A 144,179-nucleotide genomic window follows, 5' to 3' on the forward strand; every position below is an offset into this window, starting at 1 on the left:
AACATCATATGATGTGTGTTTGCAGTACCAACCAGAGGTTCTGCGAATGCCTTCTTAAATAATGACTAGTACAGATAATGTAAAACTCATATTAAAGATACATTTGGTGGATCTTTTGACAGGTGCATCATTTCTGGGATCTAGACAGTGAAACAGCGATTGAAAAATATTAGCAAAATGCTATCTAGGAAACATTACACTGTCCAAAAATCCAAAACATCTTCACCAGTAGAGTTATTACAAACATTAAGTTCTTTATATTTTAAATTTACTTAATTCCATCACTTAATCCAATTTTATTTCATTTATGTATCCTGATTTTATTTATCCATTATAAACTGACATTTATTCAGTTGTGTAATCTGGCATCTATTCACAAGATGGCAGTTTAGATGTTATTATTTCTATAACTGTATTCTGCCTGCTGGCCACAAGATGGCAGCTTCTATTTATTAATCATGGTTAATCCCTTTGCGAGGTGGGATGTCACCGGATTGGATACCTTCATTTGGTGTGTGTATTTAAGGAAGCGGCGTGCCCGTACGTATGATCCCTGATGACGTCAGAACGCACTGACGAAACCGTTCAGACTTACCGAACGTGACACGCCACTTCCGTTCGCTATGCAGCGTTGTAGCCACGTCCGTTGTTTTGTTGTCTGCACAAACCCACATGTGGTCTATGCGGTTTTTAGCTTGTTTTTAGCCTGTTCAATACATTTTTGGCTTACTTCACGTGGGAGTTTTCTACTCATTTCCTCCCCATTCATGGCACTAATGGTCTTTTATGACCCATCTCTATTCAGGAGTTCACTTGTATGCATCCAAGCAGCTACAGCATTACCTGAGTTCCAGCACCTGAACCAAGCCGTGATCGCGTGAAACTTTCTGGCTGTCCTTATAGCGCTTTTGACTCCTGTCATGGGAGTCACCACAATCTGGTAAGTAGGCTGTGTGGCCGGTGATGGTGGTGGAGTACTGTTTCCTGATGTTTTGCTGAACTCCAGGAGGATTTATCCAGAAGTTTGATCTCTACACCATTTTTAAACACTATTTGTTTTTGAATTTTTTTTGAATTTTTCATATTTTGAACTGTTGATTTGGATCCTAAAATTTTCTTGATGTTTGATTGCTTTCTGACTTCACCCAGTCGAAAGCTACTCATGAGTATCATCACTGACACAATTTTTATTTTATTTTACACCAGTGTGTGATATTTTGCACTTGCACTTTAAAGGGAGCACGGTTTGTAATTAATTTGTTAATTATTGTCCTTTTCACTTATCCTTATAACTTGCTGCTCCTAAATCAATTTTACATTAGTCTTACCAGCTTCCACTTGCGCAGGTTGGTAGTTTCTACCATTGACCATACATCTTATTACAAAAATTGCCAACACTCATAGCTTTACTTGAAAAAAATCCAGTTTAAAAAAAAACTTATAGCAAAACTGTCTGTACAAATCAACATTTTTATTTAATTTTCGGAATGTGGAAAAATATGCAAAGCAACAGACCTCCTATGGGACTGGAGAACAAACTCAAATATTATTTCTAATCTATATATAATATTGATATATAAAAAGTATCATTAGACTTAAATGTGGTATAAATGGACACGGCCCTTTATTATTGGCATGACGATACAACTTACCAATAATGAACCAATTGTATGTGTAACGATAAAATGTTTATCCGTAACCATACATAAGATAATAGCATACCAATGGTTCAGCCATTAAAGCTCAAACCAACATTACTACACCAGTAACACCACTATCCCCTTCTGTAGTCTATATCTGCCCTGATATGAGATAATTGTCACCTTGATCATTGTGACCTTGCCCACCTTGGACAGCTAAGGAGGTGTAGTAGTATTAAATTCAACTAATTTTTTTTTATATGTCCCTGTTAGTTTAGTTATTATTATTCTTATTGTTATTTTGTTATGTTTTCTGAAATGACATTGTGGTTATGTCACTGAAGGCGTACACATATTGTAGTGGCTTTTTTTATCCCTATACCTATACAGGCGTTGAACTGTGCAGCAGGTGTTCAGAGTTAATTACAGTACAGAAGAGAGAGGAATGTACATCGCAGGTGCTGGCTCATCAATAGGAGAGATCAAGCAGCAAGCTACAGGTCTCTTGGATAACACTACTAGAAAGCAGATTGCATCTCTCTAAAAAGAAAGCCACACACTGGATGTTTGGAAAAAAAAGGTACTGTACAGTCAGAAATATTCATTTTTTTAAATAAGAAATATTAGAAATGAGAAAAAACTATGCAAGGATACTCTGAATGCAATATATCAATTTCATTACATTTTACCTATTCACTCTCACTATATGTATACACCAATGTAGAGCTGTAGAGAAACGGAATACTGGAAATATTTAAAAAAAAATAAACTTTGGAATCATTTTGTGGCAGAAATGTGCAAAATTATTAATTAAACAATTTAGTTTTAGCTTATTATTGGTTCTGTTTAAACCACTTATTATAGGATTTGCCCCCTTAATGACCAGGCCATTTTTTGCTATACGCCACTGCGTGGTTTTAACTGACAATTGCGCAGTCATGCGACATTGTACCCAAACAAAATGTATGTCCTGTTTTTCCCCACAAATAGAGCTTTCTTTTGGTTGTATTTGATCACCTCTGCGGTTTTTATTTTTTTGCACTATAAACAAAAATAGGAGCAACAATTTTGAAATAAGAACAATTTATTTTACTTTTTGCTATAATAAATATCCCCCCCCCCCCCCCAAAAAAAAAATTTCATCAGTTTAGGCCAATATGTATTCTTCTACATATTTTTGGTAAAAAAAACCCACAATAATTGTATATTGATTGGTTTGCGCAAAAGTTATAGCGTCTGCAAAATAGGGGACAGATTTATGGCATTTTTATTATTTATTTAGTTTTTACTAGTAATGGCGGCGATCTGCTATTTTTAGCGGAATTGCGAAATTGCGGCCGAGAGATCGGACGCTTTTGACACTTTTTTGGGACCAGTGACATTTATACAGCGATCAGTGCTAAAAATAGCCACTGATTACACATAATGTCCATCTTTGACGGACTCAGTTTGCTCAGTAGGGATTGCTCTGTTGATCCTCGCTGAGCCGGTGGATAACAGGTCCGTCTCTGCTCACTGTGTAGGGACAGACCTGTCAGATCCCCGCTCTTCACTATGGGGGATCGGATGAAAATGGATCTGCCTGTCTGTTTTCATCTGATCCGATCCGCCAGATGGATGGAAAATAGGGTTTCCATCCGTCTGGATTCAGCAGATCGGATGTCAGCGGACAAGTCACCGCTGACATCCGTTGCTCCATAGACCTGCATGGAGGTCCGCCCGTGTGAAAGAGGCCTTACTGTATAAATGTCACTGGCAGGGAAGGGGTTAACACCTGGGGGCGATCAATGGGTTAAGTGCTCCCTAGGGAGGTGTTTCTAACCGGGGGGGTGTGCTGCCTGGGAGTAGAGAGAGATGGCTGTTCTTGATCACTAGGAACAGCAGATCTCTCTCTACTTCCCTGACAGAACTGGGATCTGTCTGTTTACATTGACAGATCCCCATTCTGGCTCTCTGTGAAGCGATCATGGGTGGCCGGCGGACATCGCAGCCGCCGGACCATAAGCATCGGCTTTGGAGTCGCGCCCCCTATAGCTTCTTAAAGTGGCCGACTTACAATGACGGCAATTCGTGCAGCCATGCCAACCTGCCACAGTACAACTGCTGCTTCTGGTCGGCAAGTAGTTAAGTATGTTATATATTTCAGAATTGGAAACTGATGCATTGAAATGGTATGCATGAACATTGTTCCTGTTATTAAATTCTACAAGGCATCCCCAATAATAAGAGTATAATGCCTTGTACACACGATCGCACATTCCAACAACAAAAGCCATGTATTTTTTCCAACAGATGTTGGCTCAAACTTGTCTTGCATATACACGGTCGCACAAAGTTGGTCGGAAATTCCGAACATCAAGAACGCGGTGACGTACAACACGTACGAGCCGAGAAAAATGAAGTTCAATAGCCAGTGCTGCTCTTCTGCTTGATTCCGAGCATGCGTGGCACTTTGTGCATCTGAATTGTGTACACACGAATGGACTTTATGACAACAGATTTTGTTGTGGGAAAATTTGAGAACCAGCTCTCAAATTTTGTGTGATGGAAATTCCGATGGAAAATGTCCGATGGAGCCTACACACGGTCGGAATTTCCGACAACAAGCTCCCATCGAACATTTTCCGTCGGAAAATCCTTTCGTGTGTACGGGGCATTAGACTATAGCAGGGGTAGGTAACCTTATGCCGCGTACACACGGTCGGACTTTTCGTCTACAAAAGTCCAACGGACGCTGACGGACTAAAGCTGGCTGGTAATCCGATCGTGTGTGGGCTTCTCCGGACTTTCAATGGACTTTTTTAGCCTCAAATCCGACGGACTTTAGATTTGAAGCATGCTTCAAATCTTTACGTCGTAAGTACGACGGACCCCGAAGTCCGCTCGTCTGTATGCTAGTCCGACGGACAAAAAAACGACGCATGCTCATAAGCAAAAACTAAACGGAAGCACTCGGTCTAGTAAAACTAGTGTTCGTATTGTAGGTAGCACATTCATCACGCTGCAAAATCTGTGATCGTTGAATGCAGCGCATTTTATTTCTTCTTTACGAAGGCTCTATAAAGAACGAAGGTGTTTTGCTGTTCATAATCAGAGTTCTCCCAAACTGATTTCTGGATTCTTTTTCTCTTTGATCTCATGAATGATATAGTATGCATTTTAAAAACAATGTTTCCATACTAATAATACTTTTTCCCCTTTTTTTTTTTTAGGTTTGTAAAGTTACCACAAAGAACCCATTATTCTGTTTTTTTTTTTTTTATAGTGATTATTTTTTAGTTTTTAGATAAAGTTAACCCAAAGCACCGTTTTTGGTTACGTAAATTTTTGGATTTTCAAGACTTACCACTTGAACATTATTAACATTAGTAATGTATTTTTGGTGTGTTTTTTTTCTAACTCAATGAGATTGTTGTCCCTTGTTAATTTAACATTGTGTGTAAAATCAATGATTTCAAAGAAAAAACATAAAAAGTCTTTTGCTAAACTCAAAAAATGATCCATTTATTCATGGTCAAAATAAAATAAAGAGGAAGTCAACGCTGGAAAAAGTCGGTGTACCAGAAAATTGGGATCTTGCGGAGTCCATATAAGAGGGAGCACAATCTGGTCCAAGAATCCCAGAGATCAACAGCACCAGCAGATGATCTAGATGTCCCCAGACTGTGGTCCTACAACAGCCTGCGTCTTCTGTCAGACCAGACTGAACCCAGGTCATCATTTTCTTCTCTTCCCTGCAGCCTTTCCTCCACGCTGCCCTGCAGCCTTCCCTGTAGCCTTCTTTTGAGGCTGTGGCTCTGGTGTTTCAGTTGTGGCAGGAGGAGGAGGAGGAGGAGGAGGAGGAGGAGGGGGGGCTGCCTCATGTAGTTGGGTGTTTTGTGTTAGCGTGCCCTGCAGCCCCTTATGGATTGTTTCCCCAAATAGGCGCTCACAAATGAGGCGCTGCTCCCTATTCATCTGAAGAAGCCTGCTGGCTAAGTAGCAGCCATAGGATTCTTCCGCTTCGGGGGGGCTCCTTAAAAAACGGGTGGCCTCTTGCATGAGGCGCAGGGATGCGTCCTGTGTGACCATCCCCTTCCTGGCCCTTTTTTTGGGAAGGTGGAGGGGAGGCACTTGGGATTCGGTCAGGCTCCTACTGGGCCCAGCCACCTCACTTGGCCCAGCCACCTCACTTGGCCCAGCCACCTCACTTGGCCCAGCCACCTCACTGGGAGCAGCCACCTCACTGGGTAGCAGCCACCTCCTGCCTGACACTGGGCCCAGCCTCCTCCAGGATGATGGTGAATCCGGCCTCCTCCAGGCTGTCCATGGGCCTGGTCTCCTCCTGCCTGCCACTTTCCCCACATTCCTCCTGGATGGACTCATCCTGTGTATAAAAAAAGGACAATAGTTTGAGTATATTTTTTTGGGTTCATCAATGACACACAGTTTGCTTCTCATGAATAGCAAATTCAATGTGAATACTTCTCTTTAATAAAAGAGTCTAATCAGACACCCTAATTATTTCAAGCAGGTGCCAAACATATTTAGCCACTACTGTCAATTGATATGTATACCCAATTTTGAGTGCCAAATTATTTTAGACAATTATAACATCCAGTTAACATCATTAATATTAGTACAGTAAATATTTGTTAAAATAATTTACCTGACTCCAGATGGTCATATCTGGTTCATCCAGGATGGAAGACCCAGCTTGCTCCTCATCAGCCTCTGCTGGGGTGGAGGGAAGGGTGGAGGGAAGGGTTGAAAGTGATGGCCTGGCTTCATTCTGGTCATCCAGAAAACGGAGTTGATTATAGTACCACAGCCTGGGTACATAAACATCATCTGCTGATGCTCCTGATCTCCTTGATTCCTGGATCTTCTTATGCTCCCTCTTATACATGTTCCTCAAGCCCCCAATTTTCTTGAGCAATGTCTCCATTGTTGCTTCCGGGATGGTCGCCTGGACAAAGGCCAGAAGTCTCTCCAGCGTTGACTTCCTCACATGCTTAGCATAATACTGAGGGTGTTTCACCTCCCACAAATTCCTCATCTCTCGATATTTGGAAATAAAAGATGTAAGGAACTCTGGATCCTTAAATAGGGGATTCATTATATCTGGAAAAGATGAAGTCACAAGACAAAAAACACTTTTATTATAGGTTTCGGCTAACCCCTCATCATCTTCTCCCTATGTAGGCCTCATCAATCTATCAAGCCATATAGGCCGCTTGCTACAAAGTCATGACCATAAAACCCAAAAAAAATATATTTAAAATTACCTTCGTTTTGTAACGTCCTGGTCCACTATCACCTACGCACAGAACGTTCGTACGACACGTGCGCAAGGGCCCTCTTCATACACTACGCATGTGTGAAACTCCGCCTGCGTCGCCCGCCCCTGACGTTCGAAATTAACTCATGTTCTCCGCCCCCTAATTCGACGCACAGAACGTACGTACGACACGTGCGCAAGGGCCCTCTTTATACACTACGCATGTGTGAAACTCCGCCTGCGTCGCCCGCCCCTGACGTTCGAAATTAACTCATGTTCTCCGCCCCCTAATTCGACGCACAGAACGTACGTACGACACGTGCGCAAGGCCCCTCTTTATACACTACGCATGTGTGAAACTCCGCCTGCGTCGCCCGCCCCTGACGTTCGATTTTAACTCATGTTCTCCGCCCATTTTTTGTTACGGCGCGTAGTGGAGTTAAAGAATGGCGGAGACACCTGAAATGTTGACGACCTCAGGTAGTGGAGACAGCCCGGAGGCTGGAACGTCAGCGAAATCTATGAGGCCTAGATTTAAGGCCTCTAATATGAGTTTTAAAGAGATGGTGGAGATGGTGGCCATTCTTCACAAAGACGACTATGATGGCAATTATGGGCCGTACGCACGGCCAAATTTGCGCAAGGCCAAAATAATGGCGAAGGTCGTGGAGACTTTGCAGGCATCTTTTGGGGTCCAGCGCTCCAAAGATCAACTGCGAAAAAGATGGTCTGACCTGAAACTCAGGGAGCCGGATCAATACCGACGTATCCGGAAAGTTCTTAAAAAAAGTAAGTACTTGTCGTGTTTTTCTCTTGTGTTTATTACCTTGTATACTGCTCCATGTGCTTTTCCTTCCTATCCGATTTTTTGTTCATCGTTTTAAACGATCTTTTAAGAAACCTCGTTACATATCTATAGATATATATCTATATATACATATACACATATATATATAACTATATATATAACTATATATATATATATATATATAACTATATATATATATAACTATATATATATATATATAACTATAGAGAGAGATATATATATATATATATATATATATATATATATATATATATATATATATATTGAGAGATAGATATAGATATAGATATAGAGAGAGAGAGAGAGAGAGAGAGAGAGAAATATATAGAGAGAGAGAGAAATATAGAGATAGGTAGATAGATAGATATAGAAATGTAAAACATTCTTTTTGAAGATTTGAAGTTATCTTAATTTTTTGGCTTTACATTTAGTTAGATATTTAGAGATTTTGTTCCAGATATAGAGAGAGATCAAAAGATTATTAACTATATTTTGAGATATTGATATCTATCTATCCGATATGTCTTTCTAATTTTAAATATTGAGGTAAAATAGGAACTCTACACAAACCACTTCATTACAAATGTTGGAAAATTACTATGTACTAAAATATCTGTGTGCTAATTAGATTATTAATTTTTTGTTTCACATAGGGGAAAAATCACTCAGCCAACAACCAGAAGACAGTCCACCCCAAGCAAAACATGATTGGGAAATAAGCCCAAGTCCCATTGAGGATGTGGAGGAAGGAGAGGTGGGCGACATGGGCACCCCACCAGGTGAGTGTCTGACACACCAGCTTACGGTAATCTATGCATGGCTGCCTTTTATTTTATGTAATTTTTCTACTCTATTTTAGGTGATCTGGTTGTGCTTGAGTCAAGCAACAGCGCCACCCCCGAGGATGTTCATGAAGTATGCGACATGGGCACCCCACCAGGTCAGTGTTTGAGACACCAGCTTTATGGTAAGGTAAACTTATGTGTGCATATTTCTAAACATATTTTTTTTTTCATTCCACTTTAGGTCCAAGTGACTATTTCACCACAGACAGTGCCCAACGGCTAATTGCTCAAATCATGGCCTGGAATGGGGAGATCGATCAAATGCGGAATCGGCTGGATCGTATGCAGCAGGAAATGAAGGACATGATTGATGTTTTGGGTCGAATCTAAATGCCCTTTTTTAAACCCCAAAACATCAATCATGTCCTTCATTTCCTGTTTTGCTGACCCCATTCTGGGCCTTCTCTTTTTTTTTTTTGGCAGAACATAAATGGCTGTTTAACCTAATGTAAAAAAGGAGGGCTGTTTCTCGTAAATACCTCAAAAATCCACAAAAAAATAAAAATTGATTTTCAAAAAAACACAAAAAAAAAAAAATAAAAAAACTTGATTTTAAAAAACCAAAAAAAAAAAAAAACTTGATTTTAAAAAACCAAAAAAAAAAAAAAAACTTGATTTTAAAAAACCAAAAAAAAAAAAAAACTTGATTTTAAAAAACCAAAAAAAAAAAAAAACTTGATTTTAAAAAAACAAAAAAAAAAAAAAACTTGATTTTAAAAAACCAAAAAAAAAAAAAACTTGATTTTAAAAAACCAAAAAAAAAAAAAAACTTGATTTTAAAAAACCAAAAAAAAAAAAAAAACTTGATTTTAAAAAACCAAAAAAAAAAAAAAACTTGATTTTAAAAAACCAAAAAAAAAAAAAAACTTGATTTTAAAAAACCAAAAAAAATAAAAAACTTGATTTTAAAAAACCAAAAAAAATAAAAAACTTGATTTTAAAAAACCAAAAAAAATTAATATACAAACTTTATAAAAAAAAAATAATAAAAACAAAAATAACTTGATAAAAAAAAAACATAAACCAAAAAATTGCTTTAAAAAAAAAAAAAAAAAAAACAAAACTTGATTTTCCCAAAACAAAAAAAAAAGCCTGTTTGTGAAAATCAAAAAGCCAAAAATATTTTTTTGTGGATTAGGTATAAATATTTAGATATAATTATATTTTGCTACATTATTAAGATATCATTCTATTTTTGTCTATGAACATTTTATACTAAATGCAGAACGGAATGCATAACAACCATTAATAAAAACATCTCCTTATAGGAATTAAATAAATGTGTGGTTTGTTATTTCAAGGCTCAGTATCATTTTAGTTATAATTGTAAAAAAGTTGTTTACAGTGGCAATGGAGCTTATTTAGACATTTAAAATTACAATACAGTTGGCACTACAACTGCTCGACCATAACCTAGGAGACAGCCCAAAAGAAAGGCAAGCAATAAATATAATGCAAGATTTCATCAATAATTTTTTTATTGTCAAAAATTATATATCCTGGCCCATTGCAATGGCCCCCCTACCCATAAAATAATTAACATATTGCTGTCTAACTTGACGGGCACTTTGGGGGGCCAAGCCAGTACGGACAGTATCCAGGCCTGTAAGGTTGGCTTCTATTTGTCCGGCCTCAGGCCCAACTGTGCCTATATAATTTGGAGAATGCTTATTTAAAAAGTTGTGCAGAATGCAGCACGATAAAACGATAAAATTAAGTTTGTATTCCGCCAAATTAATGGCTGTTTGAAACAGGCGGAACCGGCTGGCCAGAATTCCAAACGCATTCTCAACCACTCTTCTAGCTCTGGCCAGCCGGTAATTAAAAACCCTCCTCTCCGGGGTGAGGGTTCTTTGGGGGAATGGCCTCATGAGGTGCTTGCTGAGAGCGAAGGCTTCATCGGCAATGAAGACAAAGGGGAGTCCTTCCACGTTATCCTCATCAGGTGGCAATCCCAGGCCACCACTCTGGAGACGCTGGCAGAACTCCGTCTGGGCAAATACTCCTCCATCCGACATCCGGCCATTCTTCCCCACGTCCAGATATAAAAAATCATAGTGTGCCGACACCACCGCCATTAAAACAATACTGTGGAACCCCTTATAATTAAAATAATATGACCCCGAATGGGGTGGTGGCACAATGTGGACATGTTTCCCATCTATAGCCCCTCCACAATTGGGAAAGTCCCAACGGCTGGCAAAATGGGATGCCACAGTCTGCCATTCCTGTGGCGTTGAAGGAAACTGGGAAATCAAACAAGAAAACCAAAATCAATTAATTTGGAAGCTAACATTGCAAGAAAATTAGACAATTAAAAACATTATTCCCCAGCATCAGTATAACATTCAATAATTTAATTGTTCTGGAATAACTAATATGGAAAGGCACACTTATCAGATTGCTCACCCCCTCTGATGGAACATTGATTACATTTTAGGGGGTTGTGAAATCCCTAAAAAAAATTACTTTTAGGACACGCAGGAATTTAGGGACTAAAAAGGCTACAAGACTGCAGTTGTCGCACTCTGCAGGTGCAGTTGCTAACCAGCTTACAGTAAATGAGGTAATGTAAAAAGGCATTCATGTTGCAAGGAGTACACAATCACATGCAAGGGCAATTAATGAAAACACTTTGAGGCTTGCATATGATTTGATGATGGAAATCAGCAGAGCTTCTGCTCATTTACTAAAGCACTGGAACAAATGCACTTGTAGAGTGCACATGCATTTTGCAAAGTGCAACATATATTTGCTTTAGACAAATCAACACCACAGAACATTCCAGCAAATTTTAACGAGGGTGGGGGTGGGGGGGTTGTGAAATCTAGATAATTGCTCATTAGCAGCACACTATTTGGAGTGAGTTTAGGTGGTGGGGGGGGTGGGGGGGTTGTGAAATCTAGATAATTGCTCATTAGCAGCACACTAAATACACTCAAACAAAATACATTCCAAATGAGTAGACTAGGTGGATATGTTCCCATCACTTCATGCTGGGAAGGTTATTGAAGGAAAATATACATGCATGACAAAAAATAACAGTAAAAAATTCCAGCATGTGTGAGGATAAAAAGGGGACATTCACACTATATTGCAATGATGGTAAGTAGTGTTTGAAGCAAGAAATACATCACATTATCAAAGATTACATAAAAGAACATGTGATGCTAATAAAAGAAAAATATCTTACCTTAATATAGTCCTTCTGCAGGACCTGTATGATGGCAGAACAGGTCTCTGGGATAATGATCCCCAGAGCCTGGGGGGAGATGCCTGTCGAGAACTTAAGGTCCTGCAGGCTTCTCCCTGTGGCCAAATACCGCAAGGTAGCGACCAGCCTCTGCTCCGGAGTGATGGCTTGCCTCATGCAGGTATCCTGCCTGCTGATATAGGGGGTCAGCAAAGCCAACAAACGGTCAAAAACGGGGTCCGTCATCCGGAGAAAGTTCCTGAAATCCTCAGGATTATTCTCACGGATCTCACGGAGCAAAGGCATGTGACAGAACTGGTCACGCTGAAGCAACCAATTCTTGGTCCATGAACTCCTCCTCGCCCTGTTCATGGACTGGTCTTGGGCTGAAGAATAAACTACAGCACCAAGCACATACAATGCACGAGCTCTACGACGAGTACGTACAGGTAACATGGCTTCAAAACGGTCGGCTGGTCAGAACGCACTAAACAGAACGCACTGAAGAACAGCAAGGCCTGTGAAGAACGACCTGAAAATCAGGAACGAGCGGCCAATAAAACAAAGATTTCTCAATGCCAACTGACCAAACGCACTGAAAAGCAGATACAAACCTCACAAGCACAGACTGAACAACAGTTAAAACGAACTGAAAAATACGAGTCTCACAAGCGCGAATCGTCTCTCACCAAACTTCTACTAACACGAGATAAACACGAGATTAGCAGAAGGAGCCCAAAGGGTGTCGTACGGGCTATTGAACTTCCGTTTTATAGTCTCGTCGGACTTGGTGTACGTCACCGCGTACTAGGCTGTCGTACTTTTGTGTGGTCGTGTGTGCGCAAGTCCGTTCGTAAGAAAGTCTGCCGCAAGTCCGCCGAAGGTACGTCGGAAGTCTGTCGGACAGGCTGTCGGACTTTTGTAGACGAAAAGTCCGACCGTGTGTACGCGGCATTAGAGAGATTTAGATCTATTTGAACAACGCTGATGAAGTCAAAGAGCACAGTGTCCTGTTTCCCTCCCAGCTGTGTTCCATGGCATAGTTCCATTGCATTCTACCTCTGCACACAGCAGAGATCGTGAGAAAGCACAGTTCTGGACAGGGGGCGGGAGCTGACCGAGTGACTTTTCATATTAACAAGCCGGTGATTGGTTGCTTAGGACCTAGCAACCAATCACCTGTGGGTTAACTTAAAAAGTTAACTTGGCCAGCTCCTCCTCCTGCCCTCTGTCCTGAGCTGTGCTGACTCTCGCTCCCCGTTGTTCACTGATGACAGCGGTGGAGGCGGGGGCGGGGGCGGGTCCTGGAGAGATAAAAGAACAGAAGGCGCGGCTGGTGGCAGAGAGAGAACCAGTCCAGGTACCTGCGGTGCAGACCTGTTTGTGGTCTATCTGTCACTCATCTGCGGTCGACAGGTAGCCTGCGATCGATGGGTTGCCAACCCCCGGACTATAGTGTGATTATCACGTACCTGGTCAGAGGCCGAAGTGCTGAGAGGGCTCCCCTTGTGGCTAAGTGCAATACAACTCTGAAGATGGTACAGAAGGTGTAGTGCCCAAAGAAGCACAGGTTGCCAGATGGGTACAGGAGAGTAGAGCTGGTGGTCACCTGAAGTATACTGGATAATGGATAGTTGCCAACAGTCCCGATTTTCCCGGGACAATCCCGAATTTGGGACCCTCATCCCGATTTAGGCTTGTCCCGATAATTTTCACATTGCAGAGAATGACCAGAGTCTGCATGGAGGTTCAGCAGAAGCTTTCCTTTATCTTTGGGACTGCTGCATGCTGTACCACACCGGAGGTTTACTTGCTTCTGTTTTGGAGAGCTGATTTTCGGTGACCACAAAGGAGATCCAGAGAAGCTGCACAGCATCCATCCAGTTCCTATGGAATCCATGCTCATATGACCTCCTGTAATTAAGAGGTCCACCTTTTCCGGTAAGTGCATTCTTATGGTTGAGGTGGAGAATATTGGTGCCTTATGGAAAAGGATCAGCCTCCTTTTGCCAAGAGGAATTGATTACTTGTGTGTCCACAAGGACTGTTTTTACTATTTGCGCTGCACTAATATTGTCTTACAGTTTGTTACATAGGTTGGTGAATCCTATAGTGTTCAGCTTGCATCCTTTTATTCTTTAGTTTGCACTGATTGTTTCTAGCTTACAATTCCTTGGGCCATACCCGGGTCCACTGCCCACTGCAAGAGGAGCCCATGGAATGTGGGTTTCTTCCAAGGGGGTCTTTTTATGCCCATAAAGCATGTACAACACATCTTGACCTTGGAGAAGAGAAATTTGAGTGTGAACCACCTCCCTGCCTGGGCTTTGCTGGACTCTGGAAGCATGGTAACCCTGGTTCATCCTAGAGTAATTGGGAAGATCGGTCCGGTAAGCAAAACTTTACAGGTTGTGTGCATTCACGGGGACACTAGAGAGTACCCTCTCATCTCGGTGTCCATCTCCACAGCATGTGGCACTGGTACTCAAGAGGTGGGGGTGGTAAAGAACTTGGTACATGATGTTATTATAGGACGAGACTGTCCATTATTTGCAAAACTGTGGGGACAAGGAGAACTACCTGAATAGTCCAGAGACTGGGGAGAAACTAGTCCCTCTGTTCCTGCTGTTGAGTGGAATAACCCTAAAATGACAAATGTTCTTAATGTGGATCCAGTTGATGAAAATGCTAATGATTTGGTTAATGGTGATGAAAGTAGTGCTGATACTGTTAAGGATGTCAAAATGTGTGGTTCACAGACCTACCTGAACACTGAGTGGGGGGGAACCTTCCCCACTTCAGGTAATGTTGGGGGAAGAGGATGAGGAAGTGGCCTCTACCCCTGCCCTGCCTGATTTGGGTGTCTCCCAGGAGGCATTTGGTACTGCCCAGATGCAGGACCCCTCTTTGGCCCATGCATGGGAACAGGTTGTAGTAGTAAATGGGATTCCCCAAGAGCCAGGTGCGAATAAGCGGTGGCCACATTTTGCAATATGTGATGAATTGCTTTATCGGGTTACCAAAGTGAGAGAAAATGTGGTAGAACAATTACTGGTACCCCAACATTATAGATGCAAGGTCCTGGACCTGGCCCATGACAATGTTTTCGGGGGACACCTGGGAGTTGAAAAGACGGAGGCATGGATCCCCGACTTGTTTTACTGGCCAGGTCTGAAAGCAGAGGTAAGGAGATACTGTACCTCTTGCCCCACCTGTCTGTTGACCACTCCGGTGACCCACTTCCGGAACCCTTTGGTCCCTATGCCCATAATTGAGGTTCTATTCGAGAGGATAGCCATGGATATAGTGGGTCCCTTGGTAAAGTCGGCTCGAGGTCACTCTTACATACTGGTGATCCTCGACTATGCCACCCGATATCCCGAGGCGCTACCCCTGCGGAATACCTCCTCTAAGGCTATTGCCCGGGAATTATTCCAGTTGTTTACATGGACTGGTTTTCCAAAGGAAATTCTCACGGACCAGGGCACCCCGTTTATGTCGAAGGTTATGGCTGATGTATGCAAGCTGTTCCGGATTAAACAGCTGCGCACATCGGTCTACCATCCCCAAACAGATGGGTTGGTAGAACGTTTTAATAAGACCCTTAAGTCTATGCTCAAGAGAGTGGTACAAAGGGATGGGAAAGACTGGGACTGCCTGTTACCAGCTCTCCTGTTTGCTATCCGGGAAGTGCCCCAGGCCTCCACTGGGTTTTCGCCCTTTGAATTGGTATATGGGCAGAGACCTCGTGGACTACTGTACTTTGTTAAAGAGGAGTGAGAAAGTGAACCTATTCAGCATAAAAGTGTTCTTGAATATGTCTCCCAAATGCAGGAGAGGATCCGAACTGTGATGCCACTAGTTAAGGAACATTTGCAAAAATCCCAGGAGGCTCAACGATGGATCTATAATGGGGTTGCTAAAATAAGGAACTTCCAAGTGGGGGATCGAGTAGCAGTGCTGATTCCCACTGTGGAAAGTAAATTCTTGGCCAGATGGCAAGGCCCTTTTGAAGTTGTAGAAAAAGTGTTAGAGGTAAATTATAGAGTCCACCAGCCAGGCAAGAGGAAACCATATCAGATATAGCATGTAAACTTGTTAAAGCCCTGGACAGACAGGGAACCAGTGACCTCCCTGGCTAGTGCAAGACTTGAGCCTTGGGTTGGGGTGGAGAGTGTACAAGTAGGAAATACCCTGTCTAAAATCCAAAGTCAGCAGGCAAAGGAGTTCTTGCAGAGAAATAAAGAAAAATGTTCAGACTTGCCAGGGCTCACTAGTGTCATAGAGCATGATATAATCACAGAACCAGGAGTCAAAGTTTTTGTCCGGCCATACCGTATCCCAGAGGCTCAAAGGAAGGCCGTTTCAGAGGAAGTGAAGAAGATGTTAGACCTGGAGATTATTGAAGAATCGCAGAGTGAGTGGCCGAGCCTGATTGTGTTGGTACCGAAGCCCAATGGGACTCTGCGATTCTGCATTGATTTCCGGAAACTTAATGAAGTTTCACAGTTTGATGCCTACCACATGCCCCGGGTAGATGAGCTTATTGAGAGACTAGGTCCAGCCAGGTATATCACTACATTAGACCTTACCAAGGGGTATTGGCAAATCCCATTGACTAGGGCTGCTAGAGAGAAAACTGCTTTTTCTACCCCAGAGGGAAGTTTTCAGTACAAAAGAATGCCTTTTGGATTGCAAACTGCTCCAGCAACGTTCCAGAGAGCAATGGATAGGATTTTACGACCTCACCGGGAGTATGCCTCAGTGTACTTGGATGACATAGTCATTTTTAGCAGAGACTGGGAATCACACTTGCCCAAAGTCCAGGCAGTGCTGGACTCTCTTTGGAAGGAGGGGTTTACAATAAACTCTGAAAAATGTGCTTTAGGAATGGAGGAGGTGAAATACCTGGGCTATATCGTGGGTAGAGGGGTGGTGAAACCTCAGGTCAGCAAGGTAGAGGCTATACAGAGTTGGCCCTGCCCCCTCACAAAAAAACAGGTACGTGCATTCCTGGGCATGGTGGGATACTACAGGAGGTTTGTACCCAACTTTGCCACGTTGGCGGCTCCATTGACCGATCTGACTAAGGGTCGGAAATCGGTCATGGTGGAGTGGAATGCAGATGCTGAGAAGGTTTTTGTGGAGCTCAAGTCGACACTGTGCCAACACCCTGTCCTGGTAGCACCCAATTTTTCAAAAGAGTTCGTTGTCCAAACTGATGCTTCTGATGTAGGATTGGGAGCGGTGTTGTCACAGGTTGTTCATGGCGAGGAGCACCCGTTAGTCTTCCTCAGTAGGAAGTTAACACCAGCGGAGAAAAACTAAGCTATAATTGAATGAGAGTGTCTGGCCCTTAAGTGGGCTCTGGAATCCCTCAGATATTACCTTTTGGAGAGGAAGTTTAGGCTGATTTCTGACCATGCCCCTTTAACATGGCTTAGACAAGGTAAAGGGACTAATGCCAGGGTTACTCGGTGGTTCCTGGCACTCCAGGAATTTAAATTTGTAGTGGAGCATAGGCCCGGGAGACTGCATCAAAATGCAGATGCCCTCTCCCGAGTCCATTGTTTGAGCTCCACTGTTGCCTCCACCTCCTTGGCGTTGGGGCACACGGGGAGATATGTACAGGATGCCGTAGCTGGGTCCTGGAAGGACGCTATGTTTCCCCTCTGTTTGGACTGTGGTCCCTTTAAGGGAACAAAAAGGGTTAACTCACCTGTCACAGGAAGTGGGTTTAAAACAAGACAGGAAGCTGTGAGTGTAGAGGAGATTGTGGATGGTGGATGGTGTGTTGGGTGCAGCAACAAAAGTGAACAGCAGTGTCCTGCCTGGAAGCCTCCTGACAGGGGAAGCTACCTGCAACAGAAATCAAGGACTGTTTTAACTGCGATAGCAGTTCTGGACTTTGCAAGTCGGTGAGACTGAAATCTTTCTTTTTGCTGCTGCAAAGCTATTTAAGTTCAATAAACCTCCTTTTGACTGAAAAGCCTGTGTCCTGCGATCTAGCTGGTTCCCCAAATGTTACACCACCCATGGCTTCATTGTTGGCACTATCTTTTTCACATGAGTGACATTAATTACCACCCTCTGAAAAGCATTTTACTTTTCAGATGGTGGTATATAGCAGCAGCAGACAGGCAATCAGGAGGCAATCCTGACGACTCTTGAAAGTCTTTTTTTTTTTTTTTTAATCCCAAGGGGGACTTTGTGTTAAAATACATCAACCTCCACTGTGAGCTAAGTGGTTTGCTTGTAGTTACAATACGCTTCCTATGAACCTAGCTGGTGATTTTGACAAGTGACCACCTGTCAAATTCTGCAGGCCAAGTTAAAATTGCCGTGGCCATGGAATGTTTACATCGCTGCTCAGCTGTAAAATTACAATTAGCATGGAGCAGTCAGAGGGTGGTAAAAACAGCTACCTGTTTTTCAGCTCCCCCCCACCCTGACCCCCTTGTGAAAGAACCCTTATACCTCTCCCTCTTTAGGTTCCCCACGCTGTCCTCAGCATAAAGGAATTAGGGACAAATGCCTGGCAGTACCTCAGAATCAGGCTCTTTGGATTACACAAACTCTCTCCTCCCGCAGCGCTCAGAGCCGAAACTAGCAGATAGATGTCAAGAGAAGATCTCTTAGCTCCTCTAAGTCCTGCACTTGGCTTATTTCATACTGATGGAGGAGGGGGAGCAGCAGGGGAGAGGACAATCACTGTCAACCAAGCTGCAAGTAACAAGATGGTGGGTGGCAGAGGGGGCCCAAGTGACAACTCCTCATGGTCCTGACAAGGTCCCCCTTTGCCCTGGGCCTCAGGACACAGATATGATGGTTATGACTGTTGTTCCACCACTGAACAGAATAAATCCTCAGGTCTGTATATGGCCACATATGCACATTTTTAGGTAATTTGGCCAGGATGAATTGGATGTGAAAGGATGTATAGCTTTCAGTGTAGGCCAATTAATATATTGCCTCTGGTACAATTTTCTGGCAGTAATTTCCACTATGATAATTCTATACTGACTGGTGGTCCTTATGAAAGGGTTCACACTGCCTGCCAGGCCTGGCCCTATCATGGGTCCCACTGGGTCCATTGGACACAGGTGGAACTTTGAGACGGGCAGCAAATTAATGCCCAAGATTTTTTTTCCAGCAGTTTTGTGTGTCCTATCCAGGGGTGGACTGGGCCAGGGTGAAAACTGCCCCCCGGGCCGCTCTGCTGCCCTGTAAAAAGGCTGCCCTGCTGCCCTCAACACTCATACTTATAGTTGTGGGGCACAAGGGGGCTCGCACACAGTCTAACACGGACTGTTAAACTCCCAAGCACACATAAAGAGCTCAGGTGTGTGTGCTGCCGGGGGCGAGGTACCCACAGGTGACAGAGAGCAATGAAAGATCCCTTCCCCACCAGCTCTGCCAGCAGACGATATTTGGACGCAGCTTGCGAGGCTTGCAATTCTATTGGGTGGAACTTAAGGAGGGGGTGCAGCCGCCCTTGCGCCCAGCCCACCTTCTTCTGCTCTGGTGCATGCATGAAGCTAGGAACTGAAGACTATGGGACAACTGGGAGAGAGCAACAGAGAGGTAATATAAGTTAGTTCTGTCTATGTGACAGGACACAAAGGGTCCTATTTTTTCTAGTAGTGACTGCTGATCTACTCGATGGCCAAATGTCGCATAACCTGTCATGCTGAAAAATCCCTATACAGCCCTAGCTTGCCATTATACTACCCTAGCCTGCCCCTATACTGCCCTAGCCCACCCCTATACTACCCTAGCCTGCCCCTATACTGCTCTAGCCTACCCCTATACTACCATAGCCTGTCTATATACTACCCTAGCCTGTCTATATACTACCCTAGCCTGGCCCTATACTACTGTCTATATACCACCCTAACCTGCCCATATACTACCCTAGCTTGTCTATATACTACCCTAACCTGTCTATATAATACCATAGCCTACCTCTATACTACTCTAGACCGCCCCTTTGAATTGGAAATATAATGGTATGTCATATCATTTTGCCTGTAGACAAGGTGCTTTTGCATGTAAATCTGACTTCCTGATACATTTAATTTTAGTTTTAATTATCGTGATATAAAATAATGGATGTGGGGGCCTTTTGGTAGGCGTGATTTTTTTTTTTTTGGGGGGGGGGGGGCAGCATTGCATTCTTGGACCCAGGCAGGACAATGTCTTGGGCCAGCCCTGCTGCCTCCTATAGTCCCATTCTTGACAAGTCAGCAGGTTTATGTGCAGTTGGATGAGGTTTTCTATAGTGAAAGAGATAATAAAAAGCAAAAGATTAAAGTGGGACACCTGCCAAAATTATTTTCACATTTTGGATGGAGAGGGATGGGTTAGAACCTCCTTATATTTTTATGTGTCTTCATTGGGGAATTTTTCGTTCTCTGCCTTTTCTGGATACATGACGGAAAATAACATGAAATTATCCTAAAATGAGCAGAAATCCTGCCTTTGACAGTTGTCACTGGAACGAGTGCCCCCATTTGGATATTTCAACTGTGTAATAGAAAGGTCTTCATCGGTCAAATCAGTGGGCTAGGATTTTCCATGGCTATATACCATATAGCATATTGCAATCCAATGTAACTATAATGCCGCGTACACATGATCGGACATCCCGACAACAAAATCCTGGGATTTATTTCCGATGGATATTGGCTCAAACTTGTCTTGCATACACAGGGTCGCACAAATGTTGTTGGAAATTCCGAACGTCAAGAACACAGTGACGTACAACACGTACGACGAGCCGAGAAAAATGAAGTTCAAAATTCCATACATGGAATTTTTGTATGTCGGAATTGTGTGCACGCAATCGGAATTTCTGACAACGGATTTTGTTGTCGGAAAATTTGAGAACCAGCTCTTAAATTTTTGTTGTCGGAAATTCCAACAAAAAATGTCCGATGGAGCCTACACATGGTCGGAATTTCCGACAACAAGCTCCCATCGAACATTTGTTGTCAGAAATTATGATCATGTGTACGCGGCATAAGTCTATTGGATTGCAATTGTACCACTAGAATGTATTTGGATTATATTTGCAGTTTATAACACATTGAAACACAGTTGGGAGCTATGCTCAGTTTGATTTATTGTCAGCTTAAGCATTTTTACGTAAAAACATAGATGAGAGACAGCAGAAACAAAGCAAGTGGTCCATTGAGTCTGACCCTTTTTTGAAAATTGACGTGTATGGTTGGGTGATTTATCAGGGACCATGGCCATGTGCAATATATTGAATTAATCTGTACTGTTGTGCCTGTGTACAGCATCAGTACATATATATTGTACATCTGGAGCATTGCTTTGATCTATTATTTTCTTTGAACTATTACATCTATTGCAGAATTGTCATGAGGTATGGCAGCAAAGCAGTTTGGATATTCTTGCTTAGAAGTATAAGGCCTGGCATAGGCTAACACTTATGAACAATATCGTTTAAGAGGAGAGTCCAGATTGTAACTGCTACCGTGTAAACAGGTACAATATACAGTATCTCACAAAAGTGAGTACACCCCTCACATTTTTGTAAATATTTTATTATATCTTTTCATGTGACAACACTGTGGAAATGACACTGTACTACAATGTAAAGTAGTGAGTGTACAGCTTGTATAACAGCTTAAATTTGCTGTCCCCTCAAAATAACTCAACACACAGCCATTAATGTCTAAACCAATGGCAACAAGAGTGAGTACACCCCTAAGTAAAAATGTCCAAATTCGGCCCAAAGTGTCAATATCTTGTGTGGCCACCATTATTTTCCAGCACTGCCTTAACCCTTAACCCCCCAGAGCTTCACAGGTTGCCACTGGAGTCCTCTTCCACTCCTCCATGATGACATCACGGAGCAGGTGGATGTTGGAGACCTTGCACTCCTCCTCCACCTTCCATTTGAGGATGCCCCACAGATGCGCAATAGGGTTTAGGTCTGGAGACATGCCTGGCCAGTCCATCACCTTTACCCTCAGCTTCTTTAGCAAGGCAATGGTCGCCTTGGAAGTGTGTTCGGGGTCATTAGTATGTTGGAATACTGCCCTGCGGCCCAGTCTCTGAAGGGAGGGGATCATGCTCTGCTTCAGTATGTCACAGTACATGTTAGCATTCATGGTTCCCTCAATGAACTGTAGCTCCCCAGTGCCGGCAGCACTCATGCAGCCCCAGACCATGACACTCCCACCACCATGCTTGAATGTAGGCAAGACACACTTGTCTTTGTACTCCTCCCTGGTTGCTTCCACACACGCTTGACACCATCTGAGCCAAATAACTTTATCTTGGTCTCATCAGACTCTTGGTCTCATCAGACCACAGGACATGGTTCCAACAATCCATATCCTTAGTCTGCTTGTATTCAGCAAACTATTCCAGGGCTTTCTTGTGCATCATCTTTAGAAGAGACTTCCTTCTGGGACGACAGCCATGCAGACCAATTTGATGCACTGGGCTGTGTATGGTCTGAGCACTGACAGGCTGACCCCCCACTCCTTCATCCTCTGCAGCAATGCTGGCAACACTCATATGTCTATTTCCCAAAGACAACCTCTGGATATGATGCTGAGCACATGCACTCAACTTCTTTGGTTAACCACGGCGAGGCCTGGTTAAAGGCTTATATGCATGGTATTGTCATAAAAAGTGTTTGGGGACCTGGGTACTGCCCCAGGGGACATGGATCAATGCAAAAAAAAGTTTTAAAAACGGCCGTTTTTTCGGGAGCAGTGATTTTAATAATGCTTAAAGTGAAACAATAAAAGTGTAATATCCCTTTAAATTTTGTAGCTGGGGGGTGTCTATAGTATGCCTGTAAAGGGGCGCACGTTTCCCGTGTTTAGAACAGTCTAACAGCAAAATGACATTTCAAAGTAAAAAAAGTCATTTAAAACTACTCGCGGCTATTAATGCATTGCCGGTCCGACAATACACATAGAAGTTTATTGATAAAAACGGCATGGGAATTCCCCACAGGGGAACCCCGAACCAAAATTTTTAAAAAAATGACGTGGGGGGTCCCCCTAAATTCCATACCAGGCTCTTCAGGTCTGGTATGGATATTAAGGGGAACCCCGGCCAAACTTAAAAAAAAAATGATGTGGGGGGTCCCCCTAAATTCCATACCAGGCCCTTCAGGTCTGGTATGGATATTAAGGGGAACCCCGGCCAAACTTAAAAAAAAAATGACGTGGGGGTCCCCCCAAAAATCCATACCAGACCCTTATCTGAGCACGCAACCTAGCAGGCCGCAGGAAAAGAGGGGGGGACGAGAGAGCGCCGCCCCCTCCTGAACTGTACCAGGCCACATGCCCTCAACATTGGGAGGGTGCTTTGGGGTAGCCCCCCAACACACCTTGTCCCCATGTTGATGAGGACAAGGGCCTCATCCCCACAACCCTGGCCGGTAGTTGTGGAGGTCTGCGGGCGGGGGCTTATCGGAATCTGGAATCTGGAAGCCCCCTTTAACAAGGGGACCCCCAGATCCTGGCCCTCCCCCCTGTGTGAAATGGTAAGGGGGTACAAAAGTATCCCTACCATTTCACTAAAAATGTGTCAAAAATGTTAAAAATGACAAGAGACAGTTTTTGACAATTCCTTTGTTTGGGCCCAATTTGGACATTTTCACTTAGGGGTGTACTCACTTTTTTTGCCAGCGGTTTAGACATTAATAGCTGTGTGTTGAGTTATTTTGAGGGGACAGCAAATTTATACTGTAATACAAGCTGTACACTCACTACTTACATTGAAGCAAAATGTTATTTCTTCAGTGTTGTCACATGAAAAGATATAATAAAATATTTACAAAAATGTGATATACATATATAGATATATATAGATATATATCTATATATATCTATATATAGATATGGATATATATATCTATATATAGATATATATAGATATATATCTATATATATCTATATATAGATATATATATACACACTGCCTTATGTCTATTAGACTGCACTGTATTACCAACTGTACAACGGCTGTACTATATTATGTACTGTGTACACCACCAGAAGTGTATTAGAAACTGTACACAGTGTATTAGATACTGTGTATACCACCTGTACTGTATTACCAACTGTACACCACAGAATGCACTGTAGATATAGGCGACAGATACGATGTGTGTGTATATATATATATATATATATATATATATATATATATATATATATATATACACACAGTTGTGCTCATATGTTTACATACTCTGGCAGAATTAATGATTCTTGGCAATTTTTCAGAGAATATGAATGATAACACAAAAACTTTTCTTTCACTCATGGTTAGTGTTTGGCTGAAGCCATGTATTATCACTCAACTGTGTTTACTCTTTTTAAATCATAATCACAACAGAAACTACTCAAATGACCCTGATCAAAAGTTTACATAACCCAGTTATTAAACTTGCGTATTGCCACCTTTAACATCAATGACAGCTTGAAGTCTTTTGTGGTATTTGTGGATGAGGCTCTTTATCTCCTCAGATGTAAAGCTGCTCATTCCTCTTGGCAAAAAGCCTTCAGTTCCTGTAAATTCTTGGGCTTTCTTGCATGAACTGCACGTTTGAGATCTCCCCAGAGTGGCTTAATGATATTGAGGTCAGGAGATTGAGATGGCCACTCCAGAACCTTCACTTTTCTTCTGCTGACAGGTCAACTTGGCCTTGTATTTTTGGATCATTGTCATGTTGTAATATCCAAGTACTTCCCATGCGCATCTTCCTGGCTGATGAATGCAAATGTTCCTCCAGTATTTTTTGATAACATACTGCATTCATCTTGCCATGAATTTTGACCAAATTTCCTGTGCCTTTGTAGCTCACACATCCCCAAAACATCAGCGATCCACCTCTGTGTTTCACAGTAGGAATGGTGTACCTTTCATCATAGGCCTTGTTGACTCCTCTCTAAATTATAATCTGTCACAGCATAAACATCTAATTGTTAATAGTGAAGCTGGACTTTTCTCAGCTTAATTTTATTTTCCTAAGCATAGTTTAATTTTTCCACTGGGGCATACTTCCTCCAGTAGGGAGTTCTCCACCTTTGTCTCCTCCTACTCCCCACCTCTTCCTTTCTATTGGCCACTTTGACTGTAAGTCAAACATAATGCAACCCAATGATCAGTCACTCCCTCCAGTGCGTGCTGATTCCACCAACCCACCTGCAGTCTTCCTCCCCACAGATCCTTGCTTTACCCTTCCAGGTCCCAAATATCCTGCTCACCCTCCCACAGACAGTGCAGTTAAGGCTCAGAGAGCAGACAGACTGAGTAGGAGAGGCTGAAGAAGAGAAGTAGAAGCAGCTTTCATCCCCTCTGTCAGTATCTCTGACAATATGTATAGGGAAAGGGATGGGTTCTGTGCAGGGATGGAGTGCTCCTATCACTGTCCAAGCTGACTGCCAGCATCTCTGTAGCTGCATTCTGTGAAGTTTGGATTGCAAATCAGATTGATGAAAAGGAGGAATGCAGATAATACATTCACAGACTTTTTTCTTCTGTTTTAAGAATCTCTGACATTTTGTCAATTCAGGGCAAAGTAACAACATCTTTTCAAACCCACCCTGACCCATTTACTGTATACTCACCTTCATGTTCTCCTCTCCATTAGAGCTGCAGCAAAAATCAGTGCTTCTGGGTGTGATGGAGAATGATACAATGTCTAAAGCCTCGTACACAGGATCCGATTGTTGGCAGGGGATTGTGTGATGACAGACTGTTGGCCTAAAATCCGACCACTAGTACGCTCCTTCAGACAATTGTTGTCCAACTTTCGGCCAACAAATGATGGATGGCAGGCTAGTAAAGTCTGTTGTCAGATTTTTGTATCATCTGTACACAAGTCCGTCACACAAAAGTCCAAAGTACAAACACGCATGCTCAGAATCAGTGCTCATCAAACATGACATTAGCAGAAGGTGTCCAAAGGGTGGCGCTCAAGAGCTGAAATTCCACATAGTACGTCACTACGTTCGTGTTTGCTGGCTGACAATTGTGTGCCGTTAGTATGCAAGACAAGATCCAGACACACACCCTTTCGACAAAAGTCTAATGCTCTGTTGGCCAACAATCCAATCGTGTGTATGAGGCTTAAGTCCCAGGAGCTGACAACCAGCTTCCATACTTTGTACCAGAGGGGGATAAACTAGTGCGCAAAACCAAAATAAACTACAAATAATGAATACAACCAGTGAAAGAAGCTTTCAACATATATAAGTGTTCCCACACAGAAAAAGTATATAATAAAAGATGGTATGTGGCGCTAACTAAATAAAGAACGGGATGAAAAACACACAAGCTGTCAGCAACTGACAAGAATGTGTAACAACAGCGAAAATAAACTCAATAAGTGTGGCAAATCTTCAACAAAAAATAAACAGTGTATAACAATAATGAGACAGATGCAAACAAATTTCCTGAGACTATCAGCAACTGACAGCAGTGTATTGCAAAAAGAGGAAGTAAACTCGCTGTATGTTGCAAATCTTCAGTGAAATAATGAAGGGTGCTGACAATATAAAGTGCTTAACAATGCTTAGCAATATAAAGTGCAATCAATTTCATAAATGCAAAAAAAGACACAGATGTGATAATAAACTTGATAAATGTCCAAATATCTCATAAAGTGCATAAGACAAGATAAGGTGCAATGTCCAAAAAAGGTGCAATCCAACTCCAATGAAATGAAAAAACAAATTTCCATATAATAGTTCATATATATGAAAAGGTGCATGTACAAGGAAACAAATGATCGTTGTCCACTTCATCCAATCACTATCACCATCCGAAGTGCACCACTCATTTCCCCCAGCCTCTCACCTCTAATAAAGACCCCTACGGGTCAAGTAGAGCTTAATATGAAGTAGAAGCAGGATCTCCACAATCGATCATCCTCCAGCAAGCCCCTTGAGAAATATCGGTGCTTTTTGGAAGATGGCTTCAGTCTCCAGGCTCAACAGATGTGGTGAGGGCATGTAATAAAGGGGGATGGCTCCATCGTGCAATAATTTTTATAAACGGTTTATTCAAAAACAAACATAGCAACTTACATTTAAAATCTCAAAGAACGGCTGTAAAATATGTACTTCCGGTCTCGGCCGCGACCTGAAGTGACGACACCTGGCTCCCCCGACGCGTTGCGTCACTGCTCACGTGATTTCAGCAAAGGGTGGCTACTAAGTCTGTGAGAGAGGCTTATCCAGACATCTTACTGGTTGCTAGGTCTATGTGAGAGAGAGGCCTACCCAGATATTCAAGATCTGCTAGAAGAAAGCTGTGACTTGTCCTTTAATCTAAGGAGTCTGTAAGTGATCTGTTACAAAAAGGTATCTGCAACCTCCCCTCAACTTCTTTACTACTACTTCTTTCAAGTTCTTCATTAAAGCATTGAAAACTACCTAAAGTGACTGGCGCCCACATTTGTTCTAACTTCCCATTATAGCCATGGACTCAGCCCTGGGGTGAATGTAAGTCCACTCCCTGTATCTGGAGGTACCCTCTTTGCTCCCAGTATACCCAGGGGGGTGCTACATTATGGCGCCCAGCATGGGGCCTGGCGGAATAGGTTTGCCATTGTCCCTAGCAACCAACTGCAACTCAGTAATTTTGTCACAGCACTGTGGGGATTGTGAACTGTTATCTCAACTAAAGCCCTTGAGACTGTTTCCAAAGTGCTGCACTATTCACTGGGGAAGGACCGGAGAGTCTATGCTAAAGAGGGGTTCCTGGACTTTGTCACTTTCTCCAGGAAAAGAAGGGTTAATTGCAAGATCACATTTTCTGACTGCGTGAGCTGTGGGTGGAGTGAGAGAAGCCCGGAAGCTATGTGACCAGAAGAGCAAGTGGGAGGAGTCACCACTTGCTGCTGAGTGAGACGCTGTGTGTGTCGGGTGCTAAAGAGAGAGAGAGTTTGCTGTTACTACAGGGAAGATAAGAGCCCAGCTATTTTCACTTGTGCAAACTGCAGTGGGGTCCAAGATGTTCCCTGTCAGCACTGCTGCAAGTACTATGCTGTCTGGAACCCTGATAACAGAAACCGGCATCCGCTTGAAGCCACATGGTGGGTTTGTACTGTATACCGTCGGGGACCATGAAGCTCGGTATGCTATGCCACAAGTGTGAAGGACTGCCCATATACCCCCATCTGTTTGTTCATTGTCTGCACTACAGGGAGTACCTGTTTGCTGTGGAACACCCTACCATGCCGCCCCCCGGGTCTACAGAGTTGATTGGGCCACAGGTGTTGCTACAGTGGAGTCTGCTGCTTTTGCTCCTGCAGAGAAACCTACACTCACCGCGTCTGCTACTGTGAGTGTTCTATTTGATGATGTCGCTGCTATTGTTTCTAAAGTGCCATCAGCAGACATCGCCATTGCTAATGTGCCCGCTACACCTATTCAGAAGAAGGTGGGCTATCTAAAGGCATCCCACGGCCACGGTCGAGGCCTACCCCAGAGACCACCAGGACCAGAACCGGAGGAAGGAGTTACTCCTGGAAAATCCACTACAGGAACTGGTGAGTAGGGACCCCCCGGTTTGGTTCGCAGCAGAACATGCGAACAGGCAAAAAATTTGTTTGAACACGCAAACACCATTAAAGTCTATGGGACACGAGCATGAAAAAACAAAAGTGCTAATTTTAAAGGCTTATATGCAAGTTATTGTCATAAAAAGTGTTTGGGGACCTGGGTCCTGCCCCAGGGGACATGTATTAATGCAAAAAAAGTTTTAAAAATGGCCATTTTTTTGGGAGCAGTGATTTTAATAATGCTTAAAGTGAAACAATAAAAGTGAAATATTCCTTTAAATTTTGTACCTGGGGGGCGTCTATAGTATGCCTGTAAAGGGACTGTCATATTTCAGCTGGCAAACACTGGTCTCTGCTATAAAGCGACAGTTTGTTCCTGTTTAAATCACAGAAGAAGAGCCTTCAGTTTTTTAAAGAGACTGAGAAAAGTTTTTTTTTGCTCTAAATGGACTATGGGGTACATAGCCAGATAGTCATAGGTTTAGAGGACTTTGTGGTCAAGATTCTCTACAGCGTACAGTAACTTCAATACTTTGCTATTACTTCTGCCATACTGATTCCAGCCATTAGGTGGTAGAGGTTACTTATAGATAGGATGGACTTTTAAGCTACATTCCAGTTTACTTTGCATTTAAAATGTGTGGAAGAAAGTTTCATTCTTCTGGGAGTGAGGCTTTGCTCCCAATTGATATATATTTTTTGTATGTGTAACTTTGTTCTTTTTCAGGTGACCCAGAACTCCTATCAAGCTGCTAATGGGGGCAGTTAGATAGATAGAGAGGTTCCTGTACCATGTTTGATGTGAATATACTGTTGATTAATGTTTGAAACCGTAGCATTCTTCTTTGCTGTCTTTCTCTCCCCCCATCCAAGTTTTTTGGTTCAGATACCTACTCTCTGGCTTGAGAGTCATTTTTTTCCTTACAGACAGTGAGGACATTGTCTCCTTTAATGGGGGGAGTGTGTAGCCCCCTGTTCCCAAAAATGGGGCTATATTGTAAATTTCGTTTTTGGCTGAGCTGTAAACAGCTTAGATTGATTTACATAGTTTATTGATTCTGTCCTAAATTTGGATGTTGTGAATTTCCCACTGTTGCCAGTAGGTGTCACTGGTACCACAGGACAATGTGAGAAAAACAACTAAGTTGAACTGCAATGAATATTCTTTTTCCAGAAACAGCCCAGTAGGAAGTTCCTGCAGCTGTGCATTCTGGGAAGGGGTATTTTTTGGGCAGATGTCATGTGCTTTATTCAATCCTCACCTTGTGGCCTTTCAGGCCTGAGGCTAAGCTGCTGCAAGCTGTGCAAGTAGGCCCAGAAGCCTGTCTGGGGCCTACTAGTCTGGAGGTGGTCCTTACGCTGTCTTACCTGTTTGGAAGAAGCCGAGCCAAGCTGAGGAGATCTAGGGGATGACCCTTGCTGGAGAGAACCTGGATGAAGGGCCTGGTGACTTACTTGGAGGACGCAGCTGCATCTAACCTATCCTCATAGTACTGCCGGGTTGGCTTAAAGGTTCTGGTACTGTGACGCTGTTCTACAATCCAATCGAGGTAATACATTCCTGGCTGCTAAGTTTGTGAGAGAGACTTATCCAGACATCTTACTGGTTGCTAGGTCTGTATGAGAGAGAGGCCTACCCAGATATTCAAGATCTGCTAGAAGAAAGCTGTGTTTTGTCCTTTACTCTAGGGAGTATGTAAGTTATCTGCTACAAAAAGGTATCTGCAACCTCCCCTCAATCTCTTTACTACTACTTCTTTCAAGTTCTTCATTAAAGCATTGAAAACTACCTAAAGTGACTGGCACCCACATTTGTTCTAACTTCCCATTATAGCCATGGACTTAGCCCTGGGGGGGGGTGTGAGTCCGCTACCTGTATCTGAAGGTACCCTCTTTGCTCCCAGTATACCCAGAGGGTGCTACATTTTGGCGCCCAGTGTGGGACCTGGCGGAATAAGTTTGCCATTGGCCCTAGCAACCAACTGCAACGATGTAATTTTGTCATGGCACTGTGGGGATTGTGAACTGTTATCTCAACTAAAGCCCTCAGGACTGTTTCCAAAGTGCTACACTATTCACTGGGGGGGGGGGTTGCTACATCAGCATGACAGGTGATGCAACATTTGGCCATCCAGCAGATCAGCAGCCACTACTAGAAAAAATGATGGACACCCTTTGTGTCCTGTCACACAGACAGAACTAACTTATATTACCTCTCTGTTGCTCTCTACCAGTTGTCCCATAGTCTTCAGTGCCTAGCCTCCTGCATGCACCAGAGCAGAAGAAGGTGGGGCGGGCACAAGGCCGGCTGCACCCCCTCTTTAAGTTCCATCCAATAGGTATGCAAGCCTTGCAACTGAGTCCAAACATCGGCTGCTGGCAGAGCTGGTGGGGAAGGGATTTTTCATTGCTCTCTGTCACCTGTGGGTACCCCGCCCCCGGTAGCACAGACATCTGAGCTCTTCATGCGCGCTTGGGTGTTTAACAGCCAGTGTTAGACTGTGTGCAAGCACCCTTGTGCCCTACAACTATAAGTATGCGTTTTGAGGGCAGCAGTGCAGCCTTTTTACAGGGCAGCAGAACGGCCCGGGGGCCAGTTTTCACCCTGGCCCAGTCCACCCCTGGATATGACACACAAAACTGCTGAAAATAAAATCTTGGGCCTCAATTTGCTGCCCCTCTCGAAGTTCCGCCTGCATCCAATGGACCCAGTGGGACCCATGATAGGGCCAGCCCTGGCAGGCAGCGTGAACCCCTTTCATAACTACCACCAGTCAGTATAGAATTATCATAGTGGAAATTACTACCAGAAAATTGTATCAGAGGCAACATATTAATTGGCCTACATTAAAAGCTATACATCCTTCCACATCCATGTTGTCCTGGCCAAATTACCTAAAAATGTGCATATGTGGCCATATACAGACCTGAGGCTTTATTCTGTTCAGTGGTGGAACAACAATCATAGCCATCATATCTGTGTCCTGAGGCCCAAGGTAAAGGGGGACCTTTTCAAGACCATGAGGAGTTGTCACTTGGGCCCCCTCTGCCACCCACCATTCTGTTACTTGCAGCGTGGTTGACAGTGATTGTCCTCTCCCCTGCTGCTCCCTCTCCTTCATCAGTATGAAATAAGCCAAGTGCAGGACTTAGAGGAGCTGAGAGATCTTCTCTTGACATCTATCTGACAGTTCCGGCTCTGAGCGCTGGGGGAGGAGAGAGTGTGTGTAATCCAAAGAGCCTGACTCTGAGGTACTGCCAGGCATTTGTCTCTAATTCCTTTATGCTGAGGACAGTGTGGGGAACCTAAAGATGGAGGGGTATAAGGGTTCTTGTACAAGGGGGGTCAGGGTGGGAGGGGGGGCTGAAAAAAACAGGTAGCTGGTTTTACCACCCCCTGACTGCCCCACGCTAATTGTAACTTTACAGCTGAGTAGGGATGTAATGGCCACGGCAATTAATCCACAAGGGCCTCATTGTTCCAAGCAATCTCTGCTGCCAGAGTACGGAAGTCAATGGCATAATCGGCAACAGTTCTCATACTCTGTTTGATGGACATGAGGCTTTTGGCAGCAGAAGTGGAGCGTGTGGGAACATCAAATTCCCTTTTAAAGGAAGCCACAAACTCTGGGTAAGATATCACAAAGCCTACTTTGCTTCTGTCCATGGGAAATGCCTGGGGCAGCATCTCAAAGTATATCTCATCCTGGTTGAGAAACCCTCTGCATTGAACTGGATCGCCCCTGAATCGCTGGGGAAGCGGAGCGGAACCAGACATACCTCTTAAAGAGGTAATACTCGAGGCTGGTGCCTGCACAGAGACTGGAGCAGCAGCAGGAATGGCCTGCAACACAGGTTGTACCGGAGCAGCCACAGTGGGAGATTCCAGGTGAGCAGTGTGATTCAGGAGTGTCTGTAACGCTATGGGAAACTGATCCATGTGGTGGTCCTGCTCATCCAATCTGAAAAAATATTACCAACAAATGGATTGCCTGCAACTTCTGAATTCATGGCCTTTGCCTACTGTCAGCAACCATGAATCAGACTGAGATAAAAGTGCAGTAAAAATCACATTATTTAATAAAATGGTAAAAATGGTATAAACAGAGCAAACGTAGTCAAAACATAGCCAGAGTTTGGTAACCAGGACGGGTAGTCAGAACAAACCAGAGAAACAGGGGTCCAGAGATCAGCGTAAGCGGGTGCAGCCAACAGGATCAGGAACCAGAAGGGAAGTCAGGAAGTCAGCCAGGCAAAAGTCTATCACAGGAAAACACAGCAGAGAGAGTCCGGATATGTTGACCAAGGCAAAAACACAGATGATCTGATCCAGGGAGTTTATATAACCAGCAGCTCTAGCTGACGAGCAGGAAATGAAGACCAGGTAAGTCACTGTGGAATGAAGAATCTGGCAATTAACCGACAGCTGAGCACAGAGCTCTGAGAAGGAAGAGCTGAGCCCAGACCTGATACCCAGCTTCACAGAGCACCATAAGATCCCATGGGGTCACCTCATGAGTGGTGTGCCCTTTCTGCCTTTCTTGTTTGGTATTTAATCACCACTGGGTTTTTTATTTTTTTACTAAATAAACAAAAAAAGACTGAAAATGTTGAAAAAAAACATGTTTTTCTTCGTTTCTGTTATAAAATTTAGCAAATAAATAACATTTCCTTGGTGAAAATAATCCAAATTAGGGATGAGCTTCGTGTTCGAGTTGAACCCATGTTCGACTCGAACATCGGCTGTTCGATCGTTCGCCGAATTGCGAACGATATGGGCTGTTCACGCCAAATTCATGTGGCGCGTCACGGCCCATAATTCACTGTGGCATCGCAGTGCATTGCTGGCTGATGATTGGCCAAGCATGCACTATGACCCGCATGCTTGGCCAATCACAGTGCCGTCAGTAGAGAGAACTGTAATTGGCCAAAGCCAGGGTGGCTTTGGCCAATTATGGCTCAGGGGGTTTAGAACACGTCCCACAATATATAAGGCCGCCTGCACGGCGGCCCTGTGTAGTGTGTTCCCGCATGCTTAGAGAGAGAGAGAGAGAGACAGTGTCATTTCATTTGAGTTAGCTAGATTAGGCAGGACAGTCAGTGAGTTAGCTGCACTTACAGTGTATTGTGTATATATATGCATCCCAGGTGTTGTGTGTATGTATATATATGTATATATATATATATATATATATATATATATATATATATACACTGTATTCAGTTTAGCTAGATCCGTTCCTGTTATCTTCCTACTGACAGGCAGGCTTGTCTTGTTACAGTATTCACAGCTACCTGAAGAAAATTCCTGGTGTTCTTTTGATCCTATTAGTACCACAGTCAGGCAGCTAGATTATTTACAGTTAGTGTAGTGCGTCCTCCTCACAGTGTTCAGTTAAAGCAGGCATGTCCAAAGTCCGGCCCGCGGGCCAATCGCGGCCCGCGGTCCGGTTTCGGACGGCCCGCCTGGTAATTTTGACATATATATCTTTTGTGGCCCCCAACGAATCCCCGAGCGCCGGGGGCCATAAAAGATAGATATGCTGGCTGCCTTGGAGGGGGCGGGACAAGCGCCGTACAGGATACAGGAGAATTTCCTGTTTACACGGCGTCCTGTGTAAAAGGAAGTCCCGTCTCCTGCGCTGCCATTGGACAATTGTTTTGTCCATCATAGGAGGCGGGACTTTCAATTAAAGAGGCCGCCGTGTAAACAGGAATTTCTCCTGTATATCTGTTGGCGCTCGTCCCGCCCCCTCCCTGTCTCCTCCAAGGCTGCAGATGGACATGAATCAGGCTGCACTGACAGCAATGGTGAGTCTGCATTCATGTCAATGTGGTGGGGGCTGCCGTATTTATGTCAATGTGGTGGGGGCTGCATTCATGTCAATGTGGGGGCTGCATTCATGTGAATGTGGTGGGGGCTGCATTCATGTCAATGTGGGGGCTGCATTCATGTGAATGTGGTGGGGGCTGCATTCATGTGAATGTGGTGGGGGCTGCATTCATGTGAATGTGGTGGGGGCTGCATTCATGTCAATACGGTGGGGGCTGCATTCATGTCAATACGGTGGGGGCTGCATTCATGTCAATGTGGTGGGGGCTGCATTCATGTCAATACGGTGGGGGCTGCATTCATGTCAATACGGTGGGGGCTGCATTCATGTCAATACGGTGGGGGCTGCATTCATGTCAATACGGTGGGGGCTGCATTCATGTGAATGTGGTGGGGGCTGCATTCATGTGAATGTGGTGGGGGCTGCATTCATGTCAATACGGTGGGGGCTGCATTCATGTCAATACGGTGGGGGCTGCATTCATGTCAATACGGTGGGGGCTGCATTCATGTCAATACGGTGGGGGCTGCATTCATGTTAATGTGGTGGGGGCTGCATTCATGTCAATACGGTGGGGGCTGCATTCATGTCAATACAGTGGGGGCCACATTCATGGCAATGGAGTGGGGGCCGCAGATGGGCACTGATTAGGCTGCATTGATGGGCACTGACCCTTATTTTGCTTCACAGTTCTTTATTTAAAATTTAAGATTTTTTTTCCTGAAACTTCATTTTTAAAGTGAAGGTGCGTGTTATAAGCAGATTAAATCCGGTATATCCAAATAACACGCCCAAGCTCATCTATTCACCACACACAGCACAAAGGCAAGAGAATTCTTGTTGGGCCGTGTATTAGTGCTCGGATGGACACACTTAGACCAAATTTTAATGGTTTAAGAATGTCAGGCAAAATGGTCGGCCCTCAAGCATGTTCTATTCATCAAATCTGGCCCTCTTGGAAAAAAGATTGGACACCCCTGAGTTAAAGCTACAAGTTAGTTTAGTGTGACCTCTGCACAGTGTTCAGCTAAAGCTACAAGTTAGGGTAGTGCGTCCTCCTCACAGTGTTCAGCTAAAGCTACAAGTTAGTGTAGTGTAACCTCTGCACAGTGTTCAGCTAAAGCTACAAGTTAGTGTAGTGCGTCCTCTGAACAGTGTTCAGCTAAAACTACAAGTTAGTGTAGTGCGACCTCTGCACAGTGTTCAGCTAAAGCTACAAGTTGGTGTAGTGCGTCCTCCTCACAGTGTTCAGCTAAAACTACAAGTTAGTATAGTGAAACCTCTGCACAGTGTTCAGCTAAAGCTACAAGTTAGTTTAGTGCGACCTCTGCACAGTGTTCAGCTAAAGCTACAAGTTAGTGTAGTGTGTGCTCTGAACAGTGTTCAGCTAAAGCTACAAGTTAGTGTAGTGCGTCCTCCTCACAGTGTTCAGCTAAAAGTACAAGTTCGTTTTTTGCCAGCTCTGCACAGTGTTTAGCTAAAGCTTCCTGTAGAAGGTTGGTGGTGTTTTCCTGATCCTATCACTACCGCAGTTAGTTTTTTGCGTGCTCTGCACAGTGTTCACCTAAAGCTACAAGTTAGTGTAGTGCGAGCTCTTCACAGTGTTCAGCTAAAGCTACCTGTAGAAGGTTGGTGGTGTTTTCCTGATCCTATCACTACCTCAGGCAGCTAAATAAGCTACAAGTTAGGTTTTTGCAAGCTCTGCAGTGTTCAGCTAAAGCTACCTGTAGAAGGTTGGTGGTGTTCTCATACTACAGGCAGGCAGTTGATTTTGCTAGCTGCAGTATCAATATATATATATATATATATATATATATATATATATATATATATATATATATATATATATCCCTGCTTAGTGCAGCTACAGGCCATTAGTATGTCTGGAAGGCCAACAAGGAGAGGCAGACAGTCACAAGCCAATAAAAGAGGGCAAGCAGGCTCTGTGTCTAGAGGCAACAGTGCTGGTCGTGGAGATGGTGCATCCTCATCAGCATGTGGCCGTGGGACACGCTTGGCCTTTTTTTCGGCAGCTGGCCGTGTTGAGCCGCAACATGCGGAAGACTTGGTCGAGTGGATGACCAAGCCGTCCTCATCCTCCTCATCCTCTTTTACCCATGCTCAGGGTACTTTGTCTGGCAAAGCAGCTGCCAACTCTTCCCTCAACTCAATGGCATCAGTGACTCCTTCCCTAGCCTCACCATGTCCTCCTGAGGAGTCCCTCGAACTGTTTGACCACAGTGTTGGGTACATGTTCCAGGAGGATGCCCAGCGTTTAGAAGGCTCTGATGATGATACTGAGCTAGATGAAGGCAGTAACGTGAGCATGGACAGAGGGGGTGCCCAAGAAGGACAGCAATCTGGCAGTCATGCTCCCCCTGCTGCATCATACTGCCAGGTTTGCTCCAGTGATGAGGAGGGAGGGGATGATGAGGTCACTGACTCAATGTGGGTGCCTGATAGGAGAGAGGAGGAGGAGGCACATCACCGAGGCAGGATGCCCTACAGGGGCCAGCCTAAGGGCAGCACACTGACTGCATCACACCCCAAAGCTCCCCATGTGCAGGGTGCTGCTGTCTCTGCACGTTATTCCAAAAGTTCTTTGGTGTGGGCCTTTTTTGAGACGAGTGCATCAGATCGTACCACTGCTATTTGCAACATATGTCTCAAGCGTATCTCGCGTGGCCAAAACATCTCCCACTTGGGCACCACATGCTTGACCAGATATATGTTGACCTGCCATGCAGTTCGTTGGCAAGCGTATCTAAAAGATCCACACTTTTTTTTTTTTTACTTTAAGCATCATTAAAATCACTGCTCCCGAAAAAACTGACGTTTTTAAAAGTTTTTTTTGCATTGATACATGTCCCCTGGGGCAGGACCTGGGTCCCCAAACCCTTTTTAGGACAATACCAAGCAAATTAGATTTTAAAATGAGCACTTTTGATTTCGAACGTTCAAGTCCCATAGACGTCAATGGGGTTCTAACATTCGTGCGAATTTTCGGTCCGTTCACAGGTTCTGGTGTGAACCGAACCGGGGGGTGTTCGGCTCATCCCTAATCCAAATCAGTGTATATTCTTTAGTCTGTAGGAAAGTTATGGAGTCCACAAACTATGGTATATACAGTGTATTTGAAAATTGACCAATCCCGATGTACTGACGATGATCTCTTTTCTTGAGGCCCAAAAACGCCAGGACAGTACAAACCCTTCCCCAAATTACCCCTTTTTGGAAAGTAAACAGTCCAAGGTATTTCATAAGAGGCATGGCAGGTTTTGTAAAGTTGTAATTTTTTTGTCATCATTTATTGGAATCTGAAGAGATTAAAAAACAAAACAAATTCACAGATGTTTTTTTTTGCATACTGTCACTAGTGTAGTACAGCATTATCATATAACTGGTGTGGCTGTGATCAGTGATTTTTTTTAAGCAAACTTTGACCAGTACCAGATCTGTACTACTCTGGGGAAGTGATCGGGACTTTTTTAAAAAAATTTTTACACATTATGATTGCCCATACTAATGCATTTCATTGGAATAAGCAACCATTTTTACTGAATGAAACTGATTCATTCATTGTCTTTTGTTGTGATTAGCTGTGATTGGCCAGGGCTAATCACATGGTACAAATGGGCTGTGATTGGCCCTTTCTGTACCATGTGATCACTGTGACCAAAGCTAGCAACACAATTGTGTACAATGGACGGCATGAAAGGAATCCATCTATTGTGTACAATTATCATGTGATCTGCTGTGACTGGTCACTGGCAGTGGGCTGGTATAGTGATCAGTCATCGGCTGTGTCCAGTGGACACAGCTGGTGACAGATTGCGTCACTGTGTGACTTTACGTCATCATATGGTGTCCATTCAGAAGGAGGAAAGTCCCTCCTGGCCGTCAATCTGCTATAGGCTGGGTGGGAAAGTGTTAAACATAGGAACAGATTTAGGGACTTTTTTTTTTTTTACTAGTAATGGCAGCGATCAACGATTTTTAGCAGGACTGCGACATTGTGGTGGACAAATTGAACACTAAGTGACACTTTTTGGGGACCAGTGACACCAGTACGTACAGCTATGGGCGGTTTGCCCAGCCGAACCAACCTGCCGCAGTATAACTGAGGCGGCTGGTCGGCTAGTGGTTAAAAAATTATTTTAGCCCTAAAGATGATGTAAAACCCCCAAGCATTATATATTTTCTGAAAGCAGACACCCTAGAGAATAAAATAGTGGTAGTTCCAATTTTTTATGTCACACAATATTACCGCAAAGATCTAGAAAACTCAAAATGTTTGTGAAAAACACACTAAAGTGAATCTTAGGGCAAACAAATGCAATAAATTACCAATTTTTGGTAAATTATAAAAGACCAGGTTGCGCTGAGTAAATATATACCCAACACGCCGAAGCGTAAATTTGTGTGCGCTTGTGAAATGGTGATAAGCTTTAGTACCCTATGTTTTCTAGAGGCGATGCTTCAAAAGCCCCCTATAAGTATCAGTTTAGTGTTACAGAGGAGGTCTTGTGTTAGAATTATTGCTCTCACTCCGGCGTGCACGGCGATATGTAACATGTGCATCACAATCGACATTATCACGCGTAGGCGCCCCTGACGCATGCATTTACGTCTATCCATGCGTATGCGTGGATGTAGGGGGGGAGCTCAACATTTTTTTGGGGGGGGGGTTGGGGGAATTTTTTGTGCTTGAGTGTAACTAAATTTGGTTGCAAAAAAAAAATAAAAAACATTTTTTCTACTTTAATTTTTTTTCCATCACATAGGGGACAAAAAGTCCCCTATGTGATGAATTTTAGGTGACAGGTTGTCTTTATTGAGATATGCAGGGTCTAAAAGATCCTGTATATCTTCTTTTGGACTCCACTGAATGTTTTGCAATGCAGATCACATGGCTTAACATTACTTTCCCGGCTGAGCTAGCCGGGGACACCTAGATGCTGATGCGGAAGTGATGTCAAGGACGCCGGGTCACAGCAAGAAGGGAAGGAGAGCGGACTTGTGTTCGCTCTTCTCCTCCCCCTGCAGCTGCCGGCACCTGCTGTGATGGTCCCTGGGTCCGCAGATGGGCAAGTGGAGCCTGGTAAGCATGGTAAGCGCACGGGGGGGGGGGGACCACGGGGTGTGTAAGAGCAATCAGGCGGCAGCGCTGCCACCAGAATGCTATTACCTGACAGGCAGAAGTGTCTCTGCCAGTTTTACACACAATCCCAGTGGCTGCAGCCACTGGACTGTGTGTAAAACCCCCCGCTGTCAGGTCCGTACGCCGCACGGACCTGGCAGCGAAAGGTTATCCCAACATTTCATATTCCTGATATGTGCCTGCTGTACCATGTACTTGTATGAGAAAGTATCCTGTTCTTTGTATTGCTTCCTTTGTGTGAAATACCTGGCGTTCCTGCCAGTCCCTCTGCTTTCCTATTAAAAATGGACCAGACTAAACAGGAGAGCACATCATGGACAATTCTCTAGCTATGCTGGGAACGCAGCCTGCTCTCTTCCAATACTCAGTCTTCTCAGTCTTGTCCTGACACCCCCCCTGCTGCACAGCCATTCACTGGGAAGATCAGTGTGCTGCTGCCTCTCCTCCCCCAGCTCTTATGCAGCTGAAAACAGAGGGAACAGAGGGAATGTGATCACTTATAAAAAAGGCAAAAATGTATGTTTTTTTAATCTATACAGAAATGTTTTGCCTTTCATTTCTGTTTTAAACTGAATGGGTTATTTTACATGGGGAGGGTTTACATGTACTTTAATTAGGTTCCTCTCTATGTCATTTAAGTTGAGACTTTTACACTGTTTAATTGTAATAGTTTATGGATGACCGAATATGATGCTTCCCTTGATATATGTAGATTTACCCTTATGATTTCCCTTTGATTTGTTAAGGGAAAAGGGAGTACAAGTTACAGCATTTGTTGTGTAAAAAAATTAAAAATCTGCTCGTCATACATTTAGGGTCCATTCACACCAGGTGCGGTGGGACTGCATTGGGCGGCTATTCCAGTGCAGCCCCAGCACAGCCCCACCGCATCACCACCACAAGACAAGGAAAAATGATATATATACTACATTTTTCAAGTAGTATAGGTTTTGTTATTTAGGTAAGAGGAGGTTGTGAAAAAGTATTCAGCAGTGGCTCTCAGATTCATTATGGGATGCTGAAACCACTTAGCAATGTGCCAAGTGTAATCTGTCATGTTCACATCCTAGTTGAAAAATGTATTTATCAGTAGGTGCACCACTAAGTTTAGCAGTTAAATACACAGCACAGCAAAATAGTCTAAGTGCAATGGCACATATGACAGACAAACTACAGTCAGGTCCATAAATATTGGGACATCGACACAGTTCTAATCTTTTTGGCTCTCTACACCACCACAATGGATTTGAAATGAAACGAACAAGATATGCTTTAACTGCAGACTTTCAGCTTTAATTTGAGGGTATTTACATCCAAATCAGGTGAACGGTGTAGGAATTACAACAGTTTGTATATGTGCCTCCCACTTTTTAAGGGACCAAAAGTAATGGGACAGATTGACAATCATCCATCAAACTTTCACTTTTTAATACTTGGTTGCAAATCCTTTGCAGTCAATTACAGCCTGAAGTCTGGAACACATAGACATCACCAGGCGCTGGGTTTCATCCCTGATGATGCTCTGCCAGGCCTCTACTGCAACTATCTTCAGTTCCTGTTTGTTCTTGGGGCATTTTCCCTTCAGTTTTGTCTTCAGCAAGTGAAATGCATGCTCAATCGGATTCAGGTCAGGTGATTGACTTGGCCATGCATAACATTCCACTTCTTTCCCTTAAAAAACTCTTTGGTTGCTTTCGCAGTATGCTTCGGGTCATTGTCCATCTGCACTGTGAAGCGCTGTCCAATGAGTTCTGAAGCATTTTGCTGAATATGAGCAGATAATATTGCCCGACACACTTCAGAATTCATCCTGCTGCTTTTGTCAGCAGTCACATCATCAATAGATACAAGAGAACCAGTTGCATTGGCAGCCATACATGCCCACGCCATGACACTACCACCACCATGCTTCACTGATGAGGTGGTATGCTTTGGATCATCAGCAGTTCCTTTCCTTCTCCATACTCTTCTCTTCCCATCTCTCTGGTACAAGTTGATTTTGGTCTCATCTGTCCATAGGATGTTGTTCCAGAACTGTGAAGGCTTTTTTAGATGTTGTTTGGCAAACTCTAATCTGGCCTTCCTGTTTTTGAGGCTCACCAATGGTTTACATCTTGTGGTGAACCCTCTGTATTCACTCTGGTGAAGTCTTCTCTTTATTGTTGACTTTGACACACATACACCTACCTCCTGGAGACTGTTCTTGATCTGGCCAACTGTTGTGAAGGGTGTTTTCTTCACCAGGGAAAGAATTCTTCGGTCATCCACCACAGTTGTTTTCCGTAGTCTTCCGTGTCTTTTGGTGTTGCTGAGCTCACCGGTGCGTTCTTTCTTTTTAAGGATGTTCCAAACAGTTTATTTGGCCACACCTAATGTTTTTGCTATCTCTCTGATGGGTTTGTTTTGTTTTTTTCAGCCTAATGATGGCTTACTTCACTGATAGTGACAGCTCTTTGGATCTCATATTGAGAGTTGACAGCAACAGATTCCAAATGCAAATAGCACACTTGAAATGAACTCTGGACCTTTTATCTTCTCCTTGTAAATGGGATAATGAGGGAATAACACACACCTGGCCATGGAACAGCCGAGCAGCCAATTGTCCCATTACTTTTGGTCCCTTAAAAAGTGGGAGGCACATATACAAACTTTTGTAATTCCTACACCATTCACCTGATTTGGATGTAAATACACTCAAATTAAAGCTGAAAGTCTGCAGTTAAAGCATATCTTGTTCGTTTCATTTCAAATCTATTGTGGTGGTTTATAGGGCCAAAAAGATTAGAATTGTGTCGATCTCCCAATATTTATGGACCTGACTGTACATTTTTACCAAGATGCAGGCATTTGCAAAATGTTAACAGTTTATTAAGACCACATTAATACTTTTGCATAGTATTGTTGAATTTTTATGAATCTGTGCAAAACTGTGTATTTGATCATTTAGAAAAAAATGCATGCATTCCACCATTAAATGTGTAATAAACTGAAAACCAAAATTTCAATATATTGCACCTTAACCGGTTCCCGACCGGCTCCTGTACTTTTACGTTGGCAGAATGGCACGGCTGCGCAAAGTAACGTACCCGTACATTACTTTGAATTTGCCGCCATGTGCGCGTGCCTGCCGCGATCCCCATGAGTCGGGTCGCGGGTCCTGTGGACTCGATCGCCGCAGGCATACCCGCGATCGTCTCACGGAGAGGACGAACGGGGAGATGTCGTTGTAAACAGCATCTCCCCGTTCTGCCTAGTGACAAGTGTCACTTGATCTCTGCTCCCTGTCATCGGAGCAGAGATCAGTGATGTCACACACCAGCCCATCCCCCTGACAGTTAGAAATCACTCCCCTAGGACACACTTAACCCCTCCTCGCCCCCTAGTGGTTAACCCCTTCACTGCCAGTGTCATTTATACAGGAATCAATGCATTTTTATAGCACTGATTGCTGTATAAATGACAATGGTCCCAAAAATGTGTAAAAAATGTCCGACATGTCCGCCATAATGACGCAGTCACAATAAAAATCGCTGATCGCCGCCATTACTAGTAAAAAAAAAATTATTAATAAAAATGCCATAAAACTATCCCCTATTTTGTAAACGCTATAACTTTTGCACAAACAAATCAATAAACGCTTATTGCGATTTTTTTTTTTACCAAAAACATGTAGAAGAATATGTATCGGCCTAAACTGAGGAAAAAAAATATTTTTTTATATATTTTTTGGGAATAATTATTATAGCAAAATGTAAAAAATAATGCGTTTTTTTCAAAATTGTCGCTCTTATTTTGTTTATGACGCAAAAAATAAAAATCGCAGAGATGATCAAATACCACCAAAAGAAAGCTCTATTTGTGGGAAAAAAAAGGACGTCAATTTTGTTTCGGAGCCACGTTGCACGACCGCGCAATTGTCAATTAAAGGGACGCAGTGCCGAATCGCAAAAAACGCTCTGGTCAGGAAGGGGGTAAATGCTTCCGGGGCTGAAGTGGTTAATAATATGTAGATGGTGTGGCTGCCTTCATTTAATTTTTCAGGATTTTTTATTTTTATTTTCACCTCACGATCCTGCCAGTAAGGCCCGGTTCACACTGGTGCGACATGGGATCTGACTTGTAAGAGCACAAGTCGCATGACACGTCAAATTAAATGTATCCCTATGAGAGCTGTCTTAACTGATACAACACCAATTGTCCAAAATTTAGAAAAGGTTCATGCTCTACTTTGGTCGGGCTTTGATATCATTTCAATAACATAGAGTGTAAAAAGTCACATTAAGTCTGATCAAAGTCAAACTGAAGTTTCAAGGCAAAGTCGGATCAGAAGTCGCGTAACTTTCATGTCCGAGCAGTGTGAACCTGGGCTTAGATACTTGTAACTAAAAGAGAGCAGTGCACTGTCTTTCCAAAAAAGGGCTGCACATTGATGACAGTAATCCCTTGAAGATACCTTTACTCAGGACATGTTCACGGAAAGTCCCTACCCATAGCCACACCGCTTTGATACAATTTGCCCTAATGAGTTGTCTCATCTCTACGACTAAGCCCAATCAGTGAGAAATGCATCTGCGAGTTGTAGCTACAGGTGGGCACTTTCACTGCAATAGGGAAACAGACTACAGTAAAAATCTAATTTTTAGTGGAAGGGTTAAAATATCTATCAGGTTTGTATTGCATTTTGTGACTGCCTGCCCTGGAACTACCTGTTACTTTGTACTGACGTAATGTAAAATATTTATTGTATGTATAGTAATTGATGTGAAATATATTGGTTACAGGCAGCAATACAAACTTTATAGGAGTTCTAACCCTTTTTTTTTGGCATTCTGTCCAAAACAAATAAGAAAAAATAGATTTACAGACTTTATTTCTCCTCATGACTACTGTCACTGGGACAGAAAGTCAAAGAAAACCATAAAAATGTGGTCGTCACCAGAACAGGTACATTTTCCTAAGGTAAAACTTGCTTGAGTGAGAACTGGAACCCTTCCTTTGGGGAGATTAGTGGAGAACCTACCACTATAGCATCCCACATGGCTGCCATGGGGTCCAGGGCAGAGGGGGGCTCAGTTAGGACCAGGAGAGGTAAGCTCTTCCTTGGGGTCTTCGGCCCATATCGACCATTGTGTTGCATGCTGTGTAACTGCCAGTGATTGTGTTTGTATTTTGTTGACCCAAGTGAAGGCTTTCCCTGTTAGTTTGTGTCTTATGTTGGGACTGGCTGAGATGCCAAGTGAACTCCTTCCAAGCTCTGCCTGAGAGTTCTGGTCCTAATGTGATTAGTGCTGATTACTTGCCCATTGCTGCTAATTCTTCTGGGGATGAATGATGTATTAAAGTTGCATTAAAGGAGAAGTACAGCCAAAGCTCGTTTGGCTGTACTTCTCCAAAGGATCACAGGTGTGCAGATCGTTTTGCACTCCTGTGACCTGTTTTCAGCAGAGAGCAGGCTGAAGCTTGCTGTCGGCTGACATCACTGAGCCGGTCCACCCAGTGGTCCATTGAGCGACGGTCACTGGCTCTCTGCTCAGGAAGCTCTGAGGAACGAGCAATCTGCAGTGTTTGATCGCTCGGTTCTCATTGTTAGGTCATCAGACTGATGCTGCATCTACATAGGTAAGTATAATTTAAAAAAATCTCTTTAAAGCAGAACTCCGGCCAAAATTTTTTTTTCCATGTCCTTGTTGCTGATCTCCTACCTTCACCAACTTTGCCATCCATGTTCTTCTGAGCTCTGTAGTTCCTCTGCAATAGGCTGCTGAACTTGCTAAAAAACCGTTATTGCCTGCTGACTTCCTGTTTATAAGACCACTGGCTTCTATCCCTCTCCTAAGCTAAGCCAGTGGTCTGACACACCCCCTTGTAGTCCTCTGAAAAGGAGCAGGGAGGAAGCAAACATGTTGTGGGCAAAAGGGGTCTCACAGCCCCCGGTCTGTGCCGCCCATGAAGGAGGTGTCCTCCTTCTCCTCTCTCCTCCCTCCTCCTGCTCTGCTCCTGCCAGCAATCTGCCCCTCCACACCGCTCCCCCTTTGAACTGCCCCCCCCACTGCCACCAGCCTGCTATCTCCGTGCGGAGCGGGGATTATCATCAGTAATCACATGTATGACAAAGCGGGGCTCTCCCACAAGTATTGTTATGAGAACACTGAGTGCAGATCTCCGGCCCCCCCCCACCGTTATAGGAACAGTGCGCTGTCAATCATAACGGCAGGGGGCGGGGCATCAGCGATCGGTGTTCTCATAATAATACCTGACACTGTGGGAGATCCCTGCTGTGTCATACAAGTGATTTATGATAATAATCCCGGCCTTACACTGGTGGCCCCTGACATGGCGGTTCCTGACATGGCGGTCCCTGGTACGGTGGTCCCTGGCATGGTGGTCCCTGACAAGCGGCACTGGTGGTCCTGGACATGGTTGTCCCTGACATGGTGGTCCCTGACAAGCGGCACTGGTGGTCCCTGACATGGTGGTCCCTGACATTCGGCACTGGTGGTCCCTGACATTCGGCACTGGTGGTCCCTGACATGGTGGTCCCTGACAAGCGGCACTGGTGGTCCCTGTCATGGTGGTCCCTGACATGGTGGTTCCTGACAAGCGGCACTGGTGGTCCCTGACATGGTGGTACCTGACAAGCGGCACTGGTGGTCCCTCACTCTGCATTTAGTATGCACAAGCACCATAGATGTCGTCACTAGGCTCCTCCTGATGCGTTGCTTCACATGTCACATGACTTTCCCTTGAGATGTGCTGAATACATCCACCCAGTGCACAACAGGATGTACCCTGTTCTCCTTAGGTGGACCTCAGTATTGCAAGGAGGTCAAAAACAGCATTGTCTCACAAGCTCCTCCAATCTGCTTCACAGTCAAGGTCCACTTCTGAAGAACATTCCAGTTCCCATATGCTCATAAGGAAACACAGAGAGACACCATAGTGCTTACTGACTATCCATTAAAATAAAATCAAGCTTTTCCAAATTAATTTACATAGGTAAAAAGTATTCATGCATGTAAGCAGTACACTCCAGTCCACATGATTTACCAGACCACAGACGCAATCCGTCCTACAGCTGAACAGGCATGATGAAGTTCCACCTGGCATGTTGCATCCCTCTGGACGTTCTTAAAGACCTTTAATTTTACTTTAATTAATAGCACGTAACAATCTATATCATTTGTTGCACTTTTTCACAATTAGTACACTCTTTGAATTGTGACTATACCGATAGTTGTTTTATATGGTTTGGAGAACACAAACACATTGTGAAATATAAATAAGTGCAATAAATCATCCAGATCCTTCAGATCAGTAATTTCCCAATGCGCTGAATACATCCACCCAAGTGCACAACCAGATTTACCCTGTTCTCCTTAGGTGGACCTCAGTATTGCAAGGAGGTCAAAAACAGCATTGTCTCACAATCTCCTAAAAATCTGCTTCACAGTCAAGGTCCACTTCTGAAGAACACTCCAGTTCCCATATGCTCATAAGGAAACACAGAGAGACACCATAGTGCTTACTGACTATTAAAATAAATTCAAGCTTTTTCAAATTCATTTACATAGGTAAAAAATATTCATGCATGTTAGCAGGACACTCCAGTCCACATGAGTTACCAGACCACAGATGCAACCCATCCTACAGCTGAACCGGCGTGATGACGTTCCACCTGACATGTTGCATCCCTCCGGACATTTTTAAAGACCTTTAATTTTATTTTAATTAATACGATCTGGATCATTTGTTGCACTTTTTCACAGTTAGTACACTCTTTGAATTGTGACTATACCGATATTTGTTATATATGGTTTGGAGAACACAAGCACATTGGTTGGAAAATAAATATTACCTGGTTTTATTTGTATGAATAATTATCTTGACAATATATGGTTGGTAATTATCTTTGATTCACATATATGTATGCAAATGTTTTGAGGAGCACCACACTATATAATATAGAGATTCTTTATTTTCTTTGTGTTTGGTGATTAACAGGGCTTAAAGCTGTTCCTACAGTATATAGGTTAGATTATTTAAGTGTGAGAATATTATTTGTTTGATGCAGGTACACATTGCACATTTAAAGTGAGCATATTTTCATCTTATTTATTAAACTATGTGAGCGCACACTTTGCAGAGTGAACTTCCACCTTGCTAAGTGAACAGCTGGTATTTCTTTAGTAATTTAACCCCATTATTTCACATGATGAAAATTATTGAGCTGTATTTTGCTGTTTGTGGTGAATTCTTACATTTGGTTCAGGTTTATGAGAGACTTGTTTGGAAAGGAAGATATCGTGGAAGCAGGTGACGTATATTTTCTGACACAGGCGACTCATGCCTACAGTTAGTCTCGGACCCATATGTCTTGAAAACTTCATACATTCCATTCATGCAGCACAGATGTTGATTGTGAAACTATTCTCAAGCACTGCACATAACCAGCAGCGTCTTTGGAATGTGTCTAAGAAAAATGGTTTTGATCAAATTATATATTTGAATAATCCTTTCCCATTTAGCACTTACAAACATATGTCAGCAATTATTTTGTTATGTTGTAAGTTCTGATAAAACTCTCCTTTTCTGTGCCAGGAACTTGCACTGTAGACAGAAGACAGAATCATTATGGTGGCTTTTAAAGGTGTATGGACGCAGTCATTCTGGAAAGCTGTCTCTGCAGAATTTGTGGGAACTCTTATCTTTGTCTTTCTTGGTCTTGGTTCAACAATTAGCTGGACCTCAGCAGACAGCCCCCAGTCAGCAGACCTAGTGCTTATATCCCTGTGCTTTGGATATGGTATTGTAACCATGGTGCATTGCTTTGGACATATCAGTGGTGCTCATATTAATCCTGCAGTGACAATCACTCTTGTATGCACAAGAAAAGTAACACTTGCAAAGTCAGTATTTTATATTATGGCACAATGCCTGGGAGCCATCTTTGGGGCAGGACTACTATATCTTATTACACCAACTGATATCACTGGAAACCTAGGTGTAACAATGGTAAATATTTCCTCTACTTAGATCATTTTTATTAAAATCACTCTCTGCTCACACATATTTAATTGACACAAATGCACTATCTATCTAAACCTGTTTTTCGAACGCTGTCACATTAACCAGTTGACCTGTGGAAGGTTTTACCCCCTTCATGATCAGACCATTTTTTGCTATTCAGCACTGTGCTACTTTAACTGGTAATTGATCAGTCATGCAACACTGTATGCAAATAAAATGTGTATAATCTTTTTCACACAAATAAAGCTTTCTTTTGGTGGTATTGGTTCACCACTGGGTTTTTAATTTTTTGCTATATACATGAAAAAAGAACATTTTGAAAAAATATAGATATTTTCTACTTTCTGTTATAAAACATATCCAATAAAATCTCATTTCTTTATAAATTTATGCCAAAATGTATTTTTGGTTTTGTCCCGCCTCAACAGGCATTTTGGACAGAAATGTATTAATTGGTTTGTGTGAAAGTCATAAATGAAGAAATTAAATACATTTTTTTCACATTTTTTTTACACATTGTCACCAGTGCAGTACAGCTTTATCATATGACTGGTGTGCCAGTGATCAGGGATACTGACTGGTGACTGTATGTTAAAAAATAAATAAATCATTGTTTATTCAATTTTTTAAACTTGTTTTTGACATACTTTCATCAGAGTAGTTCAGTGCTACCATAGTGAAACTACAACTTTGGAGAGGGATGGGGGAGGGAGGGAAGTGATCAGAGTTTTTTTTACACTTTGCTGATCACTGTGACATCAATGTTTTGAACCTGAATGGGTTTCATTCATAACAGCTGTGATTACAATTGTGATGCTGTGACTGGACCCCAACTATCACATGGTGCAGGGTGCTGTGATTGGCCCACAGCTATCACATGGTACCTGGGCCAATCACAGTATCACAATACTAAGCACAGCTGTTATGAATGAAACCCATTCACAACAGTCTTGTTTACATTGTGATCATGTGATCGCATAGTGATCACATGATACCCCAGCCACTCAAAGCGGCCAGGTACCAGGAGCCGAAATCCGCTGTCTCACAGGAGAGACACGCCCATGTGCATGTGCTAGGCAATGTAAAAATATGTCACCTGGCCTGTAGTTGCTGCCTGCTTGCAGTAAAACTACTGTGGGTTTCCAGCAAGTGGTTAATGTGGACTCATGATGGCCCTTTGGATAGTTACACTATTATAATTACCATTTCTAGGAAAGATACGGATTCTAAAACAAATTGGCATGCCTTTCTTCTCCATAGGAAATTTGGAGCATAAACAATCTGATAAGAAAAAAAAATATATAATAATAGCAAACACAACCAGAACTGTAAACTCAACGATTTCATTGCAAATAACAAGAAAAAAAACCCCCTAAAACTGTTCTATATTACCTGCAGATCACAAGTCGTCTGTTCAACTATATCACAAGTTTACTGGTAAAGCACATATAAATGAAGACATGTTAAAAACCATGGTCAGCATTAAAATGTTGGATATCACTGGTTATCATTGTTAAGCAAGGACCATAAAGACATGGATGAGCGAGTTTGGGGTGGAGGATTATTAAATTCAAGTGCAAAAATTCACATTATAATAGTAACTAAAACATATAAAATTAAGTGTAACAATCCAAAAAATAAAACTTCCAAAGTGCTATAATGGTGTGAACCTCCCAACTAAAAAGTTGTTGCACTAGTTTGTATTGCAATTACCTGTAGAGGGGTTTCCACCATGCCTGCTACATTTAATTTGTCATGTCTTGTTTTCAGTTTGATGTGTATTATATGTGAAGTTGCGTATCACGGAGACCGGAATTGTAGTAATATTGAAGTTTATTGAGATTTACATACAATAGCGGGTTCTACCATTATTGTTAAGTTATTAATTAGTAAGTTAGCGCTGCACTTTTTTTTTTCGTGGTGTGGGAACACATAACAGTGCTTAGCGCAGGCCTTTTACTGACACTTTTATTTTACCTCCAGTAGTTTATTGTAAATAGTAGTGTGGTGATTACCTATTATACTAAAGATTGGCATGTGGCATTAATAAATATCGACAGATTTCAGTTGTTGATGGGCAGCACTGATTGGCACTGATAGCAGAACTGATTGGCACTGATTGGCAGCACTGATTGGCACTAATAGGCAGCATTGATGGGCACTGATTGGCAGCATTGATTGGCACTGATGGACAGCATTGGTTTGCACTGATAGCGGCACTGATAGGCAGCATTGATGGGCACTTATTGGCACAGATGGTGGCACTGGTGGGCACTGATGGGCAGCACTGTTATGTATTGATAGCGGCACTGATTGGCAGCATTGATTGCCACTGATGGGCAAATACTGATTGGCACTGATGGCGGCACTGATGGGCACTGATAGGCAGCACTGATTTGCACTGATTGACAGCATTGATTGGCACTGATAGGCAGCACTGATTGGCACTGATAGCGGCACTGATTGCGGCACTAATAGGGACACAGATGGGCAGTGATTGCGGCACTGATAGCGGCACTGATGGGCACTGATTGACAGCATTTATTGGCATTGATGGGCAGCACTGATTGGCACTGATGGGCACTGATTGGCAGCATTGATTAGCACTGATTGGCAGCACTGATTGGCACTGATAGCTGCACTGATGGGCAGCACTGATTGACACTGATAGCGGCACTGATTTACAGCATTGATTGGCACTGATGGGCAGCACTGACTGGCACTGATAGCGGCACTGACAGAGGAGTTTGTGAGGAGAGATTGTGAGGAGATCCTGAGGTGTGAGCTGCTCAGTGTGTGAAGCTGTCAGCTAATGTAACTGCAGGCAGGGTGAAGATCAGCTGTCGCAACTCCGCGGTGGTGTTGGGGTTGGGCGGGACTCAGGGTGGGCGGGACCGAGCAGCTATCAATTTGGCTGATTGGGCTGCTTAGGAGATGGGGCGGAGCCACATACATGTAACAGCCCACCCAGAAGCCATCCCATTGGCTGGTGTTTGTTGTCCTTTCGGTCCCGCCCACCCCCGCCATCACCGCTGAGTTGTGACAGCTGGTCTCTCTCTCTATGCAAGCTGTTACATTAGCTGATAGTTTCACACAAACTGAGCGACTCTCACCACATGATCTGCTCAATGTTTCACAGGCAGCTACACAATGCCTGGATGAAACATTTCGGAGCAGATCTCGGGTGACAGGTCCGGGTGATTAGGGTGTGCACAGGCACACCCGGCACACCCCGTGTGCACGCCTATGGTAGAAATATATAGAGTGTAACACAAGATAGTCCAAGGGGCATTGCTGCATCACAGGCAAATGAAATATAAAACAAGACAAATGGAACTAGGACTTCTGATAAAGTCAATGGAGCCTATAGGTAAACTGATAAAAAAGACAGTCACAAATGGTAGGTATCTGTCAAAATAGTGTCTTATAATGAACCCAATTGTTTCACTAGACATTAGGACATTTTAGTCATGCCGGCTAGGCATCCACCCGAATAATTTACGTCCTTTTATGACATTGAATTTTATGTTAGTAGGATCTGATCCTTGAGTTTCTTTCTTTTGGGCTTTAAGTCAACTGATAACTGATAACATATTGAGGAAAAAAAAGAGTAAAAATTAAATTAAGTTTCCCTAATTGGCATAAAACCCAAAATACCAATGTCTTAAGGTTAAAGTAGAAACTGCTGATCCAAAGTGCTGCCCCAGCTACCTGCATAATTTCTATGTAATGGGATTTCTTGGAAATCTTTATTGTGAAGCCAACATTCTAATTATATACTGTACATCATATAGGACATCCATTTTCTAATCGTGCACCTTGTATGAGACATGCAGGGAACATATAGGTATGACTATAAATCTCTGGTAGTATAGTGTGTGTTGTCATAAATGTTTCCTCAAAGTTTGGGGTCACAGCCAAACAGTGGCGGCTGGTGCTCAAAATATTTTGGGAGGGGCGCAAACAAACTGAAAAATTCTGAAAAAAAAAAAAATTCAATTGCAGCCTCATTGTACCATCAATCACAGCCACTGTGCCCATCAATTGCCACCACTGTGCCATCAAATGCAGCCACTATGCCATAAAACGCAGCCACTGTGCCATCAATTACCACCACTGTGCCATCAAACGCAGCCACTGTGCCCATAAAACGCAGCCACTGTGCCCATCAAACGCAGCCACTGTGCCCATCAAACGCAGCCACTGTGCCCTCAAATGCTGCCACTGTGCTCCATCAAATGATCCGAGCACCTGATTGGTGGAGAGGCGGTTTAGTGTTAGGAAGGCGAATATTCATTCGCTTTCCTAACACAGCCGAGTGACCTGAGAGCGCCCAGTATTGCGCTCGCAGGTCACCTTTTTTGACGCCTATTAGAGCCTATGGCACTAATCCGATGCTTCAAAAAAAACCCTGCCACTGTAATTCAGGTGCCCGGCGGACCGGGCGCCTGAATAGGGGGTGGCAGCAGCAGCCATAGATAGATTCATGTGATGCATGAATTTATCTATTGGTGCTAGAGGGATGGCTGGAGAGAGGGGGCGGCACCCATGCGCCCTTATGGACGCACCGCCACTGAGCCAAATAATGCTTGCTGCAAAGATAAAACAGACAATTACTGCATAACTTTTGCAGCACTACTGATCAAATCTTAACATTATTCTTATTATTTATCCTTTATGTCAACTCACTCAAATGATTGTACATTTCCCATATTACTTTTTCTTTCACCAGATCAATAAAAGACTTTCCATTGGTCATGGGCTCCTAATAGAACTTATAATAACTTTTCAGTTAGTCTTTACCATTTCTGCAAGCTGTGATCCAAAGAACAAGGACAAACTACCAGCCCTTGCAATTGGAATTTCTGTTGTATTTGGGCATTTATTTGCAGTAAGTACTTCTTTCAGGCTAAAATTGTAGCCAGACTTTCTGTCTGTATTTAATTGTACTTTTAGATGGTTCAGAAAATAGTTTTTAAATTGTTCAGTTATGGTAAAGATGTTGATAATTATTTCTGATGATTAGTAGTAGTGGTTGGAGACATTGAATGACAGGCTTGCAAATCTACATGACTGCATGTTATGATCACTTTGTGTTATAAACATGTTTATAAAATGTTGCCCATATGGAGTTTACAGACCATGGAAAGATGTTTTATGTGCCATATGCTTTATGTGAGAATTATATTGTTGCAAATTAAGCATGAAAAATGAATTTCAGCTTTCTGCACATAAGAGTGCTACTGTAATTTATCTTGGGTGGGAAACATGCAATATATTGGAAGGAACAACTGTACTAGAAATTCTTAAGACATTAAAATCAATTGCAAAAGTCATAGTAAGAACTTTTACCTGACCCACTGTCACAAATGTCACGTCTACCTCAATGCAGGTGGTCAGACACTATAGCTAGCTACTGTGTGCTTCACCTATAGCAGCCCCTTTTCCCTTAAGCAAGCAGGCCTACCAGTACTTGGTTGCCCCCAGGACTTGCAAATCCGGTTACATTTCCCTATTAATCTTATTAATACTCTGTTTATCTTCTTTCTCATTTAATACATTATTAAAATCTCTCATCAAAAGCGTTGGGATATCCGACCAGTGTGCCATTTTATTAAACACTGTTTTCAATACATCATCTTTATAAGGAGGAGTAATGTAAACGTTTACCAGTAAAAAAAAATACTTTCCCTCCAAAGTACACATAAGCATCAAATAACGACCATCAGGGTCTTTGATGCTCTGTGTACATGAAAAACGGAGAGAACTAGAAATCAAGACACTTACTCCACGTGAATATGTAGAGTAGGTGGCATGGTACTGACACCTATATCTAGAAGTTCCAAATGATGTAATATCTTCCCCTCCCAAGTGAGTCTTTTGCAAACACACTATTTCAGGTTTATAAAATTCAAGTGATTCCAACACTGCTTGTCATTTATTCCTATCCCCCAAGCCTCTCACATTCCAGGACATCAACTTTATTTTAATTGGCATAAGCATCTACTATCAATTGAAAAAACAGGGTAAAGTCCAAAAAATCCTTGGTTCATTTTGATGTGTATTACCTTCCGTAATATAGGACCACCCGAGGAGAAGAGAGAGAGAAAAAAACAAAAAAAACAAATCCAACCATCCCACCAAACACCCCCCACACTTCCCCCAGCCCTTCTATCCCAATCCTCATACAATCTGTACCTGAAAGCAATCCAGACCAGATGAGAATACTCCCCAAATAACAACATAAAAAGGGGAGGTTTCAGCTTTGCAAACCTTGTCCTCCAAGGACACATACAGAGGGCCCACTAGTAGCTGGTCATGGAGAATAATTAGTACCTTATGAAAATTGAAGAGAGTGAGGGGTGATGACCCCGGAGGACTCCAACACTCCATCACCCCTCCCTCTCCCCCCAACCTCCTTTCCTAGGCCCCATTCCGACACTTGCTACCCCAAAAAAGGGTGCCTTGGTTGAGAAAAAAAGAAACACAACACCCCCAAAACCCCCCACACACCACACAATATGAAGCGTAATTACCACCTCTTGTCTAGCCAAGTATTTATACTGCTCCCGGGGTATAAAAAAACTGTACTATATCTCCATCAGTAAGGCGCAATCAGGCTGGGAACCGTTACTTCCCTTCTGGTTATGCGGCAGATGGTCCAACGACTCCGTGTTTATTTTGGAGACCGGTATTGGCATTAAAGACATACTGGATATTGATCTCCCCTCCAAATCCCATGAAACCCGTGGGATCCGAGATATGTGTATTAAATCAGAATCTACCAAATTGGGATCAGTCTGGAGTTATGGGGGGTCTCTTTGAGAAATGTTGTGTATGTCCTGCTTGTCTTGTGTGTCAATGCTCTACATTGAACTGGGTTTAGAAAGTTTGTAAGAATTAAGTCCCTGTTTAATAGCATTTTCTCTAAACCCTTTTTTAAGAGCTGCCTTGGTTTTACCATGAGGAATATTGGAGCACCTTCCACACAGGGTTCTTCAGTGTCCTGTACTGCCTTCTCCAATTCCTCCATTTCCTGCTCCCTTCTCCTTTCATGGGTCATAACCCGCAGCACTTTCCCTGTAGCAGACAGATCACTTAGGTATAGTTGTGTATTAGAAAATAAATCAAAAACATACTAAGGTATTGGTATGTTAAATGTTATCGAATATTAAACACAAACAGAAATGTAATTGTTTTCCTGAGCCACTATTTAACTTCCTCTACCGGGGAGTTTCTAATAGTGATGTAGTATAATAATTACTGTCCCCACATGTATCAGGTCACTCATGCTATAAATTTCCACACTCTTTGGCTAAGAAAAACAGGGTTCCTCTCTCCTTCAGTCCTTATTTCTCCACTCAGGTATAGTGTCTTTTTGCTCTCCAAGCTAAGTTAAAGCCGCAATTATAGAATATAATTATTTAGTAACTTATGTACTTCTAAATGCTTGTATACTTGCCTGGAGCAGGTTGGCAAATAGTAGGTGCCTAATGCAGATTGAGCGCTGATAATTGGCTGGAGTAGGGTAGCGTCTGGTTGCCGGTTTGGACAGATTACTGGGTCAACTAAATGACAAACTGAGAGGTCCTTCAGCCTATGATGATGATAGAGTCAGTGGAGAGGAACAAGAGGCCAGCCAGTTGTCAGACAAATGATAGACACAGTAACCAAGTAATGAGTAGTGAGTCCGCCTTTAACCCTGCTGATTTAGCCCTACCGACAGTAGAGCCAATAAACGGTTATTGGCTGGTGGAGGGCAAGAGCAAATTGACAGCTGATCACCGGCTTGGAACAAGGTGGAATCTGATGGACAGCTGGAGCCGAGCGTCAATGTCCTATTAACGGCAGGGGCCAAATGTCGGCATTTAACTGGCGGCTAGAACCGAATGGCAGAGTCCAATTAGCGGCTGGGGCTGAGTGGCGGCGTCCGCTTGATGTCTGGAGCTGAGTACCTGCATCTGATTGGCAGCTGAAGCTGAGTGGTGGCTTACGATTGACGGTTGGAGCCGAGTAGCAGCCTTCAATTGGCGGCTTTGAGCCGAGAGGCAGCGTCTGACTAACGGCTGGAGCTGAGTGGCAACATCTGATTAGTGGCTAGAGCCAAGTAGCACCGTCCAATTGATGACTGGAGCTGAAGCGGAGTCACTACTGCTACACGGCCAGAATGGCCAGAGCGAGGTGCGGATCGAAGAGTGGCTGAAGCGGGCAACCAGCAGACCGACGGCCAGAGCAAGATGGTAAAGTGGCAAGATGAGGCCAGTAAACAGCTGGAGCAGGTCAGTTGGTAAGCAGGCTGTATCAGGTTTGACACTGAAGCGTGGTAATGGCTAGATGGTGGCTGTAGTAGCAGGATGCTATATTGACTCTTCAGCCCAATGTAGCCCACTGGAGCAGTTTAAGGAGCAGTTTAAGAGGTCGGCCAGCTGGCAGAGCATCAGCAGGGTGGTGAGGTATCAAAGCTGTGAGCTTTAGTGACCTGACATTGGGAAGTCAGCCGGGGTCAACAATATAACGGGATGGTGAGATGTCAGCTCCCAGGGCCTGGTTCCAGGAGGTGTTGGCGTTAAACAGGATGGTCACTGCACGTCGTAAGTTTGGAGCTACGCCCACCTGCTCACATCATGTCCGTGCCGTAGCTACTTCCTCCTTTTCATAACAATGTACTTTAATTGGTCAGTGGTTTTAATGCAATTCTGGATGCAGGTCTGGGACCAGGACCCAATCTCCTCTGCAGCCCAGTCTATGTGCGGGTTGTGCCATTTAAGCCAGGGATACCCTAAGATAAGGGGATAAGCAGGAGATGAGATCACGTAGAAGCTGATTGTCTCCCTATGGAATTTCCCAATGGTCAGGGTAATAGGTACAGTGCACAAGGTCACCAGGCCCATGGACAAGGGAGAATTATCAACGGCTAAACCCGAGAAGGGTCTGTGCACTTTAGTCACCGGAATCTGTAGACAGTGTGCTAGGTCCCTAGCGATGAAATTGTCAGCAGCACTCGAATCTATGAAAGCTGAGAGGCGGTGAGAAAACTTGGCAGATTCAAGTTGTGCAGGAACAAATAGTTTATCTCTGAGGGAAACAAACACAGTATGGTCTATAGAAGCAGACCCCGCATGCATTAGACTCTTGGCGTTTCTCGGCTTATTGGAATAGCTAGCGACAAAGTGACCATGGTTGCCACAGTATAGGCAGAGTCCCTGAGATCTCCTTCTAGCCTTTTCCCCAGGGGATAAATGTGTAGCACCAATTTGCATGGGCTTATCCTCCTGGAGAAGGAAATGAAGAAAAGGTGGTCAGCGTACTGGGGGCAAAGAAACAAACCTCTCTTTACACCTTTCCTGTAAACGCCGGTCTATGTGGATGGCTATTTGCATGGCTTCATTCACAGACTTTGGTTCAGGATAGTGTACTAATGAGTCTGATAAACCTAGTCTGAACTGACTTCTTAGAGCTGGGTCATTCCATCCAGAGTCAGGTGCCCAGTGGCGGAAATCAGAACAGTATTTTTCAGCGGTGCGTTTATTCTGATGTAATGATCTAAGGTTAGCTTCAGCTGAATGAGCATGGTCAGGATCATCATACAATAAACCTAAGGCTTTGAAAAAGGCTTCAACTGACCCTCTGACTGGGTCATCTGTTAGGAGACTAAACGCCCAAGACTGGGGATCCTCCTGCAACCATGTAATAAGGAGTGTGGCTTAAGCTTAAAGTATAGCATTCAACTATTTTTTAAGTTAGAAAACACACAGGGGTCACCAGAAAAATGGTCAGGCGGGTTAACTTTGGGCTCTGGCTCCTGCATTACACGCACAGACAGTTCCTGGACTTTGCGTGTTGGTGTGCAAGATTCCTCAGCAAATAAGCAAGCCTGTGCAGAGTCCATCTTGACAGAAAATTTTTGTTAAAGGCTTGTAATAATGTCACAAATGTCACATCTACCTCAATGCAGGTGGTCAGACACTATAGCTAGCTACTGTGTGCTTCACCTATAGCAGCCCCTTTTCCCTTAAGGCAAGCAGGCCTACCATTACTTGTTGCCCCCAGGACTTATACACAATGCTATAGTGCCTGGCCACCACACCAGGGCAGACGCGAACAGAGCAAACAACAGACTACTTGCAGTTTAGCAGACAGATAGCGTGGTTCTATTACAGTCCAGGTAAAGGCAGGCTGAGATCAGGGAATAGTCCAATATCCAATCCGGGTCATACACAGGGAAACCCAAGAGCAAAGCAAGGCAGACAAATGGGAGGCTTGATCAGGAACAATGCAGGTATACTGTCTCTATCATAAGCAAGGGATAGAGTGTTCGGTTTGCTTATATCAGGTGACTGACCAGATAAATCACCTTCCAGGTGAACACAGACAGGGGGTATGCAAGAGCCAACACCCGTATGCTGGAATGAGTAGCAGGAGCACTAAGGCCCCTTTCACACTGGGGCGGTTTGCAGGCGTTATTGCGCTAAAAATAGCACCTGCAAACCGACCTAAAACTGCCTCTACTGTTTCTTCAGTGTGAAAGCACTGAAGCGATGCGCTGGCAGGAGAAAAAAAAAAATTCCTGCAAACCGCATTTTTGGAGCGGTGAAGGAGCGGTGTACTCACCGCTCTTAAACCGCTCCTGCCCATTGAAATCAATGGGGCAGCGCGGCTATACCGTGGCTATACCACGGCTATAGCGGTTCTATGCGAGTGGTTTTAACCCTTTTTTGGCTGCCAGCGGGGGTTAAAACTGCACCGCTAGTGGCCGAATACCGCCGCAAAAACGACTGTAAAGCAGCGCTAAAAATAGCGCTGTTTTACCGCCGACGCCCCCACCGCCCCAGTGTGAAAGGGGCCTCAGTGATCCTGACACCCATGTTTTTTTAAAATAATTGAGACGCCAATTGTCATCAGCTATGCATAATTGCAGGACACAAGCAAGTCTAGCTAGCTTATTCAATAAGCAAACAACATGATGTAAAGTGAAGTTAATCAAATCAGTGGCTGTAAATCAGGATTTATCTATTACTGGTCAGGTTTTAATAAACTAAAATTTGATTGGATAGCATGTCTTATTGCACTTTGGGACATAATCATTGACCTTCTAATTATCTTATTACATAGTTATCAGACATAGAACAATTAACTGTATTTTACTACTCCCTACTACTAGTACTACAACAAATAATCCTGTGTTCCTATATATTTCCATTTATTTTACATTTTTCGATAAGTATTTATTTTTAAAAAATGACTTTCACATCAATATATGCACATTTTGCTTTATATAATTCCATAAAACACTACATTGTGTTCTAAGTGTATGACAGGACTGGAGTGTAGAAACAATCAAGTATTTCTAATTTTGCTAATTTTGTTTTTAAAATACCATTCAAAATTATGATTATATGACATGCTCATAATTTTGATGATACTTACATCTTGTAGAAGTGAATATTAGAACCTTCTATACACCAAGAGTGCTGTGTCCAAAATTACATGTCAAATGACCGGTCAGATTGTTGTGAGGACTGAGGACACTTGTAAAATTCCTGCACAGGCCTGCATCACAGGTCAATCTCAATGTATCAATATAAACAGGATACTGCAATGTGTAATCATGGGAGACAACATCTTCATGCTCACGCTTTTACATCTCCTCATACTCAAACATGTACCTTTCCAGCTGCAGCGTGTAATTAAAGTAAAATATGCATCAAGATATGGTGTTAGTTCAGATCAGTGTCAATTAAACTATTTTTAAAGTGTAACCCAAAACCCTGTATATTTGTATTATATCAAAGTTTTTTTTTTACCGTGCTTTTTTTTAAAACAAGCTTTGCAATAAAATGACATCACTTTTCTATCTCAAATCAGGCATCACAGTTGTAAAAAAAAATGCCCCATAGAAAATAAGGTCTTTAACTTACCCTTGGCTTCTGTACTGGAGAGAATAATGTCACAATCCTTCCAATGAGATCCTGTAAACACTGATTATTGCAAATGTTATCAGAGGACTCTCCAGCATAATACACAAGTGTCTTCTCCTAGGCTTAGGGCGTCACCCTCACCTTAGGTGTTGGGCATGAGTTAAGTACTGTATTTCTTCCTATTTTTTTCCCCTCAGCGTGTTACACACACAATTGAAAAGAATGAAAAGTAACATTTAATTTCAGTTACAGGTACTGAGTACTAGAAATAGCAGTTTCAGAATTGTTCCAGTCTAATCCTCAGCATTGATCTCATGGCCTACAACCTTCTTACCCTGCAGGCCACTGAGTTTCAGTTATCATGATAGTGTTTTTTCTACCTCTGAGTACCCAAAAAAATCAGTACCAATGAGCTGATTATATGCTGCCCAACCCAATGATTTAGAAATTTGTCAGCTCACTGTTGCATCCAAATTTGGGTGGCAGTCCACAAGCTCCTGTCGACTGAGCTGAATGGTAAGCTAGTTGCTGCTAATTTTGTTTTCGTGTTGTTGGCTTAAACTATTAATTCTGTGAATACTATTTCTAGCTGTAAGCTAATAGTTTGACATGAAATGTATTTAGTATTACACAGAGGTGTGTTTTTTTCACAATGGCTATTTGAGATTGGTGGTAGGCTTATTTATGTGGTCTCTCGCTGGGTGGGCTGTGGTGCAGCGAGCGGCTGCATATTTGCTTGCATTAGTACCAAATACAGCTGTGCTGAGAGCATGTGCCCTGCGCGCTCCCGCCACAGTTACTGGCGGCTAATGGAAAGCTCCCGATTGCAAATAGCTTTCTGATCGTGTGACTGCCATGACAGCCAATCAAGGTGGTCACGTAATCATAAACCCTGCGTCACCTCCCAGCTTCCTAAGCCTTCATAGTATATATGAATAGTTCTGTTATAGCTTATGCTATATTTTCAGGAAAACTCCACTGTCTGTAAGTTACTTTAGTATATTGACCTAAAATGATTTATTGTAGAAAATATCTTCCTTTTCAATATCAATATAGATAAACTACACGGGAGCAAGCATGAATCCAGCAAGATCTCTTGGGCCTGCTGTCATTATGTGGAAATGGGACAACCACTGGGTAACTTTTTTCATTTTAATGTGTCTATGTTCTAAGGTCCTGATAAGAGTCTATTGGTCATATTACTTTGGGTGGGTATTGGTCCAATACCTGCAGAATATTACATGATAAAGATATAGAATGGCAGACCGTACCTTTGCTCTGTGGCTATATTGCTACATTTGAAACTAATATAATAGGTAACCTTTTTTATGTGTTTAATCGAGTGGGGAAGAGTTAGAACTCTGATTTTGTTGTATTGTCTTCTGTGTGCCCATTTGACGGATATCCTATTAGTTCTTGTTCCATTGACACAATAGCAAATGAGAGAAAGTCTTCATGAATCACAGTATAAATGCTGAAAATCTCCCAAAATCACCTGCGTTATTTACAGTAAATATGTACAATGTACAATCCTATTATCAGCTGCTGTCACAAGGTGCCTAGACACTCCTAAAGTATATTCAAAGGAATCCCAAAAACATGGTACAGCACTGTAAAAACAATAACTATAAGTAAATTATAATAATAAGCACATCCATTACAATAAAGTGATCAAATGCTGTAATCAGTCCAACATATCGGTGTAATCAAAGAGTCCTAATTATGTGATAATTCTGTGTGCCACTCCAAACCACATCAACACTGGATTTGTGATTCATCCCTCTAGTGTCTTCCACTTGAGTGCCTTTTAACATCTTCCACAATGTGCTTCCCAACTTCACACAACACTCACCAGAAGGAATTGACCCTTTGTGTTAACAAGTGAGTCAAAATGCGCCAATGAGCCTAGGGTATGGATACGACCAATACTCTAGTAAATATTCCACCATGGTTCCTTACCCGTCTTCAGTAGCTCATATTGCAGCTCAAATATACATGGCAGGTTCAAAGAAAGAAAAGCCTCTAATTGTAAATAACTGCTTTATTACCAGTAGTTAAAATAATAAACACCAATGCACTTACATTCAAAATTACAATAACCACACGTTAACCAGGAAGCACTGCTCTATCTGTGCCCAGCATATACTCCTGTCAGGACCAGGATCTGAACCCCTGACCTCCGCTGCGTCTGACAGTAGCTCTTCTTGCTGAGCCACCTGTGATGCTGGACACTGCTGTGTCTGATCTCTTAGAACAATCTTGCTTTGTCTCTTGTTTCTGGTGAACCTTGAACTCTTTGCTCCTCTCATGAACTTCCTGATTTAAGCCATGGCGCTGCCTTCCCTTTTTCCAGATTGTGCTTTCTCCAGCAGATATCTTGTTTCTTTGCATACCTGCAGCTGTCCTTATCTCAAACTACCACTCTTTACCAACCTCCGGTTTGTTCCTCAACTATGCTTCTGCTTGATCCCAACCTGCAACTATTCATTATTAACCTTTGGCTTGTTCCTCAACTAAATTTTTGCTTCATCCCTTCTTACTATATCTGCTACTGAACCCCAGCTTTTTCATCTCCTTGTGGGGCAGTCCCAGTGATATGAACACACAGAAAAACCCATCTCCACCATTAGGAGCTCTGGAGAATACCAGTTAGTACTTAGAACCTGCACCTTATGTGAGCCCGTGTCATCTACCAGGGTGACCTGCTTGTGTACTTATCCAGCTGGGCTACTGCTATAGCTACTGGTCTCCGAGCCTAACCCCTGACTGTGACAGCTTCAAAGAGTGGATATGACATCACCCTGAAGCCCCACCAATGCATTTCGTCATTAATCTGAAAACATTTCAGAAGCAGGCACTTTCGGCTATCCCTCCTCTTCATATATACCAGAAAAACCCAACCTACTACACTTGATCCAGCATATTAATGCTCCCTAAGTAAGCAGCTAAAAAACACCCTATATAAACAAATAATTATGTGGTGGGATACCACTACTTTAGAAAAATACATGCAGGATGGAATTACCCATAGAAGACTAGGTGGGATGTAGTATCCAATGATGGTATGAAGGTTGAAGAAGTAGCTGATGAGTGGTATCAATTCTTTAATCAAAATGAAACTAAACTCCTTAATTTACATACTTCCTTATTGTGCTTTAGCCAAAAGACATTTACATCGTGGCTCTGTTGTTCCAGGAGGGCATCCATGGACGTCTTCCCAGAACCATGCCCATCATGTACCCCCTGGGGCAGGCATCTGGCACGCTCTGTGATCACTGTGTCCTTTGGCAGGACTTTCCTCACGTGCTATCACAGCGTAACTGGCAGTAACTGGCAGTCCTGACAGGGGACATATATGCAGCCCCATCAGTGCCCATCAATGCTGCCCATCAATGTCTCCTCATCAGTGCTGCCCATCAGTGCCTCCTCAGTGCCATTTATCAGTGCCCATTAGTGCCTCCTATCAGTGCCACCAGAAAGTGCCGCCTATCAGTGCCCATCAGTCCTGCCTATCGGTGCCTCATATTAGTACAGCCTCATCAGTGCTGCCTCATCAGTGCCCATCAGTGTCGCCTATCAGTGTTTATCAGTGCAGCCTAACAGTGCCCATCAGTGCAGCCTGTCAGTGCCCATCAGTGCAGCCTTATCAGAGCACATTAGTAAAAGAGAAAAATTACTCATTTGTAAAATGTTATAACAGAAACAAAAAAAAAAGTTTTTTTTTTTTTTTTAAATGTTCTGTCTTTTTTCATTTGTTTAGCAAAAAATTAAAAATGCAGTGGTGATTAAATACCCCCAAAAGAAAGCTCTATCTAAAATAAATGATACAAATTTCATATGAGTAGAGTGTTACATGACCACGCAATTGTCCTTCAAAGTGCAAAAGTGCTGAAAGCTGAAAATTGGCCTGGTCAGGAAGGGGGTACAAGTGCCCAGTAAACATGTGGTTAATAGTGTCCAGAAGGAAGAAAAGTTACAGAAAATAGAAAGCACATATGAAAGCGTTGAGAGATAAATTGTCTCCATTTAGGGAAACAACAGAATATAAAGACAGAACAAACCAGTTACAGGAAATTCTAAACAAATTGAAAATGGCATAAAATACTTTAGAGATATTTATGATTATAAACATAAAACTGTTTGTGAGTGGCAGGAAGAGAAGGGGGAGATATTTATTGATTCTAAAGCATCCTCTGTGGAGAGGGAAGAGGAAACTAGTATCTCACATGGCACACCTAAAATCCCCTACAGAAAGGAAAATGAAAGACAATACCCATGGTTTATAGGGACAACAAAAACAAGGGCTCAATTAAAATTAGAAGGGAACCCCAGCCCCAGAGTGGATGGTACCCCACAGTTCAGGCTGTATGGTGACTCATACAGAACAGGTTCCAACCCTGGAACTAGCAATGGGGAGTCATGTCTTCTGGAACAATAAGATATTTTGTAGACAAAAAAGGAGTGTTGCCATGGGAGATAAATATGCTTCCAGAGTTGCTACTATTTTTATGAGCAAATGGGAACATGAGTATATCTATGGCAGATCACGCCCACAGTTGAAATTATGAGGTATATAGATGAAATAGTCACCTTATGAGAATGCACAATGGAATCCCTTCAGGAATTTATGACATCTCTTTTTATAGGGGGATGGAATAAAGAACTTTTTGAACCTGGTAGTATACAAAACGAATGGTAAATTATGTACCCATACCTATTTCAAGGAGACCAATTGTAACAGGCACACACACACACAGCAAGCTACCACCACCCTAAGTGGATAGGGAGGTTACCAAAAGGACAGCTTATGTGGATCAGGAGAAGCTGTGAGGATGAGCTTGAACTACAGGCTGGTATCCTATTAGAAAGATAAAAAAAAGTGTACAAAACAATTATAACAACATCTAAAAAGGCAAAATAGTGTTTATTAAGAAATTTTACAGCTAGTATTAAAAAGATTTTAAACAGCACTGGCCCATATTGCATAGAGACAAGAATTATCTCCACAAGACCACAATTTGTTTATAGAAAAGCCACCTCTTTGAGGAATAGACTTGTCCATAATGTATCTAACCCCCTAATTTTGTCCAGTCCATTTTTGGAGTTTTGCATGGAATGTGTCAGATTTGGCTTTTAGTTCTCCACTTTTTGTGTCGTACCAATACCAAAAAGAAATAAACATGAGAATGCCTAAACATTTGTAATTGCAACTATGAAACTATGAAACACATCCATTTGAAGTGCAGATCCACGTTTGCATTCAAATGTTGGAAAATCCCGCCATATGTATGTTATGTTTTCCCATTCAAACAGCATATTTAAAAATATATTTTTAAAATATATTTTTCACCGTGCTTAGTTGTTTCATTGGAGCCCACACCGGTGGTTCTGGCATGGAGGGTAGTCCCCCTGTCACAACACAATAGCTCAGCGAGGAGATGGCTATACTAATGCCGCGTACGCACAACCGGTTTTGCCGTTGGAATAAACTCCAAAGGTTTCTCCGACGGAACTCAAGCGGTCTTGCCTACACACGGTCAAACCAAAGTCCAACCAAAGTCTGACCGTCCAGAACGCGGTGACGTACAGCATGTACGATGGGACTAGAAAAGGAAAGTGCAATAGCGAGCGCACCACCCTTTGGGCTCCTTCTGCTAATCTCGTGTTTATCTCGGTTTAGTAGAAGTTTGGTGAGAGACGATTCGCGCTTTTCAGCTTTCATGCATTTCAGTCCATTACTGCTCTTCAGTTTGTGCTTGTGGGTTTGTATCTGCTTTTCAGAGCATGTAGACAGTTTATATCTGTTTTTTCAGTGTGTTCTTGTTCGCTCGTTTCTGATTTTCAGCTCGCTCTTCACAGGCCTTGCTGTTATTCAGTACGTTCTGTTAGTTCGTTCTGACCAGCCGACCGTTTTGAAGCCATGTTGCGGGTACGTACTCGTAGAGTTCGTGCTATGCGGGTGCTTGGTGTCGAGGTTCCGAATGGGATTCCGGTCATTCTAGAGGTCCCGCATGGTCTTGTCGGTCTTGGTACGCTGACCTGGTGTGCTTGGTCGCTGACGTCCCTTGGCGACTGCCTCTCAGGGAGGTTCTGCTGTCCCAAGGGCCGATCTTCCATCCTGCTTCAGTCACTGGTTTTTGAAGGCCTGGCTATTGCGACGCTGCTGAAAGCTAGGAAGCCTTCCTCTGGGAAGATTACCACCGGACATGGATAGCATACATATTCTGGTGTGAGGTGCTTGCCATTTACCCTCGTTCTTTCTTGGTGGCTTGGATTTCCACCTTCCTTCACGGGGGGGGTTGAGCAGAACTTGGCCTTGAGAACCATCAAGGGCCAGGTGTCGGCCAGAGGCTTTTTTTTTGGGTCCCAAACTCAGCTCGAACCCCCCCCCCTAAAATTTTAACATTTTGGGCCATCAGGGGGGGAGGAATCTGATAAGTGGGCCTTATATTTTTGGCTTTAAATACTCCTTAAAATGAATGTTATACTGATGTTGGCCAAGAATGTTTGTGTCTAATCTGCTTGCAATGTTATGTGCAAAAGTACCAATATTTTTTTGTCTGTTTTGACTCCACAGTTTCCTTCAATGCCATAGGAATGGCAGACTGTGGCCTCCCATTTTGCCGACCGTTGGGGCTATAGATGGGAAGCACGTCCACATCGTGCCACCACCCCATTCGGGGTCTTACTATTATAACTATAAGGGGTTTAATACCGTATTTTTCAGACTATAAGGCGCACTTAAAAGCCCTAAATTTTCTCACAAATCGACCGTGCGCCTTATAATGCGGTGCGCCTTATATATGACCTGTTGACATCGCTGGAGTTCTTTGGTTAATGCACCCGGAATGATGACAAGCACCGTATTAGTTTTTTTCACTTGGGTTTTGACAGTATCTGTCAGATGGGCGCGCATGGAGTCACAGATCAATAGGGATGGAGATTTGTGGAAAAAGCCACCCGGTCTCTTACCGTAAACCGACGTACCGTAAACCTCTCTCAGGTTGTTCTACTGCGTGACTGATAGCGATGAGTTTGAAATCCGTATCATAAGCATGTCTCTTAACAGGAGCCATTTTTGGGGCAGCTAGTACAGTATAGAAAATGAACGAATATATGTGCACGCCTCCTGACTACGATGGCCGTAATGCCCAATCCAAGCAGTGCAGCTTCCTAGCTTTGGTAATCCTACGAAGCTGCACTTCTTGGATTGGGCATTACAGCCATCGAAGTCATGAGGTGTGCACATATATTCATTCATTTTCTATACTGTACTAGCTGCCCCAAAAATGGCTCCTGTTAAGAGACATGCTTATGATGCGGATTTCAAACTGAAGGCTATCAGTCATGCAGTAGAGCATGGAAATAGAGTAGCTGCGAGAGAATTCAACATTAATGAATCAATGGTACGGAAGTGGAGGAAGCAAGAAGATGCCCTGCGCCAGGTAAAGAAGACCAAACTGAGTTTCCGAGGAAACAAAGCAAGATGGCCACAGTTGGAGGACAAAATTGAACAGTGGGTTATTGAACAGAGAACCGCAGGTAGAAGTGTCTCTACTGTCTCTATTCGACTCAAAGCAACAGCGATCGCACGCGACATGGAGATCAACGGCTTTCGAGGAGATCCCTCTTGGTGCTTCCGTTTCATGAAAAGGCGGAATCTCTCTATCCGCACAAGAACCACTATGTCACAGCAACTGCCAAAGGATTACGAAGAAAAGCTGGCCATTTTTCGTACCTACTGCAAGAACAAGATCAATGAACAGAAGATCCGGCCAGAGCACATCACCAACATGGACGAGGTCCCCCTTACCTTTGATATCCCTGTAAACCGTACTGTTGAGAGAACAGGGACCAGTACGGTATCTATACGCACTACAGGAAACGAGAAGTCATCCTTCACTGTAGTTCTCGGTTGCCAGGCTAATGGCCAGAAACTACCACCTATGATCATTTTCAAGAGGAAGACTCTGTCAAAAGAAAGGTTCCTGGTTGGCATCATCATCAAGGCTAACCCGAAGGGCTGGATGGACGAGGAGAAGATGAGTGAGTGGCTGAGAGAGGTTTACGTCAAGAGACCGGGTGGCTTTTTCCACAAATCTCCATCCCTATTGGTCTGTGACTCCATGCGCGCCCATCTGACAGATACTGTCAAAGCCCAAGTGAAGAAAACTAATTCGGTGCTTGCCATCATTCCGGGTGGATTAACCAAAGAACTGCAGCCACTAGATATAGGTGTCAACAGGTCATTTAAAGTTAAATTGCGAGCTGCGTGGGAGCATTGGATGACAGAAGGCGAACACACATTCACCAACACAGGGAGGCAACGCCGGGCGAGTTACGCCACTATCTGCCAGTGGATCGTGGATGCCTGGACGAAGGTATCAGTCACCAGTGTAATCCGAGCTTTCAAGAAGTCCGGAATTATCACTGAACAGCTAAGTACCGGTACTGATGACAGCAACGAGCCTGACTCGGATACTGATGAGAATGATGAGAGGGATACGGGCGTGCTTGATGCCGAAATCGCCCAATTGTTAAACTCAGACACTGAAGATGAAGAATTTGATGGATTTGCGGGAGAAGAATAAAGTGAAAAAGTGAGTGTCTGGTTTTGTACGGTATTCACCGGTAACTGAACAGTGTTAAGAGTTAGTGTCTGGTTTTGTATTTAACTGAACAGTGTTAAGAGTTATTGTTATAGACCATTTTATGGTTATTGCTAAAGAGTTGAATAAAATTTGACTTACGGTACCGCATCAGAGTTTTGTTTCATTAAATGCGTCTTATAGTCCGGTGCGCCTTATATATGGAAATATCCCCATTAACAGCCGATCATTGCTAGTGCGCCTTATAGTCCGGAAAATACGGTAGTATAGTGTTAATGGCGGTGGTATCGGCACAATATGAGTTCCTCTATGTGGACATGGGGAAGAATGGCCGGATGTCGGATGGAGAAGTCTTTGCCCAGACGGAGTTTTACCAATGTCTCCAGAGAGTAAAAAGTTTGTTCTTGTGTCCCACACTAGTGCTCCTGAGTCCAGATGTGTAAACAGCTGCTGAGTGTCCTCTCCTTACATTACACTGAATCAAGCTTGCATTTCATTCTAGTTACAAACACATCTAGACAGCAATGTACAAAACTTAATTTTATACAAATAGGCATGACCAAATGTATTTAACCTGTATCTGCCCAAAACATTAATGAGCGAAAAATGTTTCCTATGACTGATTACTTTGCCCACGAACATGAAATTCGCCATTTTAAACTGTACTACAGTAAAGAAAAGCACATGGTGCAGCATGCAAGTAATAATAATGATAGGAACACACGACAAGTACTTACTTTTTGGAAGCACTCTCTTTATTCTTCTATACTGATCCAGCTCCCTCAATTTAAGGTCAGACCAGCATTTCCTTATTTGCTCCTTGGAGCGTCGTACCCCAAAATTCTGCCGCAGACTCTTCACAACTTTCAGCATGATCTTGGCCTTTCGCAAATTAGGGTTGGTGTACGGTCCATGCTTCCCATCATAGTCGTTCCTCTGCAAGATGTACACCATCTCCACCATCTCTTCAAAGGCCATATTGGAGGCCTTAAATCTCCTCCTCCGGGATCGTGTTGTTTCAGGCTCCAGGCTTTCCTCCTCCTAGATACTGGAATAATTTTCACACACCTGCTTTTTATCCACCATGATGCTCCTACTGCGCGCCGAAGAGAGAAGGGGCAGGGAATCTTCAAGAAAGAACGTCAGGGGTGGGCGACGCGGGCGGAGTATCACGCATACGCAGTCTATATCAAGCTAACACGCATGTGTCGTATGTACGATCTGTGTGTGGAGGAAGGACGAACGGAAATGGTGAGCGTCCTAAATGAAGGTAAAATCTGAACTTGGCCCATCACAGTGGCCTATACAGCTTCAAGATTGAGGCCTATATTGGGATATGATAATGAGTTTAGGCTGACATTAGTGTTTTTGTCTTGTGTATTGTCTTACAGCAAAGATGAATCACTTTAAGGACCCAGAATTCATGGCCAGTTTTATAGACAGATACCGGGAGATGAGGAATTTGTGGGAGGTGAAAAACACCTTATATTATAAAAAAACAAGCTAGTAGGACAACACTGGAGAAACTTCTGGAATTTGTGAAGACTCGGGTCCCCGATGCAACCATCCAGTTTTTGGAAAGTAAAATTGGGATCTTGAGGAACATGTATAAGAAGGAGCATAATAAGATCCAGAAATCACTCAGATCAGGAGCAGCAGCAGCGCAAGTGTATGTACCCAGGCTGTGGTACTTCAACAAACTGCAGTTTCTGGATGACCAGACTGAAGCCAGGGAATCACTTTCTACCCTTCCCTGCAGCCTTCCCTCAACCCCAGCAGAGGCTGATGAGGAACAACCTGGGCCTTCCATCCTGGAAGAAGTGGATACGCCCAGCTGGAGCCAGGTATTTTATTTTACTACATATTTATTGTCCTAATATTAATGATGTTAACTAGATGTTATAATTGATAACTAATTAATGATTTAAAAGCAAGTGATTTACATATCAATAGATAGTAGTGGCCAAAAATGATTGGGACAAGAATGAAAAATGCTGGGGTCAGAATGATAGTCTTTTCTATTTATTAGCATTCAATTTGCAAGTCATGAGCTAAAAATTGTGTGTGATTGATGAAGCAAAAACTCAAACTATGTCCCTTTTTTATACACAGGATGAGCTCAGCCAGGAGGAGGGTCCCGAAAGTGTCAGCCAGGAGGTGGCCATGCCCAGTGTCAGCCAGGAGGTGGCCGTGCCCAGTGACAGCCAGGAGGTGGCCGTGCCCAGTGACAGCCAGGAGGTGGGTGGGCCCAGTGTCAGCCAGGAGGTGGGCGGGCCCAGTGTCAGCCAGGAGGTGGCTGGCCCCAGTAGTAGCCTCACCCAATCCCAGGTGCCTCCCCTCTGCCTTCAAACAAAAAGGCCCAGGAAGGGGGCGAAGACAGAGGAGGCAGCACTGGGCCTCATTAGGGAAGTGAATGAAGTCCTCAGAAGCCAACCCAAAGCTAAAGAGGCCTATGGCTGCTATGTAGCCAATGCTTCCTCTGTGAGGCAATTATTTTTGAAGCCCTTCAGAAGGGGTTGAGGGGTCAGCTGAAAGAGAACAGCCACATATATGATCTCACCCATCCTCCTCCTTCTCCCCCTCCTCCTGCCACAAGTCCACCACCAGAGCCACAGCCTCTAAGGAAGGCTGCAGGGAAGGCTGCAGGGAAGCATGGAGGGAAGGCTGAAGGGAAGAGAAGAAATTGATGACCTGGGTTCAGTCTGGTCTGACAGAAGATGCAGGCTGGTGTAGTACCACAGCCTGGGGACATATATGTCATCTGCTGCTGGTCCTGATCTCTGGGAGTCCTGGACCAGATTGGGCTCCAAATTATATGGACTCCTCAAGATAACAATTTTTATTTCAACAGACTTGATGTGTGCCCTGGGGCCAAAAGGCTTTGCAAATTCCACAAGTTTCTCCAGTATTGCCTTCCTCTTTATTTTGTTACCCAGAATAAATGGATAGTTTATTTTCTGAAAATACTTGCCTATGTGTTTTTATAAAAATAGGACAGATTGTTTGTGAGTAGGCAGGTACATTTCAAAAATACAATGTCAAATTAACAAGGGACACCAACCAACCTCCTTGAGGTTACAAAATACAAGATAATAATGTTATTGTGGTAACTTGACACACCAAAAAAAAAATATTATGGAGATCACTAGAAAATAATAATAAAAGGAGTTCTTGATGAAATAAAAAATTCTAAAAAAAAATGACTGGAGATTCTGGAGATCTGGCTTTAAAATAATAAAAGATTATTCATGAGATCACGAGAAATAATAAAGAAATAAGCTTGTGAGAACTCTGTGTGACTATCAGCAGCAAAACAAGTGAATTCTTCTAGCATTATAAAGCACAAAAGAATGCGCTGCATTAAAAGATCACAGAATTTGCAGCGTGAGGAATGTGCTATCTCCATTACGAACGCTAGTTTTACCAGACCGAGCACTTCCGTCTCGTACTTGCTTCTGAGCATGCGTCGTTTTTGGTACGTCGGAACAGCATACAGACGAGCGAGTTTCTCAATAGTAATTAGTTCCGTTGGAAAAATTTAGAACATGTTTACTATCTAAGTCCGTCAGGAATTTTCGGCGGTAGAAGTCCGATGGGGCATACACACGGTCGGAAAATACGATGAAAAACTCCCATCTGACTTTTTCTGACGGACATTTCGCTCGTGTGTACGCGGCATAACAATGCATAGTTAGTACAGTAAGCTCTTCCTGAGCGCTTCATTTTTTTTCATTCAGCCCCCTGGGATGAACAAGAAAAAAACTAAGTGTGGAAAATGAAAGACAATCAATGAAGTCGCTATTAATACAAAATACCATAAACTATATATGTACAGTACATAATCACAAGTAAATCAATGTGCTCACAAATCTGTTAATTCTTAGTTGCTGCCCAGGACAGTTAGGCGTTTTCACTCCACTGTATCAAGATATGATACAAATAATGATGCAGCACAACTAAAACAGTGTCTCTTAAATAAATGATTCCCAAATGATGAAACAAAAAAGTCCTTAACCACTTCAATACAGGGCATTTTCACCCCCTTCCTGCCCAGGCCAATTTTCAGTTTTCAGCACTGTAATAAACAAAAAAAGAGCAACAATTTTGAAAAAAAAAAACACAACACTTTTTACTTTTTGCTACAATAAATATCCCAATTTTATAAAAAATGTCTTCCTCAGTTTAGGCCAATATGTATTCTTCTACATATTTTTGGTAAAAAAAATTGCAGTAAGCGTATATTGATTGGTTTTCGCAAAAGTTATAGCGCCTACACTTTTTTACTAGTAATGGTGACAATCTGTGATTTTTTTCAGCACTGTGATATTGTGGCAGACAGATCGGACACTTTTGACACTATTTTGGGACCATCTACAATTATACAGCGATCGGTGCTATAAATATGGTCCAATGTGTGAGCAGTGTGCACACAACATGCTGCCTGAATGGCCTGACTAGCACTGAGTGGGGATGTTAAATACATTTGGCGTGACCCACAGGCCTCCTCTCAGCGTCACACTGGTATCGAGTGGAGGGTTTTAAATACACTCGGCGTGACCTGCAGGTCCCCTCCAAGCGTCAAACTGGTATAGTTGGAACCAGTGTGCCGCTGGGAGGGGCCTGCGGATCACGCCGAGGGTATTTAACACACCCACTCAGTGCTAGTCAGGCCATTCAGGCAGCACATTGTGTGCACACCACTCACACACTGGACCATGTTTTTCCACAAGACCAATATGGTAATCACTAGTCCTGTTCTTTTCTGCTTACACTTTCTAGGTCTCCAATTTTGTTCTATTTTATCTCCTTCTTCTCCTATTTATACTCACATTTATTCTATGGTCTAATTTTCCATCACTGAGTTCTCGGCTTTTTGGACACATGTTTTCACATTCTACTCACATTCTATCCCTTTTTTTTGGTGTTGGACTCCAGTTTATCCCTCAATATTATACAACAATTTTAATATAGATTCTTAGCATACCCTATTCATTTATAGCCTAGAAATGGAGTCCACATATACTGAAGTTTGAACACTTGTTTCCTCCGTTCTTTGGGATTATGTTGTACGTATGGTTTTTCTTTTGCGGGTCCCTTGCTCAGTTCCCAGGACAGACATTTTCAGCAGCCTGCAATATCTTGGTTCTCACATGTTACAGACTTTACTGCTATTTAAGTACCTAATAGGGATAACTGTCTCTCCCTTTTTCCTTATGTATACAGTTTTCCCATTATGTGGGTACAACACTAGTCCACACTGGTTTACTCATATTTTTCTTTTTGTAGATTGTAGTGCACATGTCCCTGAAGAGTGGTAATATCTACGTAATGCATCAGGCTTACTGGATGCACTCATCATAATCATTTTTGAGTCTATTATATTGGTTCTGTATTTTTAGTGTTTTTATACATAAGGACAATTGTCCCATACCATGCTATGGTTGTACTTAAATGCTTTCATCGCTCTTATGCATATATGTTTTGTAACATGTGATCGATAAGTTATTTACTTCTGCATGTATCTTGTATTGTATCTAGGGATGGGTGAACGGTTCAGCCTGAGCATAAGTTTGGGCCAAACTTTCATTGTTCAGTCGTTCGGCGAACATCTGAACAAACAGGTCTTTTGACCATTTGTTCAGCCCCCCGAACTGACCACAATGCATTGCGGCGCTGAACAATGCATTGCAAGTCCTGATTGGCTGAAGCAGTGAACACTTCAGCCAATCAGGGCACAGAGCACTGTCAGAGTCATGATTGGACACTGTCATCATGACTTTATCCAATCATGGCTCATTCCTCCCCCACAGTATAAAAGTATTCTTTCAACGGCAGCCATTTTCAGTGTGATTTTGGCATGGAGAGAGATAGAACAGGGCTCTGTTCAATGCTATTAGTTAGTGTGCTATACTGTGCTATTTTGCTTCATTTGTCAGTGTAGAATATTAGTTTAGTGTCAGTCTAGAGATAGTGTAGTGTGTATAGTGTAGTGTAGTGCAGTGAGGAGGACCTTCATTCAGCTTTGCATAGTTTGCAGCTAGAGTAGGGACAGCTCAGATAGTTTCACTGTAGTGTAGTGAGACTGTGTCAATCATACCTACATTAGTGTAGAGTAGGGACAGCTTATATAGTTTCAGTGCAATGTAGTGGGACTGTGTCAGTAATCTTTACATTAGTGTATAGCTAGAGTAGGGACAGTTCAGATAGCGTCAGTGTAGTGACGGTTGAACACCGTCTATTTGATTGCGTTACTGACAGTTTCACGCCATTTACTTCTGTGTGCATTACTGCCAGTTAAACGGCATTTACTTCTATGTGCGTTACCTCTGTGTGCGTTACTGCCAGTTTAACACCATATAGTTTTGTGTGTGGTACTGCCAGCTTAACGCCATTTACTTCTGTGTGTGTTACTGCCAGTTTAACACCATATAGTTTTGTATACATTACTGCCAGTTTAACACCATGTAGCTGTGTGTGTTACTGCCAGTTTAACGCCATAAATTTTTGTGCGTTACTGCCATTTTAACGCCATATAGTTCTGTGTGCGTTGCTGCCAGTTTAACACCATTTACTTCTGTGTGCGTTACTGCCAGTTTAACACCATATAGTTTTGTGTGCATTACGGCCAGTTTAATGCCATATAGTTCTGTGTGCGTTACTGCCAGTTTAAAGCCATATAGTTTTGTGTGCGTTACTGCCAGTTTAATGCCATATCGTTTTGTGAGCGTTACTGCCAGTTTAATGCCATATAGTTCTGTGTGCGTTACTGGCAGTTTAACGCCATATAGTTTTGCGTGTGTTACTGCCAGTTTAACATATAGTTTTGCGTGTGTTACTGCCAGTTTAACACCATATATTTCTGTGCGTCACTGTACATTTGGCGCATTATATTGCAGTATATTATAGTGTATCTGTGGAGTGTGTCTGTGTAGTGTGAGTACTCAAATTAAAGTGCACCAAACACCTCTTTACATTGAATAAAGTGCATCTACATACAGATTTCAACTTCTTCTTTACATTGCTTATAAGCACCACCCCTCCCTCCCAATAATGTCTGTGAGGACAACAAGGATAGGCAGTCATTCCCTTTTGCACTGTAAGGGAGCCACCAACAAATGTGTCCACAGGCAAAGGTGGACGTAGTGGTCAGGGCATCATTTTCTCTGTTTAGTGAGTTTGCCCGTGCTATCCAGCCACAGCATGCAGAGGAGGTGGTGGACTGCCTTACTAAACTTTCCTCATCCTCCTCATCCTCCCCATCCTCTGTCACACATGCAGAGACAAGTGTGCAGTCCACTGCAGTTGCCAGAGTGGATAAACCTGCCTCCTTGTCCACGTCTATTCCTGCCATAGCCCCAACATCAGCCATTGAGGAGTCAGCTGAGCTATTTGGCCACAGCATCAGCCACTTGCTCCTTGATGATGCCCAGCCATTACTGGTTTCAGAAGTTGGTTCTGAGGTTGAGGATGAAAGGATCATGAGCCCAGAGAGAGGGAGGAACATTGGTAGACAAATTGGCATTCATGTTCCCCAAGCCGCAGCGTATTGCCAAGTTGTCTCTAGTGGTAATGATGAAGATGGAGGAGATAGAGATGATGATGATGATGAGGTCACTGATGCGACTTGGGTGCCAGATAGAGCAGAGGAGGAAACTGAAGGTGAGGGGGCACAACCCCAAGGAGGCTGACGTCAAGAAAGAGTAGAGAGCAGCCACCCTTTTCCACCAAATTCTGCAGCTGTTATCTCCCGACCCACTCCCCAAAGCTAAGCTGTCTGGGCCTTTTTCAGCACATCTGCAGCAGATCGCACTGTTGCTATCTGCAAACTGTGTCTCAGGCACATCAAACGTGGCAAAAACACCAACGATTTGGGTACCACATGCTTAACAAGGCATTTAACGTCCACCCACTCAGCCCGTTGGCAAGAGCACCTAAAAGCCACACAAAAGGGGCTCAAATCTGTCCCTCCTCCTCCTCCTTACCCACTTCAGTCTGCCCCTGCTATACCGAGTCATTACCTCTCAGCAGCATCCACTGACAGGGATGATGGTATAGCACAGGGTGTCCCAGATCCTAGCAGCACATCTGCCAACAGCACACCACCAGCTGTAGACTGTAGCCGGCAAATTTCTCTGCGCCATCTGCTGCAGTGGAAAAAAAAAAGTCCCTGCCACCCACATGCCCAGCGTCTAAATGAAAGCTTGTCAAAGCTGTTGGCTCTCCAACTTCTGCCTTTCAGCCTGGTGGATTCTACCCCTTCTGTAAATTCACACAATGTGCTGTACCACAATGGCAGGTTCCCAGTTGCTGCTACTCTTTACATAAGCCCGTTCAACCTCTCTACCAACACATGGAAGGGAATGTACTGGCATCGTTGGGCAAGGCAGTCAGCTGTAAAATCCACCTTACTGCTGACACGTGGTCCAGCAAGCATGGGCAGGGACGATATATTTTGTTCACAGCACACTGGGTAACGCTGCTTGCAACTCGAAAGGATGCAGGACAGGGCCTGGTGCTGTAGCTTGTTGTGCCCCCACATCTCCATACAGCTGGTGGTGATGATGCCATGCCTCCGAGCTCTACCCCCTCCTCCTACTCCTCCTCTGCAAAATTGTCCTATGAACATCAGGTACCCCCTAAGCATTCAAAAGAAACAAAAGTGTGGCGCTATATATCACATCCGCAGCCGTGTGTATTACAATAAAGACATAAAAAAATTGTGAATACTGCCAAAAAATGTATGATCATAAAATGGATAGTGTCAAATAATTAATCAGTGTTGATCACATATAAAGTAAATACACAATAATGCTTAATCATCAGATGTGCCAGTGATTAGTAGAAACCCGTGCTGGTTCCATGAGCCAGACACCAAACATAAAAAACATAAAACTTTAAAAGTCCATAAAAAATGTGTAGAAAAATAGTGAAGAAAACATCAACAGAGTTCAAAGGGGGTGATGCATGGCCAGATGGTAGTCACAGAATTTTAGTCGCACCAAATCTGGCGAGTGGGCAGAAGTCGCACCAAAGTCGCACCAAATCTGGCGAGTGGGCAGAAGGGAAACCACAAGTGTGCATAGATTGTACATCAGTGCCGGGGCCAACACTAGGCGTAGAGGAGGCTTACCGGAAAAAATTGACCTGAAATGGCGTACGCCAGACAAGTCAAAAAAGCATAATAACCACTGGTTCTGGGAAATGCATCTTGTCAGATGTCATCAACAGATGGTGGAAAGAAAAAGGGGGGGGTCCGCACGGCTTCCTCTCCCATAGGTAATCCAGCATAAGCCAAACGTGTAGTTTCATATGCCATGCAAGGAGCAAACAAAACTCACATAGCGTAATAACGTTTTAAAACACTAGTTTATTAAAATAATAAAAAACAAACTCACATTTGGAAGAACGAAACAGAGCTCAAATATCAAATAGCGGCGATCGTGAGGGGTGACATCTGACAAGATGCATTTCCCAGAACCAGTGGTTATTATGCTTTTTTGACTTGTCTGGCGTACGCCATTTCAGGTCAATTTTTTCCGGTAAGCCTCCTCTACGCCTAGTGTTGGCCCCGGCACTGATGTACAATCTATGCACACTTGTGGTTTCCCTTCTGCCCACTCGCCAGATTTGGTGCGACTTTGGTGCGACTTCTGCCCACTCGCCAGATTTGGTGCGACTAAAATTCTGTGAATACCATCTGGCCATGCATCACCCCCTTTGAACTCTGTTGATGTTTTCTTCACTATTTTTCTACACATTTTTTATGGACTTTTAAAGTTTTATATGTTTGGTGTCTGGCTCATGGAACCAGCACGGGTTTCTACTAATCACTGGCACATCTGATGATTAAGCATTATTGTGTATTTACTTTATATGTGATCAGCACTGATTAATTATTTGACACTATCCATTTTATGATCATACATTTTTTGGCAGTATTCACAATTTTTTTATGTCTTTATTGTAATACACACGGCTGTGGATGTGATATATAGCGCCACACTTTTGTTTCTTTTGTTTTTTTTCTGCCTTGAGTCTATAGGTGTGTTGGCTGCTTTTCACTTTCTTTCTAAACGTAGCGCTGTACTTAATTTTTATTTTTACCCCCTAAGCATTCAAAGGGCTATTCCCAGAGTCAGGCTAAAAGGTGCCATGCAGTGCTTCAGCTGGTGTGTTTAGGGGAAAGGAACCACACCGGAGCAGAGATTCTTGCAGCTCTGCAGGGACAGGCCCAAAAGTGGTTCACACCATGCCAGCTGGAGCCAGGAATGGTGGTGTGCCATAATGGCTCAAACCTCCTGTCCGCCCTCAGACAGGGAAATTTGACACGTGTCATGCCTGGCACATGTCCTCAATTTGGTGGTGCAGCATTTCCTAAATACGTACCCAGGGTTGCAAGATGTGCTGGCCAGAAGAGTCTGTGGCCATTTCAGGCCGTCATACACAGCCAGTGCTCGGCTGGCTGAAATTCAGCGGGAAATCCACCTGCACATAAACTGCCTGATTTGTGACATGCCCACCAGGTGGAACTCGACTTTGTCAATGATGCAACGGCTATACATGCAACAGAGGGCCATCAATGAGTACCTGTGCGAATACGGCATGACCACAGGCTCAGGCTGCCTTGGCTTTTTTTCCCCACGCCGATGGATGATCATTAAGGATGCATTCACTGTATTGTCACCATTTGAGGAGGCCACAAGGATGGTGAGCTGTGACAGTGCATGCAGCAGTGACACAATCCCTGTTGTGTTCCTGCTGGAGCAGTATCTGCCTGGCATTATGGACAAGGCACTGGAGGCAGAGCAGCAAGAGGAAGAGGAGGACTTCCTTTCCTCTCAAGGCCCACTTTATCCAGACACCATCATTCCTATGTCACAGAACACACAGGAGGAAAGAGGGGAGAAGGATGAGGAGGAGGATTCTGGCACTTTCATAGGCTTTGAAGAAGAGGAAGACATGCGTCAATCTGTAAGCGATGGCTTTCCAACCCCAGGACCCTTGGGAGTAGTATGTGGCTGGGAGGAGGAAGCTCCAGATACTGCCATCCTGAGTGATCCCGAGTCTGCTTCTCAAGGCACTGCAAATTTGAGGAGCATGGGCAACCTCATGCTTCAAAGCCTGTGAAAGGTCCCAAGAATACCTGGCATAAAGGAGAACGATGATTACTGGTTGGCAACCGTCCTTGACCCTCGTTATAAGGGGAAAGTCTCAGAACTCATCCTGTCCCCACAGAGAGTGCAGAAGATAAAATCTCTTGTGGACACTTTAAAGAGGATTTTATTGAACATTTTTCCTGACTCCAGTAGGTTACAGTGTCATGAAAAAGGTAGTTTTGAGTCTTCTGTTGGTCAAGAGAGGAGCGTTGGAAAAGGCGTCTGCCTAAGTGAGGCATTTCGGAATTTTTTTAGTCCTCGCCACCCAGGGCTGTCAGCTTTCACATTCCATCGGCAGTGTCTGCATCACATGGTGTACGATTACCTCTGGGCCAAAACAGAGATGGAGAGCCTTCCAACTGATGATCCACTGACTTACTGGGTCATGAGAATAGACCACTGGCAAGAACTTGTCCAGTATGCTATTGAGTTGTTGGGCTGCCCTGCATCCAGCGTGCTTTTAGAACAGGCATTCACTGCTGCAGAAGTTTTCGTTACTGATCATAGAATGCGTCTGTCCACAGACTCCGTGGACCATTTGACTTTTATAAAAATGAATCAGTCCTGGATTACCAGCTATGAAGCCCCTGATTCCGATGTCACTGATTAAGTCTTTTTGGGATGTGGAATCTCTGTGGGACTTCGAGGCTGCCTAGCTTTGAGGGTGTTCAATCATTTCATCTGGAAGAATGTTTTTGGTATAGTTTTCATGGGCACAATTAACACCCAAAGACCAATTTTTCTGCACCTGTTTGACAGGTGCATATCATTGCAATTTTTTTTACAGAAAGGCCAATTCTTGTATTCATCAAGATTACCTCTATAGGGTTACGGTGGGAAGGCGCCACCGACACCCAAAGACCAATTTTTACGCACTTCTATCCAAAGTCAAAGTGACACCAGAATGTATCCAAAAAATCTTGTTCCCAGTGCAATACATTGTGGCCTCATCATACACACTGGCTCCCCAGCTGTTGCTGAGCAAAATAAAGGCAGCTGGCTAGGAAAATGTCATTGTTTTGGGCTTTATAAATGCAATTATTGCTGCAGCAGATTCTAGACATGGTACAGATCTGCCACTTTAGACAGACACTTTTTTACAGGTAGACTAAGGGGACCCCCCAGGCACTATATTGGAAGGAATTTTTCATTTTTATGCTTTTACTTTAAAAATCAAAAAATCACTGCTCATTTAAAAATGACGTTTTTCACAAACTTTTTTTTTATTGATACATATCCCCCAGGACCCAGACCCCTATAACCCATTGTACGCCCAATTACTTGCATATAAGCCTTCAAAATGGGCACTTTTGATTTTTTTACGTTCGGGTCCCATTGACTTTAATGGGGTTCGATATTCGGGTCCGAATTTTCACGGTGTTAGAAAATTCTGGTGCAAACCGAACAGGGGTCCATTCGGCCCTTCCCTAATTGTGTCATGCTTTTCAATATAAATATGTTTTACAACATTGACTCATCTTTCAGCCACTATTACGCACCTCATTTAAAGTCCCAACCCCCCCCCCCCCCCTTTCTTTAACAGCCTTGTCAGTTCTAATTGTCTCAAAGTGCTTCCTCTGCTAGTACTATTGCGGCAATTCAGAAAAATTACTAAAAGTTGATATTACATCAGATGTAGGCACTTGAGCTAGTTCTGTGTACTATTTAAATTCATTATTTCATAATTTAAAGCAAATGATATTCCTTGAGTCTTCCACTTTAAAAACATGTCAGTGAAGTCAGCTAATCTTTTTATAAAGAGATTCACTTTAGGAAATTAAAAAACCATGTCATAATTAAAGTTCACATGTTGATGCCCATCACTTTAGCATTACTATTCGTATCATTAATAATACTTATGTTTAAATATAGTAATATTTATGAAAGTCTAATGAATAATTATGCTAATGTAGCAAAAGTGCAATTCATTCTTAGATATTCAAAAGCTTTTTCTTAAAGTAAGCATTTCATAAGAGCACAGCTTTTAGACATTTCAGAGTCACTGACCTGGAACAAAAAGAATATGTCCGCAGCATACTTTTGATATTATAGCAAAGCCTAATGAAAAAGCCTGCTAGGATGAAAAATGTTGCATTTGATGCTGGTTGACATTGGATACAGCAACCTTCTTGCAGTCAATTCCAGTAAGGTATGCAGTGGGAATTTGTCACCTGCATACTGACCTAGAACAGATACAGGTTCACGAAAGTCAGAGTAATGTCAGAAGTCTTGTTCCCAATCAGTGAATCAAAAGACAACCATCTTTTTCAGAAAGAGAAGCTAGCAATGTCAGACTTAATATTCATTACAGGCTTTCTTTTAGGAAGCATAAATATAATTAAATTTTTGTTTATTTTTTAGATTTATTGGATTGGACCAATTATTGGAGCAATCTGTGCTGGAGCAGCTTATGATTATATTTACTGCCCTGATTCTGAATTTAAACAACATTTAAAAGAAGCACTGAAAAAAGCTACACAAAAAACAAAAGGGAAATACATTGAAGTGGATGACAATAGAAGCCAAGTGGATACAGATGACATAATACATCGGGGGACTGTACATGTAATTGACATTGAGCAGGAGGAAGGGAAGAAAGGAAAAGACTCCGAAAGTGAAATATTATCTACAGTCTAAAATGTATTAGGCACAGTAATGGTTTAAAAAATGTAACAAATCATCATAAAAATATATATAAAAATAATTTTTATACATGTGCGTATTTGTGGGTCAACATCAAACAGCCACATTCATAATTACGTGAAAGAATTAAATAGCCGGAGGTTCTTAGAATTTCCATCTTCACTGGCTAGTCTCAGTTGTGTGACTGAGAATATTTGTGGTGTACCAGAGTTTGACACTTGGATTAAATCTAACAATAAAAATATCTGTTATAGCAACGTTTGATGACAGGCCTCTCCCCACATTGACGTGCATGTGGCATCTCAGATATCTCATATCAAGATGGCAAAGATCTAATAGTTTTACCTTTTCTAGGACAATAAAAAAAGCAGATAGTTTCTTAAAGAAGCACTCACTACTGTGTCAAGATCCTGAACGTTACAGTGCCTTGAAAAAGTATTCATACCCCTTGAAATACTTTACTTTTTTCATGTTACAACCAAAAACGTAAATGTATTTTATTGGGATTTTATGAGCTAGACTAACACAAAGTGGCACATAATTGTGAAGTGGAAAGAAAATGATAAATGGTTTTCCAAATTTCTTACAAATAATTATCTGAAAAGTGTGGCATGCATTTGTATTCAGCCCCCTTTACTCTGATACCCCTAACTAAAATCTAGTATAGCCAATTGCCTTCAGAAGTCACCTAATTAGTAAATAGAGTCCACCTGTGTGTAATTTAAAATCAGTATAAATAGAACTGTTCTGTGAAGCCCTGAGAGTTTTTTTAGAGAACCTTAGTGAACAAAAGCATCATGAAGGCCAAGGATCACACTAGACAGGTCAGGGATAAAGTTGTGGGGAAGTTTAAAGCAGGGTTAGATTATAAAAAAATATCCCAAGCTTTGAACACCTCACAAAGCACTGTTCAATCTATCATCTGAAAACTGAAAGAGTATGGCACAACTGCAAACCTACCAAGACATGGCCATCCACCTAAACTGACAGGCCAATGGTAACTCTGGAGGAACTGCAGAGATCCACAGCTCAGGTGGAAGAATCTGTCCACAGGACAACTATTAGTTGTGCACTCCACAAATCTGGCCTTTATGGAAGAGTGGCAAAAAGAAAGCCATTGTTGAAAGAAAGCCATAAGAAGTCACATCTGCAGTTTGCGAGAAGCGAGGCACATGTGGAAGAAGGTGCTCTGATCAGATGAGACCAAAATTAAACTTTGGCCTAGAAGCAAAACGCTATGTGTGGCAGAAAACTAACACTGCACATCACCCTGAACACACCATCCCCCCATGAAACATGGTGGTGGCAGCATCATGCAGGGATGCTTATCTTTAGCTGGGACAGGAAAGCTGGTCAGAGATGATGGGAAGATGGATAGAGCCAAATACAGGGCAATCTTAAATGAAAACCAGTTAGAGTCTGCAAAAGACTTGAGACTGGGGCAAATGTTCACCTTCCAACAGGACAACGATCCTAAACATACAGCCAAAGCTACAATGGAATGGTTTAGATCAAAGCATACTCATGTGTTACAATGGCCCAGTCAAAGTCTAGACCTAAATCCAATTGAGAGTCTGTGGCAAGACTTGAAAATAGCTGTTCACAGATGCTTTCCATCCAGTCTGACAGAGCTTGAGCTATTTTGCAAAGAAGAATGGGCAAAAATGAAGCTCTTTGGATGTGCAAAGCTGGTTTAAACATACCCAAAAAGACTTGCAGCTGTAATTGCAGTGAAAGGTGGTTCTACAAAGTATTGACTCAGAGGGGGCAAAAATACAAATGCACGCCACACTTTTAACATATTTGTTTGCAAAAAAATTTGAAAACCATTTATCATTTTCTTTTAACTTTACAATTATGTTCCACTTTGTGTTGGTCTATCACATAAAATCCCAATAAAATACATTTATGTTTTTGGTTGTAACATGACAAAATGTGGAAAATTTCAAGTGATATGAATACATTTTCAAGGCACTGTATATAGGACTAATATTTTATAAAAGTGTATCAGGCATGAGAAACAAAGTAAATGGGCATGTAAGAAACCAAGCAATCCAATAGTAAAGTGTAACAAAGGAATTTTGAAAAACATGAAAGCAATGTTTAAGAAAGAAAGGAAAGTATCTCCAGCCAAAAATGAAAATCGCCTTGTGCTTTTCACATGAAAATAATAAGCGTTATTCTCATGCTGAAGTTTAATTTAGCTGCAATCCCTTTTCATTTATCTGTTAATCCTCTCTGTTCGCAGTTCTGACAATAACTTCTTGTTTAGGACCATCTATGGTATCTTGTTCCCACTGATTTAGAGTTTGCCTTTCCTGCCATTATATCAGCACTCTTAAAGGATTATAGAACAAAAGGGTTGCAGTCACGTGACCAAATATAACAAATTTTATAAAAAGATATTTATTTCAAGATTTTGGGGAAATTAATTTCAGAGGCTGAAATAGCAATGAGAGCAGTGTCATTGGGTCATTTATTGCATCTAGCCGTTTCAGCTATATTAAAATGTGTAACAGTACAAAAAAGAAGACAGGGAGAGAATTATGAACATACAAAGAAACACATTGGAGAACATAATAAAACAATGCGGAGGATAATTGTTTAGGGATTCAATGACAATAGCAGCAAAAAACAAACAAAAAAACCTTTATAATAATCTGTAATTCTCCATAGACTTTAATGATACAATAAGTGTTTGAATTAAAAAATATGTCAAGTCCATGCCAATATATTTATCACATAAAAACTAGCCTAAAGATACAAGAAAAAAGAGAAAAAATACCCATTAAAGCGGAGTTCCACCCAAATTTTGAACAATATCTGTATGTATTCTCTTCCTTGCCTAGATGCTGACATGCCGTTTAAAAAAATTTAAATCGCCGTAATTACCTTTTATTTTTCTATTCTTCTTTGCACTTCCTGGTTCTCCTCCCGTGGGAGTAGGCGTGTTTCTAGCCTCTCCCAGACTCCTGGGAGCTAGTCTCAGGCTTCCCAGGATGCCACTGACCATGTGCGGGAATGAGCGGTGAATGCTGGGAGCACAGCATTCATCACATCCAGGAAATAAATGCTTGTGGGCTTCAAATGCCCACAATGAAGATGGAAACCGCCTGCAGTGAATAATATAAGTTATTCTTTCCGACGAAATCTGACACAGGCGGACATATTACACACAATATGTGAGTATGTAATGCTGAGAAGAAAAGTTTGTGAATGAACTCAAAAAAAAAAAAACGATAGATAGGTGGACCCCCGCTTTAAGTTTTGATTAACCATAATTCGCATAGAGTTTGCAGCCAGTTAGGCTACATTGAGGAGAATAACCAATTACAGCCAGTTAGTACATCTATAGCTCATGATACATTTTACAGGTATCACCTAATCTCAAAAGCAAATAGTTTCAGTACTGGTTTCAAACATATCTCTGCTTTTTAGAAACCTTTTTATATCTTGGCATCTTGTAAATTACTCTGATTTATTGTTTTCAAGGTGGACATCTGGGATGTTTATAACACATGGCATGACTTTGAACTTTTACAAACTGGTTCGCTATTGTTAAAAGAATTTATAAAAATGTTTTCCTTTAGGGAAATGTATCTAGTCACGATAGATAAAGACGCAAGGAAAAAGACTTTAAAATAACTCCATTTTTGCTGTGAAAAAAAATCCACTCTGAGTGATCAATAGACTTTGCAGGGAATTTAAAGTGATTCTAAAATCTGACAGTAGTGCCTCACTTTAATGATGTGGCACAACAGCAGCCACAGTTCACAAGGTAAACATTTTTGTAATTTATCAATAAATAGCTTTTTAACTGTTTTAATCAGGTCACGTGACTTCTTTTTCCTTTCTGTCTTCAGCATGGCTGGCATACAAATCTGGACACAACAACTGAAACAAAAAGAAGAACCCGCTCCAGGTGTATACTTCCTAGTGATCTCTCCCCTCTCCAGGCGTGGGTGTGGCTCAATATGCAAAAATTTAACAAAAAGGTCTGGATGGCCGCACTCTTAATTGTCATAATAAATCCGTGCACAAGGATAAAACCACAATTATTATCCTTGCTGCTTGGATTCATAATAACAATAAAGAAATCGTTTTCATTAGAGTGCGGCCATCCGGACCTTTTTGTTCAACTTTTTCAGCATGGCTGGATTAGGGGCAGGGCAAAGCTGGAGCAGGTCACATGTCCTGTCACACTACCTCAGCTTTTTTACGCCCTCCCCTTCAGGCTGCGCAAAGCAGAGTGGAGCTGTCAGTCAAGGATCTGATCTGCACGCCAACACCTTGGGGTGGATCAGATTTGTGACTGACAGCTCCAGCATGGCCTTAAGAACCTGATGGATGTCACAGGACATGCGATCAGTTCTAGTTTAGCAGTGATTTTAATAATGCTTAAAGTGAAACAATAAAAGTGAAATATTCCTTTAAATTTCATAGCTGGGGGGTGTCTATAGTATGCCTGTAAAGTGGCGCATGTTTCCCGTGTTTAGAACAGTCCCTGCACAAAATGACATTTCAAAAGGAAAAAAAGTAATTTAAAACTACTTGCGGCTATAATGAATTGTCTATGGGAGAAATCAAAAGTGCCAATTTTAAAGGCTTATATGCATGGTATTGTCATAAAAAGTGTTTGGGGACCTGGGTCCTGTCCCAGGGAACATGTATCAATGCAAAAAGAAGTTTTAAAAACTGTTGTTTTTTTGAGAGCAGTGATTTTAATAATGCTGAAAGTAAAACAATAAAAGTGAAATATTCCTTTAAATTTCGTACCTGGGGGGTGTCTATAGTATACCTGTAAAGTGGCACATTTTTTCCCATGTTTAGAACAGTCCCTGCACAAAATGACATTTCTAAAGGAAAAAAGTCATTTAAAACTACTCGCTGCTATAATGAATTGTTAGGTCTCGGCAATACAGATAAAATTCATTAAAAAAAATGCCCCCCCCTCCTGAACCATACCAGGCCACATGCCCTCAACATGGGGAGGGTACGTTGGGGTATCCCCCCAAAGCACCTTGTCCCCATGTTGATGGGGACAAGGGCCTCATCCCCACAACCCTTGCCTGATGGTTGTGGGGGTCTACGGGCGGGGGCTTATCGGAATCTGGAAGCCCCCTTTAACAAGGAGACCCCCAGATCCTTCCCCCCACATTTTAAATGGTAACGGGTACATTGTACCAGTACCATTTCACAAAAAAAGTGTCACCGATCCACCTCCATGGGAGGCACCCGCCGTAATGACCGTCCTCTCAGGTGACAGTACTTTTATAACTGAAGGCGGGGCCACACAGTGATGTACCCATGTGACCCGTCCTCTCTGAGACACACGGAGACTTCCCAATGGCTTCCCTGTGGTGTCAGAGGGGGGTGGGGCCACCCGGGTACGTAAACGGATGGCCCCGCCCCCTCTGACACCACGGGGAAGCCATTGGGAAGTCCCCATGTGTCAGAGGGGGCGGGGTCACCCGGGTACGTAAATGGGTGGCCCAACCCCCTCTGACGCCATGGGGAAGCCATTGGGAAGTCCCCATGTGTCAAAGGGGGGCGGGGTCACCCGGGTACGTCACCATGTGGCACCGCCCTCAGTTATAAAAGAACTGTCACCTGAGAGGATGGTCATTACGGCGGATGCCATGGAAGCGGATCGGGGGCGGGGTTTTTTTTTTTCGGTCCATCATCGGAGCGAGAGAAGAAGCTGAATGAACTTCGTGGGACATTTTTATTTTTATTATTTAATAAAGTACTTGTCCCAAAGTGTGTCCTGTGGTTTTTTAAAAATTTGACACTTTTTTGTGAAATGGTACGGGTACAATGTACCCATTACCATTTCAAACGGGGGGCTGGGATCTGGGGGTCCCCTTGTTAAAGGGGGCTTCCAGATTCCATTAGGCTTCCTGCCCGCAGACCCCCACAACTACCGGGCAAGAGTTGTGGGGATGAGGCCCTTGTCCCCATCCAAATGGGGACAAGGTGCTTTGGGGGGCTACCCCAAAGCACCCTCCCCATGTTGAGGGCATATGGCCTGGTACGGTTCAGGAGGGGGGGCGCTCTCTCATCCCCCCTCTTTTCCTGCGGCCTGCCAGGTTGCGTGCTTGGATAAGGGTCTGGTATGGATTTTTGGGGGGATCCCTACGCCATTTTTAAAAAAGAATTTGGCGCGGGGTTCCCCTAATATCCATACCAGACCTGAAGGGCCTGGTATGGAATTTGGAGGTACCCCCACACAATTTTTTAAAAAAAATTTGGTTCAGGGTTCCCCTTAATATTCATACCAGACCCAAATGGCCTGGTATGGATTTTTGGGGGGACCCCCATGCCGTTTGTTTCAATGACTTTTATCTGTATTGCCGAGACCCGACAATTCATTATAACCGAGAGTAGTTTTAAATGACTTTTTTCCTTTAGAAATGTCATTTTGTGCAGGGACTGTTCTAAACACGGGAAAAATGCACCACTTTACAGGCATACTATAGACACCCCCAGGTACGAAATTTAAAGGAATATTTCACTTTTATTGTTTTACTTTAAGCATTATTAAAATCACTGCTCCCGAAAAAACTACAGTTTTAAAAACTTTTTTTTGCATTGATACATGTCCCCTGGGGCAGGAAACAGGTCCCCAAACAGTTTTTATGACAATACCATGCATATAAGCCTTTAAAATTGGCACTTTTTATTTCTCCCATAGACTTTTAAAGGTTGTTCTGCGGCTTTCGAATTTGCCACGAACACCCCAAATTGTTCGCTATTCGGCGAACAGGCGAACACCCGATGTTCGAGTCGAACTTACGTTCGACTCGAACATCAGGCTCATCTCTACTGCAGAACCTTCATTATAAATTAGGATTTATGTTGTAAACAAATGGCACAAAAACATTATAGTTATTATTAGAAAGTTTATTACATTTTTTTTATTGAATTTAGTGACACTTTAACCAAATTTGTAAATTTTGTGTCCTGCCGGTTTCTTCTCTGAAAAAAAGCTGTTTGTTCTTCTATGTCTTTTGTATTCTGTTTCCTGAATGGGAGTGATTTTGATCAGCTGCTGCACTTGAAGTGCTATAATGTGGAAATGTGCAAGGTCTGCATTTCTTTATAAGCGATTAACCTTTTAGGAGCATCTCACCAAAAATCAACCATTTTTCTTATATCTTAGTACAGACACCTAGGAAAATCAGCCAGCCAATCACATAAGCAGGAAAATACATTTCTGGATGAGGGCCATACACCATCTTGTTTACAAGACGCCTCCAGGTTTTTATATTGCATTGAATTTTACAGAAAATTACAGTAATGCAGATTGAAAAGAAAAGTTTTTTTTTTTTTTACTTTCAAAATGTTTATTGGGTTTTATCAGACATGACAGAAAAACAATATAATACATTACAGTGTTTAATTTATCCATGGGCCTTACAGTCCCGGGACTGAAGAGTGAAGGCAGTAATATTCGATGAACATATGAACACTTCTTATTTGTAAGTAAACAATAAACAATACTAGCAGAATGTTCTGGGCAAACAGCCAACTATAAGTCACGTAGTTAACATGTGTATGAAACTGTCCGCCCAAGTGGCCTGGGGCCCGAGTCCTGCCAGTTGCAGGACCAGATTTCAACATATAGTGGTACCTGGGATTATCTAGGGGGTGTCAGTCGCACATCTCCGGAAGGGTTCTAGCACCCCACCCCTTTGGCAACTCTCTGTGGGGATGCCTTGATCCTCTCAAGGTGCTGGGTCCAACCCCCCCACCTGTCCAGACAACCGGTTAGTGCTGCTAGTATATTAAGGTTTAAAGATCGGTGTAAGATGAACCCGCTGGGCCCTCCTATTTCCCACCGCACAAGTAACTCTGTTCAGCTAGTGCAACCGGGTCTGCCTCAGCTCCAATCATATGGGTTGACGTATGCCTTGTTTAATGGGATAGAGAAATGTGAACAGAGTGTCCCGGAAAGAGACCAGGAGGAAAAGTGTGAGAGGGAGAAAGAGGGGTGAGGAGTAGGGATCAAAGTTGACCAGATTCCGCCATGGCTCCGGGGGGAATGCCAGGGTATATAGGAATGTTACAATAGAATGTCCAGAGCTCCCAAATAGCCTTGAACCTATCCGTTCTGTCTTGAAGTTTTGCAACAATGTTTTCATGCATCATAATCCATGAAACTTTCCTCTTGAACCCCTGAAAAGGGGACCGTGGGGGTTTTCCACACCCTTGCAAGCGTTATCTTAGCTCCTAGCAGGATAAAGAAAGTTAGTGTTTGAAGAGGGGGTGGTTTAGAAGTGCTATTTGAGGATCGGGAGTGACCAAAGTAACTGTTACAGTCCTAATTGTGTCCTCCAAAAGAAAAGGATCCTAATTGTGTCCTCCAAAAGGATCTGATCCGGGGACAAGTCCACCAAATGTGTCAATGCCAACCTTGAGGGAACATAGTACCACCTGGTCAATACCTAAAAGACTAGCTTCTATCAAAGATATGTTGAGAATACCTTTAAATGAGCGTTTGGATGCCTGATACCAGTCCGAGGTTTTCCAGGAGCAACCCGTGTCTTCTTCCCAGGCCCAAGCATAGGCCGGAGTGCAATTATTATTCTCCAGGGCAGAGTATATCAGTGAGATCTCTCCCCTCTGATTCATAGTTTTGAGCACCAATGTTTGTATGAGGTGATTGTGGAGGGTTCAGATTTGTTGGTTCAGATGGAGTGTATAAAATGTGCCATTTGGGAGAAACGGAATAATTCAGAGTCGGGCATCTCCAGTGTCTTACTGCAATGTGTCAGAGTGAGAGGGCCAGCTGGGGAGAGGAAGTGCCCAATTCGGTAGAGGCCCTTATCCATCCACCATTTAAAGGCTTTAATATTAAGGCCAGGTGGGAATCCAGGGTTATGAAAAATAAGAGATAAGGGCTTCATGGGTGAGATGAGGGAATGTTGAGTGTAGAGCGTGGAGCACAAAGATACGGAATGAGAGAGTGTTGGCGACATAATTGCTGGTCTAAATTTTGGGATACTCCTTAACAGGAAGTCAATGGTATTTAAAGGAATGGCTTGTCTTTCCATGGAGAGCCAATCAGGCTTAGAACCCCTAGAGTAGACTGTGGATATTTGAGTTAATTGGGCGGCTTGGTAATACCACCACAGATTCGGTAAACCAATCCCCCCCAAGACTTTAACCTGAATAACACTCCTTTAGAGCATCTATAGCCTTTGTTGCCCCAGATGAACCGCACAATTGTGGATTGGATTGGAACGAGAAATTGTTTCTTTACTGGTATCAGGAGAGAGCAAAACAGGTACAGCAAGTGGGGTAGCAGGGTCATCTTTACTGCATGAACTCTGCCCAGCCAGGATAAACCACACTTTGACCTCCTAACCAGGTCCTCCCCACACCTATGGATCATGGGAGGGTAGTTCGCTTGAAAGAGTTTGTCAATGTCTGGGGTGAGTTTGATACCCAAGTAGGGAATGTTCTTTGAGGCCCATAAGAAGGCAAAATTGTGTGTAAGCAGTTTGTGTAGGTGGGGGTGGACTGATACATTTAAAGCAATTGATTTTGTCATGTTGACCTGCAGACCAGAGACTCGACTAAATTATCGAAGGATTTATATACCGTAGGTGTGGATGTTAGCGCGGAGGTGAGAAAAAGGAGTAAATTGTCCGCATATAGTGTGCATTTATGTTCTTGTTCTCCACAAACCACCCCTTTGATGTCAGGATTAGATTGGATCGCTATGGCCAGGGTTTCGATACTTATCGCGAATAGAAGGGGGGATAGTGGACATCCCTGCCTGGTGCCCCTTCCTGTAAAGTGGAAGAGGAATATAGCAAGTGGATTAGATTTTTTTTTTTAACAGAAAAATTTTATTAAACAAATCAGCATTACAGTACAAGAACTTAGTACAGTCAATATGGTGAGAATAATTACAGTGGGAGAGAAGAAGGTGGGGGAGGGAAGATGAAGGAAGACATGGGGGGGGAGGGAGAAAAAAGGAAGGGGGTGAAGAGAAGCGGGTATAAGAAGAGTAGGCTTGAGATGCAGGATGTCCTCTCCTATGTTTCGTGTCTTACTTATGGGGTAGGGGGTTCGGGGTCCCCAGAAGCGTCCATCCAGGACGACCAAATTTTGTCAAACTTCCCTGGACATTGCCTGCTTTCGTACGTCAGTCCATAGAGGGGAAGTACCTTGTTCACCGACCTTATCCACGAGGCCACAGTAGGAGGCTCCTCCAGTTTCCATCGCAGTAGAATTTCCCGCCTAGCGTAGTACAATGCGAAGGTTAGACACAGTTTATCATACCTATCACCCTCAACATCCTCCAGATGACTGAGCAGTAGTATTTGGGGGTCAACCGGCAAGTCTAAACCTATGACATTGCCCAGTGTAGAGGCCACTGCTGACCAAAAGGGTGTTAGTTTGGAGCAAGACCAGACCATGTGCCAGAAAGTACCCACCTCCTGTCTGCATCTCTGACAGTTGGGATCTCTTTGGTGGTATATGCGCGCCAGTCTCTGTGGGGTAAAATACGCTCTGTGTAGGAACTTAAACTGTATGAACCTATCCCTTGCAGCGATCATAGAAGGAATGTAGGAGATTAAACACTCCTTCCACTCCTCTTCGTCTAAAGAGGGAATGTCAATCTTCCACCTTTCCCAGGTTTTGGTCAGCTTTGCATCATATTCCACCGCAAGGTATAAATATATTGTTGAGAGAGGCTTCCCCATCACGCTGGAGGTCAGGAGCCTTTCAATGGAGTCCGGTTCCAGAGTGAGGGGGGCAGGGAACTGAGCCTCAAAGGCGTGCTTCAGCTGCCAATATCTAAATTGGAAGGAGGATGGGATAGCAAAGGATTGCCTCAGGGCTTGGAAAGTCATAAGCCTGCCATCTTTAACTATATGTTTTAACGTGAGGATTCCCGTTTTTGCCCAAAGAGAGGGGTCCGGTATAGTGTAAAAGTGGGAGAGTAGAGGGTTACCCCATAGGGGCATGTGGGGTGAAATGTGGTTGGGTTTCCTATAGATTTTCCTAGCCTCCTGCCATACCCCCACAGTGGTCCGCATTGAAGTCGTCATAGACAAACTGGCCCTAAGACCGCGAAACGGGAGATTGCTAAGGGCAGCAAAGGAACCCATGATGGCTGCCTCCAGAGTGACTGCCGGATTCTGCGTGGGCTGGGAGAACCACCACCTAATCGTGACCAAAACAGCTGCCCAGTAATAGATTTAAAAATTCGGTAGCCCCAGACCCCCCCCCGAAAGCGGGAGGTATAAGATCTGCCTGGCCACCCTGGGTGGCCTCCCAGCCCAAACAAAGTGTATCAGCAGACTCTCCAGCCTACGAAAGAAAATCTTAGGGATGGGTATGGGTGTGTTGCGGAAAAAATATAGATATTTCGGGAGGAAAATCATTTTTAATAAATTTACTCTGCCTACCGGGGTCAGTGGAAGGGAACGCCATGCAGTACACCTAGCCGTAAGTTGTGCCATGAGTGGACGCAAATTGTTATCTATGTAATCTTGGACTTTACCGCTAATTTTTATCCCCAAATATTTGAAGTCATCTACCCATTTAAGCTGGGGGTGAGGTGTTCTAGGGGTCGAGGGATGGAGTGGGAAAAGAACCGACTTATCCCAATTAATACGAATCCCCGAGTACCCACCAAATCGGTTAATCAGTTTGAGTGCAGTCTGCAACGAGGACGACGCATCCGCTAAATAAAGCAGAGCGTCATCCGCGTACAGCGACAACTTCTCCTCAATGGGACCCACCTGGAGTCCCCTCACCCCAGGGTCAGCCCTCAATAATATAGCCAGGGGCTCCATCGCCAGAGCAAATAGACCCGGGGAGAGGGGACACCCCTGTCGCGTACCCCGAAACAATTGGAACCTTCCCGAGAGGCTTCCGTTAGTACGTATTCTTGCTGAGGGGCAATGATATAACATGCGGAGCCATTTCGTGAAACCCGGGCCAAACCCGAATCGCGAGAGCACCTCCCATAAGTAGCCCCACTCGACGGAGTCGAAAGCCTTCTCCGCGTCGAGTGAGGCCACCATTCCATTAGTCGCCCTGTCCACCCTATCTATGTGGGTATGGAGACGTCTAATATTAATTAATTAATTAATATCCGTACCTCTCCCGGGCATGAAGCCCGTTTGATCACTGTGGATGAGAGCAGTAATTACCAGGTTAAGTCTATTGGCCAGTACTTTAGCCAATACTTTTGCATCCACATTCAGAAGGGATATAGGGCGGTACGAGGAGCACAACGTGGGGTCCTTCCCTGGCTTGGGGATCACCACTATGATCGCTTCGCTCATAGTGTCCGGGAGTTTTCCGAGGTGCGTCGATGCAGAGAAGAGGGCCTGAAGCTTATCAACTAGCTCCGCAGCATATTGTTTATAAAACTCCACAGGGACACCATCGGGTCCCGGAGTTTTCCCTGTCTGCATTGACTTAAGGGCCTGTAATATCTCTAAGGACGTGATTGGGGCATCAAGCTTGTCACGATATGTTACAGTGAGGGTTGGGATATCAACGTCATCTAGGTATGCTACCAGATCCTCCCCTCTATAGTCCACCCTGGACCCATAGAGGGATTCGTAGTACTCCGCAAAACAGCGGTTGATTCCTTCCGGGGTATGAATCAACTGTCCCGAGGGGTCCCTAATATGTGAGATGCTCATTCCGCCTGCCTGTTCCTTGGAAAGCCAGGCCAACAGGCGACCCAATCGCTCTCCCTGCTCAAAAATCCGTTGGGATTGAGCCAGCATTTTCTTCTGGGTAAGAGAGGTACGGAGACGAACCACCTCTTTCGTCATAAGTTGTAGATGCGAGTAGTGCGCAGGGTCCCGGGTACAAACAAAAAGAGCCTCCGCATTACTCGCCTCCCTTTCAGCCTTAATCAAGTCTGCCCTGCGCTCCCGTCGGACTCTGGCAATGATGGTCTGGTAATGTCCCCTCGTCGTGGCTTTAAAGGCATCCCACACAACTACGGGGTCAGCCGAGCCCTCGTTTACAGCCCAAAAATCTAGCATTTCCGTTCTAAATTGAGAGTCTACTGCAGTGTCTGAAATCCAAAATCTGGAGAGCCTCCATATCCTTTCTACTGAGCCAAGGGAAAGGTCCAATGACAACAACAAGGGTGCGTGGTCGGAAATTCCCCTAGGCAATATTTGTATACCTGTGACCCGTGGAAGGACTTGAGCCCCTGCGAAGACCAAGTCTATGCGAGAGAACGTTCTATGAGAGGCTGAGTGGCATGTGTATGCCCTGGTCTGGGGGTGACGCCACCTCCGGACATCAGTCAGACCAAAGGTATCCGCCCACTCAGCCAACCCAGGGCAGTGATGTCCCGCAGGAGTCAGTCTATCCAAGTCCGGGTTAGGGACCAAATTAAAATCACCCAATATAACATTATTGTCCGATGCGAAGTCGGCTATCTTGCTAGTGATCTGATTGAGCACCAGCAAGGAGGCCGGAGGAGGCAGATATAAGCCCACAATGGTCCACGTTTGAGTGTATATTTTGGCATGAATAATTACATACCGACCATCAGGGTCCAGGGCCAAATCCAAGAGCCGGAATGGAAGTGACTTCAATACCAGTATAGTAACACCTCTAGAAAACGAGGAGTGTGTGGAGTGGTAGTGGTGTCCCACCCATGGTTTTTTAAGGGCCAGAACCCTGCGTCCTGTTAGGTGTGTCTCCTGGAGTACACATATATGTGGGTTATAGGTTTTAATGAATTGGAACACCAGGGAACGCTTGACCGGGGAGTTCAGTCCCCTGGCGTTCCAGGAGATGATGTTAAGGGAGGACATGACCACTGGGAATATGGAGCGTATTAGGATCAATAGAATTCACGGCTCTCGGACCGGACCCCGTCCCTCGAAGCGGATACCTCTGTAAACAGTGCAATGCTGATGAGTCAATTTTTTTTGTACAAATATCAAACAAAAACAAAACCAAATTAACAACAGGTAACGAATACCAAGATTTAAAGTAGATGAAATTAGCCCCATTAGGGGAACTTACCCCACCCCCAACCCCACCCAACCTCCCAGAACTGAGGCAGGTTTCGATCCCTAACTTATACAGCTCGCTGGCTGCAACAGGGGGTCCGTGGAAGAGGCAACTCACCCCCCCGAGACTTCACACGGGGGGGAAGTAGTAGTTCAAGCGGCTTATGTATGTGAGAACTCCGCTTGTGATACAGCAGGCTGTGGGGGCTTAAAAATTCAAACAAAGGGAAGTAGCCATAATGCGGCCCCACAGTAAATTCGATCCATCTTTTGGGTGGAGATACCGAACCAGAAGTCCAGCATTCCTCAAGGAAACAAGCATATGTAGAAGAAGATTTATACTTCAACGATCTCCTGACCAAGTTCTTTGGCAGGGGCACTATCTTAGAATTTCCCTGGTAGGGATCATCCCCCCACCAGTCCGTACACAGCATGGAATGAACTGGGCATAACTTATGCAACATAATAAGTCATCCATGTGGAAGTTCGTGTGATAACGGAGACCTGAGCCCAGGTTATGGTGAGTAAACAACAAAAGGGGGCCACACAGCATATACCAGGTGGATCATCAGCGAATCCGTGGTGGCGAGTCCAGCCAGGCAGAAGCCTCTCTCGGGTTGGTAAAGAAGCGGGTTGTCTCGCCGTCCTGGACTCTTTAGACGGGCAGGGAAGAGCACACTGTAGCGAATGCTGCGTGATCGTAGAGCCGATTTGACTTGGTCAAAAGATTTCCTGAGCTTCTGGGTCTCCACAGAATAGTCAGGGAAGATCATCAATTTCGTGTTCTGGAATTTGAGTTCCCCTACGTTTCTAGATGCACGGAGGACTTCGTCTCTGTCTCTGAAATTGAGGAGACAGAGGATGAAGGTACGAGGGGGGGATCCAGGAGGCCCCGGCTTAGGCGGTATGCGGTGAGCCCTCTCCACCGTGAAGTAAGGTGACCAGCGGGCCTCGGGTAAGAGATCACGAAGCAGACCCTCTATAAAGGAGGTAGGGTCGCCTCCCTCCGCCCCCTCCGGTAATCCGACAATGCGAAGATTATTACGCCGGTTTCTGTTCTCCGCATCCTCGGCTCTGTATTCAAGGGCCTTCAGTTTGGTTTGAAGCGTACGGAGTGATGCGCCATGTTCCGCAATGGTATCTTCAGTGGTACTCAGTCTCTGAGTTAAAGAATCTTTGCTTCTGTAAGGGCTAACACATTTTAGAACTTCCCTGACTAAGTGTGGCAGCAGGTGTCACAGATATTTCTTAAAGGTCAGAAATACTACAGCAGATGCTCTGGATGGTGCCTGTTTCTATTAAACACATGGTGGTAACAGCCATTTGTGTGTGTGTAAAGGGTTACTGCCCCAGTGATGATCACATCTAGTCTGCTGGCACTTAGATTGTTGTCCTGCAAGCTGGAAAATCTCTGTCAAGGGTGAGGCAGAGGGTGATATAATCACAGTGCTTATTTCAGATGATCGCAAAATGAACAAACCTTCTGACCTGGCAGTGAGGAAAGTAAATAGCATTCTGGGGAGCATCACTAGAGGGATCACCAGCAGGATAAAGAGGGTCCTGATTCTCCAGACTACACAAATGGTGAAAAATCTGAAGGATAAAACATATCAGCTCAAGAACACAAGAACATGACTACAAACTTGTAGAAGGAAAACTGATGTTAGAAAGTACTTTTTAACTGATAGAGTAGTTGATGCTTGTAATAGACTTCGAGCAGAGGTAGTGTTTCGGTGAATACAGAAAATTGGGACAAATATGGATCTACCGTATATACTTGAGTATAAGCTCAGTTTTTCAGTGCATTTTTTTGTGCTGAAAAAGCCCCCTCAGCTTATACTCGAGTCACTGTGCCCATCTGCAGCCTCATGCACCTGATCTCAGATGAGGCTGCAAATGGACAGTGGGGCATGGAGATGGCACAGTGGGGCATGGAGATGGCACAGTGGGGCATGCAGATGTCACAGTGGGGTATGAAGATGGCACAGTGAGGCTGCAGGTGGGCATTGTTGACCCTCTTTTCCACTTACAGTAGCTGCTGCATTTCCCACCCTAGGCTTATACTCGAGTCAATAAGTTTTCCCAGTTTTTTTGTTGCAAAAATTAGGTGCCTCGGCTTATATTCGGGTCGGCTTATACTCAAGTATACACGGTATATTAAAAGGTTGAAAAGTGAAAAAATCAATACAAAAGGAACAGACTCAATGGACCACTTAGTCTTTTTTCTGCTGTCACTCTTCTATGTTTTTGTGATTACTTTCATTATCACATTTTGACGTTGTGTAACTTCGAAACAAAGCCCTCACTTTAACCAAGCTGCTGATATATGCAAAGGTTGTAGCTATCACAAAAAACAAAAATTGTAGTATCACTAATGTGTGAGTTGTAAGTAGCAGCCTGATTTAAAGGGTAACTCAACTTTCATGGGGAAAATAAACTAGCAAATAAAGAAAAAATAATATTGTGTATACAATTGATTCACAAGTCATATTATAATTGAATGTTATTAAAAATTACCTTTCCTTTTCAATCTGCAGTTGCTGTAATTTTCTGAAAATGCAATGCAATATGGCTACCTGGAGGTGTTCTGTAGACTGAACACCCCCAGAAATATAATTTCCTGCTAGTGTGATTGGCTCACTGATTTTCCCAAAAGTCTGCACTAAGTCAGATTTCACACATCCCCTGCAACAAAAATGTCATTTTTGGTGAGATATTTCCAATAGGAAATCATGCAGACCCTTTCCTCATTGGTGCCCTGCAGGTGCAGCAGCTGATTGATAATTATGAAACCACTGCCATTAGACTCACTCAGTACAGGGGCACAGAGGAACAAACAGGGATTTCTTCAGAATAACAAAAGGTAGGAATCTGCAACAAAGTTTGTTAAAATTATTATAATGTACATAGATCACCCAGAGGAGAATGTATTTTTTTGCTTAACAAAAGTGGAGTTACGCTTTAACCTCCTCTGTGTAAAAGGCAAACACTAAATAGCTCTTACGTCGAGTGTCTGTAAACATCGGCAGATGAAATGTTTGCTTTAAACACATGGTTAGCAGTAGGATACAGCACCCTGGTGCCTAAAAAGTACATAGGTTGCACATGCCTTCCACTGAATTCTCTATTTATAATTTATCAAATACATGAACGGCTGTGGCAGCAATAGAAGAACCTCATGGAAGATACATATACTATACTTCTGTCGTCAATGTCAGTATACCTGTTGTACTTTGATTTGATATGTTAAAGCTGCATTCCAGTTGTAGCCCCCCCCCCCCCCCCCCAAACTATGCTCCCAGTTCCTCCCTAACTATAGGCTGCAGCTAATTTTAAAAAAAATGTCATTAAAATTGAGCAAATACTTACCTAAATCTGCATTCATGTGATGTACTGGGTCCTGAGTCAAAAGAGGAGAAAGTGTCCTTCCTAGTGACATGGGCACTTCTCATTACCTCTCTAGCTGCAGGATGCTCTCATACTCTAAAACTGCAGAGCCGACATCAAGAAGAGAAGACTGGTCAGCATGGGTGCAGACTGCAGAGCTGGATTACTGGTCTCCAAAAGCGAAAGAGGCACTGCCACAAACATGGATTTATGCACTAAAAGACAGATTTTGTAAGTGTAGTTGTTTACAAAAAGGCTTTGAATGTGTAGCATTAACCACTTGCCGACCGCCGCACGACTATATACGTCGACAGAGCGGCACGGGCAGGCAAAAGGACTTACAGGTACGTCCTTGCCTGCCCGCGGGTGGCGGGTCCGATCGGACCCCCCCCCCGGTGCCTGCGGCGGTCGGCAAATCTCCCCCGGCGATCGGTGGTGAGGGGGAGGCCATCCATTCGTGGCCCCCCCCTCGTGATCGCTCCCAGCCAATGGGATCATTTCCCTGCCTCTGTATTGTACACAGAGGCAGAGGAAATGATGTCATCTCTCCTCGGCTCGGTATTTTCCGTTCCGGGCCGAGGAGAGAAGACTGCAATGTGAGTGCACAACACACACACACACAGTAGAACATGCCAGGCACACAAAACACCCCGATCCCCCCCCCCGATCGCCCCCGATCCCCCCCCCAATCACCCCCCCCTGTCACAAACTGACACCAAGCAGGTTTTTTTTTTTTTTTTTTCTGATTACTGTATTGGTGTCAGTTTGTGACAGTTACAGTGTTAGGGCAGTGAGTGTTAGGCCCCCTTTAGGTCTAGGATACCCCCCTAACCCCCCTAATAAAGTTTTAACCCCTTGATCACCCCCGTCACCAGTGTCGCTAAGCGATCATTTTTCTGATCGCTGTATTAGTGTCGCTGGTGACGCTAGTTAGTGAGGTAAATATTTAGGTTCGCCGTCAGCGTTTTATAGCGACAGGGACCCCCATATACTACCTAATAAATGTTTTAACCCCTTGATTGCCCCCTAGTTAACCCTTTCACCACTGATCACCGTATAACCGTTACGGGTGACGCTGGTTAGTTAGTTTATTTTTTATAGTGTCAGGGCACCCGCCGTTTATTACCGAATAAAGATTTAGCCCCCTGATCGCCCGGCGGTGATATGCGTCGCCCCAGGCAGCGTCAGATTAGCGCCAGTACTGCTAACACCCACGCACGCAGCATAGCCCTCCCTTAGTGGTATAGTATCTGTACGGATCAATATCTGATCCGATCAGATCTATACTGGCGTCCCCAGCAGTTTAGGGTTCCCAAAAACACAGTGTTAGCGGGATCAGCCCAGATACCTGCTAGCACCTGAGTTTTGCCCCTCCGCCCGGCTCGGCCCAGCCCACCCAAGTGCAGTATCGATCGATCACGGTCACTTACAAAACACTAAACGCATAACTGCAGCGTTCGCAGAGTCAGGCCTGATCCCTGCGATCGCTAACAGTTTTTTTGGTAGCGTTTTGGTGAACTGGCAAGCACCAGCCCCAGGCAGCGTCAGGTTAGTGCCAGTACTGCTAACACCCACGCACCGTACACCTCCCTTAGTGGTATAGTATCTGATCGGATCAATATCTGATCCGATCAGATCTATACTAGCGTCCCCAGCAGTTTAGGATTCCCAAAAACGCAGTGTTAGCGGGATCAGCCCAGATACCTGCTAGCACCTGCGTTTTGCCCCTCCGCCCGGCCCAGCCCAGCCCACCCAAGTGCAGTATCGATCGATCACTGTCACTTACAAAACACTAAACGCATAACTGCAGCGTTCGCAGAGTCAGGCCTGATCCCTGCGATCGCTAACAGTTTTTTTGGTAGCGTTTTGGTGAACTGGCAAGCACCAGCCCCAGGCAGCGTCAGGTTAATGCCAGTAGCGCTAACACCCACGCACGCACCGTACACCTCCCTTAGTGGTATAGTATCTGAACTGATCAATATCTGATCCGATCAGATCTATACTGGCATCCCCAGCAGTTTAGGGTTCCCAAAAACGCAGTGTTAGCGGGATCAGCCCAGATACCTGCTAGCACCTGCGTTTTGCCCCTCCGCCCGGCCCAGCCCAGCCCACCCAAGTGCAGTATCGATCGATCACTGTCACTTACAAAACACTAAACGCATAACTGCAGCGTTCGCAGAGTCAGGCCTGATCCCTGCGATCGTTAACAGTTTTTTTGGTAGCGTTTTGGTGAACTGGCAAGCGCTAGCGGCCTAGTACACCCCGGTCGTAGTCAAACCAGCACTGCAGTAACACTTGGTGACGTGGCGAGTCCCATAAGTGCAGTTCAAGCTGGTGAGGTGGCAAGCACAAATAGTGTCCCGCTGCCACCAAGAAGACAAACACAGGCCCGTCGTGCCCATAATGCCCTTCCTGCTGCATTCGCCAATCCTAATTGGGAACCCACCACTTCTGCAGCGCCCGTACTTCCCCCATTCACATCCCCAACCAAATGCAGTCGGCTGCATGAGAGGCATTTTCTTTATGTCCTCCCGAGTACCCCTACCCAATGAACCCCCCCAAAAAAGATGTTGTGTCTGCAGCAAACCCGGATATAGGAGTGACACCCTATTATTGTCCCTCCTGTCCTGACAATCCTGGTCTTTGCATTGGTGAATGTTTTGAACGCTACCATTCACTAGCTGAGTATTAGCGTAGGGTACAGCATTGCACAGACTAGGCACACTTTCACAGGGTCTCCCAAGATGCCATCGCATTTTGAGAGACCCGAACCTGGAACCGGTTACAGTTATAAAAGTTACAGTTACAAAAAAAGTGTAAAAAAAAAAAAAAAAAAACACAAACAAAAATATAAAATAAAAAATAATAGTTGTCGTTTTATTGTTCTCTCTCTATTCTCTCTCTCTCTATTCTCTCTATTGTTCTGCTCTTTTTTACTGTATTCTATTCTGCAATGTTTTATTGTTATTATGTTTTATCATGTTTGCTTTTCAGGTATGCAATTTTTTATACTTTACCGTTTACTGTGCTTTATTGTTAACCATTTTTTTGTCTTCAGGTACAGCATTCACGACTTTGAGTGGTTATACCAGAATGATGCTTGCAGGTTTAGGTATCATCTTGGTATCATTCTTTTCAGCCATTCATGTAAAAGCAATCCTAGTGGCTAATTAGCCTCTAGACTGCTTTTACAAGCAGTGGGAGAGAATGCCCCCCCCCCCATCGTCTTCTGTGTTTTTCTCTGGCTCTCCTGTCTCAACAGGGAACCTGAGAATGCAGCCGGTGATTCAGCCAGCTGACCATAGAGCTGATCAGAGACCAGAGTGGCTCCAAACATCTCTATGGCCTAAGAAACCGGAAGCTACGAGCATTTTATGACTTAGATTTCGCCGGATGTAAATAGCGCCATTGGGAAATTGGGGAAGCATTTTATCACACCGATCTTGGTGTGGTCAGATGCTTTGAGGGCAGAGGAGAAATCTAGGGTCTAATAGACCCCAATTTTTTCAAAAAAGAGTACCTGTCACTACCTATTGCTATCATAGGGGATATTTACATTCCCTGAGATAACAGTAAAAATGATTAAAAAAAAAAAAAAAAAATGAAAGGAACAGTTTTAAAATAAGATAAAAAAGCAAAAAATAATAAAGAAAAAAAAAAAAAAAAAAAAAAAGCACCCCTGTCCCCCCTGCTCTCGCGCTAAGGCGAACGCAAGCGTCGGTCTGGCGTCAAATGTAAACAGCAATTGCACCATGCATGTGAGGTATCACCGCGACGGTCAGATCGAGGGCAGTAATTTTAGCAGTAGACCTCCTCTGTAAATCTAAAGTGGTAACCTGTAAAGGCTTTTAAAGGCTTTTAAAAATGTATTTATTTTGTTGCCACTGCACGTTTGTGCGCAATTGTAAAGCATGTCATGTTTGGTATCCATGTACTCGGCCTAAGATCATCTTTTTTATTTCATCAAACATTTGGGCAATATAGTGTGTTTTAGTGCATTAAAATGTAAAAAAGTGTGTTTTTTCCCCAAAAAATGCGTTTGAAAAATCGCTGCGCAAATACTGTGTGAAAAAAAAAAATTAAACACCCACCATTTTAATCTGTAGGGCATTTGCTTTAAAAAAAATATATAATGTGTGGGGGTTCAAAGTAATTTTCTTGCAAAAAAAAATAATTTTTTCATGTAATCAAAAAGTGTCAGAAAGGGCTTTGTCTTCAAGTGGTTAGAAGAGTGGGTGATGTGTGACATAAGCTTCTAAATGTTGTGCATAAAATGCCAGGACAGTTCAAACCCCCCCCAAATGACCCCATTTTGGAAAGTAGACACCCCAAGCTATTTGCTGAGAGGCATGTCGAGTCCATGGAATATTTTATATTGTGACACAAGTTGCGGGAAAGAGACAAATTTTTTTTTTTTTTTTTTGCACAAAGTTGTCACTAAATTATATATTGCTCAAACATGCCATGGGAATATGTGAAATTACACCCCAAAATACATTCTGTTGCTTCTCCTGAGTACGGGGATACCACATGTGTGAGACTTTTTGGGAGCCTAGCCGCGTATGGGACCCCGAAAACCAAGCACCGCCTTCAGGCTTTCTAAGGGCGTAAATTTTTGATTTCACTCTTCACTGCCTATCACAGTCTCGGAGGCCATGGAATGCCCAGGTGACACAACCCCCCCCCAAATGACCCCATTTTGGAAAGTAGACACCCAAAGCTATTTGCTGAGCGGTATAGTGAGTATTTTGCAGACCTCACTTTTTGTCACAAAGTTTTGAAAATTAAAAAAAGAAAAAAAAAATTTTTTTTTTTGTCTTTCTTCATTTTCAAAAACAAATGAGAGCTGCAAAATACTCACCATGCCTCTCAGCAAATAGCTTGGGGTGTCTACTTTCCAAAATGGGGTCATTTGGGGGGGGTTTGTGCCACCTGGGCATTCCATGACCTCCGAAACTGTGATAGGCAGTGAAGAGTGAAATCAAAAATGTACACCCTTAGAAATCCTGAAGGCGGTGATTGGTTTTCGGGGTCCCGTACGCGGCTAGGCTCCTAAAAAGTCCCACACATGTGGTATCCCCGTACTCAAGAGAAGCAGCAGAATGTATTTTGGGGTGCAATTCCACATATGCCCATGACCTGTGTGAGCAATATATCATTTAGTGACAACTTTGTGCAAAAAAAAAAAAAAAAAATAATAAATTGTCACTTTCCCGCAACTTGTGTCAAAATATAAAATATTCCATGGACTCAACATGCCTCTCAGCAAATAGCTTGGGGTGTCTACTTTCCAAAATGGGGTCATTTGGGGGGGGTTTGTGCCATCTGGGCATTTTATGGCCTTCAAAACTGTGATAGGTAGTGAGGAGTAAAATCAAAAATGTACGCCCTTAGAAATCCTGAAGGCAGTGATTGGTTTTCGGGGCCCCGTATGCGGCTAGGCTCCCAAAAAGTCCCACACATGTGGTATCCCCATACTCAGGAGAAGCAGCTAAATGTATTTTGGGGTGCAATTCCACATATGCCCATGGCCTGTGTGAGCAATATATCATTTAGTGACAACTTTTTGTAATTTTTTTTTTTTTTTTTTGTCATTATTCAATCACTTGGGACAAAAAAAATGAATATTCAATGGGCTCAACATGCCTCTCAGCAATTTCCTTGGGGTGTCTACTTTCCAAAATGGGGTCATTTGTGGGGGTTTTGTACTGCCCTGCCATTTTAGCACCTCAAGAAACGACATAGGCAGTCATAAATTAAAGGCTGTGTAAATTCCAGAAAATGTACCCTAGATTGTAGGCGCTATAACTTTTGCGCAAACCAATAAATATACACTTATTGACATTTTTTTTACCAAAGACATGTGGCCAAATACATTTTGGCCTAAATGTATGACTAAAATTGAGTTTATTGGATTTTTTTTAGAACAAAAAGTAGAAAATATCATTTTTTTTCAATATTTTCGGTCTTTTTCCGTGTATAGCGCAAACAATAAAAACGGCAGAGGTGATCAAATACCATAAAAAGAAAGCTCTATTTATGGGAAGAAAAGGACACAAATTTCGTTTGGTTACAGCATTGCATGACCGCGCAATTAGCAGTTAAAGCGACGCAGTGCCAAATTGTAAAAAGTGCTCTGGTCAGGAAGGGGGTAAATCCTTCCGGGGCTGAAGTGGTTAAAGGGTAGAAAGGGATGACAAACTTTACCCAGAGATGGAATGTTAAGAATTCTAAATGTGTAATGAATCATTTTAAAAAAAAATGTATGGTTTAAGCATAGCAGCAAATGTAAGAGTCTGTCCAAAAATCTCAGCAATTTTTCCAGTTGTGTATGTGTGAACATAATGACATTTAGAAAACATGAAATATAAAGACACTGAAAACAATAAATGCCTTTACTGGGAAATGCCTCCAGGTTATAACAAAGCAATAGCAGATTGGAAACTGTATGTACAGTTTGTTTATAGCTATAAAGGGAACAATTGTTGAAAACATGTATGAAAACGAGCCTAGAGGAAAGAAATTCAAGTTTGTAAGACATCTAAAGGGATGGTTGCCTAACAATCAGAACCAAATGAATTTCCCCAGAAAAAAAATATGGATATAGACCAATAAAAGTGACTGGCAATACTAAGCATGCAGAAAGGATTGGGGACATACTATAATGGCACACCACAAAAATATCCTTCTATGCCAAAAAACCTGCGCTGTACCTGGGGTTGAAGCCAAATTGACTGTATTCACAAACGTAATTCTCTTTAATAAAGTAATATTATGTATTCTAAAAGCACATAAATATCCAGCACAATAGTGCATAAGTAAAATAATTTAAGCGGATATCCATGTTTCCTGTAATTTCAAATAGTTCGTTTGGACCAACCTGCTTCAAATTAACTATTTCCTTCACTAATGCTGCATTGGCCCTACAGTAAGTGCTGTATGTAGTGCATGTAGCTTCAGCGACATACAGTAGCTGAGCATCCTACACTGAGCTATCAGCGACGGCCTCTCTGTGGAGGTGGGTGCAGATAAGGCAGCTCTAGGTAACTCTGTGAGTGACGTCACTTCCCAGACATTTCCCCATCCTTTGTTGGCTGTTTCTTCCACACAGCATCCATTGCTTGAGACCAGACTGGATTGGCTGCAGAAAAGGTATGTTTAGTGATTTTTGCTTGACTGCTGAGGCGCAATGGGCCTAGGTACAAATTAATGTAACACAATGGGATCAAATCCCCCACCACCCTTGCCCTTTTACCCCATTGAATAAAACACTTTATTAGGTTGGAAAGGGCAAGGCCACAGCTTTATTAAATTCCAACACGTAACATGTGAACACATTTAACCAATGGACACTCAAATCCAAAAGGGGGAAGTGGTGCCTGTCCTTACCATAAGTGCTGGACAGACATACTACTTCAAATTTTTTCATCAAGGGCATAGACCATTACAGCAACTTTAAATGCTGGCAAGGTCAAGAAACCACAGCAAGCTGTGACATACTATAACAGAGGGAAAAAGGGAGCGGCAGGGTGGGCAGCTCTTCCATCCAATTCTTCAGAAAGACCCAGAATTCCCTGGGGCACACGTTCCCTGAGCTCAGGCCCATCTCATCCCCATGTTTTCACCAATCGTCTCCTTTGTCCGGCACCTGGCCATGCCCCCATCAGTCAAGGCTCTCTTTCCCTGGGGGGGGGTGGGTCAAGAGGCCTTCATTATAGGGCTAGATAGGTTAGTTTTAGAATGTGGCTGCCAGTAGATTTAAAGTTAGTTACTTTTAGGATGAATTTCTACTTTAATCTTTATATTATTTATCCATACTGATTGACCAAAGGCTTGACCAGTGTGGAGGATCCTAAATAAATTATATTGATGTACTTCTTTAACTGCTTGCCACCCGCCCACCGTCAAATAATGGCGGGGCGGTGCGGCTCTGGTTCTGGAATGCCATCATATGATGACGTCCCAGAAGGGGCACTCTCGCTCGCCCGCAGGGGCGCGCAGCGTGCGATCGCGGCCGCACCGTGTTGCAAGGACACGGCGCAAACCCAATCTCTGCAAAGAACCTTGTCCGCGGCTCTTTAACCATGTGATCGGCTGTGTCCAATCACAGCCAGTCACATGCCGGCTATGAATAGACACATGCCGGTAATCGGCTCTCCTCACCTCACACCGACAGAGCGTGTGGCGAGGAGCACTGATCAGTGGCATCTCCACGCAGGGGTACATCTAGGAATGTAATCAGGGCACTGATCATCAGTACCTTGATTACAATATAGCAATATAGTGTCACCAGTCAGTGCCCACCATTGCCAACAATCAGTGCCCACCAGTGGCAGCAATCAGTGCTCACCACTGCCCACACGTGCCATCAATCAGTACCTATTAGCGATGCCAGTCAGTGCTGGCAATTAGTGCCGCCTATCAGTGCTGCCCATCAATGCCCATCACTGCTGTCAATCAATGCCCATCAGTGTCGCCCATCAGTGCCACCCATCAGTGCCCATCAGTACTGCCTATCCGTGCCACCTATCCGTGCCCACCAGTGCCGCCTATCAGTGCCCACCAAACAAAAGAACTTGCTGCTCCAGGTGAAACCGGAAGCCTAATGATATCACGGTTGCCTGCCTCGGCTCGCCTCCACATACGATCAACACTGAAGAAATGGCTGCACTCCAAGATCCATCAAAATTCTTATTTAACGAATGAACATTCCATATGTTACAAACAGTTCAAATGGTAGACGCCTTTCACACACTAACAGGTGCGCTTATTCATTACCTATAATAATGAATAAGCGCACCTGTTATAGGGCGTACACACGGTCGGACTTTGTTCGGACATTCCGACAACAAAATCCTAGGATTTTTTCCGACGGATGTTGGCTCAAACTTGTTTTGCCTACACACGGTCGCACAAAGTTGTCGGAATTTCCGATCGGCAACCACGCGATCACGTACACCACGTACGACGAGACTAGAAAAGGCCGGTTCAGAACCAAGCGCGGCACCCTTTGGGCTCCTTTTGCTAATCTCGTGTTAGTAAAAGTTTGGTGAGAGACGATTCGCGCTTTTTCAGACTCGTGGCTTTCAGATTGTTTTCTGCCGTTCAGTTTGTGCTTGTGGGTTTGTATCTGCTCTTCAGTGCGTGCAGCAAGTTCCGGGTGATTTTAGGTAGTCATTGTATTCTTGTTCGTTCGTTACTGGTTTTCAGGTCGCTCTTCACAGGCCTTGCTGTTCTTCAGTGCGTTCTGTTACTTCGTTCTGAGCAGCCGACTGTTTTCTATTTTTTTTCATGTTTTGTATGCGTACTCCTCGGTAGAGTTCGTGCTGTGCGGGGGCTTGGTGTTGGGGTCCTGACCTTGACACAAGTCCAGTCCATGAACAGGGTGGGGAGGAGTTCATGGAACAAGAATTGGTTTCTTCAGCGTGACCAGTTCTGTCATATGCCTTTGCTCCGTGAGATCCGTGAGAATAATCCTGATGATTTCAGGAACTTTCTCAGGATGACGGACCCCGTGTTTCACCGTTTGTTGGCTTCGCTGACCCCCTATATCAGCAGGCAGGATACCTGCATGAGGCAAGCCATCACTCCGGAGCAGAGGCTCGTCGCTACCCTGCGGTATTTGGCCACAGGGAGAAGCCTGCAGGACCTCAAGTTCTCGACAGGCATCTCCCCCCAGGCTCTTCTTTGTGGACATTTACTGCTTGTGTTTGTTTGAGCTGACCCTGACAGAAATGTGTGGAGTCCAGAAAATGGCGTGATTGTGTAACCTTATACAAAGCACTGTTGGCTGTTATTTACTAAATGCAAAGACACTTTTCACTACAAGTGCACTTGCAACTGCACTGAAACAGCACTTGTAGTGCAAAGTGGATTTGCCCTTAGGAAATAACCCCCATTTTCTCATAAAACAACAATTACATCACCCCAAAAGTGTTGTAGTGTTGTGACAATAATCCACACATTCTTGATGAACAATCTTTTTAATACCTGCACAATCACATGTGCATTTACCAAAGGTTTTTCTGACAAACCAACATGTTTGTTGTATAACAATTTTTGTGGTGTCATTATCCAAAATCAAAATGTGCATTTTATAGAAAACAGGCCTGTGTAAAACCAACAAGAAAGACACAAATCTTGATCTTACAAAGTTCACATTTGGTAGAACTGGAAGGCAATATCAGACATGAGTATTTAGGAACTGTGTTTGATATTGCGTTCAGATGGGGTGAAATCACCCCTGGAAAAGCCAAATTTGGAAGATGCACACAAATTTCACAATGTCAACATGTGCTAGCTGCCATCATGGGGGATCAAGGGATGTGTTTTGGGGGAGAAAGCCCTTCCTCACCGCTACTTTATTATTGAGGAAGGGGTTGCACCCCCAAAACGCGTCCATTGATCTCCCGTAATGGCAGATAGCACATGTTGGCACACTGTGTGCATCCTCCAAATTTGGCTTTGGGAAAAATCACAAAAACATTTCGCACATTGTAGCACACAAAAGAAGAAAGTGATTTGGAGGGGTTTTAAACTCGCCCCAAAACATCAATGATGTTTTTATATTTTGGAATAACATCATTGATGTTTTGCTTGATGTTTTCCAATTGTAAATTACACCCCATGATCTCCCCGATCAGGATCTGGGCACTTTCGGATGTGAAAGGATCTTCATCCACAACCTCACGATCACCTAAAAAGAGAGGAAACCCAAAATAAATTAGGTTTCAAAAAAATGCCGCCATCCATCTCTTATCTGAGCCTGTGGTCGCAGACACTCACCTGTTGTGGTGACTAGTTCCACCACGTCTTCTTCCTCCTGCTCAGCTTGTGTTGGGGGGATTTCCCCTTCTTCCAGAGGGGGGGGGGTCTCTGGTCTCCTCGGATGAGGGCTGTCCTCCGAGTCTTTTCTCCCCTATGTAAAACAAAAATGGTATAATTAGTACACAGATATTTAATGTCAGAACTATAAAGATGAAACATTGCTTGGAAGTGAGGTACAATGATCTATTTTAGCAGAGTTCCAAGATGTAGCTTTTTTAGTGTCCTTTGTCAATCTGCGATACTTTACCTGTTTTGTACAAGCTTCATAGATGGAGACCCCCTATAGTATACACTGGAGCACCTGTGTGCCCCCCCTAATAAAAATGGTGTTCTTGTGTCCCACACTAGTGCTCCAGTGTCCAGATGTGAAAACAGCTGCTGAGTGTCCTCTCCTTACACACAATCTAGTTTGCATTTCATTCTAGTAACAAACCCATCTACACAACCCAATTCTTTGAAGACAAGTATAGGGCGTCAAAATGGTGGCCAAATGCATATGGCCTAAACAATGGTATTTTATAGTCCGAAATAAAAATGTGTGATCCTAACGAATAATGGGCCCATGAACATGAAAGTTGCCATTTTAAACTGTACAACAGTTCCTAAAAGAACATGGAGCAGCACGAACGTAATAAACACAAAAAGAATAGGAACACAGCACAAATACTTACTTTTTTGAAGCACTCTCCGGATCTTTCTGTACTGCTCATGTTCTCGTAATTTCAGGTCCGACCACCGCTTCCTGAGCTGATCTTTCGATCGCCGTACCCCGAAATTCCGGTGCAGACTCCTGACTAGGGATGAGCTTCGTGTTCGAGTCGAACCCATGTTCGACTCGAACATCGGCTGTTCGATCGTTCGCCGAATTGCGAACGTTATGGGCCGTTCGCGCTAAATTCGTGTGGCGCGTCACGGCCCATAATTCACTGCGGCATCGCAGTGCATTGCTGGCTGATGATTGGCCAAGCATGCACTATGACCCGCATGCTTGGCCAATCACAGCGCCGTCAGTAGAGAGAGCTGTAATTGGCCAAAGCCAGGGTGGCTTTGGCCAATTATGGCTCAGGGGATTTAGTACACACCCCACACTATATAAGGCCGCCTGCACGGCGGCCCTGTGTAGTGTGTGTTCCGGTGTGCTGAGAGATAGAGAGAGAGAGAGACAGTGTCATTTGATTTGAGTTAGATAGATTAGGCAGAACAGTCAGTCAGTTAGCTGCACTTACAGTGTATTGTGTATATATATGCATCCCAGGTGTTGCATATATATATATACACTGTATTCAGTTTAGCTAGATCCGTTCCTGTTATCTTCTATCTAGACTATTTACATTTAATGCAGTGCGTCCTGCTCACAGTGTTCAGCTAGATCCGTTCCTGCTATTTACATTTAGTGCAGTGCGTCCTGCTCACAGTGTTCAGCTAGATCCGTTCCTGTTATCTTCTAGACTATTTACATTTAGTGCAGTGCGTCCTGCTCACAGTGTTCAGCTAGATCCGTTCCTGCAATTTACATTTAGTGCAGTGCGTCCTGCTCACAGTGTTCAGCTAGATCCGTTCCTGCTATTTACATTTAGTGCAGTGCGTCCTGCTCACAGTGTTCAGCTAGATCCGTTCCTGCTATTTACATTTAGTGCAGTGTGTCCTGCTCACAGTGTTCAGCTAGATCCGTTCCTGCTATTTACATTTAGTGCAGTGCGTCCTGCTCACAGTGTTCAGCTAGATCCGTTCCTGTTATCTTCTAGACTATTTACATTTAGTGCAGTGCGTCCTGCTCACAGTGTTCAGCTAGATCCGTTCCTGTTATCTTCTAGACTATTTACATTTAGTGCAGTGCGTCCTGCTCACAGTGTTCAGCTAGATCCGTTCCTGTTATCTTCTAGACTATTTACATTTAGTGCAGTGCGTCCTGCTCACAGTGTTCAGCTAGATCCGTTCCTGTTAAATTCCTACTGACAGGCAGGCTTGTCTGGTTACAGTATATAAAGCTACCTGAAGAAAATTACAGGTGTTCTATTTGATCCTATTAGTACCACGGTCAGGCAGCTAGACTATTTACATTTAGTACAGTGCGTCCTGCTCACAGTGTTCAGCTAGATCCGTTCCTGTTATCTTCCTACTGACAGGCAGGCTTGTCTGGTTACAGTATATAAAGCTACCTGAAGAAAATTACAGGTGTTCTATTTGATCCTATTAGTACCACGGTCAGGCAGCTAGACTATTTACATTTAGTACAGTGCGTCCTGCTCACAGTGTACAGCTAGATCCGTTCCTGTTATCTTCCTACTGACAGGCAGGCTTGTCTGGTTACAGTATATAAAGCTACCTGAAGAAAATTACAGGTGTTCTATTTGATCCTATTAGTACCACGGTCAGGCAGCTAGACTATTTACATTTAGTACAGTGCGTCCTGCTCACAGTGTTCAGCTAGATCCGTTCCTGTTATCTTCCTACTGACAGGCAGGCTTGTCTGGTTACAGTATATAAAGCTACCTGAAGAAAATTACAGGTGTTCTATTTGATCCTATTAGTACCACGGTCAGGCAGCTAGACTATTTACATTTAGTACAGTGCGTCCTGCTCACAGTGTTCAGCTAGATCCGTTCCTGTTATCTTCCTACTGACAGGCAGGCTTGTCTGGTTACAGTATATAAAGCTACCTGAAGAAAATTACAGGTGTTCTATTTGATCCTATTAGTACCACGGTCAGGCAGCTAGACTATTTACATTTAGTACAGTGCGTCCTGCTCACAGTGTACAGCTAGATCCGTTCCTGTTATCTTCCTACTGACAGGCAGGCTTGTCTGGTTACAGTATATAAAGCTACCTGAAGAAAATTACAGGTGTTCTATTTGATCCTATTAGTACCACGGTCAGGCAGCTAGACTATTTACATTTAGTACAGTGCGTCCTGCTCACAGTGTTCAGCTAGATCCGTTCCTGTTATCTTCCTACTGACAGGCAGGCTTGTCTGGTTACAGTATATAAAGCTACTTGAAGAAAATTACAGGTGTTCTATCCCAGCTTAGTGCAGCTACAGGCCATTAGTATGTCTGGAAGGCCAAGAAGGAGAGGCAGACAGTCACAAGCCAATAAGAGAGGGCAAGCAGGCTCTGTGTCTAGTGCTGGTCGTGGAGACGGTGCATCCTCATCAGCACGTGGCCATGGGACACGCTTGGCCTTTTTTTCGGCAGCTGGCCGCGTTGAGCCGCAACATGCGGAAGACTTGGTCGAGTGGATGACCAAGCCGTCCTCATCCTCCTCATCCTCTCTCACCCATGCCCAGGGTGCTTTGTCTGGCAAAGCAGCGGCTTCTTCCCTCAGCTCAATGTCATCAGTGACTCCTTCCCTAGCTCCACCATGTCCTCATGAGGATTCCCTCGAACTGTTTGACCACAGTGTTGGGTACATGCTCCAGGAGGATGCCCAGCGTTTGGAAGGCTCTGATGACGATACTGAGCTCGATGAAGGCAGTAACATGAGCGCGGACAGAGGGGGTGCCCAAGAAGGACAGCAATCTGGCAGTCATGCTCCCCCTGCTGCAGCATACTGCCAGGTTTGCTCCAGTGATGAGGAGGGAGGGGATGATGAGGTCACTGACTCAACGTGGGTGCCTGATAGGAGAGAGGAGGAGGAGGAGGAGGAGGAGGAGGAGGCGGCAGCACATCACCAACGAGGCAGGATGCCCTCCAGGGGCCAGCCTAAGGGCAGCACATTGACTGCATCACACCCCAAAGCTCCACATGTGCAGGGCGCTGCAGTCTCTGCGCGTTATTCAAAAAGTTCTTTGGTGTGGGCCTTTTTTGAGACGAGTGCATCAGATCGCACCGCTGCTATTTGCAACATATGTCTCAAGCGTATCTCGCGTGGCCAAAACATCTCCCGCTTGGGTACCACATGCTTGACCAGACATATGTTGACCTGCCATGCAGTTCGTTGGCAAGCGTATCTAAAAGACCCACACCAAAGAACAAAGAGGATCTCTCCTTGCTCCTCATCAGCTGAGATTTCCAACCCCACTAGACCTTCAGTCCTCTCTGAGACCTGCAGTGAGAGGAATGAAGGTGTAGAATTAGGTGTGTCACAGCCAAGTACTTGTGGGCAATCTGCTTTTGGTACACCGACGTCAGATTGTACCAGGCAAATTTCCCTGCCCCAGCTGCTGCACCGCCGAAAGAAGTTTGCTCCCAGCCATCCACATGCCCAGCGGTTGAATGCTAGCTTGGCAAAATTGCTAGCACTTCAACTGCTGCCTTTTCAGTTGGTAGACTCTGCCCCCTTCCGTGAGTTTGTGGAATGTGCGGTTCCTCAGTGGCAGGTACCCAAACGCCACTTTTTCTCACGGAAGGCGATTCCGGCTCTCTACCGGCATGTGGAAGGCAATGTCCATGCCTCGCTGGACAGGGCGGTCAGCGGTAAGGTGCATATTACCGCTGACTCATGGTCCAGCAGGCATGGACAGGGACGTTACCTAAGTTTCACGGCGCATTGGGTGACTCTGCTGGCAGCTGGGAAGGATGCAGGACAAGGTGCAGTAGTGTTGGAGGTTGTTCCGCCACCACGCCTCCAAAATGCTGATTGTGACACACCTCTCTCCTCCACCCCCTCCTCTTCTTCTTCCTCCATGGCCTCTTCCTCGGAACCAGCGGTGCTCCGTAGGCGTTCAAGGGGCTACGCAAGTACGCAGGCCAAAAGATGCCATGCGGTGCTTGAGCTGGTGTGCTTGGGGGACAGGAGCCACACTGGGGCAGAGGTTCTGTCAGCTCTGCAGGGGCAGGTTCAGAGGTGGTTGACGCCACGCCAACTTAAGGCAGGAATGGTGGTTTGCGACAATGGCACCAACCTCCTCTCTGCCCTCCGACAGGGACAAATGACCCATGTGCCCTGTTTGGCTCACGTCCTTAACTTGGTGGTGCAGCGGTTCTTGGGCAGGTACCCGGGCTTACAGGATGTCCTGAGGCAGGCCAGGAAAGTCTGTGTGCATTTCCGCCGGTCATATAATGCCAGTGCTCAGCTGACGGACCTCCAAAAGGAGTTTAACCTGCCCAAGAACCGCCTAATCTGTGACATGCCCACCAGGTGGAACTCAACGTTGGCCATGCTGCAGCGGCTGCACACGCAGCAGAGGGCCATCAATGAGTACCTGTGCGACTATGGCACCAGGACAGGGTCAGGGGAGCTTGGTTTTTTTTCCCCACGCCAGTGGGCCATGATCAGGGATGCATGCACTGTCCTGTCACCATTCGAGGAGGCCACAAGGATGGTGAGCAGTGACAGTGCATGCATCAGTGACACTGTCCCCCTTGTCCACCTGTTGGAGCACACGCTGCGTGGAATAATGGACAGGGCACTTGAGGCAGAACAGAGGCAAGAAGAGGAGGACTTCCTTAGCTCTCAAGGCCCCCTTTATCCAGACAGTGTTCCTGCGTGCCCGCCGATCACACAGGAAGAGGACGAGGAGGAAGAGGAGGAGGAGGAAGATTGTGTCAGTATGGAGGTGGAGCCTGGCACTCAGCATCAGCAGCAGTCTTTAAGGGATCAGTCCCAAGAAACACATGGACTTGTACGTGGCTGGGAGGAGGTGGCTGCGGACCATGTCGTTCTTAGTGACCCAGAGGACTCCGGACCAAATGCCTCAGCAAACCTACGCTGCATGGCCTCCCTGATCCTGCAAAGCCTGCGTAAGGATCCTCGTATTCGTGGTATCAAGGAGAAGGACCAATACTGGCTGGCAACCCTCCTTGATCCACGTTACAAGGGTAAGGTTGCGGACCTTATCTTGCCATCGCAGAGGGAGCAGAGGATGAAACATCTTCGGGAGGCCTTGCAGAAAGGTCTGTGCAACGCGTTCCCAGAGACTGGGAGGTTACAAACTCCTGTTTCTGGACAACGTGTTGCTGAGGCTTCGGTCAGTCAAAGAAGGAGCGGTGGAGAAGGTGGCCGTCTGACCGATGCGTTCAGACAATTTTTTGGTCCGCAGCCCCAAGGTATGATCGGTTCCAGCAACCATCGCCAGCGTTTGTTTTACATGGTGCAGGAATACCTAGGGGCAAGATCAGACTTGGACACCTTTCCCACCGAAAATCCTCTGGGTTACTGGGTCTTGAGGATGGATCACTGGCCAGAGCTTGCACAGTATGCAATTGAGCTACTGGCCTGTCCTGCATCCAGCGTTCTTTCGGAACGCACATTCAGTGCTGCTGGAGGCGTGGTAACCGATCACAGGGTGCGTCTGTCCACCGACTCGGTCGATCGGCTGACCTTCATAAAAATGAATGAGTCTTGGATCACCACCAGCTACCAAGCACCTGATGCTGATGTAACCGAATAATTTTTTTTGAAATCTCAGATCCCTTCAAAGACTGCCTATGCTGATGCTGAGTGACTATCCCTGAGTAATTATCCTCTTCCTCCTCAATCATCACGCTGATAGCTTGTAAGAACATTTTTGGTTCTGGGCGCCACCACCAGTGCCTAAGGCACAATTTTTCAGCCTCTGTTTAACAGGGGCGTGTAATTACAATTTTTGATGTAATACTTTGCAGCAGGGCTCGTTCCTGCATTCCAACTAGAGTGTCTGTGAGGGGTTGCAGTGTTGTGGCACCAGCACCAGTGCCTAGGGCCCAATTTTTCTGCCCCTGTCTAACAGGGGCGTGTAATTACAATTTTTGATGCAATACTTTGCAGCAGGGCTCGTTCCTGCGTTCCAACTAGAGTGTCTGTGAGGGGTTGCAGTGTTGTGGCACCAGCACCAGTGCCTAAGGCCCAATTTTTCTGCCCCTGTCTAACAGGGGCGTGTAATTACAATTTTTGATGCAATACTTTGCAGCAGGGCTCGTTCCTGCGTTCCAACTAGAGTGTCTGTGAGGGGTTGCAGTGTTGTGGCACCAGCACCAGTGCCTAAGGCCCAATTTTTCTGCCCCTGTCTAACAGGGGCGTGTAATTACAATTTTTGATGCAATACTTTGCAGCAGGGCTCGTTCCTGCGTTCCAATTAGAGTGTCTGTGAGGGGTTGCAGTGTTGTGGCACCAGCACCAGTGCCTAAGGCCCAATTTTTCTGCCCCTGTCTAACAGGGGCGTGTAATTACAATTTTTGATGCAATACTTTGCAGCAGGGCTCGTTCCTGCGTTCCAACTAGAGTGTCTGTGAGGGGTTGCAGTGTTGTGGCACCAGCACCAGTGCCTAAGGCCCAATTTTTCTGCCCCTGTCTAACAGGGGCGTGTAATTACAATTTTTGAAGCAATAATTTGCAGCAGGGCTCGTTCCTGCGTTCCAACTAGAGTGTCTGTGAGGGGTTGCAGTGTTGTGGCACCAGCACCAGTGCCTAAGGCCTAATTTTTCAGCTCCTGTTCAACAGGGGCATGTAATTACAATTCTTGATCTAATATTTCACAGCAGGGCCCTGTGAGGGCTTACAGTGTTGTGGCCACAGCAACACCTAAGGCCCAAATTTCTGCTGAGTATATAGGGCAGGACCCTACTTTCAAACATCTAACTTACAAACGACTCCTACTTGCAAACGGAAGGAGACAACAGGAAGTGAGATGAAATCTACCCCTAGGAAGGGAAATTCTCTCCTGTAAGAGTTAATATGGGAAAACAATTTCTCCTTTCCACTGATGCTTTCCAATCCTTGTTCCACAAAAAAACCCAAATTTTCAAAAAACATTTTTCATTGGGACAAAAAAGTGAGGTGAAATCTTCTGAAGAGGAGGAAAGACAGCAAAACAAATGTCACAGGGGTGATAACCCTTCCCTATGTTTTCCAAAAAGCTTAGAAAAGATTTTTTGGCTGGAGCTAAACACGTTAAAAATGTTCAAAATTACAAACAGATTCTACTTAACAACAAACCTACAGTCCCTGTCTTGTTTGCACCGCCTGTATACTGCTGTTCAGAGTATATAGGGCCTGGTGGCCCCACACCTTTCCTTATTTTAATTTGGGTGCGGGGTTCCCCTTAATATCCATACAAGACCCAAAGGGCCTGGTAATGGACTGGGGGGTACCCATGCCGTTTGTCTCACTGATTTTCATCCATATTGCCATGACCCGACATGACATTAAACCCGCAAGCAGTTTTAAATGAGATTTTTTCCTTTAAAAATGACATTTGGTGCAGGGACTGTTCTAAACATGGGAAACATGCGTCACTTTACAGGCATACTATAGACACCCCCCAGGTACGATATTTAAAGGAATATTTCACTTTTTTTTTTTACTTTAAGCATCATTAAAATCACTGCTCCCGAAAAAACAGCCGTTTTTAAAAGTTTTTTTTGCATTGATACATGTCCCCTGGGGTAGGACCCGGGTCCCCAAACCCTTTTTAGGACAATACCATGCAAATTAGCCTTTAAAATGAGCACTTTTGATTTCGAACGTTCGGATCCCATAGACGTCAATGGGGTTCTAACGTTCGTGCGAACTTTCGGTCCGTTCGCGGGTTCTGGTGCGAACCGAACCGGGGGGTGTTCGGCTCATCCCTACTCCTGACCACTTTCGCCATGATCTTGGCCTTTCGGACATTGGGGTTGGGGTAAGGCCCATACTTTCCATCATAGTCGGCCCTCTTCAGGATGTCCACCATCTCCAACATCTCCCCAAAGGACATATTTGAGTCCTTTAATCTCCTTCTGGATCGGAACGTTTCAGGCTCCGGCCTTTCCTCCTCCTCCTCCTCCTCCTCCTCGTTGCTACAATTAGCACGATCCTGCTGTCTATCCGCCATGTGCTCTTCCCCCACTGCGCCGAACGAAAAGGGGCGGGGAATAGACTAGAAAGAACGTCAGGTGCGGGCGGAGTTATACGCATGCGCAGTATGTATAAATCGTAACACGCGCGCATCTTACGTACGATCTGTGAGCAGAGGAAGGAGCATCGGAGACGCTGATCATGCTAACGAAGGTAGGATCTAAACTTGGGCCTATACTGCTTCGAAATGGAAGCCTATATTGTAACAAGATTAGGGGAGTTTGGCCTGACATTAGGGTTTGTCTTGTGTTGTGTCTTGCAGAGAAAATGGATGGGTTCAATGACCACAATTTCCTGCCCCTGTTTATTGACAAATACAGGGAGCTGCCCTGTCTGTGGCAGGTGAGACACCCCCACTATGATCACAAACAGAAGAGGCAGGCAGCGCTGGAGAAACTGCTGGAGTTGGTGAAGCCGGTGGTCTCCACAGCAACCATCCCCTATTTAAAAGCCAAAATTGGTGGCCTGAGGAGCACTTATCTTAGGGAGCGCAAGAAGGTCACAGATTCCCAAGAGGTCCGGAGCTGCAGCAGATGATGTTTATGTCCAAAGGCTGTGATACTATGAGAGACTGCGATTTCTGTCAGACCACACTGAAGTCAGGGAATCCCTCTCTACTCTTCCTTCCACACTTCCTTCCATACCAGCTGAGGCTTCAGATGTCCAACCTGGGCCTTCCAGCCAGGAAGAAGTGGAGGAGCCCAGCTGGAGTCAGGTATAGCATTCTTCTCCAGATTTCTGGGCAATAAATAAATGATGTTTACTAGATGTTATTATTGATCATTAATTGCTGATTAAAAAAAGTGTTTTACATATCAATAGACAGTAGTGGGCACCCAAAATTGGGACAAGAATGCAAAATGCTGGGCTCAGAAGGATAGTCTGTTATATTTGTTAACATTCAATTTGCAACAGTCAGGAGGTGAAAATTGTGTGTGATTGATGTAAAAAATACTAAAACTATGTCCCTTTTTCATACACAGGAAGACCTCAGCCAGGAGGAGGCTGTGGAATGTGGCAGTCAGGAGGAGGCGGGGATTAGTGGCAGTCAGGAGGAGGCGGGGATTAGTGGCAGCCAGGAGGAGGCGGGGCTAAGTGGCAGCCAAGAGAAGCCTGGGACAAGTCGCAGCCTGACTGAGTCTCAGGTTCCTCCCCTCCGCCTGCCATACAAAAGGGCCAGGAAGGCCACTCCCAGTCCTGTGCAGGATTCAGCATACAGGCTGATCCAGGAGGCTTCTGCGTCCCTCAGAGCCTTCCCCAGTCCTGAAGAGGCCTTTGCCTGCATGGCTGCCACCAAATTGCAGGGCATGCAGGAGGGCCAACGCAGGCTCTCTGAGGACCTGATTTATAAAGTCCTACGTAAGGGGGTGAGTGGGGAACTAACACCCAAGACGGATGTCATTGAGATGGACGATCCTCCTCCTCCTCCTCCTGCTGCCACAACTCCACCACCACAGCCAAAGCCTGTAAGGAAGCGTGGAAGGAAGACCAAAGAGTGATTGCCCTGGGATCAGTCTGGTCTGACAGAAGATGCAGTCTCTCGTATGACCACAGCCTGGGGACACAGATGTCATTTGCTGCTTTCCGGATCTCTGTGACTTCTGGACCAGACTGCACTCCCTTAGATATGGACTCCTCAGGCCACCAATTTTGCTTTTAAATAATTGATGTCTGCCCTGGGGGTCCAAGGCTTCGCCAATTTCTGCAGTTTCTCCAGCGTTGCCTCCCTCTTTGTTTTTTTATAGTTGTGACCCCTTAATAAAATTTTTTTAGGTAAATTCTACTTTCCTGTGTGTGTTTTCATCCAAAAAGGACAGTTTGTTGGTGACGATTCAGGTACATTTCTAAAGTACAATGTGAAATTAACAAGGGACAACAACACCAAACAATCTCCTACAGATTAAATAGAACATATGAATGGTGTTGTGGGAACTTGTCACAAAAAACACACAAACATTTTCGGGAGTACAAATCAAAATCACCAAAAAAAAAAAAAAAAAAAAAGAGAAACACAAAAAAAGATTCTACATTAAAGCCAAAAAAAAAAAAAAATATACAAAAATATGTTGTCAGATGTGAGAAATCAAAATATATTGAGGGAATCCCGATAAATAGTAACGAAATAAGTTTGTGAGAAGTGTGTGTGAATATGAGCAGCAAAACTACTTCATTCTTGTCACATTATAAAGAAGAAGAGAGTGCGCTGTATTAAACCATTTTGAACATTGCAGCGTGACGAAAGTGCTGTATCCATTGCGAACGCTAAGTTTACCAGAACGAGCTGTCCCTTCTCGGAATTTCTTCTGAGCATGCGTGGCACTTTGTGCGTCGGAACAGGCCACACACGGTCGGAATTGACGTGATCGGATTTTGTTGTCGGAAAATTTTATCTCATGCTGTCCAACTTTGTGTGTCGGAAAATCCGATGGAAAATGTCCGATGGTCGGAATTTCCGACAACACGCTCCGATCGGACATTGTCCATCGGAAAATCCGACTGTGTGTACAGGGCATTAGTGTGTGAAAGGCGTCTACCATTTGAACTGTTTGTAACACTTGGGATGTTCGTTCATTAAATAAGAATTTTGATGGATCTTGGAGTGCAGCCATTTCTTCAGTGTTCATCAGTGCCCACCAGTGCCGACTATTAGTGCCTAACAGTGCCGCCTATTAGTGCCAATCGGTGCCACCTAACAGTGCCCATCAGTGCCATCTATCAGTGCCTATAAGTGCGGCATATTAGTGGCTCCTCATCAGTGCCACCTCATCAGTGCCCATAAGTGCCGCCTCAACAGCGCACATCAATGAAGGGGAAAAATTACTTAGTTACAAAATTTACTGACAGAAAAAAAGTAAAAAACATTTTTTTTTCAAAATTTTTGGTCTTTTTTTTTTTTAAATAAAAAAAACAGCAGTGATTAAATACCACCAAAAGAAAGTTCTACTTGTGTGAAGAAAATGATAAAAACATTTGTTTGGGTACAGTGTAGCATGACAGCGCAATTGTCATTTAAAGTGCGACATCGCTGAAAGCTGAAAAATGGCTTGGGCAGGAAGGGGTTGTAAGTGCCCAGTAGGCAAGTGGTTAAATATTAAGCATATTCAAGTTCAAAACAAGCATTTCAGTGACCATATAAATATACATAGCTTGTTACCTTGTACATTTAAGTCACTGAACCTAACTCACACTTAGAAAAGCTGATAGCCACAAATGGCAAACTTAACCACTTCAGCCCCCGAAGGTTTTACCCACTTCCTGACCAGGCCATTTTTTGTGATACGGCACTGCATTGATTTAACTGTTAATTGCGCGGTCGTGCGACTCTGTACCCAAATAAAATTGATGTCCTTTTTACCTATAAATAGAGCTTTCTTTTGGTGGTATTTGATCACCTCTGCGTTTTTATTTTATGCGCTATAAACAAAAAAATAGCGGCAATTTTGAAAAAAAAAAATATATAATACATATTTCAATAAAAAAAAGTAAAAAATCGAATTTCTTCATCAATTTAGGCCCCTTTCACACGAGGCGGGCTCCGTTTCTACGGAGCCCGCCTCGGTCCGCCGGCTCAGCAGGAGATCAGTCCGTTGATCTCCGCTGAGCCGGCGGATGACAGGTCTCTCTCTGCTCACTGAGCGGGGAGGGGCTTGTCAGGCGCCGATGCCGCCTATGGAGGGATCGGACGAAAACGGACAGCGTGTCCGTTTTCGTCAGATCTCACCCGATCCGATCCGCCAGCGACGGATCTGGACGTAGAGCCATACGTCTGCTTTTAGCGGATCGGACGGGGTCGGATGTCAGCGGACATGTCTCCGCTGACATCCGACGCTCCATAGGCTAACATGGATCGCCCGTTCAGGTCCGCCGTCAAAACTGACAGGCGGACCTGAACGGTCCGATCGTGTGAAAGGGGCCTTAGGCCAATATGTATTCTGCTACATATTTTTGGTAAAAAAAAAAAAAAAATGCAATACGCATATATTAATTGGTTTGCGCAAAAAGTTATCGCTACTACAAAATAGGGGATAGATTTATGGCATTTTTGTTTATTTATTTATTTTTTATATAATTGTATTTTTATTACATTTTTAGAAGAAAATATACAATCTCGTTACACAATGTACATTGCATTAATAATAACAACGCAATGTTAACCTACATATTGAGATAAAAAGAAAAGTAAAGGTAATTGTAAACCAATGATGTCCATGGATACAGGACACAGGAGTGGACTGTATCGATTTTAAGAAGTATGTAAAACAGGTAACTTATGAATACATATTGAAACTCAAAAGCAGTCACAAAACCACAGGACTTCTGAGAAGGGTATGGCATACGCATTAGAGATATCAAAAAAAAAAAAAAGAGAAGGAAGGAGCACACACATGCAAGAATAGTATGAAATTAATATTACTTAGGGCAGGGATATGCAATTAGCGGACCTCCAGCTGTTGCAAAACTACAAGTCCCATCATGCCTCTTCCTCTAGGTGTCATGCTTGTGGCTGTCAGAGTCTTGCTATGCCTCATGGGAATTGTAGTTCTGCAACAGCTGGAGGTCCGCTAATTGCATATCCCTGACTTAGGGCGTGTTGTTTGGCAGAGGTGACCCAAAATCCGATAGATCCCAAGGTTCCCAAGTTTTATTAAATTGAAAGATAGAATCGTGCACGGAGGCCATTAGAAACTCCATCCTTCGAATTTCAGCCACCAGACATATGAATCTGGACCACGGAGGAGGAGCATTGGATAACCAGCACAATGGAATAAGCCGTCTGGCGGCTAATAAAATATAGGAGATTAACCGATTCTTTTTTTTGGTTGTGTTTGAAAGGGGAAGACCCAACAAACAATTCAAGGGATCCAACGGGAGGGACACATCTACTACCTTCTGAATGAGTACACTCACATCACGCCAAAAGGGTTGTATCAGGGAACGCTGCCAAATTTATGAATTACATCTGGAGACCTGTACCAGAACATAAGGATCTTAATGGATGTCTCTCTCTGGGTTACACATTTAGAAGACTTCCGCGAGGGGAGTCGATTCATGGAGGATACGGTAGATGCACGAAATTAAGTGTAATTGGTGCGGACCCTGTGCACATAAGTATTCAAAAGTAGTGCGTATGGCAAGGGTCAGAGTTGAGGATTTAGAGTGAAAGAAGTGTCTTACCTGCATATAGAAATGGAAGAGATAGGGGGGGTATATTAAATTTCTCACATAAAGTGTTGAAAGTATGTAATTTTTGTGTAATGGGGTGGACTAGGTTTCGGAGCTTGAAGAGGGATGCGGTGAGCCACGGGAAGACCCTACCCAGGGACAAACTATCTGGTATGAGCGGATTAAATAGCATGTTAGCAAGAGGAGAACATGACAAAGCAAGAGAGTAGTTTTTGAGACACTTACACCAAATGGTTAAGGTAAAAGCCATTGGAGCAGTGTATTGACGTTTGTATATGGGATCCAGGGAAGGGTGGCACCCCAAACCAGATGAACCGGGTATAGCACTCCGTTTTCAATAGCAGTCCATTGATTAGATGCATGTAAAGAGGATCACGATGCGATAGCCCTCAAGTGTGTGGCGTAATAATATTTGGTGATGTCCGGAGCACCCAGACCTCCCCTGGATCTCAGAGAAATTACTACCGAGCCTGCAATGCGGTGAGCTTTGCCGTTCCATATGAATTTTAAGGAATTCCTCTGGAGTGCTTTCATTTGAGAGGAGGGTAAGGCAACCGGTAATGTCTCAAAGTGATAAAGTAACCTGGGTAAAATAGACATCTTGAGGACATTAATACTGCCTAATAGGGATAGAGGATATTTTGTCCAAGTCGATAAAGATTTATTAATGTCTAAGATCAAAGGAGGAAAATCTGCGGAGTAAAGGGAAGAGTAAGATGGGGTAAGTAAGACACCTAAATATTTAAGAGAGGTAGTGCACCATTTATAAGGGTATGAGTCTTTAAGCTGAGATAGCAGTGGCGGGGGAATATGTATGGGAAGGGCTTCAGTTTTGGAAGTATTGACTTTGTACCTGGAGATGGCACCAAAGGAGGTCAGTAGTTTGTGTAAGGAAGGGAGAGATATCAGTGGGTTGGTAATAGTTAACAGAATGTCGTCTGAAAAGAGTGACAGTTTATATTCCCCCTGTCGCATCACTACCCCATGAATATCCGGATGAGTACGAATGGGCTCGGCCAGTGGTTCCAGACACAGGATAAAAAATAAGGGTAATACAGGACATCCCTGCCGAGTCCCATTAGTCATGGGGAAACCAGGCGACAGGAGGGACGCCATCTGTACTTGAGCCGTGACAGTGGAGTAAAGAGCCTCTAAAGCTTTTAAAAAAGGGCCATTAAAACCATATGTTTTTAAGGTGGCAAAAATATAAGACCAACTCAGCCTATCAAAGGCCTTCTGTGCATCTAAACTTAAGATCACGGCCGAGCGGGAAGACCTGTCAAGAAGATCTATTAGATCTACGGTGGGTATTGTCCCCCACATGTCTGCCCGGCACGAAACCCACCTGGTCCCTATGAATCAGTTTGGGGATAAGTTTGGATAATCTGGACACAAGGATTTTGGCAAATATTTTATACTGCAAATTTAGAAGGGCTATGGGTCTGTAGTTATCTGGGATAGAGGAATCCTTACCAGGTTTCGGGATAACTGAAATAAATGAGTGGGAGAAATGTGGGAGTGGGGGCGTACCTTTAAGCAGAGAGTGATATAGAGTTAATATGTGTGGAGAGAGAACGTCAAAAAAAGTTTTGTAATAAAAATAAGATAGACCATCAAGACCAGGTGACTTATGTAATGGGAGATTCTTAACCACAGCCAGGAGTTCTTCAGCCGTTATGGGCATGTTCAAACTATCTAGATCTGTTGCAGACAATGTCGGTAGCTTTATATTAGAAAAGAAGGATTCAAATTTTTCCTGGGTAAAATTAAAATTATTCTCCGGAGTCAAGCAGTTATACAATTTGCTATATAATTTACCAAAAATCTTGGACATCTCATGGGGGCAATGCGTTCTAGATCCATCTGCTTGCTGGAGAAAGTCAGGGAACGAGCTAAATGGTCGTGGGCACAGTTTATTTACTAACATCCTATGAGGTTTATTAGAGTATTCGTAAAATTTCTGTTTTGTCCATAGTAGGGACCTAGCTGTTTTTTCTAACTTTATCAGTTCTGTAAGAGAGGGACTCTACGCAGTTTCACCACTGTGGGAGCACACAGCAGCCTACGCTCGGCTGACGCATCAGAGCAGATGTCAGGGACTGTATAAGTCCATCCCTATCTCTCTTCAGCCGAGAGCTTTCAGCAATGCAATTACCACGAAACACGGCCTTGTGCACCTCCCACAGCGTAGAAAACTGAGATACTGATCCTGTGTTAAGTTGAAAATAATCTTAGACTTTTCTCTAGGATAGAATGGGAAACCTTGGACTGTAAGAGATGATCGTTTAAATGCCAATGACAGGATTTGGGATATGACTTGGAGAGCGTTAGATCCAAGATTATGGGCGCATGGTCCGACCATGTAATAGGGAGAATGTCAGACTTGACCACATGGGGGATAAGTGGGGCTGAGATGAAAAAGTGGTCGAGACGTGAGTACATCTAAAGTACAAAAAGGAAAAATGGGGGAAAAAAAACACAAAAAAACCCAATAAAAAGTTCAAGGAGGTTGTTTAGAGGAACGTAGTCGTTGAGGTGTAGAGAGGTGTTTCTTGGATTTGCCCCATACAGGGGTCCAGATGCGACTGGGAGTGCTCGGAAGAATGCGAACCTGGGCGGCAGGCGGTATCAGATCTTCTTCTGGAAGTGGAGGCAGGCCGAGATTTTTAAGGAAGATGTCCGCTTCCTGCAGTTCACGCAGGGTAAACTGGGTTCTGTCTTTAGACACAGCAAGACAAAAAAGGGAGCCCCAGTAGTATGGGATCTTATGATGTTGTAAATAAGAAGTAATTGGACGTAGGTTCCTTCTTTTAGTAAGGGTGATGGGCGAAAGGTCACTAAAGATTTGTAATTTCGCACCCTTGTACATAATTTGGGATTTGTTACGTGTGGCCAGAATTAGTGCCTCTTTGCTTTCAAAGAAATGAAACCTCACCACAACATCCCTTGGTTTGGCTCCTGATGGGGGTTTCGGGCCCAGGGACCGGTGCGCTCTGTCCAGGCACCAATATATGTCCACAATTGTGGGGGCCAGGTTGTTAAAAAGGCCCAAAAGGTATGAGCGCAGATTGGGATCTCCTACTGTCTCCGGGATACCCCTAAAGCGCAAGTTCTGTCATCTCTCTCTGTTCTCCAAATCCTCCTGTTGCAGTTGTAGCTGGGAAACTGAGAGACAGAGATTGTGGTTTTCCTCTTCTATGTCCTGAACATAGCTGATCATCTCATCAAATTCATTTTCAAGAGTGTCGGTACGTTCCCCAATCTGGGTTATTTCTACCCTCAATTCCGCTGCCAATTTGCTCACCTCCGCCGAGACATTAAACGTGATTTGTTGAAGTAAAAGCTGTAGTTTAGTGTCCAGGATATCAGGAGTGAGGGTCTCATGCGAGGGTGGTGAATTAGGAACTTGGGTCTGAGTATCAGCTAATGGAGGATTCACTGAGTCTTCCATATCCAAGGATGGATTCATTATGGCGAAAGGGTTCGCAGAGGGGTTCAGGGGTGCAGGTTGCGATCTAGTAACAAAGCGTTCCATATTTAGACCCTCGCGCAGCCCAAATTGTGGCTTGTAGTAATGTTTCTGTTGGCCAACTTTGCCCATGAGGTGCTCGTGGAATGTGGTGGTCAATTAGGCTTACCTCCACAGCTAGATGTGTTTAAAGAAGCATCTCAGAGGTCTTGGTGAGCAGGTGAGGGCCCCTTATTCAATTAAGCGACATCCTCCATAAGAGTAGAATCAGGCTCTACAAACTGGGTGACATCACTAATCAGTGTCCCCATATAACAGTATTGCAGAGACACAGGGCTGGTAGAGCAGCAGTGGTGGGGCTCAACTGATGGCTCAATAAAGGCGGTAATATGCTGGCAGGGTACAGGTAGTGGGAGAACAGCCCTGTGTTGCTGAGGGACAGCATGCCCCGTACAGTAAGTTGCAGTGTGGCAATAAGTGGCAGGCAGACCCCAAGAGTCCAGTGAGCGGATGAGAGCTGCTGGAATGATAGGCTGCCTGCTCCAAGCCAGGGCCCCCAACAGAACACAGCCACTATGAGGGTAGAGGCACTGGGGAGGAAGTACAGGACCACAGGTGCCCAGATGGTGGCATAAAAAGGGCAGGAGAATAAGTCCAGGACTGAGATTATGGTGCAGGGGGAGCAGCGCTGCTATTCTGAGGCATAGTACCTGGTCCTGGAGGATCCGTCCTGCTTAGCAGGCCGCAAGATGGCGACAGGCCGCGGGCTTCCTGAGTCAGCCTCCGCAAGATGGCGGCGGGTTGTTGTCTTGTAGGCCCGGCCACGAACCTGGAGAAACACGATTGGTTAGCCAAACACCACAATTCTCTCTGGGGATAAGGTAGATGTAGTCTGGGGATAACTGTGGAGAGTTTGGAGGCTCTCCCACAGCTGATAGCCGCAGGATGGCCGTGGATTGTCTCAGTCTCTGTGGAGCTTCACTGGAGCACGTCTGGCTCCTTCAACAGCCGGACACGCCCCCTCGTTTATTTATTTTTTATACTAGCAATGACAGCGATCAGGGATTTTTAGAGGGACTGCGACATTGTGTCGGACAAATCTGACCCCAAGTGACACTTTTTGGGGACCAGTGACACCAGTACAGGGATCAGTGCTAAAGAAATGCATTGATCCCTGTATAAATGACACTGGCATGGGAGGGGTTAACACTAGTGGTGATCAAGGGGTTAAGTGCATCCTAAGAAGGTGCTTTCTGATTGAATGGGGATAGATGTACTGCAGGAAAGCTGAGATAGTGTTTTATCTTAGCTGAAACACTAGATCTCTCTTTCCCTCACTGACAGATCAGCGGTGTGCCTTGTTTACATCGGTACACCGCTGATACGTGTCTCTACAGAACGACTGGCGGGTCGCGGCGGCCATCGCGGACACCCAACCTGCTGATTAGCTCCCGCTGCATCCAATCACAGCAGGAGCGGCGCTCCAGTGTTGCGCACGCGCCCCAGAAACCGCGTACACAAAATCATGTACAGGTATGTGATTTTGCACTGCCGGGCCATCCTGCTGCAGTATATGTACGGTGGGTGGTCCGGAATCGGTTAAAGTGGTTGTAACGTCAGAAGGTTTTTTATCTTAATGCATTCTATGCATTAAGATAAAAATCCTTCTGTGTGCAGCAGCCTCCCACGGCCCCCCTAATACTTACCTGTCCAGAGATGTGCACAAGTGTCTCGGCCATCTGGGACTCTCTCTCCTGATTGGCTGAGACACAGCAGCTGCGGCATTGGATTCTGCTGCTGTCAATCAAAGTCAGCCAATCAGGAGACAGAGGAGGCGGGGCCGAACCACAGCTCTGTGTTTGAATAGACACACAGAGCTGTGACTCAGCTCTGATGCCCCCATTGCAAGCTGCTTGCTATGGGGGCACTTAACAGGAGGAAGGGGCCAGGAGCACAGAAGAGGCCTCAAAGAGGAGGATCTGGGCTGCTCTGTGCAAAACCACTGCACAGAGCAGGTACAGTACGTATGACATGTTTGCTATTTTTATAGAAAAAAAATAGACTTTACAATCACTTTAAGGAAGCTAAAGCTTGAATTTCAAAGAATTGTGCGAGCCATTTAACTTGCAGGAGAGTGAAAAAAAAATCTGTCAATTCCCACATCCATGTAAATAAATCCATGTAAACGGTGTGGATGGAGAAATCTCTATTGTATTCAGGAAGCTGTAGCACCCATGGCTGTTTGTGCTACCAAACATTGATTGCATCTGATAGGATGAAATCACTATTTGAACAATATTTTCCCAAACAGGTCTGTCAACTTTCGTTGAGATGAGTGGTGCTTCAAGGGACACCCATGGCTCAAATTTCATCTGATTCATCAGGAATCATCTAAAATTTGATCCATTTTTGGCTAAACTTAGGTTCTGTTATATAATGCAAACTAACCCTACCTGGGAAAGTTCTACAAACTCTTGGAAAAAAATGTATTCCAAAGTAAGGGAGTTTTTAAGTCTGTCTATTTGCATACAGATTCAATTGATTTTTCTTTAGATAATCAATACTTTGTTTTGGTAAATCTGAAGGATATTGTACAGAGATTAGAACTGGATTGTAACATGTATGGCTAACTTTATTGTGAATATAAATATAGCTTATTGCAACAGCTTGACAATATGATAAGTGTCAACCTGTCCAAAAAGTATAACCAGCATATTAGAATAGATACAAATAGTACAGGTACAATTTACTGGGAATTCCTTAGGTCCTTGATAAAAAAAACACTTTCTACATAGTTACAGTGGCATTTATCTGATGGAACCTCTATTCTTGGGTGTTGTTTTTTATTTTTTTTAAGCAGCTATATAAACTTGGATTCACAAATTGGTGATTCCCATCAGATATGTTTGGTGGTGGAACTTTATACAGTGAGGGGCAGCAACATGATAAGTAATAAATAGATGGCTAGAAAGGGACAAGGGACATTTTCCCATTATAAACAAGCTCGCAAGAAATTTCTACTATTGAAAACCTTATTAACCAATTAGTCCAGTAAAAGATCTATAATTTTATTAAGCCAACCAATACGAATGCCACAACAATAATGCCAGACATCAGGCCAGACTTCACTAATGACTTATTTTATTAGTTTTTTGCTCAGCAGGGACATTTCAGCTCTGAGCATTATTCATTTCCAGATATTCTCGTGGTTTCTGAATATAAACCAAACATGTGACTTTTACAGAACACACTTGCGTGTTTTGGTGGAGAGATGCTGTAAACCTTGTTCTATTAATTAACTTAAATTATAAATAACAAATATGTATACATTTTTGTGGACACTAATACTTAGGTAATGCTCTGGTATGTCTCAATGAATACTTATTTATTATTATATTCCTTGGTGTATAAGGTCAAGGATGTCATAGCATGTAGTGGGGTTGATTTATCAAAGGAAAATTGATTTTTCCCTTAGAGTTAGAAAACATTGCCAAGAGAATATTCATTTTGCTAAGTAAGCAGCTTTTACTCCTTTAGTAAAGCAACCCTAGTATCTAAATGAAAATGCAATATGCTAGTTTGCCAAGTGCCCCAGGTATAGCTTAACCACTTCAACCCTGAAAGGTTTTACCCCCTTAATGACCAGGCCATTATTTGCAATATGGCACTGCGTTACTTTTGCGTGACAATTGCGCGGTCGTGCGATGCTGTACCCAAATAAATTTAATGTCTTTTCCCCAAAACAGGGCTTTCTTTTGGTGGTATTTGATCACCTCTGCTGGTTTTTATTTTTTGCGCTATAAACAAAAAAATAGCAATAATTTTGAAAAAAAAACCCCAATATTTTGTACTTTTTCCTATAAAACATATCCAATAAAAAAATGGAAAAAATCAAATTTCTTCATCAGTTTAGGCCAATAAGTATTCTGCTACATATTTTTGGTAAAAAAATCCCAATAAGAGTACAGCATATTGATTGGTTTGCACAAAAGTTATAGCGTCTACCAACTATGGGATATTTTTACGTAATTTTTTTTCTAGCAATGGTTGCGATCAGTGATTTTTAGCAGGACTGCGACATTGCGGCAGACAAATCTGACACCTAACTGACATTTTTGACACTTTTGGAGACCAGTCACACTAATACAGTGATCAGTGCTAAAAATATACACTGTCACTGTACTAATGACACTGGCAGGGAAGGGGATATCGGCGCTGCCTTGCCACAGTAAATGTGTGGAAGGCAGTCCGGAAGTGGTTAAAGGAGTAGTACAGCCAAAGCTTGTTTGGCTGTACTTCTCCTATGAAACACAGGATCACAGTTTAGCCATGCACGCTATTCAATGAGAAGCGTATGTGAGTCTTTTTTGCCAGTAAGGTGTTACAGAAGGAGATAGCATGGTCATGTGGTTCTTGAAATTCTGAGACCCTCGTGGTTTGTAGGTTATTGCCACTATAAATTACACTTTCAAAGTCAGATCCCAGAGAGTGGCTAATTCAGATATAAAGAATGGAGGCCTAGATAGGGCTTTAAGGGCCACTGCAAGATCCCATTTAGGAAAAGTTGTTTTTTTAGTAACTTTAATGAACTGAATTACCAAGGGATCAATAGCCCATTTTGTTCCTGTCATGGTGGACAAGGCTGAGATGTGAATTTTCAATGTACTTGAACCTAAGCCTCTATTAAGACTGAACTGTGGGAACTGAAGGACTTTTCACTTGCAAGTTCTACAAATTTACAAATTTTGCCCCTTTTTGATAGGTATTATTTGTGGAGACCTTTCTGTAAGAGTGTGGCAACTACTTCCTCCAAGCAACCTTAGCTTAATAATCTCATCCTCTCAAATTCTATGCCATTAAATGTAGTCTCTCGTGTGCTGGATGCAGAAATCACCCCTGAGAGAGCAAGTCCAGTAAGCCTAGTAGTGGTTCCACACTGAGTTGGAGAAGGGTTGGGAACCATGTCCTCCTTGACCAATACTGAATCCTCTGTAAGAACTCAGGAATTCGACTATTGCCCATCTTTTATTTAAATCAGTCACATACTGGACTAATATTTTATGCCTGTTTATTGGGAGCCTGTTAGCCTTAAAATGATTGTCTGGTAATTGGCCCTATTCCAATGGTGTCCCATGGTGATGGTTGTTACTGCCCAACAATCTCAAATGTTTTTACCCAGGTATGTTGAAAAAAGCCTGAGTCTGGCTCCCACTGGCACATCCTGGACAGGCACACCCTCAAAATGATTTTTGTTGCTCCCCTGCAGGAGAAGCCTTAGACTTCTGCAGCCTTAGCAGAGAAGTTTGGGTGCCCTTCCAATTCTTTCTGAAGTCTCATCCTGGCCTGTAGGCCTTTGCTTCCTTATATCTGTCAGGGAGGGGATGTTTGAATAACAGACCTCTGTGGACTTTCTATTTTTTTATTTGATATAATAAAGCCAGGTCTTCCCCAGTCACCTATGATATGGCTGAACCCAGCTAACTTCCTAAGAGAGTGTTACCATCATAATGGATCTTGCAATAGTTAGATTTTGATGTATCCAATGCCATTCTCAAAATGACTGATGACAATATGGCCCTGGATGAACATCTAATCACATCCACTAATGCTTTTGCTGTGATATCACCTGCCCGCTTTAACTCTTGAAGAGCTGTAATTTTCCTGTTTCGATCAACCTCCTCTAGAAGTACTTTCTGTAAATTAGATGTCCAACTTGAAATTGCTCAATTTCTCACCTCCACTTTTTTTTCTTCTGTAGCTTAATCGAAACAGGATGGACACATTAGCTTGTCTGGCAAAGACATACAGTGGGGACGGAAAGTGTTCAGACCCCCGTACATTTTTCACTCTTTGTTATATTGCAGCCATTTGCTAAAATCATTTAAGTTCATTTTTTTCCTCATTAATGTACACACAGCACCCTATATTGACATAAAAACACAGAATTGTTGACATTCTTACAGATTTATTAAAAAAGAAAAACTGAAATATCACATGGTCCTAAGTATTCAGACCCTTTGCTCAGTATTTAGTAGAAGCACCCTTTTGATCTAATACAGCCATGAGTCTTTTTGGGAAAGATGCAACAAGTTTTTCACACCTGGATTTGGGGGTTCCTCTGCCATTCATCCTTGCAGATCCTCTCCAGTTCTGTCAGGTTGGATGGTAAACGTTGGTGGACAGCCATTTTTAGGTCTCTCCAGAGATGCTCAATTGGGTTTAAGTCAGGGCTCTGGCTGGGCCATTCAAGAACAGTCACGGAGTTGTTGTGAAGCCACTCCTTCTTTATTTTAGCTGTGTGCTTAGGGTCATTGTCCTGTTAGAAGGTAAACCTTCGGTCCAGTCTGAGGTCCTGAGCACTCTGGAGAAGGTTTTCGTCCAGGATATCCCTGTAGTTGGCCCCATTCATCTTTCCCTCAATTGCAACCAGTCATCCTGTCCCTGCATCTGAAAAACACCCCCACAGCATGATGCTGCCACCATCATGCTTCACTGTTGGGACTGTATTGGACAGGTGATGAGCAGCGCCTGGTTTTCTCAACACATACCGCTTAGAATTAAGGCCAAAAAGTTCTATCTTGGTCTCATCAGACCAGAGAATCTTATTTCTCACCATCTTGGAGTCCTTCAGGTGTTTTTTTTAGCAAACTTCATGTGGGCTTTCATGTGTCTTGCACTGAGGAGAGGCTTCCGTCGGACCACTCTGCCATAAAGCCCAGACTGGTGGAGGGCTGCAGTGATGGTTGACTTTCTACAACTTTCTCCCATCTCTCGACTGCATTTCTGGAGCTCAGCCACAGTGATCTTTGGGTTCTTCTTTACCTCTCTCACCAAGGCTCTTCTCCCCCGATAGCTCAGTTTGGCCGGACGGCCAGCTCTAGGAAGGGTTCTGGTTGTCCCAAGCGTCTTTCATTTAAGGATTATGGAAGCCACTGTGCTCTTAGGAACCTTAAGTGCAGCAGAATTTTTTTTGTAACCTTGGTCAGATCTGTGCCTTGCCACAATTCTGTCTCTGAGCTCTTCAGGCAGTTCCTTAGACCTCATGATTATCATTTGCTCTGACATGCAATGTGAGCTGTAAGGTCTTATATAGACAGGTGTGTGGCTTTCCTAATCAAGTCCAATCAGTATAATCAAACACAGCTGGACTGAAATGAAGGTGTAGAACCATCTCAAGGATGATCAGAAGAAATGGACAGCACCTGAGTTAAATATATGAGTGTCACAGCAAAGGGTCTGAATACTTAGGACCATGTAATATTTCAGTTTTTCTTTTTTAATAAATCTGCAAAAATGTCAACAATTCTATGTTTTTCTGTCAATATGGGGTGCTGTGTGTACATTAATGAGGAAAAAAATGAACTTAAATGATTTTAGCAAATGGCTGCAATATAACAAAGAGTGAAAAATGTAAGGGGGTCTGAATACTTTCCGTCCCCACTGTAGCTCCTGAGACCCAGCAAGTATTGGTGGCTGGGCACTTGTGATGACCATGTGGCAATGAAGGAAAACAGTGTGAGGGAGATCCTGCCTGGCAGGAGTGGTGATGGCGTGAGGAAGACCATAAGCAAATTGGCCTAGAATGTCTATTTCTTGATGATGATCTATGACTAGAACGCTCCATTCACCTTAAAGCTGAGGATCTTGGTGTTCTTGTAGAGCTGCCAAAAGATTATGACAGTATTAGGACCATGCACTCTCTTTTCTCAGTGTTTACTGTTCAACTAATCCCTTACTTTGTAGGCAGTGGATGGTCTGCTGGGGCAGCATCCTCCATAGGCAGTGAGAAAATAGCAAGAATCACACACCTAAAAACACATAGCCACCAGAGTAAGCACAAGTAAGGAACAGGAAAAAAGATGAAGGCACAACAATGCAAGCATACAGCATAGACCCCCACCTGATAAGCAGTAATAATTAACGAAGCAGCAAGAAACCACTACGATTTCGGGCTTTAATAGCCTTTAATTAGTTGAAAATCTGTGCCCTGGGCCCCCGATGATGAAGTCACCTGATGATGACGTCACCATGCTTAGAAACATCCACAGTCACTGGGTGCCATTTTGGAAAAGGGCAATAGTACAGTCAAACTCAGGAAGTCGCTGGCCGTCACATCCTGTCACACATGCTCAGTACGAACTTCTTCCCACTACCATCATCTTGGAAAAGGAAAGAAAGCCCAAATTGTATTAGACAGTCCACCACCAGTGGATAAGGGGGAAATTAAAGAAAAGTAAAAGGAAATGAACCAATGCAAGCACCCCAGACCACCAGAACGGGTCTCCCTCTATAAAGCCCATTTAGAGGTTACACTAAAGAGGGCTTCCACCCTGGAGAGGCTGAACCAGGCTGGGGCGATATGCGGTAACTAGTCCTAACAAGTGAGGACAAAAAGGAGAATACTGCAGACTAGATCATTCTCAAATTCATAGTTAACCAGTCCTTTCAGGTTGAGGGGTGCATCTACAACCCATTTTATGCAGCCATAATGCACCAGGAAATGTTTTTACTAAGCAAATTTTATTTATGTATGTATTTATTACAGGTACTTACTGTATATAGTGCTGTCAATTTATGCAGCACTTTACATCCAAACACGAGATGGTTTGCTATGCCAAACAATGTTTTCTAGTCAATGACCTAGATTCTGCAGGGAAGATATATAAAACCCTAGGTTATCCAATTTATGATTTTGCTGCCTCTTCTCATGTATAGACAGCTGTAGAACACATACAACGTGTAAAATAAAGTGTATTTTCTATCTGCTGTTGCTATAACAAAAATATGTGTATGTGATATAAAGTGTTTGCTAATACAGGCAGATATCAATATGAGGTACATAGATCTGGGTTTCATCTTTGTAGAAGTGGTATTAAAGATCAAAGGAAGACATAGGTTTTCCAATATTAGATGTGTAGGAAGAGAAAAGTACTGTGTTGAGCATTAACCATTAAATTATTTCAACAGAGAATATTAGCCACCACTGAAGAGGACTTTGATGAACTGAACCAAAACGTTTCAAGTAAAACACTATGCTGTATATACATAAATGGGATCTTTGCTACATAACATGCATTTCTTCTGATCAGCTTAAAAGCAAGAACTGTAATATGGTAGTCAGCCTGCTTTGGCTCAGCCTAATAAACCTGTTATGTTGTTTAACCACTTGCCTACTGGCCACTTTTACCTCCTTCCTGCCCAGGCCAAATTTCAGAGCTGTCACATTTTGAATGACAATTGCTCGGTCATGCAACACTATACCCATATAGCATTTTTACCATTTTTTTCACATAAATAGAGGATTCTTTAGGTGGTGTTTAATCACCACTGGGTTTTTTATTTTTTGCTAAATAAATGAAAAAAGTCTGAAAATTTTGAAAAAAAAAAAGGGTTTCATAGTTTGTTATGCAATTTTGCAAACAGATAAATGTTCTCCTTCACTGATGTGTGCTGATGAGGCTGCACTAATGGGCACTGATAGGCTGCACTGATAGGCATTGATGAGGTGGCCCTAATGGGCATGAATAGCCTTCACTGATGGGAACTGATGAGGTGGCACTCATGGGCACTGATGAGGAGGCACCGATGAATCTGCGCTGATAGGAGGCATTGTTGGGCACTGATAGGTGGCACTGATGGGCACAGATAGGCATCAGTGAAGGGCACTGATAGGCAGCACTGATAGGTGACACTGATGAAGAGGTACTGATGGGCAGCACTGATGAGCACTGATTGGCAGCACTGGTAGGCCCTGATTGGCAGCACTGGTGGACACTGTTGGAACTGCACTGATAATCAGGACACTGGTAATCAGTGCCCTGATTATGAGTGTGGATGTGCCTTTCACACAAGCCGGTTATCGGCTCTACTCTCAGCGTAATGAAAGGAATGCCGATAACTGGCTTGTGTTTACATGGTGATCAGCTGTGATTGGACGCAGCTGGTGATGTGGTAAAGGAACGCTGATTGGCTCACTACCCTGATCTGTGATATCGCAGTGGGAGCGCGATGGGCGCAATAACGAGAGGATGTCATATGACGCCCTCCCAAAACTGTCCGGCTGTGCGGTAGCTGTTTTTATTTAAATGTTTCTATTAAAAAAATTGATAAAATTGGGCAATGTCTGTGTTTACTTGCTAGATCCCATCAGGGTTCATCAGGGTTCTTAGACTGGCCTTCATTTTTGGCCTACAAACTGGAGCCATAATAAACCTTCCCAAGACATGTCACTTGTTACGTTGTGGGGTTGACTTATTATTACTTATTACTAATTTATTAAGACCAATAGGCTGTTCACTTTACTTTGTAAGGGAAGTTGCATATTGCAAGGACTTATTTCCCAAAACTTAGTAAATGAGGTGAATCTCTGCTGACTTCCATCATCTAATCATGTAGAGGCCAATTTTTTTTTTTCTCTGCACTGATTGAGTATTATTTCTAAAGTGAGACCTCACCACAAACCTGGGGCATATTCCTTCTGCAAACTGCAACTTCCCTTGCAAATTGAATTGCTTATTTGCTTTTGGTAAATCTATCCCTGTGTCTCACATGGTGTCATCCATCCATTTTTGTAATGACAGAATTGTCATGCGCTTGCACATGTCAGGAGACTTAATTGACTTATTTTACAAAACTAACAAAACAGGATGAGGATCCTTAATTTAATAAAATGATATATATTTTCAGCTGGGTTCAAGAAAATTTGAAAAACACACTCTGACTGAAAATAAAGAGCTTTATTCTTGAGTAAAGGTTTCTAAATTATTCCTAAGGACAACATTTGGTTGATATTTGGTGGCAGATATATGTTGCAGGCATGACCTGCATTGTGTGTACCTGATAACATCAGGAGGGTGGGGGCCAACCTGCACAAATTAATCCTCATCATAACCTAAATGGTACATTACATTATGATAGAGATTCATTTGTGCATAATAATTTTAGCTGCCTTTACATCTGAAAACCTAAAAGGCTACTGAAGACATTCCCTCTCTATTGGTCAGCAGACTCAGCACAACAAGTATGGCAATCCATTGTGATGGTGAGATCTTACATATATGGCTAGGCTAGGCAAGTAACTGCCTATATCTTGTGGAAGACTACACTGTGTGAAAATTCCCCAGCACTCAATCCCGACAATCTGAAAAAAGAGAACCTAGCTAAAGCCATTTAGATCGAACCAAATTGCCATATCCAGATGGATACATTGAGATCAACATTACCAAAAGGTAGCCCTATCTCCTTTAAAGGTATAGCAACACAAAAGAGTGTCAAGACCAGAATTCATACATTGGGAGCTGCATAGATCCATTTGTGCTGCTCCCATGATGGTGTCTTCCATCCCATTACAAATATAAGAAAATAACTACAGTAATACCTTTGGTTATGAGCATAATTAGTTCCAGAAGAATGTTACCCAAAGCACTCGTATATCAAAGCGTGTTTGCCCATAGGAAATAATGGAAACTCAGATAATCCGTTCCAAAGCCACTGCTTGTCTATGCAGTACCGCATGTGACCAGAGGTGTGGGGGGCGCCAGAGACACTCAGAAACACTTGGAGATGCTCAGAAAACCACTCATGGACCACTCTGAGACACTCGGGAATGGAGTGTTTCCGAGTGTCTCCGAGCGTCTTCGAGTGTCACTGAGCGACACCAGCCACCAGCACCCCCTCACCTCTGGCCAAATGCGGTACTGCGCACCCCAGCGGCTTGAATCCTGCTCATCTTGCGAGACAACGCTCGCAAAGCGAGCCAGGATTTTTTTAAAAAAATAGCTAGTATTGCGAAGCGCTTGTAAACCACGTTACAATTCGAGGTTCCACTGTATTGTAATGCAAATTCAGTGGTGGTCCAAACATTTGCCAATTAATGAAAAGAAATGTTCAGAGCAAGACATCTCTACATAAATCTGCGTATACATGAAGAAATTTTAGTTTATTTGCCAATTATTTAGAAAATGTACAACAAATGATTACTGGGAAAGACAAGGCATTCACTGCATTTTTGGATCACTATGATTAATATGTGATTAATGGCACAGACACAGAGATATATGACAGAGATATATGCTTCATATTATAGTCAAGTCATGATTTTTTATATTTTTGTTTCATAATTTTTATATTTGTTCTCTACAGATGACGACATTCTTAACTAAGCTATGCAAAATCTTGCCTGTGTCTGTGAAGATAAACTAGCACGATGTAAAGCTACTCCAAAATGAATTCACCCCCACAATACAAATTAGTGCACAGTGATATAACTTCAGAGAAATAAAACGGGAGATTAGCACTTTGTCAAATGGACATTTTAATTGGAATTTCAGTTCTTTTGTTACCAACCTATTTGGATTAATCTGTTTTGCTGTCTGTTTGTGCTGAGGTGATGTTACACAAGCCCATTATATTGAATATATGTCTACTAATCATGCTCATCACAGTCCTGCTGAACTGTAGCTTTTAGAAGTTTGCATGCTTGTAGATGTTTCAGGATTCAGAATTATGAATGTTTTAAAACTTTTTTGGAAAAAGTACCTTTCATGTAGTTTTGCTTATAATTTATTTCTACTCTCCCAACATAGCGATGTTATCTTTAATAGATTTATATTTAGCTCACGATATCTGGCTGCCGTTAAAAGATAGGATAAAACTACATTTGACTTTTCAGGTTGCTCGTAAAAACATATTTTGAATCTATGGACTTAAACAGCTTACATAGTCTCAGTTTAGAACAAAACACGTCTTTTACAAATAACAGGTACAAAGAATTTTATAATATTGGGTAATGACCCCCTGTAGTCCTTTCAATTTATCTAGAGCAGGGGTGTCCAACCTTTCGACCTACCTGGGACACATTGGATGAAGAAGAATTGTCTTGAGCCACACATAAAATACACCAAAATAAGGTTAGCTAATTAGTAGAAAGTCAGGCAGCTCACAAATTAACAATTACTGATATAGATAATGTACCTATCTGAGTAATAATTTTTCTTGAACATTCTTTTTTCATCCACAACGTTTCTCTTTGTGGTTCTATTTTCTTTTGTGATGTGGAAGCCATGCTAGAATTAAAAAAAATAATAGATAAGGGGGTAGGATTTCAACTATTTACAGTATATGCTGTGGTGGGGAGGGGGCTTTGGTGGGGTGCAACTGAAATCTGGGAGGGCACAGCCATGTGACATTCACTTGCCTGGCACTATCAGGAATCATTGCCTTTGCTGATGCTGGGGCTATTACAAACTCGGCAGTCCCAGCATCCCACCAGGAGTCCGGCCTGTGCCTGGATTCTCACTGTTGGTCACCTTGGCTGCTATGCTTGCACGGCATCCCCGGCGTCTCTCCATATGTGCATGTGCCTAGCTTGTACCTGTTGACTGCCGTGGCTTCTGTGCTTGCACGGTATCCCTTCAGACATGCCTGGGCAGCATGCTGAATTCTCTTGGACTTCATGCAGCCCACAGGCTGTGGGCTGAACACACATTTTAGAAGGTAAATCCTTTGAAGCCCTTTGTCTAACATTTCCTCACGGTATGTTCGCATCATAGTGTTGTGTATAGTTTTTGGTGTACTACCCATTCTCTGTCAGAGTTACTATATGTATGGTACTGTAGAGCAGGGTGGAAGGCCTGACTTTTTTTTGTTGCAGTTTTACTATAACAGTTCTCATCTCCATGCCCACCCTGTGGCTGTAAAGTAAAGTAAAAAGCAGCAAACTGGGGAGTTCATCTCTCTGTCACTCTCCTTTCTCGTCCTATCAGAATGCTTCTTACACTGACTTATTGTGCTGCTCATCCCCTCACAGTCTGCTGTACAGGGACTGCAAGACACTGTCAATTACACTAACACAGCTTGCATTAAAAAATACATTTAATGATTCTTTTTAAAAAGCTTCACACTCTTATAAAACCTGGTTGCTGTGAAGACCTAATTCCGCAAAATACTTCAAAAGATAAAAGGCCATTTTTTCAGTTTTCAGCGCTGTTACGCTTTGAATGCCAATTACGCCTTCATGCAACACTGTGCCCAAATGATATGTATATAATTTTTGAGACAGATAGAGCTTTTTTTGTGGTATTTATGACCTCTGGGTTTTTATGTTTTACTATATAAAGGAAAACAAGATGAATCTAGGTCAAACCTGGTCCTACTCAAACCATCTCATGTTTGAGTATGTGTATGTATGTAAAGTGCTGCATAAATTGACAGCACTATATATAGTATCTCACAAAAGTGAGTGCACTCCTCACATTTTTGTAATCATTTTATTATATCTTTTCATGTGACAACACTGAAGAAATTACACTTTGATACAATGCAAAGTAATGAGTGTACAGCATGTATAACAGTGTAAATTTGCTGCGCCCTCAAAAAAACTCAACACAGCCATTAATGTCTAAACCACTGGCAACAAAAGTGAGTACATCCCTAAGTGAAAATACCTAAATTGGGCCCAATTAGCCATTTTCCCTCCCCGGTGTCATGTGACTCGTTGGTATTACAAGGTCTCAGGTGTGAATGGGGAGCAGGTGTGTTCAATTTGGTATTCTCTCACTCTCTCATACTGGTCACTGGAAGTTCAACATGGCACCCCATGGCAAAGAACTCTCTGAGGATCTGAAAAAAGAATTGTTGCTCTACATAAAGATGGCCTAGACTATAAGAAGATTGCCAAGACCCTGAAACTGAATGACAGCATGGTGGCCAAGACCATACAGGACATGTTCTACTCAGAACAGGCCTCGCCATTGTCGACCAAAGAAGTTGCGTGCACGCGCTCAGCGTCCTATCCAGAAGTTGTCCTTGGGAAAAAGATGTATGAGTGCTGCCAGCATTGCTGCAGAGGTTGAAGGGGTGGAGGGTCAGCCTGTCAGTGCTCAGACCATACTCAAACCATACGTCGCACACTGCATCAAATTGGTCTGCATGGCTGTTGTCCCAGAAAGAAGCCTCTTCTAAAGATGATGCACGAGAAAGCCTGCAAACAGTTTGCTGAAGACAAGCAGACTAAGGACATGGATTACTGGAACCATGTCCTGTGGTCTGATGAGACCAAGATAAACTTATTTGGTTTGGATGATGTCAAGCATGTGTGGAGGCAACCAGGCGAGGAGTACAAAGACAAGTGTGTCTTGCCTACAGTTAAGAATGGTGGTGGGAGTGTCATGGTCTGGGGCTGCATAAATGCTGCCAGCACTGGGGAGCTATAGTTCATTGAGGGAACCATGAATGCCAACATGTATTGTGACATACTGAAGCAAAGCATGATCCACTCCTTTCGGAGACTGGGCCGCAGGGCAGTATTCCAACATGATAACAACCCCAAACACACCTCCAAGACGACCACTGCCTTGCTAAAGAAGCTGAGGGTAAAGGTGATGGACTGACCAAACATGTCTCCAGGCCTAAACCCTATTGAGCATCTGTGGGACATCCTCAAACAGAAGGTGGAGGAGAACAAGGTCTCTAACATCCACCAGCTCCATGATGTCGTCATGGAAGAGTGAAAGAGAAGTGGAAGAGTGGCAACCTCTTGAAGCTCTGGTGAACTCCATGCCCAAGATGGTTAATACAGTGCTGGAAAATAATGGTGGCCACACAAAATATTGACACTTTGGGCCCACTTTGGACATTTTTCACTTAGGGGTGTACTCACTTTTGTTGCCAGCGGTTTAGATATTAATGGCTGTGTGCTGAGTTATTTTGAGGGGACAGCAAATTTACACTATTATACAAGCTGTACACTCACTACTTTCCATTGTAGCAAAGTGTAATTTCTTCAGAGTTGTCACATGAAATGATATAATAAAATATTTACAAAAATGTGAGGGGTATACTCACTTTTGTGAGATGCTGTAA

The 144,179-nt window shown here is 43.6% G+C and overlaps 1 protein-coding gene across 1 annotated transcript; it reads left to right on the forward strand.

Moving 5' to 3' along the window:
• Window positions 1-47,960: 47,960 nt before the first annotated feature.
• Window positions 47,961-82,676, forward strand: LOC141146000 (aquaporin-4-like). The gene is made up of 4 exons (XM_073632780.1): window positions 47,961-48,341; window positions 53,089-53,247; window positions 61,331-61,411; window positions 82,401-82,676. Exons 1-4 carry the CDS (start codon window positions 47,961-47,963, stop codon window positions 82,674-82,676), a joined length of 897 nt encoding a protein of 298 aa, XP_073488881.1.
• The last annotated feature ends 61,503 nt before the right edge of the window (window positions 82,677-144,179 follow it).

Source organism: Aquarana catesbeiana, linkage group LG05, assembly GCF_042186555.1.
Source record: "Aquarana catesbeiana isolate 2022-GZ linkage group LG05, ASM4218655v1, whole genome shotgun sequence".
In the NCBI taxonomy this organism is placed as follows: Eukaryota; Metazoa; Chordata; class Amphibia; order Anura; family Ranidae; genus Aquarana; species Aquarana catesbeiana.

What these genes read in the sequence shown, in the direction of transcription:
- LOC141146000 (XM_073632780.1), top strand. Translation starts at nt 47,961, where the DNA reads ATGGTGGCTTTTAAAGGTGTATGGACGCAGTCATTCTGGAAAGCTGTC. An exon ending in TATTTGGGCATTTATTTGCA is followed by an intron (nt 53,248 to 61,330) that starts GTAAGTACTTCT and finishes ATATCAATATAG; the next exon opens with ATAAACTACACGGGAGCAAG. An exon ending in GGAAATGGGACAACCACTGG is followed by an intron (nt 61,412 to 82,400) that starts GTAACTTTTTTC and finishes TTTATTTTTTAG; the next exon opens with ATTTATTGGATTGGACCAAT.